General features: G+C 41.1%; 4 protein-coding genes across 13 annotated transcripts; 1 reads left to right on the forward strand and 3 right to left on the reverse strand.

The window, feature by feature from the left end:
* Positions 1-714: 714 nt before the first annotated feature.
* Positions 715-8099, reverse strand: KCNJ8 (potassium inwardly rectifying channel subfamily J member 8). Of its 3 annotated transcripts, none has more exons than XM_064701574.1 (3): positions 8079-8099; positions 7000-7445; positions 715-3509 (listed from the first exon to the last, which is right to left on the reverse strand). In XM_064701574.1, the coding sequence occupies exons 2-3, from the start codon at positions 7362-7364 to the stop codon at positions 2609-2611; spliced, it is 1266 nt and encodes a 421-aa protein (XP_064557644.1). In that variant the 5' UTR covers positions 7365-7445; positions 8079-8099; the 3' UTR covers positions 715-2608. The 3 variants fall into 3 exon arrangements, with proteins under 3 accessions (XP_064557644.1, XP_064557637.1, XP_064557630.1); XM_064701567.1 differs by having other exon boundaries at positions 7789-8094; XM_064701560.1 differs by having other exon boundaries at positions 7684-8094.
* An 8237-nt stretch (positions 8100-16336) lies between these two features.
* ABCC9 (ATP binding cassette subfamily C member 9) lies at positions 16337-89262 on the reverse strand. 8 transcript variants are annotated; one of them, XM_064701601.1, is made up of 42 exons: positions 88900-89262; positions 86816-87041; positions 78495-78657; positions 75596-75737; positions 75109-75230; positions 74047-74213; positions 73140-73382; positions 68884-69078; positions 66214-66378; positions 64554-64709; positions 62583-62717; positions 61209-61371; positions 60537-60577; positions 59354-59496; positions 55767-55875; positions 54556-54666; positions 53952-54024; positions 51984-52089; positions 50393-50431; positions 46961-46999; positions 45014-45115; positions 43563-43647; positions 42998-43078; positions 41940-42077; positions 41232-41357; positions 40506-40602; positions 39320-39567; positions 38256-38404; positions 37406-37475; positions 36433-36590; positions 34276-34368; positions 31534-31636; positions 29212-29313; positions 26304-26424; positions 25208-25338; positions 24543-24621; positions 22092-22200; positions 21766-21869; positions 20907-21040; positions 20578-20640; positions 18833-19012; positions 17950-18082 (listed from the first exon to the last, which is right to left on the reverse strand). In XM_064701601.1, exons 3-41 carry the CDS (start codon positions 78637-78639, stop codon positions 18875-18877), a joined length of 4725 nt encoding a protein of 1574 aa, XP_064557671.1. In that variant the 5' UTR covers positions 78640-78657; positions 86816-87041; positions 88900-89262; the 3' UTR covers positions 17950-18082; positions 18833-18874. The 8 variants fall into 8 exon arrangements, with proteins under 8 accessions (XP_064557657.1, XP_064557690.1, XP_064557671.1 ...); XM_064701581.1 differs by having other exon boundaries at positions 78495-78660; XM_064701587.1 differs by lacking the exon at positions 18833-19012 and having other exon boundaries at positions 16337-18082; positions 78495-78660.
* A 16104-nt stretch (positions 89263-105366) lies between these two features.
* CMAS (cytidine monophosphate N-acetylneuraminic acid synthetase) lies at positions 105367-118046 on the forward strand. Its single transcript, XM_064701638.1, has 8 exons — positions 105367-105609; positions 108221-108363; positions 108606-108761; positions 111404-111537; positions 112441-112535; positions 113207-113378; positions 114877-115027; positions 115788-118046. The coding sequence occupies exons 1-8, from the start codon at positions 105449-105451 to the stop codon at positions 116060-116062; spliced, it is 1287 nt and encodes a 428-aa protein (XP_064557708.1). The 5' UTR covers positions 105367-105448; the 3' UTR covers positions 116063-118046.
* A 4153-nt stretch (positions 118047-122199) lies between these two features.
* LOC135456754 (sulfotransferase 6B1-like) lies at positions 122200-130833 on the reverse strand. Its single transcript, XM_064730836.1, has 6 exons — positions 130689-130833; positions 129694-129878; positions 128529-128655; positions 126237-126331; positions 125043-125229; positions 122200-122961 (listed from the first exon to the last, which is right to left on the reverse strand). The coding sequence occupies exons 1-6, from the start codon at positions 130831-130833 to the stop codon at positions 122843-122845; spliced, it is 858 nt and encodes a 285-aa protein (XP_064586906.1). The 3' UTR covers positions 122200-122842.
* Positions 130834-143813: the final 12980 nt, after the last annotated feature.

A 143813-nucleotide genomic window follows, 5' to 3' on the forward strand; every position in this document is an offset into this window, starting at 1 on the left:
CTGTGGGTGAGCCTTTCCTCGTAAGAGCAGTTGTTGGACGGGAATATTACTGACACCCAATCTGACTGGAAGGGACCCTTACCATCTATTTGGGTGCCTCAGGGGAGAAACCCAGGACCCCAGCCCTCCTCCCCTTCCCGGCTGCACTCTGCAGCTGCTACAGGAGGAGCCTGGAGCCTGGCTGCCCAGTCCCATTGTTTTCTCCTCTACACTCTAACCCAGCACCCCTGCCTGCCATGACACCTGCTACAGCTGGGGAGTTTCTGATACATTTCCTTGGCTGCTCTGGTGTCTGCTCACCCCTGCTGTCCCAGCCGCTGCCCCCCGGTCCCTGCTGAGGCCCATTCCCACCACCCAGCCCGCAGCCATTACGGCGTGAGGGGGACATGGCCGAGCTCACACACAGCGCCCCCTGCAGGAATGAGCGCCCCCGCCCCGCCCGGCCGGGAGCCAGCAGCGCCCCTGCTGGCCGCGACCGGAACTGCAACAAAGGGGAGAGCGCCAGGGTCGAGCTGCTGCGGGTGAGCTCCTGGTGCCGCTTGAGTTGCTGCTGTTGTTTGCTTGCCTTGCTATACAGACTAGTAAAGAACTGTCATTCCTTTTCACATATCTTTGTCTGAAAGCCCCTTAATTTCAAATTGTAATAATTCAGAGGGAAAGGGGTCATATTCTTTTTCCCACCTTCCACGGCAGACACCTGTCTTTCAAACCAAGAGATTATTGTAACTCTTTTTATTATTATTTTGTATAAAACCTGCTTTTGCACAGCATCTGACTTAACCATGTATCCAACAGAGAGCCTCAGAGAAGTTCACAGTCCTGGAAATGGAGGACAGAGACAAATTGTAATACAGTGCTTCACTCTGACTCTTCTTGGAAGCTGCAGCTGATCATAGTTTGGACACACAAGGGACAGAATAATTTCTCCAGATGTTCACCATCCACCCTTCTAGAACATTAATGAGCAGGCCAGGGAATTAATGCTTTCAGCAGAAACTTCAATTTCCTCTGCTGCTTCAGATGAAGTATTTTGTCAGAGTTTTTGTTCTGAAGAGCATCTGTTCCAAATGCAGGGAGTCCACACCTCAGAGCAATACCCCTCCATGCCACCATTCAACACCTCGTGAAGACTGAGACCATCCATCTAAAAATTGCTGATGAGCTCCTTCAAAGAGAATGAGAATCCAGCTTTGACTGTTTCACCACAGAGAAAAAAGCAAACATTTAAATGTTTGAGTGGCTTGGAGGGTCAGAACAAGGATAGTACTTCTCTCGACCCACAGACATAAAACAATTTCTGCAAGACATTTGAACAGGAACTTGTCCATAGTTATGCTTACTCACATGGGAAAAGACATGTATCAATTTAGGCTACCAAATGTGACAGAATTAGTTGTCTTACTTTTATGTATTCCTGTAGAAAACTATCTGATGACATTTTTGGGAAGGCTCCAGGTAACAAATGCCCATTTTAATTTGAAGAGGAAAGCTTCTTCCCACCAATTCTCAATGCCAGATTATATAAAAACACAGGTGAGGCACTGCTAAAAACCCAGGAATTCAGCAGCAGCATCCAAGTTCTCCTGAAAAGCATTCAGATAATTTTGAAAATACTATCTCTAATATTGGCAGGTTTCCCTCTCATTCTCATTCATGAGTTCCCACTGGCAAAAAATAACCTTCTTCTGGAGGATGCAGACTTAATCCTATGAAAAGTAAGTGAAACAAATACATGTGTTTCCTTCATATATGAATCTATCAGAGAGAGCAAAACGGGATTTGGTCTTCTGTCATGATGAGAATGTTAAAGAGGCATCTTCTTTTTTCAGCTTGCATAATTTCAGTGAAACAGATGCCCAGGTGGCAGCCAGGAGGACTGAGATTTCTCAGCTTGGCCTACAGCTAATCAAAGATGTGTGTTGTCCTGCAGCCAAGTATTTCACCCTGAGAAGGGGAGCAGCACCCCATCATTTTCCTGGTTTTCCTGCCTGGAGTGACACCAGCTTTCCTGTGGGATGGACAGGTCACAACACCTGACCTGAATTTGCTCTCAAAATGCCCTTGCCACAAACCAACAAAAAAGAAAAAGCCTGGGAAACCAAAGATGAAACGGTCAGTCTTCTCCAGTGAAATCCTTGAGGAATTAATTCCTTTAAGACAACAAGGAATTCACACAAAAAGATCAAATTCCAAATGTCATGCATGAAATCCGTGGGAGCTGTTGACTGTAGAAGTTTTGTGAAGCACTCACTTGCATAGGAAAGCCCCACATCTTATGACACCAGCAGAAGAAAGAGACCCTTGATAGGAAAAATACGATTAAAAAAATCAGCATGCCATAAAAACAAGTATAAATACACATTATATTACATGAGTGAAGTGTGTTTTCTTTAGTGTACGTGCCATTTTTTATTAATTCATACACTAAGTGCTAAGGTGTTTTCTAATGCCATTAGGTGGTGCTTTTGGTAAGTAATGGAATAAATAGTTCTTGCATGGTTCTTTTCTGCATTGTGTTCTTGTTTTCTTAAGTAAAAGGAAATTGAAGCAAAACACCACAGGTGCCCTCCTCCTTCTGAAGCGCAGTGCCCTAGCACAAAGCTGTGCATCACGTTTCTGAGGCACTCTGGCTCCCCTCGGGTGTGATAAACTGCACTTTGGGCACGATGAGCGAGGAGTTGGTTCTCCGCATGGAGTTGCTCCTCCGAATGGAGTTGTTTCTCCTCATGGAGTTGCGCTTCCTCAGGGAGTTTTGGTGGGACAGCTCGCTCTTCTGCAGGGTCTGGATGAGGATGGAGGGCTTCTCATCGAGCTCCCGGGCACTGCAGCGCGGCGCAGCCACTTTGACGGTGTTGCCGAACTTGGAGTAGTCGACAGCGTACACGCCTTCCTCTTCGGTGACAATGGGCACGAAGCGGTGACCCCAGAGGATCTCCTCTGCCACGTAGGAGGTTCTCGCCTGTGTTGTGATGCCTGTGGTTTCTACAACCCCTTCCAGTATCACAATGAGCTCCAGGTCCTGGAGCGCCAGGTCGGAAGCAGAGATATCATAAAGAGGACTCCGCTTGTCAATGACATGACAAATGATCAAGGGAGCCACCAGGAAAATGTTGTTGCTTTCGATGGGGTTATCCACAGGGATATCCACCTGGTGAATGGGTATGACTTCTCCTTCAGGGGTCATGGTCTTCCTCACGACCTGGATTCTCACTGAGGCGCTGATGATCATGCTCTTCCTCAGGTCCCCCACGCGGAACATGAAGCAGAGCTTGCCGTTGCGGACGGCGATGACCGCCTGCCGGCTGAAGATCAGCGTCTCGGCCCGCCGGTGAGCCTGCGCCGTCTTCATGAAGATGCAGCCCAGCATGACGGCGTTGATGATGAGCCCCACAATGTTCTGCAGGATCAGCACCGTGATGGCCAGGGGACACTCCTCGGTCATCATCCTGCCCCCAAAGCCAATGGTCACCTGGACTTCGATGGAGAAGAGGAAAGCGGAGGTGAAAGACCTGTAGGGGAAGATTGCACCCAATTAACTCTCAGGACACGGAGCACACACTGAGAAGCTGTTAACATGTATTTCCAGAAACAAACTTCAGGACACGTTTGTATGGCTCTAGTACACATAAGCCTTCTGTTACCACCAGCCTAAGCATTGCATGCTTGGTGGCTCAGATCTGTGTGCTTGGTGTAGTGTCTAATGGTGGCAGGGAAGACCTCAGAGCCTGAGCTCCTCAAGACCATCTGGGTGACCCTGAGCAGCTCAGGGAATCTCTGTCCAGGAGCACAGGCTGCCCACTGGCTTCGTGAACAGCTCTGGAACAGCTGGGCTTTCCACCTTCTCCATCCCATGAAGCCCTTGGTGGAGAGAGGTAGTTTTGGCAAGCGTGGGCAATGAGCTGGCACGCTGAGATCTTTCCACCAGCCTGTGCAGGGAAAGGAAACAGGGAAAACTGCAGCACTTCACTCATTCTACCTGAATCGTGACCCAGAATTTCCTGGTGGGGGAAAAGGGGCTTTCCCAGATTTGTGACACTTCCCAAACCCTTGCTTGCCTTGTGAGAGAGCAGGATGAGGCTGCAGAGAGAGGCCAGTGGCCCCCAGGTGCCCCCTGCACACCCTGGCAGCAGGACAGTGCTGTGACCCAGGGCTTGGGTTCAGCTCACTGCCACGGCAAGACCAGCTGGAAAATGTCAACACAGAAGTGGGATGTAGAAGTGTGGGTTTAAGTTAAATACCCTAAAATGCTATGGTGCTGGACATCAGCAAATGCTGTCCACAAACTTCCCAAATTACATTATTTATAGTAGCCCCAAAGTCATATCCTCTGTATATATCAGGGTCCTTAACTTCCTTTTATATTTATTTATTCCTTTATTCCTTCCAGATACATTCCTCCAGTGCAATCCAATAAATCTGAAGCATCCAATGCTTAACAGGGCCATACTAGCAGAAAATATATCCTGCCCATGAAGATGGGTCTAAATAATTCATTGGTTTTGCTTTGCTTTTCAATTAATCTGCTTTTCAATTATTTTTTCTTTTCTAGTCATATTTTCACTGGGGTATTGAAGACACATTTAAATGGCATAGGCAATATTAAGGATAATTTTCTGGGCAATAAGAAAGTCCATCTCCAAGAAAACCAGCCAGTCTCTGCACAGGTATCTTTGAAATAACTTTCTTATTTTGCCTTTTCTACTCTTAATCATTAACAAACTCCTTTGTATTGAGGGGGTTTATTTTGTATTTTACTCTGAAGAAATCAGGGATAAAGGAGTTACTTAATAGAATCCATGGAATGATTTCTTATAATCATGAATATTCAGTTATACGCAGAATGCAGCTTCTGGATTCAATTTCAGTCAGCTTAATTTAGCTTAAAACTCTGTCCAGTAAGTAGTCTGACTTCCCTTAGCAACACCCTTTTTTAAAAAAAGAAAAAAAAATCCATCTTTTTAACAGTGGAAGTAAGTGAAAGAGCAAGTTTGGAAAGCATTTTAACTACATGAAATGGGAGAGAGAAAGTGCAAATCACACTGTTCCCAGGTCCTTCCCCTCACAGCTGTGCAGCAGCTTTCCATTTTGGATAATGTTTGCTTTCTGTGACAAAGAGATGTCAGGCTTAGAAATTTCTGCAGTACTTCATAAAATGAAAGGGCTGTGCAAGCTCTAGGCACTGGTTAAAATTTCCAAAGCCAGGTTTTCCTGTAAATAGGTAATGGCACCCACCCAAGAAGCTCTCCTGAAATATCTGTGGGCCTAAACCTCAGGGAAATAGGCTAAAAATTTTTTGTCATGATTTTGGCATTCCAATACTAAAATTATTTTACACCTAAAAACTTGCCATTCTTAAAGATGTCAGCAATCACATCATTACTTCATGACTTTGACCAAAGTGGTCGCCAGATTTCCCTAGGAAAGGAAGAGATTTCTCATGGCTTGGGCATGGGCACTGGAGCAGCTGTTGCCTGGACAGCCCATGAGGGAGGGGTGTGTGCTCTTTGGCATGGGCTAAACCTGAAATTGTATTGATTCATTCATTTTGTTTCCAAGCAGACATCCTGGAAGATCCACAGGCAGCTACAGAGAGGGAACGGGGCAGAGTCCTGGCTGTGGATGTGCCTGGCCCCAGTGGCATGAAGCCCTTGGCCCCCAGCTCGGGATCTGCAGGGTGACACAGCAGCCACGCCGAGGGAGCCACCAGCCACACGCAGGGATGTCCCCTCAGCTGACCCTGGAGAGCTGCAGGGTTGTAGCTGTTCACTAGTCCCAGTTGGACAGATCCCACAAATCCCAGAAATGCCGGGGGTAATGCTCCTGCGGGTGCAAGCTGGGTCATGGCATCTCATTTCAGAGGACACTGCTTGTGGCCAGACATCGGAAAAGAAACAAGACAGCAACCCCTGCTCCAATTCCCCCTAACCTGGTGAAGGGAAGCTTGGGAAAATCCCCTCTTCTTTTACCTTGGAAAATCCCAATTTAGCAAAAAACCTGGGTTTTTTGCTAAATTAAATCTAAATTAAATCTCTGCTACCTCATGAGCCAGATACAAAAGCGCTTCAGACTTGTTGAAGTACCTCAAAACTTTCTTGGAGAAGGGAGAAAAGGGAAGTGGATTCACTGATATCTCAGAGCACCCTGCAGCACCCAGACCTTCACAGCACAGCAATGTATAGAGAGAGATGATCTGGGGCAGCCTGGTGGTACAGAACCACAAGGTTCTATCTAAAAAACTAATGTTAAAAAAGCAGATTTAATTGATGAGATCCTTAAGTTATCTTACAGTTTACTCCACCTCTAATCCACAGTCTTCTCTTCCATATATGTTTGTGTCAGCTTATCAGTGCCCTGAAAATTGTCATGGCTTTGGGGACACTTCAACAGGTGATATTTAATCCGGTCACCCTTAAGCTTTCACTGTCTGACACAAATGCACAGTGTGGAAAGTGTTCCTCTGTCCAACTGCTGGCCTATGGCTTCACCAAGGTATTTTGAAGCCCCACATATTTAACACTCTCACGAGAGTCATCTCGAAACACACTCAGTTTTGTCCTAAGTGACACATTTCCTGGTGCCCTGCCTGACACCCAGGGCTGGTTCCCTGCCTCTCGGAGGGAGCACCTGGGCGACGTGGCGCTGGGGATGCTCCCGCTGCCGTAGACAACGTTACAATACATATAACACATACCCACTCTTGCAGCAGGCTCTTATCTCGACAGGCAATCGAGTTACCCACAGAGTGTGGAGACACATGAAAAGCAGCAGGTCTCCCTCTCTTTCAGATCCTGTAAGGAATCAAAGACATCTACAGTATAGTATTTTCCAAGCCCGGGAGGCTTGCTGAATTTACGCAATCTAGAGGAAAACACTGCACTTTTCAACTGTCTCAACCAAACCCAACAGTTCATATAAACCAAAAGCTGCACTTCAAACAACACCAGGACAGCTGGCAGCTCTGTCCCCGCCCTTCCTTCATCCCACCAAACTCTACTTTACCTGACACACGTCACACACGGCGTCCACTTTGTGCTGTTCGAAGGGTTTTCTGTGCTCGGGTCCATGTCGCCATGGGCAAAGGCCACCAGCCACCACATCATGGCAAAGAGTAGCCAGCTGCACAGGAAGGACATGGTAAAGATGACCAGCGTGTGACGCCACTTCAGGTCCACCAGGGTGGTGAAGATGTCCTGCAGGAATCGCCCCTGCTCGCGGATGTTCTTGTGGGCCAGGTTGCAGGCGCCGTTCTTGGCGATGAAGCGGGCTTTGCGCGGGCGGTCGCGGATGCGCGGCTTGCGCAGGTTCTCGGCAGCGATCCGTGCCAGCACATACTCTTCAGGGATGATACTCTTGCGAGCCAACATCTTCCTGCCACCATAGTCCACTCAGCAAGATGCAAAATGGGGGGTGGTCCCTCTAGCAAGGATCTGCAAGGCTTGCTTTACCTGCAAAAAAGAGTGAACCTGGTCAGAGTTGTCACCTGTGCAAGATGCCCCGATTAAGGTACCCCCTGTCAAACCCCACTGCATTAAATGCTGGTCCTACAGTGCCCTCTCTCTCTCAGACCACCATTTTTATATAAGCAGTCGGTATCAGCTCGTAGCAGACATGAAAGATGCTATTTGGAGACTCCTTGCAGGAAGGGAGGCTGCACAGCAGTCTCACAAAGTCGCTGTAAAGTACCGTGACAGACACCAGCTCGGTTCCTCAGGCTGTTTCTCCGGGAGACAGCAGTGCACAGATGGGGACCGGAACACGAAGCACTAAGTTATTCGCATCCTTCAGGACCTGAAGAATCAGACGTCTGTGGTCAGAGCCGAAGTTAGTCTGCGGAGACGCGAGGAGACTCCCTCCGTACGGCTGCAGCTCATCCAGCAGCTGTGGGGAGCCCCAGCCTCGTCCCCCTAGAGCATCACAAGAAGGAACTGAGCTGGAGGCGCGGCAGGCAGGGAACGGGACTCCTCGGAGCAAGCGGTCGCATTTTCCCTCGCAGCTCTTCTTCCCTTCCGGGATCAGGCGGGGAAACCCTCCCTTTATTCCCAAACTTTGAGCCCAAACGGGTGACAGAACAAACCCACCGAAAGCCCGGCTCCCCGGCGGCCGGCCCGTCCCACCGGGGGAGGGCAGGGCTGCCTGACCCCCCGGCGCCTCGCAGGGTCCCCCCGCCCCCGGCCGCCACTCACCGCGCAACGGGGCGGGACGCGGCCGGAGCGGGGCGGGCGGAGCGGGGCTCGGGCCCGGGGAGATGCGCGGAGGGACCGGGGCGGGGCTCGGGCTGGGGATGCGGAGCTCGGGATGGGGATGTGGGGCTCGGGCTGGGGATGGGGATACGGGGCTCAGGAAGCGAGAGTCGGGCTGGGGATGCGAGGCTCGGCCTGGGGATGCGGGACCGGGGCTCGGGATGCGGGGCCGGGGCTCGGAGCAGCGGTCGGGATGCGGAGCACGGGCGCACACGCTCCCTGCGCTGCGCGGTGCCTGTGTACAATGGGTTGAGGGGATTTTAGGCAGGTTCCAGCCCATTTAACAGCGGGACGAGGTGCTAACGCTGCTGGTCTGTGCTGCGTACACAGAGCTGCGCGCCTGCCTGCTTCCTCCAGCAGCCAAGAGTTGTGCCTTCCTAACTTTATCTTCCCTCGAATCTGGCTGAGCCAGAGGAAGCGAGGCTTGTGCGTAAGTCTTTGGGGGACCAAAGCCAGAATCTCATGACCTTTGCAGCTTTGGATAAACTTAATTACCTGTCTCTGCAAGAAAGGAAGGAAAACATTTCTTTTCACGGATCACAGCTCTTGCTGAGCAGTGTCAGGCCCGTTGTGATGTTCAGCTGGGAAATGGGCACTGGCAGATGAGGATTTGTATTTGGGATGGGTAGGAAGAATTATGTACAATGACAACCTCTCCTCCACCTCCCCAGTGAAATCCCTGAAGTTCTTTCTCTTTCCCACTGGTTGAAGTTAACAATTTTGGCCCTTTTGTTTAATGGAAGCTTGCATTCTTGGAAATTGCAGGTTTTTGTTGTTTGATTTTTTTTTTTTTTGATTGGGTGGGCTTTTTTGGGGTTTTTTGGTTGTGTTTTTTGGTGGTTTTTTTTTGTTTTGGGGGTTTGTTTGTTTGTTTTGTTGTTTGTTTGTTTGTTTGTTTGTTTTGTTTTGTTTTGTTTTGTTTGGGGGTTTTTTTGTCCTGAAGTCTTAGGGTTTGTGATGGCGAGAATAAACAGTGCATCAACTTTATGAAAATATCTGCATTCAGATTTTAATGAAGGCATGTGCAGAGATTTTGTCAGATTAACTCCCTTGTATCCAAGGAGTGAGAGTGTGTGTGTGTGTGTGTGTGCGTGTGTGTGTGTGTGAAATAGGGAGGTTCCAAACTTTTCTGTGTATCACTCAAGTGAATCACCTCTAGGGTATAAAATTTCTACATAACAAAATACCTCACTCCTCTCTGTAAACTAGGGAAAAGCTTGACAGGCCTGGTGCAATCAGGAAGGTTTTAAGCATACTCAGGCTTGGAAAAACTGAGAAGGCACATTTGACAGGCAGTATAATCCTCAGCTTGAAGATATCCACCCTGCTGAACACATGCACGTGCTCAACTTTAAATAGATGAGTGGTTCCTGGAAACTTCTCCAGCACTGGCCTTTGCTAATACCACATACCCAGTAGCCAGAGGAGAGACAGACACAAAGCCCCAGTCATATTAGGCAATTAGCTAAATATTTATGTGTGAAATTAACTTTAGGCAGATGGGAAGCTGAAAAATCAGGGTCTAAGCCAAATGCCTTTAGATTTTAACCAGACTCAGAGTACAAACACATAAAATCACTTGGGTGGGTATCTGCAGGGTCAGCATTGTTGGTGTGTGGCACTTCAGGGGCCGGGCTTGGAGAACTTGGGAAATTACCCTTCTGTGAATGAGGTAGCAGAGACAGCTCTAGAGGGGCTGCTTCATTTGTTTCATGCAGCCCCAAAAGTGCATCTCACTTGCATGCAACTATTGGTTTAGTACCAGTTCCCTTTCCCTTTTTCCCTTTTCCCTTTTTTCCCTTTTCCTTATTCTCTTCCTCTGCCCTTCTCCCATTTAGCTCCTGTGAAGTATTTGTTGACTTCTAGGGCTGGTGTTCCCCAGTACAGCTGCTAGGTGCAACTCAAAAAAACCAAAACCAACTGTCTGAGAACTGCATGGAACACTTCCCACCCCTTCACTTCTTCATGAGATGCTTGAATTGTATGACTTTGCTTCTGACACAAATTAGCTCATGCCACATGCCCAATTGCACAGTTTCCGCTGAAGTTCTTGAAATCCACAGCTTTATAATCAGGGACACAGAAACACCAAGAAATGTTGTTTTATTTACTTGCCACTTCAGAGCATAAACCCACTTGTGTGGCTGTTTTCAGCCTCATCCCTTCTCACCCAGCCCCTCAAGCTGCTGCTGCGCTCCCCACCCCATCTCTGCTGGTAGTGAGTGCAACTGTGTGACATGTAGTTAGTGTGTGGATTAGCAGCTTGGAAAAATGGATCAAGCCCATCTTTGAGGGCAAGTGGGAGCAAGGAGTGACATTCCTCAAGCTACTCAAGTGGAACAGAAACTGCTGCCAGCACTGGCACTGTCAGGAGTTCCCTGTGAGCTCTCAGGCCCACGTGTTCCCCACTAACCTGCTGGAGGTTTCCTCCCCCTTAACTGGGCACCATGCAGAGGCTGAAATTCTTGTAGCTGAGATAGGAAAGGATCCATCAAACACACACAAATATCCTGGCACAGCCCCAGTGTGGCTGAACAAAGTTACTGATCCTTTCACCCACCATCACACATTGCAGGAAAAGTGCTTATTTTTTCCTCTCTGCCTGTTCAATACTGGAAGAGAAGCCTTCCTCCTCACTTCTCCTGGAGATGGATTTTGAGGAAGCCTGCTGGGCTATGACTACAGAGATGTGAGGATCAGGAGCTCCAGCTATGATTCTGAGCACAGCATCCATTTCTCCAAGTTCCAGTCTATGAATATGCTCTGGAGAGTGACAGCTACTAAAACCCTTCCCCTCTGACCTTTTAAATACTTGCTTGGTTGCCACATGCACAGTTCAGTCTGAGATTTAGTTAATAGCTGGGAAAATCTCCTAAAACGTCTCCTAACCCATTTGGTAAGGAACAGAGTGTCTGAGTGTTGTGAACACAGCCTTTTCAGGAAAAAAAATGATCAGAATTGATGGCAGTTTTAGGTCCAGTTTTCTTATGGCCCTTCATGTGTCTCCTTCTTGTTGTTTCATTCCCCTCCACCCACAAGCATTACTGATATTATGGTAAATATCACTTTACAATTATGCCTATCTAAAATCAGGATTAAATAGTACACTTAGACATGAATCTGAAATTTCCACATTATAGCTCTGTCCAGCCCTTTCAGAAAATCCTGCTATGTAATAAGTTTTGTTTGAAATTCTAATCTTAGCTTAGAGATAGGATGACTTTGCAGGCGTCCAGAGATGTCATGCACTTCGAGCAAGGCTTCCACAGAGACTCAAAGCTGATAAGCCATATTCGGACAGTGTGGGTGAACTCTTCCCTACATGAGCTGGCAGGACATCCATCAAACATGAAAGAGCACAAACTGCAAACTAAGGGCATCTGTTACCCTGAACTAGCTCTTTCTCCCCCTGTTTCATGCAAGAGCAGCAGGACAGAAATAGTTTTTATCATCAGAATACATGTAACGAGTATTCTCGTATTACCCTTGTCCAGTGTAAGTTGCATAGTGAAGTTTGTTGTTCATTACGTGCCTTTTCCTGGAGTTTATCCTAAGGCTCTGGGAAGAGCAACCCCATTTTGGGACTGTTTCCTTGCCTCCCCATGCCATAATTTATGGGAAGACTGTAAATCAGTTTCTAAGTGGGTTGAACATTGTTACAGTGAGTTTCTAGCTGTGTTCCTAGAGCATGGTGTCCCTTAGGTGCTTCCCCTCCCTGGCTCACTGGCTTTTTCAGGGTTAAATTAAGATTATGCCACTGACAGAAGACAGATGCTATGTCTCACCTTCAGATCTTGTCACACAATATCTGACAACTCAAAGCCCTCAAATCTCAGATGCTCTGGTGGGACCTGAAGAAATAGATGGCCCCAAATCTGAATGATTCATCCGTGAAAATCTGCAGTACTCAGAGATTCTTAGGCTCCCACCTTCCTGCCTCTGATGGAGAAGTCAAATTGCTGAAAGAGGCCTAATGTGGCTGGGAGAATAAAAACACATATAACCATTAAATATGGAAGAATATGCTGCCTTGAGGCGTCTGCAGCTGTGCTCTTGAAGGGCGGAGGTTCTGGACCATGTCATTTACACGAAGCTGCATTAGTTCCTTAGTTACATGGTTAAATATTTTACTGCACATTGAAGTGATATTTATGGATATAGCCTGAAAATCCTGAAATAAATTAAAGGGAGAGTTAAGAAATGTCATGGTAATAGCTGTGAGGAACTCTTCTGGGCAGTCCTAGCTGGGACTGTACATTACTTACTTATACCTTTAATCCAGAGGTTGTATAACCATGTAATGTATTTATGTATAAAGCAGACTAATACACATACATGGGAATGAATTGCAGTGCCCACTGAAATGTGCAGTGTGTTGGATGCTGTATTATTATATAACAGATCATGGGATGAAAATCCCCATGTTCCATGAAAATGAAAGAAGGCATCTTGCACATGATGAATGACAATTACACCTAATAGAAACCAATTAAAATTACCTTTTAAATAACTGCTTGTTTATAGTTTTCAGAATGTGGTATATTATATTAGAGAAATGAGCAGCGCCTGCCAGGAGTGTCTGTTCTGTTTCCATGGGTAATATCTAGCAGCAGACAAATGCTATCAATAGTGAATAATTAATAGTAACTGTAGTAAATATATTTTCTAAAAATCTCTCTTCTCTTGACAGATTACACTTGGAAGTTTCTTGGCTTCATTCAAGCGAATACTTTAAGCTGTGCTGCCAAAACAAAACAGCATCAGCAAGTTGCTAATGCAATAGACTCATTTGTACGAGTCTACACACTTCTGCCTCACAACAATTTTTTCATCATTTGAATACCTGATAGTCTTTCCCTACAGCTCTGCGCAGAGGTCAATTCTAGAGGAGAAAAAACAGAACAGTGAAAAACCAATGTGGAAATGATTGGGATGTTTGCATGGCAACGATAATTTGATTTACAGTTTTGTTTTCAGACTTTCCTTAGTAGTCTCTTAGTTTTGCCTCTGAAAGGATTTAGTTTCCAAAGAGGCTGAGGAGTTCTTCACATGCCACCATGGAATTCATATCAGAGAATTTAAATAACATATTTTGATTTTAAATAAGGCTTTCAAAAGATGCTACTTGAGGATGCAAATATGAAGAGTTAATTGTTGCTTTTAATCACATTTATTGGGAGAATCTTTGCTCCAGAGTGGTTTTTATAAGTGGCACTGTGGTTTCAGTGGATATTTTAGAGTTGATTTTGACTGGCAGTATCATCACACTGAGGACACGGGGTTATAGTGCTTCCAAGGGGAACATACTCCAACTTCTGACACTGGATAATGGAATCATGATAATGAAGACATGGCCCCTGTCAACAGCTTTTTTTATAAAAGTAGCTGTTGACTCAAGTGTGTTATGTCTCCATTTATTTTTTTGATAAAATATCTACAAGCATTCATGTAAAATGCTCGTGTGAGATTTCCTTCTGCTTTTCGTGATGCATTAACAAAATTGCCTGTGAATGTATTGACATCTTTACACAATAAAGCACAGCAGTCCATTGCTTTGGGAAGCAAAAAGAACACAGTTAAATGAAACAACTTATTGTACAAGGAGTTTTTACTACTTGACCACATTTGAAACTGTATTTCTATTTTAAGAAAACACATTTCAGTGTTATTGCTCTTTGCAGAGGGTTTATATATAATGAGATGCAAACTTCTTTGGGCTATGTTCCTGCTGGTACTAATTGAGTTCCCTGGAGGTGCATGAATTTATAGCAGAGGTGTTCTGCTATACCTAAAAGGGGCTTGTCCAAGTGCTTGAGAAGCATTGGAGAATATGTTCTTTCAGCTGACTGATACAGCTGGGCAAAGCAGGTACACTCCTGCAAATAAAGAGCTTTTTCAGGTCTGCAGTGAGACTGGAACTTATTATAAGCACTTAAGATACCTCTTGTATGTATCACTTGGCCTAACAAAGCAGAGACATCTCCATGCAGAGACTTTGCCTGGCTTATGCCCCTGGCTTAACAGAGCTATCTCAAACTGCTCAGGGGAAGTTCTGGTGTTTCCTAGCATGATTAAGATTGGGCTCAGTAGAGGTTGTATGGGATATTTCTAGTTTAGAAGAAGCAGGGATTAGCTATCATGAGCTGTGATGAGTTTGATGAAAGGCCACATACAGGAAGGGAGCAGTTTGATCCATGCCAGCCCTTAGACCTGGCTCAAGGAGTGGGAAAGATACCCATGGGGTGTAAGCCAAAGGTTAAGAATCACTGTTGTGGCTCCACAAGCCATTGCACAATCAATTTCTGTACTTAAAGGGGACCTGCAGAAAGATGGGAAGGGACTCTGTGAGGGAGTGCAGTGGTAGGAGGAGGGGGAATGACTTCAAACTGGAAGAGTGTAGGTTAAATTGGATATTGGAAAGAAATTCTTCCCTGTGAGGGTGCTGAGGCCCTGGCACAGGGTGCCCAGAGCAGCTGTGGCTGCCCCATCCCTGGCAGTGTCCAAGGCCAGGCTGGATGGGGCTCTGAGCAACCTGGGATAGTGGAAGGTGTCCCTGCCCATGGCAGGGAGTGGAACAAGAGAAGCTTTAAGTTTCCTCCCATCCAAACCATTCTGTGATTCTATGATCAGCAACAACTTTGCTATTTCTCTCCCAGGAAGAGTTAACAGAAAAATAATGCAGATGGAATGAGAAATATTATTTATAATTTATCACAGAGGTGTCTTTCCTCTGTCCATAGTTAAATTTACACATAGCCAGTGTTCACATTCAAAGCTCCTTTGGAGAAGGAAGAACTTCATAGTTCTGAAGCACAGTATCACAATACTGAAAGCTTGCTTGGTTTAATGCTTAGAAAAACAAACCAACTCCAAACCATGATGTCACTAGAGTAAGTGTCCCCCTGAAGAGCAGGGGTGTTATCAAAGAAAGACAGGAAAGGGAAAGGGAGAGTGAGTGCAGAGCTGTGTGAGAGAAGAAATGGGACAAAGGGCATGGAGCTCATCTGGGAAGGAGTGGGAGGGCATAGGCAGAATAAGGAGCATCCAGAGATTGCAAGCAGGAGCCTCAAAGGTCTATGACACAGGGAGATGGTGAAGAAAAAAGAGCAAGGAGGCTGTGGAAGAGAAGAAGGGCCTACCAGCAGAAGAGGCAGTGTGACAAGAATCAAAGGAACAGTCTCCACCTGATGTTTCCTTTACTGTGCACGTGACAGCCTTAGGAAACTGCTCCCAAATGGGACACACTTCAGACCTTTACATGAAATCAAAAGAAATTTGTTTCAAAGATTTTGTACCTTCTGCACCCTTTTCAGTAACAAAACAGCTCTGCAACCTTTGGCATCACCCTCCTGCTTTAGACAAAAACACAAAAAATGTTCATCCTAAGCCCTTGGGGTGTCTGTACCATCACGTGGACAGAAGCTGTAACAGGAGATCTCCTGTATCTGCAGCAGGTGGTTTATGTTTGTTATCTTGTAAGATTTGCGTATCTTGATTAGGATTAATGCTTTAGAAATGGGATTGTGCTTTTAAACCTGCTGGGCAGCAGTGGGACCCACTGCAGCAGTCACCCAACACTTCAGCCATGGTGAGTCTAACACTGGGGCCAATATTCCTGCACTCCTCCCTCCAAATGGATGGAGCATGATGAGGTTCTCTCACCCCATCATGTGTTCCTTTTCTCACATATCTATTTTATTTTCCACCTGTTCAAACAACAGAGTTCACTTCTAAAGCCAGGGGGGAGCAAACCTGCAATGGCTCTGGGACAAACCTAAGAGAAAAGAGATGCTAATTATTGGCCCCTCTTAAGTATTACAAGACACAGTCCCAGGCTCATGGCAACCCTTTAATGCAGTGGGAACAGGGATCTCAATGAACTGGCTAACATCACTTAAAATAAATCAGGATTACATTGTTATCAAAGACACACAGATCAACAAAACTTCTTGTGCTTCATCTCTATACCCAGTCTGACAGCAGGGAATCCAATTATCCAATTATCTTTTCACTGAAGACAATTAAATTAAATGAAGAATAATTTTGGCCTTTTGGCCATGAAATTTGGAGAACAATATGTGCTTCTGCAGCAGACATCTGTTTATAAAAATGTATTTTATTTGAATGACAAAGGTCAGCACGGGGAATTAATCCAGAAAAGAACAAAAACACTTTCACAGCGGTAGACAGGGAAATCACAGAAGTACTTCCCCTCATAAAATGTTCAAGACTGAGCTCTTTTGTTTCGTTGTATCACACAGGTATATTTTCAATAATTCAGAGAAAATAAAAACTTCCAAAAATTAATTTAAAAAGATAAACCACTATATAATTTTTTGCACTGTGAGACTAAATGGAAGCCAGTTTCAAGTCCTACAACTTCTCCAAAATTGTTGCGCTTTTTTTTTTGGTGGGGGGAGGGACAGAAATGCTGCACCTTTTGTTATTTTAATGCACTATAAATACGCTTAAGTGCACTTAGTGTTCTTCCTAAATGTTGTAGCAGCAGGTGAATAAGAATCACCTTGAATATTACCAGTGAAGCTGATCTCTCAAGCTGTACCTTTGAAAATATGCCTGTGAAACTTCTTCTGGGTGTTTACTGCCCAAGGGTCAGGATCAAACTGTGTGTGAGTCAGGTGCAGACAACCTTTGCAAAGCTGCCTGATGTAAAGATGTGTCTAACTTCATCTACATTCTTGAGGATATAGCAATAATTTGAAAATCACACCTCCTTGCACTAGATCTGATTTAGAGGTAGGCCACAAATATATAAAGGAAAATAAAAGTTGTCCCCAAATAGAACTTGAAGGACTAAAGACATATAAAACAATTAGTGGTTGGCTAATTACATGCCATTTTAAGCAGAATATTTTAGTAGACATGATTAAAGGATTGGCTAATATCAAGTTTATAAATTCAGATCAATTTTAATACAAAGTCTTGAGGTACTGTACAAAATTCCTCTATAAGCCTATCAAAGCATGCATAATCATAGGATGATTTGAATCTTTAGTGAAAGTTGGAAGAATGAATATGGATTTAGGAACTGACTGTATGAACAAACCATCGTTGCTCTGAAAATAGTTCTATCATGACAGAAGTGTGCTTACTAAAGTGAAGGACAGGAAGAATGTCCTTATTCCTGATGAAATTCCTTTCCCTTATTCGCTGCCCCTCTGCTACAACTTGGAGAGCAAAGTTTATGCCTTTGGAATGCAGCAGATTGCCCCAAGTGTTATGGGCTTGGATGTTTTTCCTAATTTTTCCCTCTGGGGACAGAATGCATCTGGGGAACCTCTTGCTTCCTTGACAAACTGCACGATTTGATTGCTGGTTCCAGCATAACATATGCAGTTTATAAGATCAGTGCATTCTTTTTCTCTCTTTAAACAAAAATGAAGTCAATAAATAGTCTAAGGAAAATGCCAAATTCTCGGGAAGTAAAAACTTCTCCCTCCGTGTATGCGTGTGTGTGTGCATGTGTGTGAAGTTTAATAGCTTTGAATAAAGTGACATTTTTATTGCTTCAAGGCATACATATATTGCAATAGGCTTTATTATTTTGAAAGATGGAAGTGTGAAGAAATAAGCTCTAAAATACAAAACAAGACAAAAAAGGTAAAAGTGATGTTACACTGAGTAGAAAATATTTGCATTTCGTCTGTTTAAAAATAAGCTGTTAAAATGCATTGTGTAGCTGTTCACATGTCAGCCCGGACAAAGGAAGCGAAGATGCCATCTTCCTGGGAAAGCAGGTTCTCAGGAGTATCGTATTCCAGAATGTTCCCTCGCTTCATGACGATGACCAGGTCTGCAGTGAGGATGGTGTGAACCCGGTGCTGCCACAAAGGAAAGCCAACAGGTTTTCATTTGGATAATTCTAATGGGCCTCATGCAAGGCAAACCTCATTGGGGAAAGGCTGTCCTTGTTTACAGCAATATTTGGAATAGATCCTTTTACTTTAATCTGAGGTGATCTTCAATTATTTTACAGCCCCTGCCACCAAGCCTGAAAATACTTAAGCATGAGCTTCACTTTTTGCCATTATGGACAACACAGCTGTTGGAATAAATGCTATGGCACCACTGAAATACATCTTCCCCTGTGGGAAATAGGGCTGAGAAGCATCCTGCACTGTCAGGTGGCTTAGCATCCTGCTCTGCTCCTTGTTCTCTGCACCCCAGCAGTCTGCTCTCCATCTACCTCAGGCATCCCTGGGCTATTGCCTTCTGTAAATCCCTCTGAGATTTGGGTGTACTCCAGGAAACAGTTTAATCCCATAAACTACAGGTTTGAAACCAGTTTGAGCTTAATTTCAAGGCCATATGAATACAGCCAGTCAGGTATAGTGTGATATTTCACTGAAGAGGCTGAAACTCAGAGATCATTTCATGGGTTGGATTCCCTTGACATGGTAGTTTCAGTGTCAGCTGCATGTCTAAGATTTACATATGATCCACATAAATAGTCATGAAATTAAACAAATCCAGGAATCACACAAGAAACACCTTTTTGCACTGTCCTCTCAGAAGCTGTGCAATAGAAAGGAAGCAGAGTGAAAGGAAACTAAAGAGGTAAAAATAACTACCAAAGAGCCAGAAGTCCTGTGAACAGTGTGGACTGAGAGAGTCTACTTGTGAGTCTTCACCAAAGTGGTGAACAGGCCGTCCTCTTTGAGGAGTAAGTTTGAGGCAGTGTCACATTCAACTAGAAAGCCCTCAGAAAGGACTAGGACAATATTGGCATCCAAGATGTGAGACACACGATGCTGGAAAAAAGAACAGAAAAACAGGTGGGTGAAGGAAAGATCAGCTGTGGACGAGGAAAGGAAGGAATGAAGCCAGTTCCGTGAGGAAAGCTAAATATTAATGTGTGCGGTTTCACTTGAGACACTGATTTTGGAAAGGCAAAGCTAAAGAAAAGAGATTCCAGCCAGAAGGACAATAAGCATGGAACTGAAGGACAACAGTGTCACCACCAGAATCTTCAGCATTTACACAGCCAAGAACCTTGGAGCACATTGTAAATGGGCTGGGTTAAGTGGCTTGCCTGACACAAACTACTCGATGACAGGCTTGAAACCAGAGTCCAGGAGGCCTGACTGTAATCTCTAACCACAGGACTCCAGATTCCAGACAAGGCAAATGAAACAGCTGTTGAAACACGTATTTATCTCATGGAAAAAACCTGTTTGTTGACTAATGCCGCTGTCACAGGTGGAAATATTCTTAATGGTGTCCACCACATCTCTATGCACGTGTATGTATGAAACATGTATGGATATAGGGAACTTTTGGGCACTAGAAGTGGCAGGAAAATGGGAAAAAACATCATAAACCGCTAGCTGAAAAGATATTATTCTGGGGGGTAATTCCCATTGATTCTGATGCCTTAAGTTTTAGCTTTCATATATTCCAGATTCTGTACTGCCTCAGTGTGTAACTCTGAACTTCATATAAAGTATTAGCAAGTTCTCTTCACAGTTGAATTAGACAAAACAACCTTTTCCAGCCTGAAAAGCAAGGACACTGTTGCAGCTTCAGGCCCCAAAAGTACCAACAATGGTGAATTGAGGAGAGCAATGTGGGAAGATGGGCTTACATAACCTGAAGCTGTTACTGGACATTTAACCCAAATATGTAAATGGACCAAAAAGTATAAAAGTGTGAAAATTTGTGACATGATGTCCATCTTGGGTGGAGCCATGGCCAGGCTCTTGTACTGCTCAAGGTATATCCTTTGAAGGCCTTTTTAATAAATATTTATCTTATTCTTTAACACTCTCTAGCCTCCAGTAGCCTCTATGGGCATCAATTCCAGTTTTTAAAACTTTTATTGTAAACCCAGATTTTTATTCCAAAGGAGAGAAAAGATAACCCAGACTGAGAAACCGCATCAAGAATATTATAAAATCTCAACTCATAAATTTGTGCAGTGTTTGTAGGCACTACACATACATAGCCTTCAGAGGCAAAATTCAAACCTAGATTTTGATGCAGCTTTCAGTAATGGTTAAACCATGCATTTGCTTTCAATTTTTTTGTGAGAATAACTTCAAATTTTGGTGGAGACAGTGCAGATGCTGAAGTTCCCTGTAAAGTCTTTGTTCAGATCCAAGTGTTTTAGTTTAATAGCAAGACAGCATTTACTGCAAAATTTCAGGTTGATAGTAGGTGTCTGACTTGTTCTAGTATCATGGGAATATTCTGGCCTTGTGGTTTAGTTCTATTTTGTAATACTTTTAGTTTTATGTTGTGGTGTTTAACTGGTGAAGGCCAAGGTTAACTGCCTGAGGAATGAGGAAAAAAGAGCTTTTTCTGGTTTAATACTTACCGCTATTGTAACAACAGTGCGGTCGGCAAAGGCAGTCATCACAACCTTCTGCAAGATGTTTTCCTGTCAGAGGAAAAGGCTCACTCCAGTTACTTCATCCTGTTACATTCTAATTCACGTGTTTTTAAGCATATTCCACACTATCTCTTTCCCAGAAGGGAAATGTCACACCTGTGAAAGCAGGAGTTCTCTAAAGCGTTTCATTTTATCCTGAGAAACAAAAAAACTGCCAGCTTTTTCTGCTACAGAGATCTCACACTTTGTGGCTGACACTTAGGGAAGATGCCTTTCTCCTGGTAGATCCTTAATTAGCTAATTGCTGTACTCACTGTGGCCATGTCAATAGATGCTGTGGCTTCATCCATGATGAGGATGCTGCTCTTGCGGACAAAGGCTCGGGCCAGACAGAAGAGCTGCCTTTGCCCCACACTGAAGTTTTCCCCTCCTTCTGTGACCATGGCATCTGTAACAAAACCAGTTCCTGTGAACATCTGAGCACCTCTGAAATGCTGCCCCTGAGAGCTCTGTTTGTGCACTACTCCAGGGCCAAGCAAAATCCCCATAAAAGCCAATAACCATAACCTTGACTGACCAGTGGGATGGAGGGATACCAAGAAAAATGAGCACAGCCTCTTGGGAAAGGAGAAATATATCACTAAACAAACAGTTGGCACAAATTGTTAGAAAATCTGGTAGGCTGCAGGGTAATATCTTAGTAATATGAAATATACTTAATATGGAAATAAATATGGAAGTTTCCTTTATGAAATGGATCTGAAATGGTAAGAAAAACTCTGTCAGAGTTTACAGCTCTGCTTGCAAAGCCAGATTCTGCTACAGAAGGTAAAATTGTTCTTTATTCTCCTTAGTGATTATCCTACTGTGATTATAGAATCATCACATGTCCTGAGTTGGAAGGAGCCCACAGGATCACCAAAATCCAGCTCCTGGCCCTGCACAGGACAGCCCCAAGAATCACACCATGATGCTGAGATGTTGTAGGATTTTTCCACAGTGCATGGGAAACCAGACTATTCTTCAGCTTTTCAATAAAAATATTCTCTACTATGAAGAGTGTCTGGCACTCCTATGTGATGATCCAAAGTGTCAGATGGGATGGATCTGTTTATCTGTGTGCATGCATGACTCCATTATTGGTCCATGATCCAGAGATTGGTTCAGACATACCAAGGCCTCCTGGCAATGACTTGACCATGTTCTTCAACTGAGCAATCTCCAGAGCTTCCCAGAGTCTGTCATCGGTGCACTTGCATTCAGGATCCAAATTAAAGCTGCAAAGAAAACCATAACAGGAGTCTTGTCACCGCAATTACTTTCAGGTTTTCTGCAAATTAAAACCTTGGCACCGTGTGTCACTTGGCAGGCTGTGCAGATGGATTGGGCTGGGCTAGGAAGGTTCCTTGGCTGTTCCATCTTCTCCTGTCCCCCAGCTCCCATGACAGGCAGGCTGTGCAATGCTGCCTGCCACCCAACCCCTGATGGCATACACCTACCGGATGGAGCCACTGAACAGGATTGGGTCCTGCAGAATGATGGAGAGCCGGGACCGGAGCGTGTGCAGAGGCAATTTGCTGATGTCTATCCCATCAATCACTATCCTCCCTGTGTCAAACAACACACAGAACACCTGAGGGAATTGCACAAAGCACGTGATCCACAGGTAGCAGGTGGAAAGTTGGAACAGCCCCTCTGGGCTGGTCTCTGGATGATGGGACACTATCTCTGTGAGCTCTCAGCACTGTCAGACACATGGGGAAGGTGAATGTATCTAATTACACAAGCCAGGGATGTCCCAGTTTATTAGTGATACTGCCACCTTGCTCTTTTCCTTTTTCTTCCCTCCACCCTCCCTTAAAGGAAATTACATGTCTTCTCTTCTGTGTGACTAATGGTAGCAACATAAGGATAATTTATTATGGGTCAATTACAGCCAAACAGAGCAAGAACAAGAGCAACTTCTGTTGCTGTGCCTTTCTTTGCTCCCCTTGAATTCAACAGTTGCTGAAGGCATTTCCTTTGAGAAGGAGCACAATTTCTTTTGCATAATACATGCTTGTGTAGTGGGGGTTGGAGGTGACAGGGAAGGGATGGACCAAGGCAAACTGAATGAGGATGTGGTAAAGGCTATTTCCATCAGGCACTTCTGCAGTTTTCATGTGGATTGCTTCACTAGGCAGCTGCACTCCTTGCTGGGATGTACTTAACATTCATTTCATCAGTTCTCTCTCCCAGCAGTGAGAACATAACTGTGAACTGGCAGGCATGTGGATATTCAGAGATTTGTACAGGTTCTCCTTCTGTCATTCCCATTGTCATGACACTGCATTTTGTAAGTTGTTCTCTGTGACCCTGTTCCAGTGGAAGACTTCATTGCCCCCCTAGCTGGACTACTTCTGTTATTGTAGTTTTATGCTTTTACTATATGGCCAGAAGAATCAAGATTTTATCTGTAAGGTGCAAAGTCCAAATCAGGTTATAGGACTTATGCTTGAGACATTGGTGGTTGCAGAAGCTTAAGCAATTCCTTTTCTTTACAAATAAGGATATTAGAGTTGGCTAGCAGAGGATGAGGTAGAATAAGGAGGGAAAAAATTAATATGGCATGCCTGGGGAATAGGGAAATGTATATTTGATAGAAGCCAGGGTGCTCAAAGAAAAGAGGAGATGAGAGAACCTAAGGGAAAAATTAAATTTGAGAGGAGCTGTGAAACTGGGAAAAGATTGAGGGGTGATCAAGCAAGACACAAGAGAAATGGGAGGTTGTTTGAACATTGGGCAAAAGAAGGGAAACACTAAAGAACAAAGCAAAAGTAGGAAAATAAAATAGGACAGAAAATTTAGGGAGATAACGAAGACCTAAGGAACAGCATGAATGAAATTTTGCCTCTAGTAAAGTTACTCGAAATCTTATTATGTAACATTTATTAGAGTCAGGACCCCACCCAGAAGTGGATCAGCATGGAGGCCAAATATGGATCCAGCTGGGACAGGGATGTGCACAAAGGATAAACAGAGCTTGATTAGAAAAGGCTTAGATGTTCCCATTGGGAAGAATCAAGGATACAGGAGAAGGAGACAAAGAAAATACACAGAAAGAAGACTTAAATAGAAGGAAACTTCAAACTGGCCAAAAGCATAGTTATTATTTCTTTGCAATATTTGTATATCCAGGAATCATGGTCATGAATCAGAAGCCTGTGAGCACAGACACGTATAGGCACAGAACCACAACAAAAGCAAGTATTAGCTACATCAGATTCACTTATCCTCCCACATCCTACTGTGCTTTCTCTGGCAAACATTCCAAACACAATGGCTAAATTAGAAACATGGAAATTTTTGAAACAAAAAGATGTCTTTCTAGTGGTTTTCTATATTCCCTCAACAGCACACATGTATTTGTATTATAAATGCTGAAAAGCAGTCCATGCCAATTAGCTGGGACAAGTAAATGCTGCAGGAGTGAAAACATAGAAATATATATCCAACCCTTGACTCAAATTCTGCTGCAGATAAGGGAAAGCGTAATAAAAAAAAAAAAAAACCAACAAGGGAATGGACTTGTTGAGTTCTAGTTTCTACTCTGCTAATATTTTGACAGCTTTAATAAGTTAATGTAGTTATTCTTTAAGCAAACATTTAGACACTCCAGAGAGTTACATATTTTTGTCCTGTCTCAAAAATTGCATATTGTTTTGTCAGACCATATGCATATTTTTTTTCAATTAGAAATATAATCTGTGCACAACATTTCCTGGGAGAAACAAGTGCTATTCACAATAGGGCACTTTGAAGGATTAGGCATAACATTTCTAATCAAATATCTTCTAAGCCAGAGAACCAGGCTATAAACTATCAAAAAGGGTCCTTGCTTCTTCTCAGGAAATAAGGGGGGAGCAGTTGAGGAATGACAGCATATTCCAGGGAAAATGGAAAAAACTGACCATCAAAAATGTCCACCATTCTGAAGAACGCCAGGGACAGGGAGGACTTGCCACTACCAGTGCGACCACAGATCCCAACCTGCAAAAATGGAAGGTGTCACTTACTCACAGAGTACTTACTCACTTACTCCTTACTCCTTACTTACACCTGCAGTTCTTTGGGGAGAGCTGCACTGGATTGTGCTGTTGGTGAGTAGAAAGGTCCTTCCCAAAGGCAGGTGGCACACCAGGGAAAACACAAAACAGCACAGCAAGCATATTCCCCTTTTCTGCCCCTCATCACAAGGACTCGTCCCGAGGGCATTTCAGCATTTTGACATGGATGCCAATGACACTCTGTGCTGAAATGTGAGATACTCTTGTGTTTTTACACAGTTCAGTCTGATATCCTTCTAATTTATCTGCCATTTAGACTTACTGTTAAGCAAGGAAAATGGACTTGGAAAGACATGGGATAGCCAGAAGAAAAATTGCTCCCAGCCAAGAATAAGTTTTATCAGTGTAAGTTTTTCATCTGTGCCCGAGGACCTCAGAGAGGACTGTAAATGTATATATCTGATAATGCAAGTTGTTAATCTTGTTCTTCTGGCACTTCAGAAAGGAAAGCTCAGTAATGAAGAATCTGCACCGGAATGAGGATGATGGGCAATTGCTGGACATGGTACCTTTTGTCCTGGTTTGATATAGGCCTTCACATGCTTCAGAACAGGCTTCAGGTTGTTTTCATAGCGAACACACAAATTTTCAATCTTGATTTCCCCCTCCTGGGGCCAGTCTTTGGGGACTTGAGAGGGATCTGAAATAGTTACAGAAAAACAAACTGAAATGAGTGCTGCCAGAGGTTCACCCTTTACAACAGTCACCTTTCCCCTCTCTCCTGCCCGGGCACCTTCCTTTAAGCCACTGGAAATACAGAGCTGCAGTTCCCTGCCAAGGGGAGGCTGAGCTGGGAACTGCCTGGCAGGCACTTGGCTTCCATATCTCCACACGTAGGGAGAGAGGGCAGATACTGAAGTGTCTCTTGGCACTGCAAGAGGGACAAGCCAAAGGAGCAGAGAACGCGGTGTCAGGGCAGCGTTAGTGTGGCCTTGGGTCAGTGACCGGCACAGGAAGGGCAGCTTGAGGAAGGAAGTTGTTACTGCCACACAGCATGAGCTGTTGACATTATCACAGCTCTTGTTTCTTCCTGATTTGTGAATACACAGCAGGTTTTGTCTCTGGACTAAGGAGCTTGGCTTTCCAGGGAAGCTTCTTGACCTATGAGCCATTTCTTGCACTTCAACCACTTCTGAAATAGCAATCAAGGCCAATTTGAAGTGTGTGTAGCACAAATTCCAATGTGCAGCTCAGAGAAGAGTTGCTGAGGTCTGCTTGCCAATGTGGCACTATCTTTAGTTCCCATCTGCTAGAAAGATCAGAGATTTTGAAGCATGTGACATTTCTAATTTTTGTCCTTATTTTTGTTTTCTAAATAACTTACATGGATGTTTTGTCATCTCATCTATAACTGTGGTATTTTTGATTGTACTATAGAGTCCTGCTCTGTCTCCCTGACACTTAATAGGATTTTTTTTCATGTTGACTAATGTGAATAACATATTTTCATAGCTTCTCTTAGCTATCCTTGTCACTCACACCAGTGGCAGCTCCTACACCTCAGTGAGAACAGATTTTGGCCAGAGAGGTGTGCATTTTGCATGACCAAGTCTACCATTCTTTCACATTACCATGTAAAAGCCCCAAAAAGATTAAGAACAATACCCAGGTAGCCTTCGTAGTTCTCTGATTCCATGTTCAGGAAGCTGTGTACTTTTTTTACTGCACCCATCTGCACCTCCAGATCAGCCAGATTCCTCACTACCCAGTTCAGGTAGTTGGTTATCTGCATCACAAAATGAAAACAAGGACAGGGTTCAGCCTTCTTTTTGTTCATCTACCCATCTGGAAATAAAGGTTGGATACATTTGTGAAAATCCTTGGCCTGATTCAACACAGTGGGCCTCTTTAACATTACAGCAGTTCAAGACTCAGTGCAACAGCATCAAATCCATAAGAAGCTAGTCATACTCCAACACAATTAGCCCTGAGGCAGCAATTTGGTTCTTGGTATTCTCATCCTTGTTTTTTGAAGAAGTATGGAAAAGTTGTACCTAAACTCTGACTGATTGAGGGAATCTCTTGTTTTCAACATCTAATAATCAGCACTGAAAGCTGTCTTCTTTAAGCACACAAACAGAAAAAAAATCAAAATTGAAAGTGCTGTTTGGAAATATTTTCTATTATGTATATTCTAATCTTTCAAAAACTGCAACTAAAGATTTAGAAAGTTAACTATTTGCAAATAAATTGAAAAGATTTTATTATAATTTCATTTCTACATATTTAGATAGTCCATTTCCCTCTGTGGAAAATATGAGAAGTTTTTAGCATTGAAATACATGAGGGAAAAAAAGTGTTATCAGTTCAGCAATATTTCCTTTCTGGGTTTTGTTCTTATTTGTAATGAAAAGGATTTTATCAATAGTTAAATCAACAGTAAAGGTATTACTTTTAGTAGATAAGAGTTGATTATTAGCTCTCTAACAATACTCAGTAGCTTAGAAAAACTTTTTTCTAGGCAAGACTTACTGTTTAAGGCTGCAAATTGTAAATCTGTTTCCTAAGTCTGTATTTAGGTGCTTCTGTAAAAAAGAAGAACTGATCTTATTAGGAAGAGTTGATTGACAAGAATCTTTAAAACTTGAGATATTTTACGTACTTGAATAAAGTTTTAGAAACTTAAAAATAAAACACCCTATGCACAAGCGTATTCAGAGAAAGGCTTTGCCATTTTTTCTTGTGAGTGCCAAATAAGGACTTTATTAAGAATAAATCACCCATTCTCACTTCTTTACCACTAACCTAATATTGATGCAGTAATGAAACAGTAAATAAATTTCAATGAGATACAGCAAAAATTGTGGTTAGTTTAGAGGACTTGGCTGCTTGCTTTATCCTTAAGATAGAGTTCTTGACGGGGTATTCTCTCCTTTATGTTCAGATACCTGCTTATTTGGTGTCCAGATTTTAAGTTAGGAAGTTACAGAAATGGGAAAGTTTGCAGATAAGTAAAACACTGTGGAACTACTGCTTGCAATGGCAGGCTGCTCTCCTAGATCTGGCAGATTTGATAACACAACCTGGCACCCAAAACTCTGCCCATTACCTCGGGCTTCATCACAGTTGTGCAAAGGGGTTAGCAGGGTTTATAAAAGAGGAGAGAATAAATTCAGGATGTCCACTGTAAACACAATTGCAGTACAAACAGTTTGCTTTCATCTAGGTCCAAATATCAGCCCTCTCTCAGCTGCAAAGAATAATTATTTAAAAAAATCAAACTATGCCAGGTGAGGCAGGTAATGATCCAGCTGCCTTTAAAAGTTCATCAGGGTTATTGTGGGCAGGAGGGAGATAGGTGATCACTTGGTGCCTAAAGCTCTTCTTCACCTGTTGTGCCAGACTTCAGCCCATGCCTGTTTCACACCAATGAACTGTTTGCAAACACAGGCTAAAAACAAAGAAGCCAAGGATGATGCAGACATCCTGACGCTTCCAGATCCCTGCTAATGAAGCAGCATTACCAGGAATGTTTTCAGAGTGAAGCTGAAGCCCTGGGACTGATTTTCAGTTGTTGACAGATTCTCACACTGTTGCAACAGCAGCGCAGAGGGGATCTAAGGTCTCCCTAAGGCAGCTGCTGAGGACTTTCTGTTGTGGCCATGGGCTCACCAGCATTTACGTGCAAAGCCAGATCTCAGGGTTAGACCCACACCTTTATCCCTTCCTCATACCAGTGCTTCAAAGCAGACAGATTTTTGCCATGTCAGTCATGATTTCAGAAGTTCTTCCTGCCACTATCATCATCCTGCCTTTGTCCCCACTCTCATGGTTCATTCAGTAATATTTTGTCCCAACTCTTGTGCTTAATTCATGAGTACTTCTACTCTCTGTGGTGATTGTCATTCACTCTGTGCTCATGATGAACACTCAGCCTCTCTTACAGCCAGGTACACTAAAATACTGTTCCTTCACACTGTTAATGACAGTGACAGAAGGAACCAGCTGCTGGACCACCACAACCTTGTCATCCTTAAGTCCATCTCCTCTGCATGCCTACTGCTACCTGGCATGATGAACCATGCCCACAAATGTCCCAATCCCCAGATCCATTCATAATTGCATGGACAATCTTGGGCATCTCAGTAATTTCCCTCCAAGGGCAAAACCCATAATTCTGTTTCTTCAGCAATTATTTTACTTGGTCTTTGGTTAAAGATTACCTAGATGATGACAATCTGTATTTTCTGGCAGGTTTTGCCATGTAGAGGTGGAAACAGCGCTGTGTTGTACAAAACAGAGTGCACAGCAGGTCCTCTTACGCATTTTTAATTTTCCTGCTCCACTTGGGAGCACACAGGGCCTGGGAATGGTTGTGTTTTTTTAATTGGCTCATAAAATCTGAAGCAAGTCCAAGTTGCCCTGAACTCTCTCAACTTTGGCTTGAGTCCATTATTTGCAGGATTCTTTTTTTTCAAGATTAAGAAAGCTGGGAGATGACAGTGTACACATAAAAATATTATAAAATTAATGTGTTGGTCTGGAAGTTCTTACACTTGGCCTTGGCACGTACCGTCAGAGCATACAGGAGACCCAGCCCCACAAACCCCGAGTGTGGCCCTTCGGTGATGGAAGTGACAGCAGCAGTCAGGACAATACAAGCACCCAGATAATCCTGGAAGGAGAGACAGGGGGACAAAATGAAAAAATGCAGCAACCAGAACATTTCTTTACCTGTGGAGGAGTTATGCTTTACTAAGAATTATTTATGTAATGACATCTAGCCCTTAATTTTGATTTGTTTTTTTCCCCTGGAAGAGGTCATGGTTGTGATGCCCAAACTGAAATACTCAAAGCAACTTGCTGAACACTAATGAAATAGGCCAGTAATTGCTGCAAATTCATTTGGGCTAAGGCATGACATTTGGGTGTCAACCCCAAAAACAGCAGGGATCAAAAAATCTAATAAGCATATTAAAAAAATCATGAGAAGGATATAACAGTGACACCCCTAATTCCCACTACTAAAACAAATCAATTCCACTCTCTGCACTCTCCTTCAGGTCTTCTCAACTATGGATCTGCCTCCTCAAAAAAAGGAAGTATCACTGACTTCACAAAGTCCAGGAAGGCTTTTGGTAGAATTTATACAGGTCATGCGCATGTTTTATTGGCAAAAGCTTTGCAAGAGCTGGAACCCATTTTCTTGATGTTTACCTCAGGTTTGAAGCATATGCCACATGTCATGTTGTGGAGTCAAGGTGCTGATTAATGGGATATAGTTGGTATTCCCACTCTCCCACTGCTGCCTGCATTACATTTACTTTGGATCACATTTTCTATTCATTTTTCTCCTCTTGTCTGATAATACTGTGTCAGGAATCTTTCCTTCTGAGATTTGAAATGAGGACTGCCTAGTTCATCTGTCTAGAAAATTATGAGCAGAATACAGACTCAAATTTTAGGGGAGAATGGATTCAAACTGACAGAGGGGGGAGTTAGATTTGCTATGAGAAAGAAATTCTTCCCTGTGAGGGTGGTGAGACCCTGGCACAGGTTGACCAGAGAAGCTGTGGCTGCCTCATCTCTAGAAGGCCAGGCTGGATGGAGAACTGAGAAACCTGGGATAGTGGAAGGTGTCCCTGCCCATGGCAGGGGTTGGAACTGAATGGGCTCTAAGGTCCCTCCCAGCCCAAATCATTCTGTGTTTCTGGGATTCTGTGACTCACACCTATGGAGCATAATGGTCTTGAGTCTCCATCATCTGCTAGGACAGGACTGAACTGCTGCTATTAAATCTCACAAAGTTTTTAGTGATCTTAGTATCACTGTGCCATTAGGCAGAGCTAGATGAACTATTCCTTGGCAAGATCACATTATTTCTAATGCTCACATGAGGCGAAGTGTATTCTTGGACCAAATTCATTCTGCATGTAAGCAAGTCTAAGACTGTGAGATATTATCAGGCCTCTTCCAGGATTGGCTGTTGCTCTGTTATTTATCTGTCTTAGATTTGGAAGCAATTTCAGCTGATCTTGGATGCTGTAAGAAGCTGAAAGCTTCAAGAACAAGGGAAAGCTTAGCCATCATAAAAAATGGAGAATAACTTCATTGCTCCAACAGAAAAAGAAGGTTAGTATACAGCCTTTGATGTGAGGATTAACCACTATTTATGTCCAGTAGAATCAGGCCACTGCTCTGTTTATTCACCGTTCTTTCTGTTTCAGATGAATAAGGGGATCACTTTGCTTGCCTCTTCTTGCCTTGCAAATCAGGAAAGTCCCTACAGAGAGCCCCCACAAAACCCAGGAGCCTATGTCACTGTCATTGGCTGCATTGTGCCCTGCTGTCATTTTCTTTCTGGAGTCTAGTTATGCTGTCTTTCATGATATCAAACAATAAAACCACAAACAGTATGGCCCTGCAAGGGTTTAGCTTATAGCTGTGGGATTAACCCTGCTGCTGGAGAGATATTTCAAGACCTGGGAGATCAGTGTGCCTAAAACAGCCCTGGCAGAAGGATGGCATAGTTCATAAAGCCACTGAAAAGCCATGCTCTGCCTTGAAAGTAGTTCCTGCTGTGGCAGGTCTGTGGATGCTGCACAGTAGTAGAGAAAGTCTTGTTTGAAGTTATGTAAATGTTTGTTCTTGCACTCCCTTCAGATGCTAGACAGCACAGCAGCAGCAGATGAGGCAGAGTTGTATTTTCTTACTCCTGGCCAAGAAAGCTGAAAAAACCCTCTGGGTTTAACATAACAATCCTGATCTATTTTAAGGAGCTGTGTGTATTATCTCCTCGCGAGATTAATACTCGTTATTATCTTCTCTGCATCAGGCAAAGTCTCTGTTTGCTTCCAAGGTTTCAAAACCATGGCTGGGACAAAACTGAACGTACCGTCCTGACCTCCAGCCATCTGTTGGCAGCTGACAGAAATAAGTAGGCAATGTTGTTCGTGTCCGTCAGCTCCAGCATACGTTGTTTAAATCTGGCTTCGTGCCTGCCGAGACCAAAGTTGTTACATTACAACACATTACGCACTCACACACAAAAGGGTAAAGCCTTAACTCTGCTCTGCCTTCCCTCCCCCCAGCCCAAAACTTTTTGCCCTTCTGTTTTTGCCAAAGTTTGGGTTAAAAGCTCTTCCCTAAGAATGTCCATCTGCTGCCACAGCTCCCCAGAGCCAGAGCAACACGTGGAGTCAGGATTTGATTGACAAGCAATTCTGTTGGACTAGGGTTTGGACCAGAGACTGTCCCCTCAAGAAATTGCAATGCCAGGGTGCTGGGACAGGTTTGGTTTCCTAGAGCTGATCCACCTTTTATAGCTGTGGATTGTAGTCCACTCCTCCCACAGATGAGTGCTGCTGTGGCCTCTAGGTCACTAGCAAGGGCAGAGGGCTCACCCATCAACTTAAGTCTGATTTCAGAAGTTACCTGGCCAGCTGCAGAGCTCTTCAACAGGGGTGACATCCCTAAAGTTTCAACTAAAGTTTCAGCTAACATGGATGTAGACTGATCTGTAAATCAAACCTTTCACCTACTCAGCTCAGCTGTTTTCTCAGCCAGTCACACTTTGCCTAAACTACTGGGAAAGTACAATCAGGGAGAGCTAAGGATCACCTCTAAATTAGAAAAATGAGTGGTGTTGCCTCCACTGCCACTTGTTCCTCTCTCCCCCACACAATGCCCATCATATTTTAAAAAAAGTGCAAGGATGCCTGAGCACTGAAGAGCCGAAGTACCTTTGGGAGGGCAGGAGGAAATCTCTGTTGGTGCTAATGTTAAATGCATGGTGCTTTGCACAGTCAGATGGAAACCATTTTGTTTGAAATCATAGTCTATTGTCTGGTGAATACCCGCACTTGATTAAACCAACTGAACTTCAGCAGCTCAGTGTCTGTTTATCTTCCATTTTAAAGTCTCGGGGCCCTGCTGTGAAGCACCTCTAATGTCTGTTCTTCCAGAAAATTCCTTTTTTTCCTGCTGTTTCCTGCTGATATTTTATTTCCCTCTGCACAGCTTGTAAACAGGACAAGCAACCACCCCAGAACAACTGGTAACAGTAATGATGTGATGTGGGGAGGAACAAGGATGCAGTGACTACTCTGCTCATCTGCTTTCCTGGCAGCAAAATTCCTGCTCTCCTAATGGAAAATCTGACACACTCAATCTGTGTTTTCATCCACGTTCAGTTCATCTTCTGGGCACTTTCAGACTTTTATCCTGTCAGATGACGAACAGCAAAGGTCACTGAGATTGCTCTCTGATCCAACAGTACTGCTTTGCGGTAAGTTATGTGAGGACCTGCTCAGTTTTATCCTGGAACATACTGAACCCAAACTGCAGAGAATGACTAACAGCACCAGCAGTAAAAAGAAACTTGCAGACAATAAATGCAGGAGACTTCAGGTTTGGTGGGCAGTGGAGTGGAGTGCAGGCAGGGAAATGAAATGGCTTTGATTAGCACAAGAAATCCTGAAAAACTCAATTGTTGTGGTGCCCTCAGGTGCCTTTTGCTCTCTGCCGTGCAAGCCCACATTACCTTTTTGTGTGGGAAAAAAGAGTTGAACCACTCAGAAAGTGCTAAGCTCCTTCAGCTTGTTCAGGAGATAACCTCAGGTTCATAACCTTTCTCAGGTGATGAAAGGCCACTCTGAACCTCTTGAGAAGTACTCAGCATACATCAGCATCAGTCCCTAACGATGACTTCCTGTTTCAATACATCATTCTGTTGATAAAGCTAGTTAAGCATTTCCTGTTGACCACTGGCTCACACTTCTACAATACAACAGTGGTTTTGCTTGTTCTTCCACAGGCCTTACTGCAACACTGTGTGCTAACTGCTGAGGTCCTAAACCTTAGCTTGATGTGAGGAAACAGCCTGAAGCTGATCAAATAGGTGTGGAAATGTCATTGCAGTGGGATCTGCTCTGGTTTGGAATTCTACATAGTGCAGAATGGGTGCAAGGTACACTTAGTGGGAAAAAACCTCAAGCTGGCACTTCGACAGTCAGCACCATAATGGAGTGAACATAGGAGAGTTTGGCCTATATTTCAGGTAGTAGAGAGAAAATGTGTGCATGGAAAGCTGGAAAAACTCCCTGGATCTTACAGAACTGATTTCTCAGTTTTGATTAACAAAAGGGGAGGTTTTACAATATTCAAATCAAGTTCTGTTCTGCTGCAGTTTTCTTGGAAACTCTCTCAAGTTGCACATTGCCTTTCACTTGGAGAGCACCATAATGATGTCTCCTTGCTTGGGAAGTGGGTTAAACACAGAACTGATTCAGGGACACTTGGATATAGCAGAGGGTTTGAAGGGGCAGTGCCTCTGCCTGCTTGGCAAAATACAGCTCCATGCTGTTCAAGTTAAAGGCATGGTTAAAATAGACCCATTAAAAATTTAAATACCATATCCTAAAAATATAATCATTTTTAAATCAGTGCAACACCAATACATGTGTTACTGAAAATATGCAAAATGTTTAAGAGGCAAAGCAACACGAAAAAAATTCATTATCTTTTTCCTAAATAGCTGAATAAAGTTCTTCAAATTCAACAGTTGGCCCTCAGATATGCTCCAAGGAAGCTGAACAGGCCAGCCTGACCCTCTGATAATTTGTTTTACAAATTTTACCCGAATGCTCTGATGGTGGTAAGGCCTTCAGCTGTCTCAGAGAAGTGACACAGCAGAGGGAGCTGGGTGCTGTCATCAAGTTCCTGGAGGTCCCTGGGTGTACAAAAAACAACACAATGCCCATTACAATGCAAACATTTCTGTCTGTAGAAATTTTGCTGCACAGCAGACAAGAACAGACACATTATGTATTGCACATATTCTTTTCAGGATCACAAAAAAATTTCTATAGTACAGAAAGACACTGGCATGGAAATATAACATTCCTCTTTTTTTGGCCACAGGACCCTTTGAATCATCTCCCTGCTGCCCTCTCCATCTACTTTTGGTAACTTTAAGCTTCTATTTGCCCCCTAGGGATAAGGACATTATCATGTCTCTCCTGGATAAAAACCTGCTATCCATTTTAGACAGATCCTCATTACATTTTATTCTCACAGATTCTGATATATTAATAAAATTAAATTAAATTCAAAACCATTGATTTTAAACTTTATAGCATGTTATTTGTGACTCTTAGGTCAGGTATGTAATAGGGTCTGTGTATCAGGAAGTTTATATATTTTATGACAATAGCTGGCCTAACAAAAAAAGCTGTATTTCCACATAAACCTGGCCTCATTTTCCATATCTAGAAGTACCACAACATGCTGAAAGTAAAATATTTCAGATGATAGCAGATCTCTTTGTGCTGTTAACATTGGTTGTAGCAGAGACAGCACTGACAGAGAAATAATGAGTGATAAATTTCCCTAATTACTCAGCAATGACACTTCCAAGACCTGCATGGAGCAACAATATTTAAGTCCAAAAAATTCCAGTCTTTTAAAAGAGGAACATCTTCCAAACCACAGAATAAGAAATTACATCTTTTTGTAACATTCTGCCATTGTCATAGCAGCCAGTTGTACAAACAGAAGAAAGTCCAGCTCATTAGAGATTAAAACTTGTTATCAAAAGCCTAAAAATTTTGTCCACTGTATTAGATATGCTAGGAGAAAAAACTGCTTGATATTGCTGAATGTTGCAGTGTGCAGAACTGAATTTGCTGCTGATGTTTTGATGATAAATATCTTTCAAATTTACGATGGAAAATACACAGAAGTTTTTGAAAGATGTAATGGAAAATACAACAAAGAGTCAAAGTGCTGCAAGAAATATTGTAAATATTTGCATTTCTAAAAATTATTGAGGCTTATATGCCTGCAAAGGACTGCATGCAAGTGAGTTACAAACACTGGCTGAAGCTATTCCTTCGTCCCACATTTCCCAAGACTCATTTTTAGGGAAATAAATTGGATGTTTTCATTTCTATTGTCCATCAAAAGAACACAAGTCACATCTCAAGTGATTTAAAAAAGTTTAATTTAACAGAATAATTTGAGAGTGAAAACCAGGTCTCCTGACTTGTCAGCCACCTTGAGATCTGGTGTACTGCCACACAGAGCTTCATTTTGGAGTTTTGGTAGGGCAAGAACAAGGTTTCTGAAAAATCTCAGAGAAATTAAGTAACTTATTTCAGATTTAAACATTTCTGCTTTATGAATTCTAATTACAGAGTTTTCTTCTAAATAAATCTTGGAAGATTCTGTCTGATAACAAGAGACTAAGGGATTGAATTTAAGAAAAAACTGGCTTCCTGACAATGTTTTATGAAATTATAGAATAAATTTAGCATCAGAAGCATGACTCTCATTTTGCTGAAAAAACTGTACTCTTTACACCCAGCCAAGTCACCCTGAATATGGAACACTCTACAATCGAAATGACTTTCTGTGGAGCTTTTTTCCCCAATATGAAGGAAAAACCATGATTGATGTTAATCCAGGAAAATATTTTCTGTTCTCTACTAATACTCAAATGTCAAGGAGCAGTTTAGACCAGATGCAAATTCAGCTGATAAACAAACTTCATGTTCATCTCACTCTAGAGCCAAACAAATGCATTCAGTTGGTGTTACTTCCACAAATACCCCATTTATAGCCAGGTCAGTTGGAAACATTGCCCAGTGCATGTCTCAAACTCATGCATCAAGATCAAAAGCAGGATGCCATGGCCATTTTCCCCTTTTTCAGCTCCTACAACCTCACATTCCATCCAGTTCTTATGTAGAATATTTCATGGAGGAAATTTTCAGGACGGTTCTTTAATACGTACTTGGAGGCAACCCTGAAGTATTTCTGGATGAAATAAAATGCTATGCCCAGGGGCACAAGGGCCACAAGGAACCATGGAGTGGCATAGGAGATCATCCCAATGGCTGACAGGCACAGCAAGGTGGATCTGGTCAGAGACTCCAGTGTGGGAGGGATGTGCTAGAGGGAAGTGAAAAACATCCATGAAGAAAAAAAAAATCCTGGTAGCACCACTATACACCTTTTCCTATTAGAAAAGTGAAATAATACCACTAGATACTCATTGATGTTCTCCTAATATCAAGAGTCTTTCTGTTTCTTTCCTGTACATTAGCCAAATGTACAGGAGCTAAAAAATGAGTCAGTAGGTTTTTGTTTTCTAAAGGTCAGAGTTTTAAAGATCATGGGGAAATAGGAGCCATTTCCACCTCATTTATATATCAGGCAAGGAAGAAAAAATTGTTCTTGATATGCCAGATATTTAGAGAAGTAGAATGCTCTGTCTCACAGTCTCATAATTTTTATTCCATATTCCCATCAACCTTACATTCGGGATTATTGTTCATCTAAAAATTTTAATGCACAGTCATAGTGAAAGCTCTTCCTCTCCCTGGATGCTTTAAATCCACAAGTTCTGCCAGCCATGGTGGAACATTTATTTCTCACACCTACTCCCATATATTCAAAGCTGTTATATTTTACTGTGTTTCCTGTTTCAAGTCCAAAATCTGATGTTTTCTTAATCCAGATCTTCCAACAGAATCAACCACTCTGCATATGAAGAAATGAAGAGCCACCACCTCCCACTATGTTTATTTTAAAGCTTACTTGCCCTCATTACTACAAATGTGTGTACTTTTTGAGTGTCCCTATTATCATTCCCAGAGCCTGGTTTTGCTATGCCTTTCTCTACTGAATATTTTAGTACATCATCTTATTCAGATCTACATGAAAATTTGCAGAGTCAGGATAATAGAATGTATTGCTACATCTACCTGATCAATGATATTTGTATCAGCAGAGAAGCGATTCAGAATTAGCCCCAGTGGAGTCATGTCGAAGAACCTGTTGGACAAATTAAAACCAAAAAGTAACCTGTAGAGGAATTCCAGGTTTGGAATTTAAAGTCCAGTCAGACAGAACACAGAGCTGTGTACAGCCATTGTCTAAAACAAAGCAATAAATATGAATAACATGACAGATCATCTTATCTGCATCTTGACTGTCTAAATGCTTCTTTTGGCACTTTCCCCTGAAAAAAAATTGTCTCCTCTTCCACAAACCTGTTGTCTTGCGTCCTGATCTTTCCTTCTTGCTCCATCAATCAGGATTTAAGATCTCTTCCAAAGATCACAGCCTGTTCTTGGCTGCTGCTCAGCCTCCTTCTTATGGGCACTAACCCCAGATGTTTCATGGAAGTACTGTGATAAATTCATTTGTTATTCAGGCATCCTTTGGCCATTCTGCTGCCTGTGAGACCCTGGGTATTGTGCACAGAAGCAGCCTTGGTGCCCACATGGTTTGACACCATGGCCATTGCTCAGAGCTGGAGCTGGGTGCCCTGGAGCCTGAACTGCCCTCAGAGCTGTCCTTGAGCCCCCAGCCCTGAAGGGGTGCCAGCTTTCTGAAACATTTCAGCCAGATAAAAAACAGGGGCAAAATTTCACATGTTCTCTCATGGAATGTTTCCCCCTCTGCCATGGTTATCTTACTAATTATTTTCTCTTTCGGATGCCTTGAAGGAAACAGGCCAAATTCAAGAGCTTTTCCTGGGAGTACCCTTGCAGCTACAAAGAGGACAGGTTTTGACCACGTAGCTTTCCAGGGACATCATTTTTGCTGTACCTGATTGGTCCAAGGATGATCTTGTTGAGGAGATTGTGGTGCAGGTTCTTGGCTGCTGTGAGGCCCATCCACTCCACAGTCAGGGATGTGATGAGGCACAGGACAATCCCAGCTCCAGAGAGGATGCTGAAGACAGCTACATGATAAGTCTAATGGAATGACAAATACATCAATCCTAGAAAGAAACACCCATTTTTCTTTTCTGCTGGGAAGTTCCCAAGGTACCTGGTGCCCATCAGCTACTATATCCTATCTCTCGTATTACGTAATTATATATCATTTTTGGGAAAGAAAAGAAATGTGATGGAACTGCAGTGACAGAACTGCAATTTACTAAGTCCACATAATTAGAAGTTCTGGCAGGCCTAAGATCCTTCACTCTATTCTACCCCTCAAGATCTTGAAATGGTAGCTCTTAGAGCTGTGAAGACTGATTATGTGGACAAAAAGAAAGGATTGTTGGCCAAGAAACAGGGAAACCTAGTAGAACTTCTCAAAAATTAAGGCATTTGAGAGATGTTGGAAAGTTCCACTTTAGTAAGTTCAAGCATTATGAAATTTACAGGGCAAATCCTAAACTGATCTGCCAGGGTTATAGCACAATCAAGCCTTCTGAAAGTCTAGTAAGTGGATTCCATGAGATATTGTCCTTGAGTCAAATTTACAGCTATAAACAGATTGTACTTTAGCAGAACAATTGAAGACTTCCATTATTATTTTTCTGGCAGGGAAAAAACTACTTAACAGCCAGTACTTAGGAAAGTGGGGTCATTGACTTAGAAGACCAGTTGTAAAATCCAGATGGAAAAGTTTAGTGTAAGGCTCCTTACTTTGAAAGGTCAGGAATTTTTCTACCCTCAAATATTCTTCTGTTTGAGTTCTGAATTGTCAAAATTATTGATAAAATTTAAATTGACTTATTTTAACATTAAGAATCCATTCTTCCTGTATAATAATCTACCTGTGATTTCAATCCAGCTGGCTTCTAGATGAAAAACAAAAAATTACTTTAGAACATGTTTTTTTTCATTTTTTTCCCTGTCAGGCTCCAATATCTGGCTCACCTTCTCTTTGCTCTTATCCTCATCAGCATTCCTGGCTTCATTTGCATTGTCCATGGATGTCCATGTAGCAAGCCAGTAATCTATGGCCACAATAACTGAGTGTTTCAACAGCTTGGAGAAAATCATCAGAAAGAGCAAGAAAAATCCTCCAGAGGTTAAATATCTCCAACAGGTTTTCCATGGCATCTTTGTCCTGAGCCTCAAGACAGTTGACATGTTATCATCTTCATCTTCTTCTTCTTCCTCCTCTGTGACTCAGACATTTGATCAAGTTAGCATGGATTCAATAATAACTATACCTTGTTTTACTGGATTTGTTGGGCATGTTTTCTCTTCTGCTTTGAATTTAAATTTTAAAGTCAAAATTCAATTTGTCATTTAAGAACAGCAAACACTTCAGACATATTTTCATAAGACTTCCCCTGTGCTCTTTAGCTATTCTATAGTTTGCCAGTCTTTGACTTGTCACAGTTTTGTTATGAAAAAGTTTTTATAAACCAAGTCTTCACTATTTATTATTTGGAGCACAGACCACACCTTTCCCAACCTGTTAATCAGCTTTTATTATACGGTCAGAAAAACAATTTGGAAGATTTTAGAAAACCCTCCAAACTTTTCCATTCAGACTCTTCATCATCTATTTGCATGAACAAGTTCAATTTTCTCTTCAGTCAACAGTACTAAAATGATAACTGATCACATGCTATTGAAACACAAATGGTGGAAGATTTCTGCTGTGGAAAAAATATATTTCAGAGATGTATAAACACTAAATTACGGTTTTTTTATCGCAGATAATAGAAATATATATCTCACGGCCCTGCAGGAGGGAAATTTCCCCAAGGAAAGGAAATGTTCACATGCTCCTGACAGCTACCACATATTTTTCCTTTACAATTTCTGATGTTGTTGTACTTCTGTCTCATCCAACAATAACTCCAGGCACTGTGAGTTAGCAAAGACATTAACTTGTTTTGACACATCCTTATCTCTGCATGATGTTTAGGGAAATATATGGAGAATCCCTTGAATAAGTTCTACTGTAAACAGGTCAAAATGTTGGAATTTCCACTATTATTACCAAGTGTCATCAATAGAGTTACACTTTGCTGCTAAGAACTGCCAGCTATTAAAGTGGAAAGGCAATGAAAAATGGTATTAAATAAAGTGAAATTGTAAAACAAACCTTCATCTTCATCTTCCAGTTGTGACTTGGATTCTCTGGGGTACATGGCCCTTCTAAGGGTTTTTCTCTCAAGAGTTGTCTGGTCAGCTTCCATATCCTTGAATAATTAGGTTATCATAATCATTATTATTGTTATTATTTATTAATAATAGATTTTATTCATTTGAAAGATCATTTATTAATTTGGGAGCTTAGCTGTTCAACAATAGTAGTAGTACTTGCAGTAATCTCAAAGAGACTTTATATGGATCATTTAACTTACAGAATGGAAAAAACACAGTACTTTTCAATTTAAATTTCAGAGAATTCAACTTTGCCCACTTCTTTCCCTCTCTCTGCCATTCTTTCATTCCCTCTCTTCTGGAATGGAAAAAACTTCAAAAATAGTCTTTAGAGAATCCTAAATGTTCATGGCAATAACAGAATAAAAGGATAAGAGATACTATAGGAAGTTTCTGGGTCCAACCCTTGCCCTACCAAAGGATCAGTTGTGCACCACATTTCCAAGGGTTTCTTGGCTAAGATGTGCTTACAAACCATCCATGATGGATATAACACACACTTCCAGGACAAACTATTCTAGCCCCTAAAACTCCTTACAGGTCATGTGGTTTTGCCCTAAAGTCAAGTTGAAAATGTGCTTCAGACATGATTTGGGTTTCTTTGAAATTGAATGACAAATATTTCTTTGCAAAAAAGTCATCCTTGCCTAAATGCTCCATTTACCTTTTCCAACTCTTGATCTTGGCGATTCATCAGAGTTTTCCAATGTTCATATAGCTCAACATCCTTGTTTTGGATATCCTTTAGTGTCCCTTCTCTAAGCACCATTCCATCCTTCATTGCTATGATCTAGGGGAGAAAGCACCCAGCACTCAACAACACAGATACCATAATCACTGACCTGGTCCTACAAGATATGTCTCACCATTAGTGACAATACCATTATGCAAATTTCTGTCTTCATTTTATTCAATATTTTATTAATAACTTCTTAAGTTTGCTGGCACTGCTCATAAACTGAAAATGTATAAGTCATGCTTTCCTGCCCATCAGACAGGAAAAAGCATTGAAAAGAAGGGATAGACAGTTACAATTAAAACAAAATTCTCCAGGTCTTTTAATGAACAAAAAAACCTCTACTTAAATAATGTAAAAATAAAATAATTCTTCCACTATAAAATCTGTGTTAGCTGAAGTGGCAATTAGCCACATGGCATACAGAATTAAGGAGGGACTGTGTTGCAGAGAAAAGCAATAATCCCATTAAATGTTATGGTGTTAACTTCAGGAATTGGTGGGACTGCTTAGAGTAGCAAGCCTCTGAATAAAACTTCAACTCTGCTGGGAATTTTTCAATTTTTCAATAACATCCTGATGCCTGCTTCTGGCAATCATCCTTAGCAAATTTTCCCCTGGTACCTCTTCTCTTACCCAGTCAGCATGTGGCAGATATTGTAATTTATGTGTCACCAGAACAAGAGTCCTCTTGTCTTCTTGCAGAAACTTCAAAATCCCTTCCTGCATTAAGTGATCACTTAAGTGAATGTCCAGTGCAGAGAATGGGTCATCCTGCAGCCACATCAAATTGAAAAATATTAGAACAGGATACAAAAGTGAGGTTTTCTCCTAAAATAGTATTTTTAAACCAGGAAGCATCTGTCTTTATTGATGTTTCATTTCTCTCTAGTGACTAGGGAGCAGTCAGAGGCCTGTGCTCCAGTGAGCTGGAACCCACTGTTCTTCAGTTCACAGCAATGGACTCAGTTTCATTTCTTGTGTCTGGCTTTGTGTAGTGCTGGTGCCTCACTGACAGAGTGCAGGAACACCAGAACTGAAATTCCCATCCAAATTTGAAAATGCCAGGATCCAAAGCCAAACTTGGGCCCAATTTTGGTGTGAAACTGGCACAGGAAAATTAAAGCAGAGTTAGCGACTCTTCTCATTTCCTCCAACCTGAACTACATACGTGCTTGGTCTTTACAGTAAGTGTGGCTGGAAATAAGGCAACATTCAGATAAGGATATCAATATGTAAACACTTTTTCTTCAAGAAGTCTCTCCTTAATTTTGAAGAGGCTCAAACAGCCCTTTCATTAGCCTCCTGAAATTCCTAATATGCCTTGAAAGTAATATCAGAGAAGAGAAAAGCTGTCCAAATCCACAGCTCTCTGCAGGAGAGTGCTGAGCCCTCAGACTGTTCATTATGGCTCCTTATCAGTAATCCTGCTGATTTCTGTGGGACTCTGCTGATAGTAGGTCACCACTGAGAACAAGAAGGAATTAAGACAATCTGTTCCACTCTTTCAGTGTAAATCTGTGCAGAAATTCCCACCTTCATCAGCCTCCCAGGATGTTTTGATGCTGTCTCTCTATAGTTTGGTTTTGGAGTTGAATAGAAGTCCCCATAGGTCTTTTAAATATAAACTAAATATATGGAATTACAGTTTTTTACTAACTTTGCATGCTCCATGTGAAAAAGAAAAATCTTACCAAGAAGACAATGTTGGTGTTCTGGTAGAGTGCTCGAGCTACACAGATTCTCTGTCGTTGGCCTCCACTTAAATTAATCCCCTAATGATTCAAAGGGATCAGAAATAGGATATCTTTGAATAAACATTATGACAGGCCTTTGGAAGTGTGATTTTTTTTATAATTATAGGATTTATAGTAAATAAAAATCTTTATTAAAATGCTAATTCTATTAATAAACAAGCATAGTCCTCATATAATATCAGAAGAAAAGTTATTATTCATGCATAAGTGTAAATTATGAAGAGCTGCTCTGAGCACAGTAGGCTTTTTAGATTGAAAATGTAACCAATACCAGCATCAAATTCTGCAAGCAAAACATGAGAGACTTTGGTCAAGAAATCCCATTTGAGAAATAGCTGAAGAAGCTGAAGAGATTTCAACTTTTTTGGGTAGTAACCTTTGGTGAATTACAATTATTTACCAGTCTGAGAGCCCAATACAGACTAGAAATCTCTGAGTGACATCAGGGAGTGTCTTCTTAATACAAAGGCCAAGCAGAGATTAAAGCATTCACATTATTTACCCTTTCTCCAATTTCTGTCTGGTCACCAAATGGCAGTAAGTCAATATCAGGCTGCAGAGAACAGGCATCTGTAACAGCCTTGTACCTGAAAAAACAAGGTGGTCATTGCAATTGTTTACCCAGCCACTCACGCTGCTAACACAAAAACCTCCAGGTAGATGTCACCACGAAGTTTTTATTGCTATGTGATGGATGAATAATTGTTAAAATAAGTAGGGCAAAATGATTATTGAGGAATAATCCTAGAGCATTGTAAATGAAGCATTATAAAAAAAATACATCTTTATTAGAAGCCTTTATTGGGAAGCCTGCTTTTTAATTATGTAAATTATTGAATACATTCCTCCCTATCATGGAGTTGTTTGGTTGGACTCCAGAGTGTTTGAAGACATTTTCCATTGAGTTTTTATTCTCCTCCTTTAAGTGACTCTTCATTTTCTTTGGAGTGATGTTACAGGACAAAGGATCCTTACAGTGCTTCTGGTCTTACCAGAACCAGCAAACCACTTGCAAAATTTTGAAAAACTTTTGGTGACATCTCTGGGTGTGTAGCAGGTGATCTGCTGATATGCCGCTGGGATCAGACTATACGAGTACTGAAATTAAGCCTTGCCCCTTTGAAGCTAGTGAAACAAGCTGATGGATGCAGTGGCTGAAGAATCTGGTCCCTGAAATGTTGGTGCTTTTCTGGATTTCGAGGCATTTGGTCATGGTTAGGTTTTATCAAGCCAGAATGGAGTCATACATCTTAACACAGCACAGACTAAGAGCAACTGGGTGTATTTTCAGTAACTGAAAACAGACAGTGTTGCCTTTGAAAACATCAGCAATTTGTTTTCCTCAAGTCCAGTCACTTTTTCCACATTTGTTAATTGGCCTTTTAGAAGGCTGGAAGAAGCAGGTGCTGGGTAGGCACAATAGAAGCTGTGCACCTCAGCTTTCACACTTCCTTATCCTGTATTTCTAAAGGAAGAATAAAGGCCATTCCCTGGAGGCACCCCATCTTCATAAATGCTGTTTTTGGAAAGTGGCTGCTCCAGTAACTTGATCACAGCAGGATTAGCACACAGACTCATGCCTAGAATCCCTGTTTTCAGAGTCCTTTGGCAACATTGGGCTCCATTAAACAAAAGAAAATTATGTAAGTAGTCTTCAGAGATGGGATTCTTCTCACCTTGGAAATGACACATATGGCTTCAGCTGTATTCTATGGAGAGCCACTGCCACTATGGGATTTCTCACAAACATCTTGGACATGTGCTCTGGTTAAAGGAGCACCCTGGCTTCAACCAGAAACCTTCCTCTGAGTCAGGTCAGCTCAATCCACCACAGGTTTATGTCTATATCACTGATTGATATTTTCCAGAATCTACAAACATCCTCCAGAAGATGCCAAAAATCCCTCTTTAAAAGGAGCTGCCAGGTGTTTTTGCAAGGAGGTGGATATTTACCTCTGCTTATTAAAGGGGCTGCCAAAGATGATGTTCTCCTCCACGGTGGCATTGAGCAGCCACGGCTTCTGAGCTGCGTAAGCCACGGAGTACCTGTTCCTACTGCAGGCAGACACAGAGCTTTAGTAAGAAATAAAGCCTTCACACCATAAAATGTCTGATAATCAGGTTTTTTAAAGTTAATTTCATGAATGTGCATTCAGAAAAACACAGGGAAACACATAAGCAAAACAAAAAGAAGGGAAGAGTTTTAAATTCGATGCTTTTGTTAGAACAGCACCCACTCTCTCCCCTGATGGCAAATTCTACACTCTGGGTTGCGTTCTCTTCTACTATAAAAGGCTGGTACCTCCCTAAATCTAGTAATTGCAATTCAAATCTAAAAGCAAATTATAAATGATACTAGAAATATTAAATTCTCACAGGAATAGTTATTTGGCATTATTTTCTCTAACATGAAAACAGAGAGAGAAAAAGCACTGTTCAAATGGCATTGGCACACTTGACTTGCTGCCTTCTGAAGTGTGAGATTATTTTATGTGGCCACACATATAAATACTTTCTTCTCAGTGAATACTTTTTTCCTTTCAGGTTATTAGATCCTCAATGATATTGGAAAAGAGGGCAGTTTAATACAGATTGGGAAGAAATCATGGGTAGTTTCCCAAGGATTTATTAGACATACCTTAAATGTGTCTAAATGCCTATTGACATTTGTCAATAGGAGCATGAATGTTCTTTACTGCTGTCTGTTTTTCCAAGGTACAGCAGCAAAAATAGTCATGTATTTTCAGAAATTTTTCTGAGATGCCCAAGGTAATGTGAGGAAGGAGGTATGAACTGGTACCAGCTCATGGATCTGAACACTTATAGAATCATGGAATGGCCTGCATTGGAAGAGACCTTAAAGATCATCTTGTTCCAACCCCTTCCATGGGCTGGGACACCTTCCACTAGCCCAGCTTGCTCAGAGCTCCATCCAACCTGGCCTTGAACACTTCCAGGGATGGGGCAGCCACAGCTTCTGAGCAGTCTGTGCCAAGGCCTCACTACACATACAATAAAGAAGTTTTGTCTAATATCCAATCTAAATCTGTTCTCTGTCAGTGTGAAGCCATTCCCCTTGTCCTATCACTCCAGGCCCTTGTCAAGAGTCTCTCTCCATCTTTTCTTTAGGCTCCATGCTGGTTCTGGAAGGCCACAATGAGGTTCCTTTGCTTTGTCTCTTTGATTGTATTGCTTCCACCAAAACATTTGCTTAGCTTCAAACATGTAGGATCTACTATTGAGAGAGGGGTGCTAAGGCAGGAGAAACAGCTGGTTAGAAGCTGTCAGCAATATCCCAAAACTTCCAGGAGTTTTAGCCATTCATATGCACTCGTATGAAATATGTCCTCAAGATTATGGGGCAGCAAACCCTGGTGTGGCTCCCAACCGCAGCTCTGTGTGCCACTACCTCTCTCTCATTTATGACATACTTTTAGTGGAGCTTGTCCTTCTTTTAAACCTGGAGCCGGGGGTGGAGTCCATGCTTGGCTTCATCTGGAGCTGAGCGGGCTCCCTCTGTGCCCTGCTCCATCCCATCCCAGATTAGGCACCATGGGGAACCCAGTGCTGGGCAGAAAACTCAAAAACATGTGGGAGGAGACACCTAATGATGCCTCATACACAGAGACTCTGCCTTGCATAGCAAGGAGCACACTGAACTCCCACTGTGGTCAGATGGGGGCTGAGCATCTTTCAGACAAGAGACAGAGGTAGTGGTTCACTGGCTGGGGAAGTGTGGGATCCACTGGATTTGCACAATCTATCAATTAATCCCATGGGAAACAATTATCAACATGGTAAGGAAACATGGAGATGGCTTAAGAGCACAAAGATGAGGATTTGGGGAAATTCTGAAGAAATTAATGATTGTTTTATGATACACTGGAAAAGAAATAATACCTTCTGGATGCTTCAAAAGAAGGTTCAGTTTCATTTACACTGTAAGTTATGGTAAATGACATTTAGTAAGCAGGAAATATAAAGAATAACACATTTTGTGCTAGTTTTACACACAGTGAACCTGGAGTTAATGACATACTTTAAGAACTCAACATAAGTCTGGGTTTTTATGTTCTTGAAGGGAAAGCAAACAAGGTCTAAGCAAAACCATAATACTTCTTGAAATGTGACAGTTTCATCTCTACAAGGCATAGTAGCTAAACAGGCAAATTATGTTGTTAGAAAATGTATTTAAAATTAAAATTGTATCATAAAACCTATTAAAAATTAAAATATTAATATTGCACGGCAAGCAATAAGTTAGCTTCTCCACACAGTTCTGCAAGTGGCCTGCAGAAGCTGATAACTGATGTCAAATTTCCCCTGGAGTAAAGATGAGTTTACAGCTACAGTGTAGGATCAGAACAGATTTTGAATCTCTTTGTAGCACTAGGGCTGCATAAAGCTGTGCACAGCCCTACAACATGTAGGTTTTCCTTGTCATCCTCCACTTCTTAAGGATTATATTCTTTAGAAACACATTCTGAAGAACATTCAAATATTAGCAATGACATGAATGATTTTGCAGTTCCCTCTTTTTGTTAATTGACTTTTTAACAGTGCCAAGGGCCTGGAATGGCAGGGAAAGTGGTTTTGGGCCAGCAATGATGCTCATTCCAGGCATGGAAATGCATCACTGCAAAGTGCAAAACCTAAAAGAGATTATACCAGGTAAATTGAAACAGGCATTGGAAGGGGGTAGAAAACTCATGCTAAAACAGTATTTTCCTGACTTAAAAAAAAAAAGCCATGAACAAACAAATCCTCTTCTCTCAGGCCTATGAACACTCCTGAAGAAACACTTTTATGTTGAGACAGAAATGAGTGCCTGACTGCTGGGTTACCAGTTGCAGCTGCAATCATTGGCAGGCTATCCAAGTCTAGAAAGAGCATAAAAATTCTAATAGCACGCAGAGTCTTTGGAATGCCAGACTCATGGATTAAGCATCTTCCCAAAATGCCAGAACTGAGACGTTGTTTTCTGTGCTGCACATCAGCTTTCTGAGGACTTGGATAATTCAGGCCTCCTAAAATGCACAGTCTTGTGTTTTCTTCATACACCAATTGCCAGAGCAGGTGCTGCATCAGAGCACCTGAGACATAAGTCTCAGAAGTTTCAGAGAGCCACACACTGAGGCTCAAAACAGACAGTCCCTCACTAAAACTTGGTCTCTCATTCAGCAGAAGTTTCCTGTCTTCTTTACAATGGGAAAAAAGTCACAAGAAAGCAAAAGATGAAATCTAAGAGCTTGAAAAGGGACTGGGAATTAGGTGAAGGCAAACAAGAAGAAACCCTAAACTTGCTCTGTTCAAGACCTCCAAACTTTTATTAGGAGAGCACTGCAGGGAAAAGAGAAAATGCTTTCAGGTATAAATTTGGGAGCACCTTCTGAACTACAAGTCAACAAAAACTGGGCACAAGCCTAGCAAGACTCCTTGCAATTCCATGCCAGATTTGATCTGCTTGCCATGATAACAAAACAGACTTTCTCAATGGGAAAGGACTAATTTTAGGAGCTCTGTTTCTTAAACCCTTTTTCCTTGGTTAGAAATTTCATTCCTGGCTTGGCTTGACAAATAGACTTTGATTCTCCAAAATTATGAATGAGATTTCTGTGAGAACCTACATTCACCAATAATCCCATGAATAAACACAGAGAAGACCTTTAGTGAGCTGGGACCTTCACAAACAAGGGGATTAAGTATTTGGTTTTATACTTCATTACCCTGCTGAATCTGAGAGAGTGATGTGATTGCAGGGCATGGGAGTGGGCTGAAATTGAAGCTCCTGAGATTTCTAAAAAGGGTATTTTATTTGCCTGAGGGGATTAGCATTTATTTCCTCTAGTTAATTTATTTTTTGTAATGTGGCTATTTATACTGATTTTTAGCAGGACTATAAAATATGCATATTGCCCATAATGGGGTGTGGTAAGTTCAAGTCTGAAATGGTAGGAAGGGCCAAGCTAATGAGTCATTTTTTATAGGATTTTGAATACATAAGGTGAAAAAACAAACAAACAACAGCAACAAAAAAGAGAAATCAATCAAAATCAAGGTTTTAGGAAAAGTAAAAAAGACCTCTACTTGAGGTTTAGACACTTTTATGGTAACTCATAATATTTTAAAACAGACTAAAGCATGTCTGAGCAGGCCCTGATTCCCTCACCCTACAAAGTAACGAGGGAGGAGAAGAAAGGTGTACAAAATCCTGTAGCCACAGAATGAACCATTTCCTCTGCTAATATCAGCAGGAAATTGAGGCAAGATGAGCACCAAGCATCTACACAAATTCCATACAAGAGTTTGAAGGAATTTCCCTGCAACCAGAACTGGTAGTTCTCCTGGTTTTGGCCACTGACATTTATGTGGATGACTTTTTATCCCTCCAGTGCTCATTATGCTCTTCAGTGCTTTCTGTGAGCTCCTGTAGTTGTAATCTTTGGGCGAGTGTTGCTCTTGGCAATCTTTCTGAGGGGGCACTGACTTTTCCTAATATTTGTCACATCCTGAATAATTGAGGACAAAACAGGCCATTTTTGAGGATCTATTTAACAGTTCTTGTGTTTCCTGAGCTTTTCATTTAGTATACAACAAGCTGTTTGCACAGAAAACATTTCAATGTAGAAAAAAACATGTAGCAAGTGAAAAGTTTCCACTTAGCCCCTGTTAGCTTGGCAGTCTGAGAAGATTGTTTGGCTTGATGTGCATGAGGGGAATACCTGTCTCTGCATGATTCCCACAAATTATTAAGAAATAACTTATTAATAAATAACTCTTATCTGAAACAGCCTTGGCTGAATGACTACACCCAGACAGCCCAATGCACCAGTGTCTAACAAGCCTCTCGAGCTGATTGCTCACTGGGAAAACAAAAACCCAGCTCCATGTCTAAGGATGTCACATTTCTGGGCCATGTCTCATATAAGTGGGAAAAACTGAGACCCAGCCCATAAGATTTGCCCTGGCCAAGATCTTTTACAGAAAGATACATGGGCATGCTTTATTTCCCTGGGATGCCAAGGCAGTGACAGCCCTGGCAGCAGGACACACAGCTCTCACAGCAGTCAGCCTCCACAGCAACAAGGCATTTGAATCCCAGTGATGCCTTGCAGGATTGTCCCAATACAACTGGGGCTGCAATATTATCCATGCTTACAATTACTGTGTTGTTACAGCTGAATTTGTAAGGAATTCACCTAGCCTGCATTTCATCCCTGGATCAGTAGCTGCGTTAGTCATGCATGGAGAATCACATGGAAAGGGACTTAAAAGAGTAAATAGGACCTTTATTATAGTTTTACAAAATACAGGAGCCACTTAGTTAAATACCTGAAGTCTCCTTCTGTATTCATCTGTCTGCCAGGCAGTCTGAAATTACCAGCAAAATATAACCATGTTTGCATCAGCTATATCACAATTATAGTGTGCAAGGAAAAAAATCTGAGGTGTTGGCTAAAACCCGAGTTTCTCGGTGTTGTGGTAATGTACAGACTGCTAATCAACTGACAGCATAATTCTATCTCTTGAGCAATATTAAACTTTTTTTTTCACAATTCATAATTACAAAACATTTCATAAGCTGTATCTATTATGTTTCTAAGATTTCCCCTTTTTCTAATCTTTCCAAGGTTCCATATCTTTGTCTAGTAAAAATCTGAGTCTTTCTCAAATACTTCTTTCAAAACAATTGTGAGAATCATTTCAAGGTACATTCTACCTATTCCTGTTAATTTTTTTTAACTACTGAGAAAAACAATGCCTGATTATGGTATAAAAACCTTCATTGCATGTCTCAAAGAAATTAACTGGGGTAGGTCACATCTTCCTTCAAAGCCTAAATTCATATATAATTAAACTAAATTTAGTGAAGCCTTGGCTTCAACTGTACCTGCTACTCCAGTGAGATCATATGTTTAGAATAGCAGAAAGTGAAGAATAGCTAGAGAACAAAAATGCCATGGATACTATCACAGGAAAAGCAAAAAACATCCAGTTTACAATATTGCTGTAAGAAAAATATGACAAAGGAGGTTACAAGTCAAGGGATGGGGCAACAAAATATTTGTCTCTGTGACAAAATTCCCTCTTTTCTCAGCAAAAAGATAATTGAGAGGAATTTGGCTTGATAGTTTTAAAGAAACAGAACTGATCTTTAAAACCAAAGAACAAGTCATGGGGTTACAGCACATCACTTCCACTCTCTCTGCCCTGCCTAGGCTTGAAGAGTGCTTGCTGCCCCACTTCATTTTTCTGGGTTCTCATTCACTGGTTCTGAATCCAAGGCCTGACCTCATGGGCAGCTCTCCTTTCAGAAACAGCCTTTGCTCAGCCTTTACTTTTAAGGTGTTTGGTGTGCTCAGGCTGCTTTTTGATTGTATTATTGTGAAGAGTGACACTGTTCAATAGTTGAGGCTTGAGTGGGTACCAGGGAAGGAGAAAAGCATTGCTCACTTGTAATTTTTTTTTCTGTCAGCATTATCAGCAGCTCTGAGGGGAAATACATCCTTTCTGTTAGGCTGGCACCCCCCATATCCCACTGGGCTGTAGAAACTCTGCACTTTCACTGGTACAGGAACAATGGTACAGGAACAATGTGACAATGCTGCCTTCAATTATAGTGAGTACTGAAGCCTATTTGATAAAAGGAATAGCCCATGCATTCTTTCCAGGTCATTTGCTAGGCCAATATATTAGATATTAATCACCAGACTAGCCTCTCTCCCTTCCTGAGGCACCCTGCTCTGCACATGATAAAACAGTGAAAAATGCCTCCTGATTTGCAGGTGATGCATTCCAGAGAGGATCTGGGTGATGGTAATCACTCAACATGCAGTTCTGAGGCATGAAGTTTACATTTCTCATAGCAAATCTCAGCCTCCTCCTTAAATGAATACAGCAATTAATAGCTATATAAACATACTTGCTCCAGTGAACTTTTCCCTCCAGGGTCTGCATCTCTCCCAATATAGCAAGGAGAAGTGAAGACTTGCCACAGCCAACTTGGCCCACAATCATTGTCATCTGACCTATGATAATAGTAAAAACAACAAAACACTTTTTAAAAAGAAAGAAAAAGCAGTTATACTCTAGTTCACAAGGCCCAGCTACATTCAGCTCTAGAGCACTCAAAGTGATTAAATAATTGTTTTATCATCCACTACTTAATGGGCAATATTGCACGTATTCATCTATGGAAACATTAATGGACTGCAGTAACACACTAATCTCCAAAGGAATGAGACTTTTGCTCTTACCTATATTAACATTTGTTTTATGGAACTTATGAAAGTTATTTAGGGTCAAATGATATATGGTGGGGAGTGATTATTCAGCCTGGAGTTCCATGAAAATTTGGACCAATCTAGTAAATTAACTGAAGTGCATTTGGGCCAATCTAATTAATTAACTGAAAGAAGACCCATTGCTCTTCTCTGCTTTGCCGTATTTCCCCTTCCCCCCACAGAGACACTTTCCTACCTCCAGTCCTACTCTGCAGTGATGATGGTGCTTCTCAGATCTTCCCGTACACTGACTGAACTCACTAACTGTGCTGGCCAGTGCATTTCATAGATTTACAGAATGTCTGGGTTGGAAGGCGCCTTACAGATCACCTCATTCCACCCCCCTGCCATGGGCAGGGACACCTTCCACTATCCCAGCTTGCTCAGAGGCCTGTCCAGCCTGGCCTTGGACACTTCCAGGGATGGGGCAGCCACAGCTTCTCTGGGCACCCTGTGCTAGGGCCTCAGCACCCTCACAGGGAACAATTCCTTCCTCATATCCAATCTAAACCTGCTCTCTGTCAGTGTGAAGCCATTGCCCCTTGTCCTATCACTCCAGGCCCATGTCCAGAGTCTCTCTCCATCTTTCTTGTAGCCCCTCCCTTTAGGTACTGGAAATTTTCCAGTTAAGCTTCTCTCCAGCTGGGAGCCAAGGGTCTTATTCCTTCCAAAGGAGGCAAACTCTGGCTCACCCAGCCTGTGAACCCATGGCCTCAGACTGTAAACTCCTGGAGCACAGACATTCTGCTGGTGACAGTTAATGCTACATGGAAACAAATCATACAGGCTTGGGGATTACTAAATCACCATGTGACAGCAACCTAAAGTAATACTCTATTTTAAAACAAAGCCCTTGATAGGAGATCAAAATAGAGAATAAGACTATTAACATGAAATGACAGAAGACAGTGTTATGAATATTACACCATTATCAACAACAACAAAAAATTATTGTTATTATTAATAATAATAAAAATATCAGTTGCTATTTTCACACTTGCTATGCAAGTATTTAAAAAAAAAAACAGCATTTTGTAAACCTATGGAAACCCTAGCCAAAGACATTGAGGATGCAAGGAATTACAGGAACTCAGCTTGATAAAGAGGAATTCATTAAGAAACAAAATAATTAAGGATTTCTTGACAGAAAAACTCCATCTTCTGAATGAAAATAGTTGTGAACTGGAAGACTGTAATGTTGATAAATGGCAGGAAAAGTATAATATATGAGTATTGCTGAAAATAGCATACTGAGTTAGATGGATCCTTAGTTTGAATGAGTCTGGAGTTCTTCCTCTTTCTTTTTTATTCAATTTCTCTATTAAAATAATAACTATATTTTTCAACCATTTTCTCAACCATTTTTCATGTTTATTCTAACTCTTTACTTAGTTTGTGCTATTATAAAACTATATCAACTATATAGATATATAAAAGCCACAAAGTTTATCCAATGATACAGCTCATGACTTTATATACAATTTAAATTCTATTTTTTCTTATAAAATTCTAAATGTGTACCTTTGTGCACTTCAAAACATCAAGAAATGGAATCAATAACAATTTGACATTATATATTTCACATTTAAGGTGTGCTTTCATCCTACCTGTTGGAATTCTAATGTTTATGTTGGACAGTGTAGCTAAACCACTTCCCCATGAAAAGTATCCATTGGTCACCTACAAAATAATTACCACAAATCAGATATTTAAACACGGGAGGGGAAAAATAGAATTGTTAATTTAGACTTAAAATACTTTCATAAAATAAATCTGTGATTTATGAACAAGGTGTGGTATGGTTGTACACGCAGAGATAAAAGCAAGATAAGTTTGTAAAGATTGCCAAACCCCCAAAAATTGTGAGTAAGAAAAGATAAATACACAAATGTACATAATGTATGTAAGGCAAGAAAGGGATGATCTTGAGCTGAGTTCTATTTACCAAATACTTTCATTCTGTCAAATATGAGGCTAAAGACTTGGACATCAGATTCATGATACCTCTTTGTTTCCTGAGAAGACATGAAATAACTGTAAAATTCGGTCTGAAGCTCACTTTTCTCACTGTAAATTTTGCTAGATGCTAACTTATTAAACTTGCTCTTGCCATGGAAAATTTGAAGTAACAGCAGCACTTGGGCACCATTGGGTGCTGTTGCAGGAGGACCTGCTCCCTATTTTCATGAGGGAAAACATTTTCCAAACCACCTTAATGGCCACATCATCAATCTCCACAGGCCGTGTCTGCTTCCTGGCTGGCTGCTCATAGCTCTCAAGCTGATACCTCAGGGGCTGCCTCCTGTTGATGGCCTTGGTGTGCTGCACAGAGAGAAGTGAGAACAGCAGAGAAGTTGGAATCCTCATGAGAAGACAGCATTTGGTGCCTGTAAAGCAAACAATCCATTCCCTTTCCTACCACCATTGCAGCTCAGGAGAAGCAGCCAGTGCTTTTCAATATGTGATAATACAGATACAACATTGTCATGCACACATTTTAAATGTTTTAAACACCCTTAGCTGAATCACAGAAAATATTGGGATTTTTTGCTTCCCATGCATAACCATCCCAAATTTCATCTCTACCATCCCTCTCAAACCCTCTTCCCCATCATCTACAGTCTCTATAGGACTAAACAAAAGGTGGACAGGACAAATAAAATAAAAGCTGAAACAGTCTCATTTTTGTTTCTTTTACTATCATTGCTAGCCCAGAAAAACAAGAAAGGTGTTGTTTCAGGTTGGCAAGCTAAAATAAGATTTATTTTGTGCTAATCCTTTCTGTCTGTTTCTGTCATCAAGTTTCAGTCGCATTTCAAATTGTACAGTCAGTTTGAATCTGTTGAAATATATAGCTTTAGAAAAATGTCAAAATGAAAAAACACCTTTTCCCAAATCATCTTCATTTGTCTTTAAATTTTACTCAAATCAACTCTATGTTTAGTACTCCAGAAACAGCATTTTGGAATTAATTCCTATTTCACAAAGTTTGGTGTTGGTTTTTTCCACCTTTAATTCTGAATTTCCCAAAGCAAGAATTGTTCCTCCCTAAGGACGCCCAGTATAAGATGGATTGTATGGGCAACAGACAGTACAAGCCCCATAACCACAAGATATCTTCCTGAGCCTTCTATAAAAACAAAGAAGGTTGAATTTTAGTCATATTTAAATATGTTGGTGTATTATGGTTGGTTCAGGTTGCGGTTTTTTTACTACTGACACTTCAGCAATGCTTAAGTGTGTTTGGGGACCCTTCATATCATAAGAGCACAGAGACTAGGATATAAAAGAGGCAAAACTGGTCAATATTAGAGCTAGGCTAGGAATAAAACCTCCCAGGCTCTGTCAGCTTGGCCACTGCCCTTGTATGAGGCTGTATGGCCTCTCTGCTTTGAAATTCAGTGTCATAAAGCAGAACTTACAAGTCCTGTGTGCTTCTTACAGGATTCATAAGGTACAGAGCTGTCCCCCCCTCTCCAACTGTCATCTCCAATCTCGTCACTCAGGAGAAACTCATTCAGCTTCTGTACACTTGAAAGAAAACAGAGGACACTGAGTTACATAAACCCAGGTTTCCACGAATACATTTCCTTTTTTGTGCAGTCATGCCAGCAGGATTTATCAGAAATGTTCCATAAGAAGTTCATGGGATACTTTCATCTGCCACCCTGATGTCAAATGAAGATTTATGTGTGTGGAAGGACAGATGAAAATAATTAAGCATTGTACTGGTAGCTGGGAATGAAGAGCAGAGCAAGTCGTGAGGGTGCCAAAGGAGCTCCATGGGAATGGTTTCCCTCTTGGCAGGCTTATCTCTTCTGTGCCTTTCTCAGGCCATTGCAGTCAGGGTTCCTCCATCCTCTGGAAATGCCAGGGCAGTGGGTGCATCCTGACACAGCTTTTGCATCATACAAAAAAGACACTAAAGCTATTAGAGACTGTCTAACGCAGGTCATGAGGATGGTGAAGGGTCTGGAGGGAAAACCATATGAGGAACAGTTGAGGTCACCTGGCTTGTTCAGCCTGAAGAAGAGGAGACTAAGGAGACATCTCACAGCAGTTCTACAGCTTTCTCACCAGGGGAAGGGAAGGGGAAAGTTCTGCAGTTTCTTCATGATGGGAAGTGAAGGGGCAACTACCAATCTCTGCTCTCTGTGACCAGTGACAGGACTCAAGGAAACAGCATGAAGCTGTGTCAGGGAGGTTTAGGCTGGATATCAGGAAAAATTTCTTCACCCAGAGGGTGTTCAGGCACTGGAACAGGCTCTCCAGGGAAGTGGTCACAGCTGCAAGGCTGACAGAGTGCAAGAAGGATTTGAATACCGCTCTGAGACACAGGGTGGGGTTCCTGGGCTGTTCTGTGCAGGGCCAGGAGCTGGACTCAATGATCCTGGTGTGTCCCTCCCATCTCAGCATATTCTGGGATTCCACGGTTCTAGGCACAGCATGCGCACAGGGGCTGGGTACTGCACACCTCAGCACAGCCACAGCCAGCCCTGGAGACACACAGCAACTCTTTGCTTAGCTCTTAAAATTGTCTGCTGGGAAATACAGCACACAAGTTCAATTCATTCTTCATCACAGGGGGATTTGCTCCTCTCTTTCTGTCCCCCTTCCTTTCAGAGTGCTGTAAGCACCTGGGTCTTTATCATTCCAGGGAAGGGATGAACAAAATCACACACCAGTCATGGTGAAGTTACTACCTTGGAAAAACTAAAATCAAGGTGCATTGGGTCAGAGACTGGGAAAGCAGAAGGACATATGCCTTTAGATCAGAGATTTGGACATTAATCTGCAAATGAGAAAGTAGTCTATTTCAAAGCCTGTCTTTGTATTTTATATTAAATTATCAATACATCTTCAAGCCACAGAGAGACAGGTCAGCAAGAAATCACTGCTATTATCATTACTTCCTCCTGCCAGCATGCCTGTTCCTGTCTCCTCTCTTGAACAGAAAATGTATGCGCCCTATAAATTGGGATATGTTTCCATATCAGAACTTCAGTCTTACATAAGGGGGTAAGCAAGAATTTATTTTCTTGTAGAAGATACAAGACCTTGTTTTGATCATGCACCTAAAATGACATCAACCCTTATTTTGCATTTGAATGAGGTACCCTCAGAAGTTTTAGTGGCACTAGAACTACTTTTGAACAGAAAATTGAGATTCTGACCAAAGTATAAGCTCTTAATCCCAAAAATAATAAGCATGTATTCGTGTATGTATTTGACTGAGGATAGAACCATGGAGTGGCCAAACACACATTCTTTATCCTTCACTTGGGGGACATGATGTGCATGGTAGAAAGATGTTAGGAAATGAGTTTGACAAAGGATGCAGTTTGTTTTGGCAAATCTGGTCTTTAAATATTGCCCTGGGGGTGGCCAGCAGTGTTAAGGAAAATGTACACATCATTTTGATATTAGGGCTATGCTAAACATAGTACAGAGATGTAGAGGCTTGGATGATTTATAGAGGAGCCTGGAGATTTTCCACTACTCAGAAATCATTTTCAACCTAGGGAAAGCATCTCATGTGGCCCTGCTCCTGCTGCTGCTTTGATAAAAATAAACTCTGTTAATTTTTTTGTTTGTTTTCTTTTTAAAGTCAGTGTGGCACTGGCAAAGGACAGCTGTGGAGCCTGAAGTCCCCTTGACTGCTGCTTGATATTAACATTACCTACTGAAAACAGACAGTGACAGCAGCAATACCATTTCTTTCCAATGTGCCTCAGCCTTGGCATGAAGGAATGATGTTTCTGGGTGGGAAGGTTAGTTATGTCTTCACATCCTGCCAGTGCTTGGCATCTGACACTTTACTGCCAGCCAGGTGTCATTTTGCACCTCTTGGGACATCTTGGCAGGGTGTAGGTCTGCATAACCACACTATGACTGTGACTCTGTCCATACAGGCCATAGATACAACACCCAAAAGCCTGAAATTCAACTTATACCAATCTGCTCCTTCAAGATTAAGTGTCCTATAGACCAGCATAAAGGAAGCTGCTCTGTTGGGCTGTTTTACAGAAATAAAAACCTGGAACAGGATGCAGGACATCATTAAATTCTCACTTATAGCCCAATGTACTTTATGTGGAGGTAGGGTTTAGCCAGTTACTCTTCCTTGCTTCAGCAGGGCTGGTCTTGCTAGGGAGCTTCACACCAGGCTCTCTCACCCCCTCAGCGCTGACAAGAGCCCAGAGAGTGTGATGGAAGGGTGGTGGCGGGTGGTCAGAGTGTGGGAGGAGGAGCACCTCCCAAGGAAGGACAGTGAAGCTCTGAATCAATCCCAAGTGCCAAAGTTAGTGAAATTGTAAAAAAAATGGAACATTAGGAATCATAGAATCACAGAATGGCCTAGGTTGGAATGAATCTTAAAGATCACCTGGTACTAACCTCCCTGACATGGGCAGGGACACCTTCCACTAGCCCAGCTTGCTCAGAGGCCTGTCCAGTCTGTTCTGGAACACTTCCAGGGATCCAGGGGCAGCCACAGCTTCTCTGGGCACCCTGTGCCAGGGCCTCAGCACTCTCACAGGGAACAATTTCTTCCTCATATCCAATCTAAACGTGCTCTCTGTCATTGTGAAGCCATTCCCCCTTGTCCTGTCACTCCAGGCCCTTGTCCAGAGTCTCTCTCTTTCTTTCCTGTGGGCTCCCTTCAGGCATTGCAAGGCCACAATGAGGTCAAGCCTTCTCTTCTCCAGGCTGAACAATCCCAATGAACAAGTCCCTCAGCCTTTCCTCCCAGCAGAGCTGCTCCATCCCTCTGATCCCCTTGGTGCCCCTGCTCTGGAATGGCTCTGCAGCTCTCTGTCCTTCCTATGCTGTGTTTCTTTGTCTCTGTGTCATGTAGTAAAAAGGAAGGGCCACTCTGATTTCTCTCACATCTTTAGCATCAGAGGGCTACCTCACAACACTCTTCCATGTGAGCTGGTAGGAACAACTTTTTCTGGTACTGAATGTGAGTGTTCAGGAGTTGGAGGAAGAAGAAGAACCACTTACTTACCTCACGATGGCCTTGACTGCAAAACGAACCACGGTGGAGAGCAGGAACAGAGGAGTGACCAGGATGTGGAACAGTGACAGGGATGCAAATGCCTGGGCGGGCTGCAGTGGCTTGTCACTGGTGTATGCATAAGTCACAAAGGTCTGTCACATCAGGGAAAGAGCATGTCAGGACAAGGACTCTTGAACAAGATGAACAAGGACAGCAAGCAAAATATTTTGCTCAGCTAAGGCTAAGAACAATCTAAGTTCACTGGGAATCAGGATAAACTGAAGAGAAAGGTGTGTTCTGTTAAAACAAAATAGATTTTAAAATCTTGCCAGTGATTTCAAGAGGTTTACATGTTGAAGAATGAAAGTTTTCAATTTTTACAAGTTTTCAATTTTTACAATTTTCATTGTAAAATCTGGCATTTGATCACAGCTTTGAAATTGACGTTAGGGTTTATAGGAAACACACAACTCAGAAAAAAAAACCCATTAAGAATCTAACAAATCTTAGGGGTTTTTTCACAGATGCAGAATTCTGGTCATAAGTGTTCCAATTCTTGTACACACTCAGCATACTCTGCCCTCAAAATTTGGTCTATGAGAGCTCCTTACTGACCAGCATGGCAGAGTTCCTCTAGTGCATGAGGCTGAGACTTAAACCTGGAGGACAAGCAAAATTTATTCCTCTTTAAACTGCAGAGTACCCTTTCTTGAAAACTTTAATGGTGCCTCATAATGCATTTTGAAACAGGAATTAATTATGCTGCTAAAGAAAAAGAAAAGACATTCCCTTTCCAAAAGAGCTTTTCAAAATGGGTTCTCTTTCAAGTTGCAATGGACTTTCTTTCTTTCTTTCTTTCTTTCTTTCTTTCTTTCTTTCTTTCTTTCTTTCTTTCTTTCTTTCTTTCTTTCTTTCTTTCTTTCTTTCTTTCTTTCTTTCTAGATGTAATGATTTTTCTTTCTTATACTAAAAAATTATTTTTCTCTTTGGTTTTACCAATCCACCTTCTGGGAATGAAAACTTCCAGTGTCATGTTCTCCTACAGTTAGCAGAGGCACCTTAATTCATCTGCTGGTTTTTAGAAGAATAGGTCCTACAATAACAATGGTGCTATTTCTTCCTTTTTACACTCCCTCTCCCCACTTTCCTCTCCTTTTTCAATAAGGAAAACCGAAAAAAAATCATATCTTACTGCAAGAACAGCTGCTATTGGTATGGCTGCATTCATAAAAACTGGGAAAGAGAAATAAAATAAGCATCAGATTATAGGAAATAAGAAAAAACAATTTTACAGTAACTGTATGACACTAAAACAATGCAGTTATTTCCAATTCAAGTAATTAAGACTCCCAAATGAAAATTAGTCTGCAGGAAGAAATTTCCTTCCCTGATAGATCAGAGATCTTAAACACACCAACAAAGAAGCCATAGAATTCTCTCATTTGTCCACTCTACTAAGCTGGGATAAATAACATTATGTGCACAATTAATATGAAACACAACTAAAACATTACACAACCCTTCTACATTGCAGAAAACAGAATTTATATGAAGAAAATATAACTTATCTTTGCGGCTGTCAGAGCTGCCAATATTACCTGGAGCCTCCTTACTATAAAGCAACTCCTAACTGTAATGTCACAATGATAGTAAGAGAAAACTTACTGCCAAAAAACCCCAACAATATGTATTTTATCCTTATAAATTTCTGTGCCATGTATTTATCATGCCTTTTTATTTTAATGACATTGCACACAGACAAAAATGTCACAGGCAGAGCTGTATCTCTCTTTAACTGAAGTGGGAGGAATGTTGACATGAAAAACAGGATAATTTTCCAAGCACTAAAAACACAGTTACTTACTGGAAAGAGATGTATGAAGTGCAAAGGTTTTGAGACTGGTGAGCTCTTTCATTCTCGTTTCTTCCACACTTTTACAAAATATGTGCTCCCAGGCATAAAGCTTTAATAGCTTAATGCCTTTGAGAATCTCATTGGTTTTCTTTAATCTCTCAGTAGAATAGTCCTTCAGTTCAAGAGAAAACCAGGGAAAAAAAATTATAACTGTTTGTAGTCTTATTGACAGCCCTCTTTTCCCCTCACTTCTGTTGTTAGATTCATTTAAAAATAATTTTGTTCATTTGTGATTTTGTACTGGTGCCATACTAAGAGGAAGAATATAAAATTTCATTTTCTTTGGAGATATTAAAATATTTACAACCACTAGGGGAAATAGTGTCCATAACCATAGACAGAAACCTAACTGGGTGTATTTGCTGATGCAAGAATTATTCTGGGATCTAGTTGTAAAAATAAGTGAGATATTTATCAATGTATTTAGCTAAATTCCCCTCATCAGAAAACAGTAATAGTAAGTTTTGGTAAAATCATAATCCAAAAGATGTTGTTATGAGTCCGAGGAAGTCAGAATAGAGCAGTAGGAAAGTGAGATTATTTCCAAAACTATGCAAAGATAAGTCCTCTGTACAATTTTTACAGGTTACAAAAATGGGCACAACTCAACAGGATTGAAGTGTGCTGGCATTTAGATCCATGCATCAATAATTTGCCTGTTGAATATTAAGATAAAAGGGATCTCTAAATATTTGGCAATTTAAACATCAAAGGCTTATTTAAAAAGTTCAAGGGTCACAGCAAGAAAGTTAAAAATTAGACAAAAGAGCAGAAAACATTTCTAACTGGTGAACTAAATGAGGCAGAAAAATAAACTTACAGCACTGAAGAATTTAGATAGATTTACATGAATACATAATAATCCAGCAGTGCCAACTGATTTTTAGAAAATACCAAAGCTTAGACAGAGAGTAAAATGTCTCTAGACTTTACAGAGGGAGGTTGTGCACATTCTTTAACACTTTTCTGCTATAATTTATCCGTTTTTTGCACTGTTTGCTAACATCCCATGAAATACAACATCTGCATATGGGAATAACACCCTTTCATGGAGTGGAATTCAGACAAAATGGTGCTAGTTGCATTAAAAATAGTCTTTGCAGAGAAGGCAGGTGAAGGCCCACGTACTTTTTTGAGATTCTCTTCTGACAAATTGTGAGGAAGGAAGACACTGAGCCACAAAAAAACAGACAGGGAGGGACAGTGCAACTGAGGGATGGCCTGCCCAAATGCACACAGTGGTTTTCACTAACTAGAAGAACAGAACCCAGAAACCCTGTTCTCATTTCTGGATCACAAATATCACTGAAATATTTCACTTACAAGAGTGCTCTTCTGAGCCTCAGCCAGCTTGGTGGCTATGAAGTATTGGATGGGAGCTAAGAGCACGATGACAGCAGCCCCAACCAAGGCACTCACTCCCAGCAGGTTATAGAGGAGGATCACACCCATTATTATCTGTGAAGAGAAAAGCAACACAGAAAAAAAAAAAAAGAAAAAAAAGTAGATTTCAATATGCCAGAACCACACCAAGAGAAAAATGTTTGTTCTTGTAATAAACACTGAAATGGTTCATAGGAATCAGCTGAGCCCATACTTCAGGAGGTCACATTTGGAAAGTGTGGGAAATAAACCCAGAAGCCTTTCTTTTTGACATTAACTAAATAGTTTGTGTTAGTGCCTGGTAGTTCTAATTCCAGACTGGGTTTCCACAAAACTAAAGAAGCACTAAAATGATGGTGCTTGCCCCGAGGCATTTTACAGAGCTCCTGGCCTCAAGTCCTGTTTACACTAGAGCTCCTTACCTCACTCTGGAAGCATTCAGAGGTCTTAGGGCTGTCATGGATCACAGTTGCATTGTGCTGTACTGTCCCTGTGCAACTGCAGGCAGAGGGACATCACAGACAGGCACTGAAGCACGAAGCAGCTGTGCTGGGGCTGACACAATCTGAGCTTGGGCATCAATACTGTGCAGCCCTGGAGGAAAATGCTGCCTTAGCCCTGCAAAGAGCTTGGGAACACTTCCTACAGAAGGCTACCTGGGAATGGCTATGATGTGACTCCTGTGATTCTGGTTCCTGAGTTAATTCAAGCTCTGCTATATAAATATTTCTATTAAAAGCTCCACTTTGGGATAGAGTGATGTCCTCAGTGATAAGAGGGCATACAGAATTAGTTGCATATCTCATACTTTTATCTCTTAAACAAGTCTGTCTTTAAATCTCTCTTCTTATTTTACAACATGAGAAGTAAGAATCAATGGTGTTTAACATTTTTAAAGCAACATTTAGCTTTTCAGGGTCCTGCACTGCAAATTACCATGCCTAGCCACAGCAATCAGATCACCTGTTCATTTAAATAACTTTCAAGGCATTGATAACAACACTTCCATCCACTTCACAGGATGTGAAACAGTGAAATGAAACCATATATATTATTTCTAATTGCTGTTTCCATGTAGCCTTTTTTGCCTTTTTTCATAAACTATTTCATGACACTCTAAACCCTACCCAACCCATTAGTAGTAGTAATTACTGACTAATAAAATAGATTACTGGTGCAGCTTCAGGAAATTCAGCAAAACAGATCTAATATAAGAGTTGGTTCTACCCCTTTAAAAAATTCTTTAATGTCAGTGGGATCACCATCAGATAAGGACCATGCCAAACATACCCTGAGCTAAAACTCTGAAGAGGCAACAGGAGCCCAAGCTTCAGGGAAAATCAGCACAACTCAGGTCATTAAGTCACTGGCATTCTTGAAAATTTCTTTTGAGCTAAATAATCTCAACCTTTCCTTCCCACAGATCGGCCTCCATTTCTTTCCCAGCCTTGTTAAGAAGCAGGTGTGTTCAGTGACTAAGTTGCTTAGATGAGGGCTCCTCTAAGCATTGTCAAGTGTTCATGTCAGTCGTGGAGCAGGATTCAATTGCTGTTGGTCCTGCCACAAAACCCAGTTACAAGTAGACACTGCAGAAGCAATGCTCAGGGTTGATGCCAGGTGGCAAAATAAAAGCAATGGATTTGTGTCAGCAGTGGAAGAAATATGAGCAGGAAAAAGGATTGCAGGTTCTCATTCTTCAAGTCACAGACATGGAAATCCTGCTAAAAAAACCCTCTCTCTTCACTGGCCCTTGGAAAGGGACCTTTCCAGCCCTTGGGGCAACTTTCTGCTTGCTAATCTCAGTGGGAAGTGCAGGTTCCCCTCTGGATTTTGTAGCAGTGTCCCAGACATGCACTCTCCTCAGCCAGGCTGGAGTATCTCTGAAATCAGACCCTAACTTGGATGCTGTACCTGAACAGGCATTGCCCACAGATTGGGGCACAGGAACAAGAACCACATTAACTGGTTGGTTTCTATGGCAACCAAGTTATTGATTTGTCCCAGTGTCATCTCTCCCATGGACAAGTTGGATGTAGAAAGCCTCAGGATCTTATTATATATCATTGCCTGTAAGAAAGGGGAAAAAAGGAAGTTACTAAAATGATGTAATTATGAAAGAACAGTGGCAGTGGGGTGTTCCAAACTGCATCATCAGCCTTTACCTAGGACAGCCCTTCTCCCAGTCTCTCACCTGAGACAAAGAGAGATGGAGACAGAGTGAGAGAAAGCACAAGAGAGAGAACTGACTTTAAAAAACTCCAGTTCCTCTTAAAAGGTTTGTTGCTTAACACAGACCTAAAACAGAACAAAAAATGACAACAAAACATCAAAATTTAAAAATTGGCCAAAGAACCTTTTTAATAAGCATTTGGTGAGCTTGCTTTCCTGGGACACTGTCTGTCAAAAAGATCCTTGTTTCTGATAAGACAAGTAAATTCATGCTCTGAAGTTTGATCAGAGTGGATATATATTCCTTTGAGTTCCTCTCCATTACCTGGCCATTCCGTTCCATAAATTTTGTAGGAGTTTAACAGGGTCTCAAATTAATCAGGGCTTACATCTACTGAATTTAAATGCAAATATTGTGAGCCCAGTTTGCAGTTACGATCAAACATCAAATGCTGCAGGTCTAAGGAAGTTTTTAAAATATTTTGTCCTTTTGGACCAATTTTCTTCATTAATAAAGTATATCCTGTAGAATTAATCAGAAATGCCTGGTGAATCATATACTCCTAAGAGTCCCAATTTTGGTAAGTGGAAGTCACAAAAAGGAAATAACCAGGAGCTCTTTCATCCCCAAGTCTGTACCATCTATCCTGGGAGAAGGCAGAAAATGTTTGAAGCAGCTTCATTAATCAGAGCAAGTACAAAAAAAAAGCTTCCATGCTGAGATGATATTCCCATGGTTAGTTACATCTGGCAAAACATCAGTTCTGGTTCCTGGATTGCTACTGCTGCCTGTGGAGCTTGGTCTGTGCAGAGCCCTGCTACACTCCCCCACGTGCTGGGCTCTGCTGGCTCCAGTCCATAAACAAGGCTCTCACAGAGGGTTAAGGGATGCTGGGGTTACAGACACAGCCCTGCAGATGAATCACTCCCATCCCATCCCGCAGGGCTCTGTGCTAAAGGGCACAAATATCCAGAGTCGCCACTGCCGGCGCACGCACAGCGTTCCCATAAAACAAGCACACTCTGCAGATGGCTCTGTCCACAGTCAGCAGAAGCAAACTCATAAGCAAATGAACAAAGCAGATGCAGAGCCAAAATGACACTGCTGATCTTCATCTATCTCCCATTGTCTGCAAAGATGTGTTTTCATATCTTTGCAGACAAAGATATGAAAACACATCTTTGTTTTCATAGGTTAGAGTGGTGGGATTAGTTTTTAGCAAAAGGAATTGGTGCCAGCAGTTTGTCCAGCACTACTTTGTCCAGTTTTCTGTATAAAAATACAGCACATATCTCCTCTGAAACCATCATTTCAAGCTCAGTCTTCAGATGAAGAATGAGACAAATGAAAGGACAAAGCTGGAGCTGTTACTAGTGAATCTCCTGGCAGATCTCTGCTCACCAGTAAGGCACCCCGGAGGTTGATGCCAGTCTCTGTAGTCACATAGTAGGAGGCCTGCAGGAATGTCCTCTGCAGGATAAGAGCCAGGAAGAGAAGGACTGCCAAGACATAAACATTCCTGAGGAATTCCTCTGATGAAAGGTAGGAGTTTGATGGATCCTTCACCTGAAAAGAAAGGAAAAAATTATGCACGTGCCATAGGAGGGGTTGTATATTCCCTCCTATGTGAGAAGCTGGAAACAAGCAAATTTAATCATTGCATTAGAATAAAACATATTGCTGGTGTTATGGGAAAGTTATGGAAATCAGATTTCTCACTGACCTCTACATCAAAATCATTTGGATACAAATTTAAAACTCTGCTCCTGTTCCAAAGACTGAAGATTGAGATGTTTTAGCAGTTCTAAAATTATTTAGTTTTAGCAGGAACAGAACAACAAGATCACCATGTCTGCCTTGTCTTTAGTTTCCCCATCAAATTGTGGTGATTTGTAGAATAGAAATGCTACTCAGTAGAAAATAAAGCTCATTCTACCTGTCCCACAGAGAAGCCACAAGAAAATATTTTTTATTATATGGGATTAGTTATTCATGTTGCATTTGCATATTATGGAAACAATTCCTTCCACAAGTATAGTCTATGATAGCCATAAATTCTGAATAACATTAGATTATACATGCCAGTATTCCACATAAAACGAAATTTAAATGCCTCAATATGGAAGAGAAAAAAAATTTTGTTTAAAGCCCTTTGTTTTCATTTTCTAGCTTTTGTGTTCACTCTTTTGCTCTGTTTCAGGCAGAAAAGGAAACAAATGTACCAAAATACTCCAAGGAAGACTGTTCCTTTGGTATTTCCGACCCAGCTGGAAGCAGGATGTACTGGAATTCTTACAGGGGGAAAAAAAAGAAAAATAAAAAAGAGAAGGAAGAAGCCTGTTCCACTGAAATATCCAACCTGATTCTCAGATGCAAAGTATGGGCAATATAAGAAAGAAAGCAATCTGCCCAAGAGTCCTTGAAAAAAGGGTTGCTTAAGTACATGAATGGTGAGATAAAAATATTCTAAAACCTCTCTTTTCATACTCTGCTGCATCTAACTTCCCCTTGTTTTCGTAGTAGGCATATCATTAAGAAAATAACACTTGGATATAGCTTTTTTTAATGTATATAGAGTTCTCAGGAATTAAGGCAGAATAAGCATAAAATTAAATGTATTCACATTAATTAGAACTAGAGAGAATTTAAAGGAGAAATGTTTAATAGCAAAAACGACCAAGAGAAAGTTTATCAAAATCCATAAATTAAAGGCACATTCATTCTGAAATGTATCCAAGAGAAACAGTGACTGTCAGCAAGCCAAGTGCTTTCAAGATCTCCAATGATTTCAATCTTCCCTTTAGCCAATGCTCATTAAAACTTTAAAAAGCGACGACTGATGCCACTACACTGAGGAGGACAAAAGATAAAGGAAGCAGACAAGGTACAGATTCCTAAATCTGAGATCCAGAAATTATTTTCAAGCTTAAATGCTTTGTTTGTTCACCATGCAAAAAACCCCAACATTTTTGAAGGCACAAAAATGTGCCTCGTAACTGTGTGGCTCAAATCCTGCATGTGCAGATTCAAGGATGATAAAAAGCTTTATTAAGTAAGCTGTACAATTAAACTCTCCTTCAGTGCAGGAAAGTCTCAAGCCAAACTGAGACCATCAGTCAAGAAAATTAATGTCAAGTGTGAGCAGCCAAGAAAAAGATATGTGGATAGTGATGATAGTCAAATACTTTATCTGGGGAGGAAAATGCTATTCCATTGTACACCTATCTGCTCATTCAGAGATAAAACACTCCAAAAACTGTATGGAGATGTTTCTCTGTCACAAGACAAATGCAGGAAAATGTCTTTGTCTTCTCTGCTGTCAGTAAAATAATTTTACCTGTATCTTTTTATTAGTTGCTCATAAATTCTTTTTCTTGGGATAAAAAATGTTCTGTATCAGAACATTTGTTCTGCTCAGCATTTAGATGTGATCCCTGAAAGTTCAGTCTCAGTGAAACTTGAAATGAGCATTGAACTGGCATCTCTTCTGCATCTCTAGTATCAGGAACACCACTGAGTAAAGTGGACACTTTTCAATTTCTCAATATGTGCCAACACAATTCATCACAGCAGCAATCAATACAATCAGCCACAAACAGGGACTGGCTACTGTCAGCCTCCCAGTATAAAAACAGATTTGAGAGAACTCAAAACTAACGGTAAAACATAAACTGACAAATGGACAGGAATTAAGCAAAATTCTCAGGCTGGATGCATCACTGAGCTTCCACCAGTATGTGTCCTGCCTGAAACAAACAGGCACAGTTGAAGAGGAGCAGAAAAAATTGTTGCTTCTTCCCAGAACTGCTGGGATGACTCCATCAAGGCAGACAGCTGGGGAGCTGGAGGGAGGCTCCAGGACCTGTGTTCCATTCCTACCCAAGTCTCTCATTGCTCAGGTTTATAACTTGACTGTCTCTCATAACAGAAATATTCAATTTGCTTGAGAGAAACAATGAAATAACACAGTGATGACTACAGACCTATAAAAACATGCAGCCAGCTGTCTTAAATACCTGATATGGCTCTAAAACTACTATCAGAGTCTTTCAATCCACATTGTCAGGTTACCTTTTCTGTGGTGTTTGTATTATTGGTTGTATTCTGGAAGCCCTGGACAATGCCAGAAATGCAGAGTGGCCCAGCAAAGCCCAGCAGGTCGGCCAGGTAGCGGAAGGTGCTGCTGAGCAGGATTGGCCGTCCAAAAGCGCTGTACATGGCCAACCAAATGGAGGGACTCCGGTTGGGGTGGTCCTCCACCTTTTTCTGGAAACAGAAACAGGTACCCAGTGAAATAAGAGAAACCTCCCAGGCTTTATATGGCATCATTCCTGTCTGAATGCCCAAAAGGTTCCTGAAAGGTGGTTTAGACCAGGTGAGGCAGCAAACTTGCTGCAATTATCGACAGATTTCTAACATTCTTCACAGCAAATTCCAATTCTGCCTACCCTTGGTAACTGTGGTTTCTCACCTCTATATCCCACCACTTTCCTCAACCTGTGAACACAGGAATGCAAGCAAGGATTATCATCCTGGCAGGCAGCCATTGTCCCTTGTCACATGTGTGTTCAGAGAAAGGTCTGGCCTTTCAGCCTTTTGCTCATGAGGGTAATCCTGGTTTCACAAGCTGTAAAGGCCTCTGATTGCAGAAAAAATACATGACAATTACAAGAATATCATTTAATTTAATTTATCTGGATTTTTTTCCATCTCTTGTATGCATTCCATGATGACACACTTCAACCAATGATAACTGTGCTGAAAAAATGAAAGCAGCAGACCAGGATGGGAGGGTAGATTAAATCAACCAAGGGTCCTTTCTAGCCTTCAGATCTGTGAATTTACACAGAATCACAGCTCTTGGCTAAAACACCAACCAGCAGATGTGGCTTTGTGTAAGCAGAAGAGTTCTGATATCCCCGAGGTCCTTTCAGTTTAACAAAGGAAGAATTTTACTGACCAGAGCCGTGCTCTGCAGCATGCTTCCTTGCACTTCAGGCAGCAGCTTTTGACACTTTACACAAGCATCTGTCATTTCTCAAGTAGCACAGATGCCTGCAAGCTGCAAGCCAAGCCAAGCTCTCTTGAGCATTCACAGAGACATTTTAAGCACAGCCAAGCAACAACCACCCCCTGCCCCAACAAGTTCACCAAAGAAAAAGCAAATGTGCCTGTACCCTGCCTGGCTGCCTCATGTCTTTTTTCCCCCCTCTTTTCTCAGTTTTTCCCTTTTATGCCATTTCCACAGTGAGATGGATTATATGCATGGTGCCAAAAATGGGCAGGTGTATCAGGTGGCTGCCAGAGACTGGGCCAGGCGAGTGCCAAGGAGCTTAGGAAGGAGAAATAAGCACCATGGGGTCAAATTAGAGCTACCATTTCAGAAAGGGGTGAGAAGGAAACTGCTTCCTCTGAGGAGGGAAAGAGCACAAGGGCCTCATGTGAGTTGCCCAGACAAAAGGCTCTGAATCTAAAAGGCCTAATGGGTTTTGAGCTTGAGTACCCTAAAAGGATTAATCACCATCTTCAAAAAATGATTAATAACTTTAACAGCTTGGGAGCAGCTAAGCTAATTTATTAGCTAAATGTTTGCCATCTTTTGGGGAAAAAAATGTTACATTGTTTTCGGCATTCAATTAATAGTAAATTTGTTAAATAGCAATGGTTGATCCTTATTTCTCTAACAATTTAATTGCCATTTTCACTGTTACTGCAATTTACACATTGGCCATCACTATATCAAATCTGTTTCCTTTTCATTGGAAAAAATGTTATTAAATTATCCAATTTATTGCAAAACACTGGCTTTTCTTCTTTTTTTTTTTTAATCAGGACTTTGTATTAGCTGAAGCATGTAACAGGAAGAGGGAAGAAAGACCTTTCTCTAATAATTCCTTCTCCAAAATGGTCTTTGAATGTTACGGGCTTGCATAGAATGTTGTGGTATTAATTAACCAGTCTGGGATGCTGTTCTCAGCCGTGCCACTTGATTTGGTTTTCCTTGTCTTTGTCAACTTCCTTTCAAATTCCTGTAATTTTTTCTACCTTGGGTACTCCACAGTTGGAATAAAGGGCAGTGAGACAGTGCTTTGTGATAAATCAAGTCACCTGTAAGGTTTGCCTTAGTAAATATGGAAATCTGACTGTTGCCATCATTCTGGAGCTGGCAGTATAAGCCTGGTGCTGAAGGGCAATGCCCTGTCCCTGTGATTGATAGTTAACACAATTTCATTCCTCCTTTTCTTGGCCCTAAGAGCCAAGAGCCATTGTGGCACATGAATACCAGACATAGGAAACTAATGGTCCTTGACTTTAGAAATTGATTTTTCTATTAAGTGCCCAAAAGAAAAGTTTTCTATTGCCCATCAGGACAAATTATACAACATTCAGGCTAGTGGGGTAAACCAAATGTAATATCAATGTGCTAAATCTATTTTTGGACATGTGATATATGATGTACTGATGTGTGGTGTGAAACATTTAGCCTGCTTCAATAGAAACTGAAACAAAAGCCAAGCTTTTCTGGAGGTTCACTTTTTTTGGTTTTTTTTGGAGGGGGGCAAGGGATGTAAATGGAATTATGTGAGAATTGATACTATTATATCCATTTTCATAACATGCAGAAGAGATAGCAAGACAATGTCATGTGAGCTATCTCAAAGGCACTTCACAATACAAAATATTCAAGGTCATGTTCAGCATCTTTCATTAAGGTGTGAGAAGAAAGGTTTGGGAAGGAACAGGAGTTTTCTCCCTGCAGGGCTATGGAGCACATCTGAGATCTGCAGGCACAGGCTGGGGTAACCCCACTTAATCCAGAGGAGGCTGTGGGGCTCCGCTCACCAGCAGGAGATTAGTGTAAAATACACACTTGGAACAGAGGCAGTGGCATATCACCTCCTCCAGACTGCAGACCACACTCCAGTCTGAAGAATTTTCCTTATTCTGTGGCTGTTTTCTGGCCCACCCAGGCACAAGCCAATGCATTTCTCCACAGGACTGAACTGCAGTGAGTCCCACTGCCTGGCTCCGTGGATTTGCTTTAGCCATTTGGTTTACTTTAACTTTATCTACAAAATACCAGTTTACTTCAGGGTTGCAGCCTGTTTTTGAATAGTAGCATAAATGTGCTAGAGGCTGTGGTAATCTCAAGGCTTTAAACAACTACAGAACACAAAATACCTGATGTAAGGCAGCATCAGAAATGTAAGTGTGACTGCATATGTAACATTTATGCATCTATATGTGCATGATATGCACTGAGGGAAGCTACACACTGAAAGTTTGTGCTCGTGCACAAGAGAAATGCACATTTACCTTGCCTTTTGGCATCTGAACTGCATTTTTGTGCAGGCACAGACAGTACCTGCAGATGTGAAGGAGCTACAGACAAAGGCTGGCACCCAGCTGTCGTGCCTGTCAAGAATGGCACAGACTCAGGTCCTTGGGCCACGTAGGTTCACATCTCTCTTTTGCCTCTTTAAGGGGTTTAGGCACCTTAAGAAACTGGTCTAAGGGATGCACCTCTCCTAGGTTGCTGTGTAAAGCTCAGCGTCAAAAACTCAGTAGCTTTCTGCCTAAAGCAGCAGGATATTGACCTCTGGTCTCTGTAATCCTCAACTGCAGAAGGAAAAAGAAGCAACCTATATCAATTAACCTATATCAACCTATAAACAATTGTACTGATAATTGTTTGATCTCAGAAGGCACAGAAAGGAGCCTGCAGCTCCATTAGCTGCTGGGAGCAAAGAGCTGCCTAAATGCATCCAGAACTTTCCCTGGAAAATCCTGCCCTACCCAGTGAGTTTTCCCAACCATGCTTTCTGTGCTGGGTCTTGCTGGGATGGAGTTAATTTCCCTCATCACAGCCTGCATGGTTCTGTGTTTGGGACTGGTGACTAAATCACTGCTAAGACACCAGTGTTTTGGCTATTCTTGATGTGTGGTTTTGGCAATTTTTCTGTCTGGAAAAAAAAAAAAAAGGTGAAAATGAGTGTTTCCAGCTGAAACTATGGACAGAATGTCTTACAGTTTCAAAAGTAGCTAAGATTTAAACAAATCTTTCACTGTTGAAATCTAGCAAGTGATCAGTCTGTTGTGGTTTTAGTTTCCAGTTGCACTCAGTTTGGCAACTCTCTCCTGCTATAAATTCACTTAAAACCAAACAGTAACTATTGGATTGGAACTTCCTACGCCAATGTTTCACCTTGGAACAAACGGTCCTAAGTTAAAAATTCCTAAAATGAGGATTTGATGAAAGCAGAAGAAATTCTAAGTGACACTTTGGCTTTCTAAGGCTGAACAGTGACATGGACACCTGTTCTTACCTTTTGTTCCTCATAGGCTTCTTTGAGACAGACATAATTTGTCAGTGCTCTCATTGCAATTGGCAGCTTCCCAATGGCCTTCAGGTCCACAGGTTTCTTGTGAGCAGAAATAATGAGAGTGTTCATCCACCAATAAGTTGCCTTTGAGAGCAAATTGACAAATGGCTGCAGGAACCTCACCCCCAGATCCTGCAGATCCTCTGGAGGCTTTACTTTCTGAGGGTTCATGAAAAACACATACCTCTGCAAAGGAGAAAACAGACAAACACAGGCTCAGAAATTATCTTAATGATTGTAATTTTTTAGTAAAAACTATGTGTAAGACAACCACAGTCTCAAATTTGCTTTTAAAGGTATGTGGAATTTGTGTGTAAGTAGGAGCATTTCCATTTTGACAGATAACTGGCAAACAATTTAGCAACATTGGATGTGGATACTGTTCTGAACCCTATCAGTACCACCTATCTCAAGCTGAAAAACAGTAAAAATTAAATATTTGGAATTAATTTTATTTTAAATTATCATGGGTAAGAACTTACGCTAACCTAAAGATTCACTACATAAGCAGTTCGTTAGCACTAACACAGCACATATTTTACAGATTGCATCCACCTATACCCTCCTCAAGTACACAAATATGCATCTATCTACACAAATACGTGTGCACTTTGTGTAGATAGATGCACACAGGCACGCACACACACCAAGCCCAGGGGACACATCAAGGACATACATTTTAAAGAGATTTAAATCACCACTGATATCCACAGAATTAACCAAACCTTTATGGCTAAGCTAAACTTGGCCCTAAACTTGACACTAGCCAGAGTTCCTGGGACTAAGGAGCCATCTTCACCCCCATGATGCCACTGATATTTTTCTAGATCCTGAGGAAGAAGGCACATACCCTGACTCGGATGACATTGATCTCCACAGCCATCAGCAGCCCATAGAGGATGACCATGATTCCAGTGATGCAGAAACGCAGCTGAGAAAAAGGCACCCCGTCCTGGCAGTATCTGACAAGCTTGATGGTTTTGGTGACAAAGGCCATTATCCAGTAAAGGAACAGGGCTGTAAAATAGGTGCATGTGCACAATTTAAAAATAAATTAATAAATAAGTATAACTACATCATTTTAGCTTCCATGGCTTGATATGGTGCAGGCACAGTGATCCTCTCTGTTACCAGCCACTGTTTTCTTTCCTGGGTCACAATCGTTCAAACAGATCCACAATGGCAGATCTTCACACAGGTACAAAACTCCACTGAAGAGGACTTAATCTGAGGGGGAACTTTGTTCTTATAGTGAAGGAAAAGGCACACAATTTGACAAAAGTCATTTTGCCTCTTAGAAAAAGCAGGGTGCATCCCAAGTGAGAATATGGAAACGTGCTCATTTGGGAAAAGGGTTTATGGAATTTAGTGTTAGCCTGCATCCTGGCTGGTATCTGTCAGGGCCTTGTTCAGGTGGTTGAGTTACAGGCAATTTGTACAACATACTTGTATGGAATATTATTCTGTCACATCTGGTCTGACCATCTCCTGACTGAGAGAGCAGATGGGATAATCTTGGAATCAGCTGCAAAAAATGTTGAGAAAGAGCAGCATCTGCACAGGAGTTTGTAGTCAGATCATTATTCAAAGTTTTGAAACAGCCCTTTGGAATGCAGACAAGTTTTTCCTCAAAATTATCACCTGTGTTAAAAAATACCTAAAATCTCATTATAGAAATGATACAGCATGCAAGGCTTTCTCTTTTGGAATAATTTTAGAAGTAGTTTTCAGATTGTACCGTATGAAAGGTGTAATAACTCCTATGATACTACCATATCTGCAAGAGCAGAGAGTTATTCCTCTCTGTTTTAATATTCTCACACATTCCACCATCCTCCTCAACCTACACAAGCTGAGTTTGGCTAAAATACTGGGATTTGTAAGAGCACATAAATATCAGAGGTAGACTTACCCAGCAGTAACTTTGGAAAGTTGGATGTTTCAATATTATGGTAATAGACTATGGATACAGTGGCAGCCACAAATCCCATTATAGCTGGTAGAAAGAGATGCAGGTGGCGAGATTTCATTTGTCTGAAAATAAAAACAACATAAATTAGTGAATTTAACGCCTTTTTTTCACAATTGTGTGAAACCATAAGTGTTCTGCTAATCTATTGAAGAGGACAAAAATGAATTTCTAGAGACAAAAATATTTTTGTCCTCATGAGTGCTTAACTTTGACCAATATTTTCTTGCTATAATAGCTTGAGAGAAGAATAAATGTTAACAACAGCTTCACCTTCATCCCATTAAAACCTGGACAGTTCATGAAAGGATTCTGTGAACTTTCTGGGGGAAAATCTCCTCATGCCTTACTAGTGCCAGCTCATCAGACATTAACATTATACATTAACAAATGCAATTAGCATGGTTATCCACCAAACCCTGCCACTTACGTGTCGGAAACAATCCCCTCTGCTATTTCACACACGTGCACGAACAGCAGGGTGAACGTCAGGATCCACCGCAGGTTGTGCCCAGGGAAGTGCAGCCAGGTGTTGTGGTGAATCTGCACTTTGGAGCTCTGGCTTCCCCAGCCTGGGAAATGATAGCAAGGAAAGAGAAAGTAAGTCAGTTACTGATCTGCTTATCAGTTTTCTGGGCCACACTTACATGCAATCGATACAAACCCCCTACAGGCTACAGGGCTGTTGTTACTAAAAAGATGACCCAGGACTGTCTCAATTGCCCCATAATTTAAATAAAACCCTGAAGACAATGAGACAACATTTTTTCCAAATTACAATCAAAGAAAAGTCCTTCTTGGCCAAGAAAAATGATAGAAAAACAACAACAAAAGAAACCACCCCAAGTGGCACCCTCAGGCAACAGAGACTGACAGAGCTGATGATGATGGCATCCTCATGTCTTTCACAGTCACAGAAAGAGCGGAAAAAATTTCCAACTGATATAAAAATTGCATCCTCAAATGTGGCCTCAAAGAGATGCATTTACTTGAAACAAGCAACATTCATTATCTGTTTCAGGCCTGGTTGGGAGTACAGTCTGAGTGGAGGCTAAACAGTGATTTCACAGCTTCTCTCCCTCAGGTACAGCCCAGGCCCCTCAGAGCTCCCAACACAGCTCCAGAACTCAAATTAACCAACAGATTCAACTTCAAGCCTATTTCCCTGTCATAACCTCAGATGTCACCTGCCCTTTCCAGGCAAGATCCTCTCTGTGGCCAGCAACCCAGCAAGAGGAGGGGCACAGAGGATCTGCGGGAGGGGACGAGGCCTGACCCCAGGCTGGCCTCCGGTTCGGCGAGCCTCGGCCTCCGTCGCTTCCCGCACAGGTACGGGGCTGCCCTGACTCAGTGGGCCCAAAAATCCCTCTTGCTGTAAAGCAAAACCTGGAATTCCCTGACAGGCTTCCCAAAGCCTGTCAGGAATCCCAACAACAGCACATTTTGGGGAAGTAAAGAAACCAAACAAAAGGAAACAAAACTAATTCATTTAAAACCCAGGATGTGCTTTTGCTAGGATGCAGTGCCTAATTGTGCTTGGAGGCTCACCAGGTGACTCAGGAACACATAAACCAAAACCTAAGTGTATTCATTCTTGGAAACTGTCAGCATTTCACCATTTCATCCTTGGTTAAGACACAAAATTCTTCAAGAACAAATTATTCTCTCTTCTCCATCGCTATCTCAAGCATTTTCTGTAGCTCTCTAAGACTTTCCTAATCTAATGTGGCTTTCTTTGACTTTGCTCCTGTCTTTGTCTCTCTCAAGATGCTTTTTATTTTTTCTTTGCCCACACGTCTGCACAAACACAGCTTATCACCAAATTTCTGGTTTGGAGTCAGTCTATACCATGGATTCCAGTTGGCTTTTAATGCTCTGTTCAACAATTTGTCCTGATAATTAGCATAAAAATAGAAAACAAAGAGTTACATACTTACATAAATAGCACACAATTTAAAATATTATATTGTTTCCTAATATTATTATGAAATAGAGGGAATGTTCAGTGGCTGCAATACTATTTCAAAATGAAATGGCTAATACTCTAAAAAAATTGAAGCAGCACTTAATGTTAGAGTGTTCTAAAATATTATCTTTGCCCTCAGACCTTGCATTGTACTTTCATCAAGTACTACTGCACAAAGCCCTGTGCTTCAAGCAGGACCTGCATCTCACCTCAAAGGAAGAGCCAGCACTGAGCTAAAAAATCCAGCACTGTTGGAGAGAGTTTCCATAACCCTGGGGTTTCTTTCTAGTCTTTATAATTTGTTAGAATTTGTTTCTTATTCTCTTGCTTAATTATTTAATTAGTTTTAGTCACTGGATCAGATCACAGTTAGGCACGGAGTGTCTTAGCCCACAGGTTCCAGTAGCATTTTATTCAACTGCTTGGGAGTCTTTTTGCATGATGAAGGTCCCTAAGTGTCCAGTCCAAATACAGTCTCAAATTCAAATCTTCCTTGAGGAAGAAATGCATTACTGTGCATCTACACATGCAACACCAGGAAAGTAACATGGAAGAGCTGACATGGCATTTCTCATGCAGTTGTCAGGAGAATATTTATTTTCACTAATACTTTTGATGGTTATTCAAGTCTCGTAATCTCCTATGATCAATTAGAATGCCACTGTTTGACCTCTGTGGAAAAGTATTAAATTGTATTTATTTCACCACTGCAAATTAACTGGGATAAAAAGACAACTGTAGAAAAAACTATCATTAGAGTACCAGCTTAGATGGGTTTTTTTACAAGACTATGTGAGTTGAGCCCCTCCACTATCCTACATTCCTCAAGAGAAATTTATCATTTCTTATTTTTTATTTCTGTTGGGGAAAAAAATCTCTATTGCTCTACTTTTGTTTACAAATGTTAGCAAAGAAGCAATTGTTCTTTATTATATATTTCCTACACCTGTCCTAGCATTAGATCCAATGTGAACATTTTGGATATTCTCCGTAATTCATGTAACTTCAAGGAAATTCAGACCCACTGCCCTAAGTCTTCTAATATCTAATAAAAACAAAGGTTGCAAGTTACCAATTTCAAATCTGAAGAAAACTTCTCCAGAGAGAAGTTTCACAGCAAATTTGGACCTGGTCTTTCTGGTTCTCATACATCTCTTCATGCTGATTAGTTCAGATTTATATCTAGAATTCCCACATTTCAGCAGGTTGGCCTCACATCCTCTGGGTGAAGCCATTCTTCCTCTTCTTTTTTCAGAATTCATAAATACAAAGCATCCAATAGTTCCACCGAGCCCATGCAAACATGACTGAGTACAAACACATGCTCGAATGTGGGATGGCAGAGCTCCATGGAATAACTCACCAATGAACAAAATTGGGAAGGTGATAAACAGCAGGAAGACATGAGGGACCAAGTTGAGGGCATCCACAAAGCAGACATTCCTGAGGACACCAGCACTGATGTTGTAGGCTGAGGCATTGTCGTTACCACAAAATGCGAGTCTCATCTCTTCTGGAGGGTCTGGCTACTACAGAAATGAGAGAAATGTTGACTACCAAGAGTGCCAGCATTCCCTTTGGCTAAAGACAAAATTAATATAATAAAGAGAAAAGGAAGGAGCACACTGAACAATCCATAGAGAATAACACAATTGTGTTTTGAAAATTACTTTGGGCCTTGTCAAATACAAGTACATTAGAAGGCTGTGTTTATATGACATTAGTATTGTTTATATTTTATAATATTATTTATATTTAGCTGCATTCATTATTTAAGTGCTATTTTTAAATACATTATGCTATAACTTCTAGTGCTCACTATAAGCACAAACACTATGCTTCAATAGCTCTGTGAGAATATAAAGCAAGTAGAAGATTTGAAAAATAAGTATTTGCATTTCTCATAACAAAACCCAAGGGGACATAAATTGACCTGTGTGTTGCTGTTTCTTTGGTGAGCCAAGACTGTCTGTGCAATATCTCCAACAATCTGTTGCACTGCATTCCCAGTGCAAGCTCTGAACCTTTGGTATTTGTGATCTGGCAGCTTTGCACTCACTAATATTTTGTATTTCTTCGTTGTCACATAGAACAATGGCCACACACAGGAGACGTTACAGAAAAATGACAAACTCTTAACCAAAGTAAGTGGTACTGAAGATTGCCTATGCAGTAAATTAGCATTTATGTTTGATCCTGAAAACCCTTAAACATGTGCTTAGACTCATCCCAGCAGTCTCTGCCTTCCATGACTTCTAGTGAGATTATCTTTGTACACCATGATAAACTCCTGTGTTCGTGCTTGCAGAGTGTGGGCCATAGAGTGGCCCACAGTTGTGGACAGGTTCTGGCTTAAATCAACCTGTGCATCATTTATTTTTTGTCTTCTGTACAAGAAGATGAAACAGACTGCAAACAAAGCCTTTCCTTGCTCATTTCTTTGCCTGAGACCTACACAGAGCAACAGAGTACTGTAGAGTAAGTTGTGGAAACTCATTTATCCATACGCTTTCTCAAATTTTACATGCTGAAATAGAAGGAATGTATTTAATTTAGCAAAGCACCTGTCTGCAAGAACGTTGGTATTAATAGGTTTTGCAGAATCAGAACAAGATAGGGATGCAGAAAATGTATAAATGCAGTTTAAAAACAAAAAAAAAATGAATAGGGAGAAAAATATTTCCTTCTTTCCTCATATAGTTATTAGTTCTGTAAGTTGTTTAAACAAGGTAATCATAACAAGGTAAGCATAAACTACACAGGTAGTCTCTTAGAGACAGAACAAACATACAGATCATTACAAAAATATAGAATTCAAATAAGCATTTTAAACCTCTGCTAAACCCCCTGTTAGCTTTTAAGCAAGTTCTTTTTGGATCTGAAAATCACAACCCATATCAAAACTCGTCAAAGAGGACTTTCTTTGAAAGGAGTGTGATAAATGCATTCCTTTCCCAAATATATCTGTAGTTTATGGCTGAGATTTACCAGAAGTTAAGCATAACTCACATTCAGGTACTCACTGTGAGGCAAAAGCTGAGGGTCAACTGACTCAAACTTCAGTTACCACCATTTGCTAACAGTCCATGTGCTGTAACACAATTTGATGGAGATTTTGGCCCATTGTCTATAATGAATAGAGTGATATGACCACTATCATTCTATAATTTTATTGTTATACCAAAATGTATTCAAAAATGCATAAGGCTAGTAACGAAAAATAAACATTATGTTAATGTGGGATCTGTCTGAATATATCAAGGAGTTATTAGCAAAACAAATAAGAAACTTTTTAAAAAAATCTACACAGAGGTTGTTTGGGTTTAATTTGTGAAAGCTTGACATGTCTTCTTTAAGGGAAATATAATGATAATGGTAATCTCTTGAAAATCAGAAGTGCTGTTTCCTCATTTTTATCGAAGGTCAGAAGTCCAAGGGAGTTCTGCTGGGAATTTTCCTCCCTTTCCCACAATGATGACTCTCTTCTGAGGCAGCATAAGATGCTGTTGTGGTCTAGTGGTTGGAGTGGTACTGAAAGGCAGGAGAATCCTGGGTTCAGATGACCACTGAATCATTTACTCCCTGTGTAGCTTTTGGCTCCAAGTCAAAAATCAATCTGGGAGAAAGGATGAAAACCACATCCAAGGGAAGCTAAGGGAACTGTTGGTTTTTTCCCATTTTTCTGGAAAGGAAATAGAATAGAGGCAGCAAAAGTGAAGGACTGTTAACTGCAGGAAGAGTGTTTTCTCTTAACTGGAGACCACCATCAGTTTGCAGAGGTTTCCTATCACACCTCAAACAACAGTTGCTAAAAGCCCTCATGCAAGATGCATCTTTGAAGAATCACATTTGAATCTTCACAAGAATCTGTGCTGGGCCTAGTCCTGATGGAGTATCACAAACAGTATAGTAGGGAGTATCCAGTAACATTCTTAAAACCAATAGTCTTTTGCACATTGCCAGGACTGAGAAAAGAACCTGGTCCGATTAATTAATACTGATATCTACAGACAGTGCCCATCATGCTGGTGATCTTTTTCAAGAGAAGGTAAGGGCAGTCTATTCACAATACTTCTGTTCATTTCCAAAAAAGAGAGGTAGAATTTAATTGCCTTCTCTTAAAAAAAAAAAAAAAAAAAAAAAAAAAAAAGAGAGAGAGAAAACCAAGTCTAGATTTGTTAGTTTGCAAAAATTCCCAGAAAATAAAAAAGATTATATGGCAAATGAAACGAGATAGGGCAATTGACACTAAATTCCTAAGCTTTTCTATCAGAAAACCTCATCATGAATCTGTTTATCCAGTGACCATATTCATTAAGCTTCCACAGGCTTAAAATCCATGAAAATATTCTGATCAGTGTGGTGCTGTTGTGCTGCTCCAATGTAGCTTTGGCCTCATAAAATGCCAAATCATCAAATGTACAACTTCCCTGTTTAGCAGCACTCAGCTCAGGACACACATCCAGTACAGTCTGGCACTGATAGGGAATGGAGGAGATAAGAACTGTGGAAGCATTAATAGTCCAGTGATCCTTCCTTCCTCCCTTCCCTCCTTTCTTCCACCCATTTTTTCATTTCCACTGTGCTGGGAATGAGCTGTGGCTGGAAGTGGAGGATTCATATTCTGCATCTGTTGGTATACCCCAAATTTCATAACACCTGCTGCTGGCAGTTCTCTGGATCTTCAAGAATGGTGTATGAAAACACCCTGCACTACCTTATGGCTCTGAGAAATAATTATCATCTCCAGGGTGCCTTGTGGAGAGACAGAAACCACTCCATCCTTCCCTTCCCATCCATTTCTGGTTCAGAAGGCAGATCCCACACACCCTCCACAGTTTTGTTACTCAAACCACCAGATCTTGCTCTGTTTTTTTGAAAACTTAGATACAGAGGAGACTCTGGAGGTGGAGACATGCACAGAACCATCACCCCCTGGAATAAATCATGTAGTGTAGCTCCTGCCTCTTGGCTCAAGTTTCCTAGATAAGGGAAAAATACTGGATGAAGTTTTGCTGGTATCAAAGGGAGGATGCTTTGCATTTACAGTCAATGCCCTTTGCTTTGAAGATGAAATTAGCCATTGCTTTTTGCAGCATCAGGGCATGCCTCCAGAAGCTCATTTCCATTAGCCTCAAAGTTTAACAAGCTGAGTTCTTCTCCAAAGAAGGACAGAAAGAAAGCCCCTAAGGCAGAAGAACAAATCCTTCATTTCTCTAGATAGTACAGGGTATTTTTCAACAATGCTTTTGCAGTTCCACTAAAAATAATAGGAATTGGATCATGACAAGTTTTCAGATGCAATCTCTCATCCAAGAAAACAGTGCAGCCTTCAGTCTTTTTCAAATTAAAATTTGATAATATAGTGGCAAAATTTCTTGTGCCCATGCTCAGATCCCATGATTGGAAAGTACAGTGTAGCTACAGAAGGACACATTTTTAGGCCTGCAAACAGATTAAGCTTCAGGCTAATTAAAGAGTCAAAGTTTCACTTTTAAACAGCATTTCAGTATTGCAATTTAAAGAGATTCTAAGAATTTCAAAGAGTTTTAAAAGGCCTCAGCTACACTGACTTTTAATGAGCCGTAGTTTTGAAAGCTTTCACTCATAAAACTGAGCCTGGAAATTAGGACAGTTTGAAGATCTTGTTTCCAGTTACCCAGTGAAACAGAGAAAAGGCACCATGCCCCTCTTTCTCTACAACCGTAAGATTTCATGAAATGAAATGAAAATGTGAAAATTAAGAACAATAAATTAAAAACAAAAAACAAACCACAAAATAAAGCCAAAACATGAAGAATTGAAGAATTGCAGTTGTGCTTACTGTTGTAACTCACTGAAAACTGTAGCAGGAAAGGAAGATGGAACACTTCTATGACTGACCACTGATCAAATTTGGTTCCCTCAATAAAAATTAAACCATTAAAGTATTCTTTCTTTGGCGTTTACTAGTAAGAAAATGCTGGGCTTCAGTCAGAACTACATCTGTAGAGAGGGAAAAAGAGGTATCTTGCCCATGTGAGGAAGTGCTGTTTGTTTCTCTCCACGCTGAGCTTTATGCAAGTACATAACTAAATACACTGAATACTTATTCTGTATTTTCCATCGAAAAAAATGACAGAATGTTAATCACACAGAACAGCAAAACTTTTAATGCTGAAGGTCTTTGAATTAGACCTAAGCAAGTGAGAATACAGAGCTCACTCAAGTTTTCCCACCCTGTGGTCAAAGGTGATTTTCTCCTTCACAAAAATGAGGAGGCAGACTTTTTAGGCCACAGTAAGTATGTGGGGAGAGATCAAAGAGATAAAACTGGGCTGCAGAGCCACAGGAGGAGAAATTTGAAGAGATTTCTGTTGTAACAGGGATGGAAGAGATTAAAGCCTTTAATACTCCAAGTCAATGCATTCCAGAGCAGCAGCTGCCCTCCTACACCTGCCAGGACCCTTCCTTGGGAACACTGGAAACAGCCCTGCCTGGAAGGGTACACAGGTGAATTAAGCAGCAAAGCCAGATGGGTTTATCCCCCTCTGCAGTCTGCCTGCCTTGCTGTGGGCTCACAGTCCAGCAGAGAGTCACACGAGCATAGTTCTGTCTCACAATTAACAGTCCTAATCAATGTGGTGCTGTTCCCAAGGTAAGAAGCTCTGTTCACATCAAGCTCAGCATCAGAGCTGAACTGCTGCAGTTGTCCTACTTTAATTCCCAAGCTGGCTCATGCAGGACTGTCTCAAGGACATAAACACAGGAGAAATGTCCACCAGCCTCTTAGCAAAACTTTATCTGTGGGGCCCAAAGGAAGGGAGAGGCACTGGAAAACAAAGGCCTCTTCCTCTCATATGCATTGACCTTTCTCTAAGCTCATGCTCAGGTTGGAACCTTTGGAGCTGAAAGCTTCTCTACAGGAAGATGGCTTTGACTGGCCAACAGCAATGTCTGAACAAAATGGGAGCAGTCTAACTGCCACATTGAAAACAGAAATTGTGTAACCTAAAAGTGAATACTCTGGAGAAAACAGATGAAGGGTTAGAAAGTTATTTTGAAATTTGTTGGTCATCTGCAGTTATGAACCACTACTTCTCATCAGGTAGCAGCAGCCATTCAGAATAACTGTTGAGGGGCTCATAAACTAATTTAAAAAGACAATGTTATTCATAGTCATTGCAAAAAAATGGCTTTCCCAGAGAAAGTGTCGCTTGCTGTTGAATACAGTAGGCCAACAAGTTATGCTGGATTATCTGCAGCAACGTGGGTACATCAAAGTTTGCTTCACTGCTAATTACAGCAGGAATGTTACACTTTATTATAATATTGCCAAGCATGCTAAGTTTAATATATCATTTCAGACATGGAAATGTAGTAATGGGACAAAGATCATCTGATAACAAGCATGTGCCATCTGAGGTTACCAGCTACATTCAGCAACCCAGCAGGAATACCAAGTGCCAGGTAATTTTTTGTTTTAACACTTGTAGGCTGGAAGGCCTTCGTCTTTCTAAGTTACTGTAAAATTACTCACTTTAACTTCTGTCTTTATGAACTCTACAACTCATCAGAGATTCTCAGAGGTGGTTTTTCCTTCTCCCTTTGAGAATGACCTGTGCAGAATAGTCAATATGAGCTAAAGCCATCAGCCAAACTTCAGAGAGGGGAATGGAAAGAACAATTAGGAGGATGGGCCCATGTTGGTACTAGTGGAAGGTAAATTTCAGCTCTCCTTTACATCATTTGGGAATCTGATTCCATGTTGGTTTACTTTAATGAGGATGTGAACTATCTGAACAGCAGTTCACCCTTCAATGAAATAGCTAAAAAACCCCTCATGTCCTTTAAGCATTTAAATTTTTATGCTAGGGTCCCCATTACTGGCAAGTTAAGACTTCCTGGTTTTAGGCTAAGGTGGACAGATACAGTCATAAGAGAATAAACAGAAAACAGAACAAAAGTGATTCATGAACAAATATTCACTGTGAAGAGGAGAGAAGTTTTGGGAAGAAAGAAAATAGGTCAAAGTCATAAACATGGAAATGACAAAACACTGAACCTAAACACTCACAAATCTCATTTTAACAAGCATAAATGGGGATTCTCAGGGCACTAAGCCAGTTCATGAGATATATTTTCCATAAGCAATTCTGAAGAAGACAATGGGAAAATGGTAGATAATCTAAATTTCCATTAAAATTATGAGAACATCCTCACCAAGTACAAAACTATAAGATTCCTAATTAAAGACAATTTAAGTACCTTAAGGGTCTTTTAAAGTGGACTTAAAAATCTTCATATTCAAGAGTTTGATCTTACCTGAATTATCACTCTGATCGTCATGCTCTGCAAGGTACTTATGACTACAAAAAAATGAGTATAAGTACACTCCTCAGGTGGAGCTTGTTTGGGGGAATAAGAATATTTTGAAAACATTTATTGCAGTAGTTCTGTTGTCCATACTTTAAAAAAAATATATAAATTGATAGTTGCACTTCCTAATATATCTGTTTACAGAGCATACTTGTGTCTCAGTTCAGATCAAATTTCATTTTGGTCATAGATAAAAGGTGGATTATATGCCCATATATACATATAAACATGTATGTATATACATATGTGTATGCATATAGGTGCAGGGTGAAGAAAATACTCAGAGTTTTACGAAAGTACTTAGTTCTTATCTTCTGGATAAATCACAAAAGTAAAATTTGTCTTTCCTTCTGGAATTTCCCATAGTAAATTTTAACTAAGGACAAATTTATAGCTTTGAATGGAAGGCCTAACTCTGAGGTTTTCCACAGATTTTAGGTTAGTGCTCTGATTATTTTTTCTTTCTAGGTTGAACCCTTCTAGTTTGCTCCTCTTACCTTCCTAAAAGCACTCTAACCCAACCTATGTGATCTATAGTCTTGCAAAGAGTGCTGCTGAGCTAACGGCAGAAAGCACTGTCCCTTTAAAATCTATTTTATCAAAAACGACCCAATACAAAATACAATTTGGTTTTTATTCCTTTTTTAAGCTGTGACCCCCTATGCTCCACAGACCCCTCTTCCTTGCTAAGCACTGTCCCAGCTCCCCTGGGCCTCAGGATGATGAATTACCTCTGGTGCTTGTCAGCATTCGCAGCGCTAACTGCCGTGTGCCACAGCCTGATCCAAACGGTGCTGAAGTCAATGCAAAGAATCTCATTGACTTCGGGAGCCTTCTGGATCAGGCTCCAAACACAGGGAAAATCACAACGGCAGTGCTGCTAAACAGGCTATTGGCACTGCAAATTTCACACAAACATCTGCAGTGGTCTCACACATCTAAATACATCGCTTTTTTTCTTTTTCTTTCTTTTTTGGAAAGCTTCTCCACACAATGCAATCCCCAACACCAGCGTGCTACGCTGCCTGCTGTAAAACCTTCGACTTCACATTGCCAAGACAGGACAGTTTAAAAAAAGAAACATAACCCTGTGAACAGCAGCAAAGAAAACATCAGCAGGAGGGGACGGTAAAGAGAGAACGCCTGCGAATGAAAAAGGAAAAAGAGATTGGAGTTGTAATCCCAGGAAAGAACGAGGAGCAGCCCTGTCCCACAGATATAAAGGGAAGGAGGAGGAGGAGGTGGTGGTTAGTGGGAGATAATGGGGGGAGGGTCATCGCATGCCCCGTTTGGTTGCTGAATGTTAGATCAAACTCTGCAGCTTACCTTTGTAAACACAACCCCAAAATACAACCCAAAGTGTCACTCGGTTGTGCTATGTGATCAATATCATCCCGATGGCAGGATTTTCCTCCACTTAGTGAAGCCGCTCCAAGCCCTGGAGTGGATTATTTTTAGGCTGGTGATGGGAAGATCAGCTGCTGCCTCCTATCGAGTTTCCAAAGTGCACAAACTCTTCTTGCCTTTCTCATACGCTGAAGGGGGCAGGAAACTGGGAAGAGACAGGCAAGCAAAAAGCACCAATTTTTCGCCTCCTGAAGCTACAGTACCCTGGGATTTCTTCTGCTTGCTTTTATTTTCATTTTTCCCTCTCTGGAGCAGTAAGATTCCAAGAAGCTGCATTGCAGCACATGGACTATTGGCAGATGGCTATTCTGAAGTAATTGATTTAGACAAGGTAGTCTAACTTTTGGCAGGCTTGCAGAAATTCAGCTTTTGATTTATGTGTAATTAATCTTGTATAATTTGAATTTGACAATATAGTTTTGCATGTCTTCCACTGTATTAAGCAGAAAAGTCTACTCAGATATTTTACTTTACTCACTTACCTAAGTCCCTTCAGCTCTTCCGCTTAAAATTCTGACCAAATCTCGCTTTTTGATGCACAGGTCTGCTTCTTGTGAAATGCCTTTTTAAATACTTGAAATAAAATTCCAAACTAATTCGATGCTCATACCAGGAATATAGTTTTCAATACAATAGCCCTAATTTACATGGGATAACATTTTTTAGTTGCAAGATCCATTACATATGTTTACTTAGAGGTGAAGAAATCCCAAGAGAGCCCACATGTGGTCTGTTTGTTTGTTTGCTCATTTTCTCACAGCACCATCAAACAAAGATGAACCAAGATTCGGATTTTTCCATCATGACAGTTTCACTTGAGCCTTACAATTTGAGGCCATATATTGCAAAGATCTGGGACTTGTGATGCAGCACCAGACATGTGGCAATGCAGGGTGGTTTTGAGTACACTGTTGGAATCACAGAATAGCCTGAGCTGGAAGGGAGACACAAGGATCACCTGGACCAATTCCTGTTCAGTCATTCAGTACTGAAGCTGGAGGCCCTTGGGACAGAATTCTGCTTAGACCTCACAGAATCCAGGGATTGCATCTAGATAATTAGAGAGCAAATGGTTTCCAAGGGATTGAGGTCAAAGATGTTTCCATGTTTCCATGAATGGGGTTACAGAGAATGCTAAACTGAGAATGGACTTGGACGGCTGAGGCCAAACACTGCAGGATTTATCAAAACCTTGGCAAACCCAGACTGCTCCTTTTTCTTTGATGTTTCCAACCTGACTGTTGTAGGGATAAGAAATCAGAAATCTCAGAGCTAATTAGTACCTTTTGTTAGCTCCCATTGATTTGAAATACCAACACAGCTTTACACTTCAACAGACCTCAACAGTCCTCCAAGGCACTTTAAAATCTTTGACTTGTGTTTAGTTTGGTTTTTTTTTCCTTTTATTTCTTCCCTTTTCATGTATGAAATGCTTTAGAAAAAAAGATTAAGGATTGGGAGTCTCTGAGTTCTGCTATATATCTGTTTGTTAAAGAAGATTTTTTAAAAATAAAAAAGTTTTAACCCATCAAATCATCTGAAATAGCACTGTCATGTAATATTTTTGAAAAAACATTTAATTTCTGACAGAAGTGAGTAACATTTATGGTCACAATTTTCTTCACCAAAACATGAATATTTAGTTCACTGTTATTCAGTTCTGTCTTTTCTACAAAATTTTTAAACAGAAAGGAAAAAAATAAGGCAAAGTGAACATGGAATCAGCCAGCATGTTTCATTTTGCTGTTTCTAAATGGGGCATTTCATTTCTCTGCATGACAAGCTAAAGTGTTTTGAAATGCATTTAAAAAGAATTAAGAAAAATGAAAAGCTCTGAAATGTCAGAACAGTCAGCCCTGATCTGGCATTTTGTATGATGGCTTTTCGATTTGTCAGGGGGAAGGAGGGGGGACGGAGAGGGAAAAAATGGCAATTACAGGAATTCAAAATGTTTCAGGGAATGTTTGGACGTTTAAATGGATGGAAACAACCACAGGCCGAACCTCAGGTACCCCCACGTCCAGCACGTCACCGGCTTTCCCAGGCAGCCTCCGGAAGACGAGATCTGGTACCGACATCTCCCCAAGCCGAGGCTGATTCAGCTGCAGAGGTGCCCGCGGTGCGGGACCGAACCGGGCACGGCCCCGCCAGCACCGGGACTGCCGCCCTGGCAGCGGATGCGGTGGCGGAGGGAGGCATCGCGGGGAGGGATGCAGGGAGGATGCGGGGAGGGATGTAGAGAGGGATACGGGGAGGGATGCAGGGAGGGATGCGGGGACAGATGTAGGGAGGATGCGGGCAAGGATGCAGGGAGGGATGCGGGGAGGGATGCAGGGAGGGATGCGAAGAAGGATGCGCCACCCCTCGGGCTCCCGCGGCCGCCGCTGCCGCGGCACTCACCGGCAGCGGGGTCCCTCCGCGGGCTGGTAACCCCGGAGCGAGGGGAGCGCCTGACCATGGCGGATGGGCAGCTCAAAGGCAGAAGCTGCTTCACCTGATGGCTTCGGGGAGGGAGAGGCAGGATGCAAAATATTCTAAGCGGATCTTAACAAAACCACTGAGTTTTGGCTCCTTCGTTTTGTGAAATCCACGGCCCGGCCGGCACTGATTTCCACACCCTGGTGGGCTTCCATCAGCTTGACCAGCTGAACCCAAAAGAACCAAAATGGTGGAGGAATAACATGTGTGGGAAAAGGTTTTCATAAATTAGGACTCACCAATGTGAGGAAAATGACCCAATAGGCGCTGCAGTGTGGATTTCTTTGCCACAGGTCCTGGCTGGGCACTCTCCACCTGAACTGTCTTGGTTCATTTAACTCACTAACCAGGAAAGGAAGGTGGCTGCACTCTGGACCCTGCTCACACAACAAGCTGTTCTGGTTTCAGCTGCCAGCAGCTCTCTCTGCCGTTTCCCATATTGTGGGCCAATCCATAAGTGCCCTTCTACAGCATTTATGGCAATCAAAGCACTGGACCATAAAGAGTTTCCACTTATTAGCCAAACTCAGGGAGATGCCTGTCTTGTCCAAGATGCTCCTTGTCTTTTCCATTTCTTAGGTGAAGAGCTGAGATCACCATCATTTTATCCACTAAAGTAGTTGTTTTGGAGAAAACCTCTCATTGTGCTGAACTGGATAAACTACTTGACTGATTTTAAACCAACTTACATAATTTACACCAGGGATTTATGCTAATAAAAAAACCAGAGTCGATTATATATTATAAGTTATGGACTATCAAGTCTTTATTTTGCTTCTAAATTTGTCACAGTGACAGAATCCCCACAGGGCTGTGTCAGAACTCATGCCACCATATAAAAAGATCAGACTGACATAGCTTTCAAGATTAATTTTATTTACACTTACAACCCTACTTTAAAAAAAAAGTTTGCTGTTTTCTTATTTTTTTCTTTTAATTACACATTGCTCATTTTATAGAAAGAAAAATTAATGGATCTAACTAAATTGTAAGGAAGTAGCAAAGACCTAATTTATTTAATTTTTTTTTGTCATAGAAAATTCAGCCTGTTCTTTGGATAAATTGTCTGTCTGTTTAAAATATTTATTGTTATTGAGGGAGGAGAGGGGAAGCAGTAGAAGCTTAGTATTATTTGAAATATTTTCCACAGCTTTTTTTAAAAGTTATCATGCCTGGTTTCTATGGGGAAAAGTGTTGTGGAAAATATATACAGCAAAATTTCAACAGAGCAATCTAAGTAGTGAACAACTCTATATGGAGAAGGATGAGAAAATGCCAGACCTCAGAGTTCATCTCTATAAAAGGTGTAGAAATCCACAGGCCTTGAATAGGGATTTACAAAGCTTCTGACCTTTGAGGGACAACGGCACCGTGGTGGAGTCAGAGGCACCAAATATGATGCTACCATTTGCCTGGGTAGCTCTTGATCTTGGCAAAAGTTAGACCATGCACACAACACAAATTTTCAGATCTCCAGGTTTACCAGTTCTGTTTGACAAAGGCTGTTTTACTAAAACAAACAAACAAACAAACAAAACAACCCCACAACAAACCACCAACACAGGCAACCAAACACTTGTGGTTTGCATTACACTATTTTTTTCCTTCAAAAACCCACAAAGTCTGAGAGCTATTCCTTTCATATTGAAGGGCTTTTCAAGGCTGTCAAGGATAATGCAAGATCTCCACATCCTCTGAGAGCAGAGGAGCTATATCATAAATATCATAAAGTAAACCTTATGTACTACAATTTAGATTCTACCAAACCCATAGACCCACTTGTACTATAAATTACAATGATATTGTAGATTTTACATCTATGTTCGTGTGTGAGGAACTGAAGAAAAGGTGATTGTTTTTGTTTTAAATAATCACAGAATCATGAAGGTTGGAAGAGGCCTCCAGGGACATCAGGTCCAACCTGTGACCAATCCCTACCTTGTCACGCAGCCCAGAGCACTGAGTGCCAGCCACATTCAGCTGTTCCTTGGACACCTCCAGGGATGGGGACTCCCTCCTCTAGGCCATAATGGATTTGAGTCCTCTAGGTTGACACTGGACAATTCAGACCATTCTTTTGCATTGCCCAGAAAATCTTCATTATTTCTAACCCAGCAAACCCACCCAGATTTTAAACCTTCTGCAACCAAATCAGAAATAATGTGGGATCAGGTTCATTTTCTCCCATTAAACTCAACAAGGCACCTACATTGTTCAGTCCCATTTACAAACGTTGGCTTTTAGACATGTAGTAGTCAGAAATAATTTTAGGTGTTTAATTTCAGAATGAATGCCTGAAAGGGGCATTAGATACTAAACACAGAGGATTAAATGGCAGATGCTTGACTGCTTGTGTGTCTGCCTGCTACTAGGCTCCCTATATAGCATTTAGAGAGAAAAATACATTTTCAGATGATTATTCTTTTCATTCTAAACCAGATATAGAAGACAGTAGGAACTAATTCCACCCTGGATATGACTATCTCATCCCCTGGAGAATGACAGTGTCTATATGGTTAAAGTTTTGAAAACTTTACCTGTATCTTTCTCTTTTTTTTCTTCTTTTGAGGTATGGAAATAAATTTTCAGCCTGAAATATTTTTGCATGTATATTTTAAAAGGGCAATAACCATCACAAGTGTCTGGTAGAGGCCATCCTTACCATTTTTACTACACCTGGCAGAACCCACACAGAATGTCTCCCACATGCCTTTCCATCTCTCATTGTAATTCATAAGTTTTCCTACTTGAGACCTGCCACATTCGATGCTGGGAAAAATGTATAGCATAAGGAAAAATAATCATCAAAACTATTAGAAATCTCTTTGATAGGAAAAGATGAAATTCATTTGCCTATACTAACCCTGAAATCTGACATGTGTTGCATACAAAATATAGTTTGCTTTTTTCCTGCTATTTGTTCCATATAGAATACATTCTTTAAAAATCCACTACCTTAAGAGAATGTATTTAATCCTTAAGAAGATTCATATCTTTTTTTGCAGGCAAGATATGTAGTGCAGTGCCTTGCTTTCAGAGAAACATTCAACCATAAAGGGTCCCACATCTGCTTTTTATCTAAATCCTCATCCTCTGGTCTCTGAAGCTGCATATCTGTAAGCTGGAAGCTTCTTAACAAATCTCTGTTCAGACTTCTGGGAACAGAAAAGAACTTCTGCTCAGATTCATTTCCATAAAAAGAAGAAACCCCAAATACATTAAAAATCATTATGATCACACTTTATGTTGTATTTCAGTTAATGATTGGTCATCCAGGTAATTCAACTGCTGCAGATTAAGTTCAGGATTAAGTTGAGGATTTAATACACTCTGCCCTGTCCTTTGTATTATTTGCAACCCCTGTATTTAGCACAAAATACTGATGTCCTGGATCTCAGATCTTTTCTCCTTTTCTTCTACCTGATGCCATCTGCTACCCTTGCTGGAAATCAGGCAGTGGTAATGTAAATCTAAAGTCCATTTTATAATGCACAGAACTTTATTAAATGTCACTTTACATGGATTAAAATTGGGAATAAAAATTAATCCAAATATCAAAATTAAGTTAAAATTACTCATTTACAGTAGGACGTGCCAATGGCCCAGCAGTGGAAGACAGTGTCTTAGCAGAAAACAAATTTGAAAACAAATTAAAACTTCCTAAATTATCCAGCAATCAGCATACTAGAGAAACTTTATGTCACAAGGAATGTTGCAGCTAAAACACTTTCTGAATCTCCTGGGTAAGGTATATCTGAGGTACGTGTGTAATGCTTCATCAGAGGCCTGTGACACCAGTTTGACAGAGTGGTCAGGGTTCATATATGTAAAGAAAAAATGGGATAAATTCCTACAACACAATTGGTTCAGGTCCAAGACAACCACAATACCATATGGTACAGAAATTATAGAACATTAAACTGCCTTTGTGGTGAAAACAGCAGTTCCTGGGGAACAGTAGCAGCAAAACACCTCCCTGAAGTGCACAGTGATTCCAGGCAGACTCTTGGCACACAGATTAAGATTTATTAATGTGACTTTAGGGACATTTACATCAAATTTGCTGTAATAAAGCAAAAGGTCTGAGAAATGTTAAAGGAAATTAAACAGACTTTCATCATTGTTCACTTTCTTTTACATCTTGTCACTGTAGCAGCAGTGACAAGCAGCACCATCTCATTTCAAGTGGCCCAATGGGTTCTTTTGCATCTTTGCATAAGAAATGCTGGCACACTGAGGCAATCTGGCCACCATCAAAATAATATGACCAAAACCACCCTAGCCAAATCTTCACTTTTTGAATTGGTATGTAAATGGACTGCACTCAACTATTCTGCTGAACTGATTCTTCCCTGCTCCCAGTTATCTCAGGAAGACCCCGCTGGTCTATGTGCAATGCTGTGTGTAAGCATTCTCACTCTATCTGCAATTAAAAATGAACCCCATCTGTACAATCCAGACCCAAATCTGGTCTGTAGATGCAGCATCATCCAGCAGTTGCTTCAAATTAATTATCTACAATGAGACTGATTTTGTGAGCCAACTTGCATAAACTGACTGCAAGATGGGGCTGAGGGATGTCTGAGAGAAGTTGAACGCAACTGGGTTTAAATTTGAACCATAAGGAAACAGGCACTAGTGGTAAGAATCACAGACATATGACATGTTGTGCCTGAACAGATTCAATTATATCCTCAGAAGGTCAAACTCCCATTTCCCTCTTCAGAAAATTCTAGATGGAAGTAGGAGTTCATATGTCCAATACTCAGTTCATACATTGTAGGGTGCCCTGAGCAGCTGATGTTCGTGTGAACTCTTTTATTTAGACTAAAACACCACAACAAACTCACTTTATCTGTTGCTATGGCAATACTATGTTGTTGGAAAAAAGTACCTAATGCTATTGTGATTCATGTCATTCCACAGAACTGAGAAAGAAACTGTGAGAAAAATTGAGGGAAAAAAAAGGCAACACTTTAGAGGATGTCTCTGGGAATATTTGTGTATTTCAGGGAAAATACAGCTGCACATCCTTCTTACCTTCATTGAGCAGACCTTTGTAGGTGGCTTCATCTGAACTGGATATTTGGCTAAATCACTACTCAGCCCAGATAGCTGGTGCTTAATTAAACTAATTCAATGCTAGTTGATAGGAAAACCACAACTAGCAGAATTGGTTGGAATTTTATTTTGAAAAGTTTTTTTGTTATTCTTACTCATTAAAAGAAGAAATAAGGAGTATTATGTATTTACTTTTTACTTATAAAAATACAATAATTTTTCTTATTTCTACTTTTTTCTCCCTCTTTTATTTCTTCCCTCCTTTTAGAAGCAAAACACAGAGGAAGAAACTGAAAAATCTTATTTTTCTGATGCTTTTAGGGTCCATAGTACCTTGTATTTGTAGAGATGCCAATTATGATAACATTGTGAAAAGTCTTATGTGTCAAAAATTTTTCTTTCTTTTTCCTATGACGTTTCTTTCAGCATTTTCAAAATGCAAAATCTGAGGTTCCATACTTTGAAAGTTTTAACTTGTCTTCAGAAGCAGTGCTAACGGTGTTCCTACTGAAGCTGTGAGGAGATACAGAATCCTGAACTCCTGAGGAAACTTCCAGAGCTAACAAAAGATCTATTAATTGAAGTAATAGAAGATGGGGAATATATGAAGACATTATTCACATGTGGAGCAGGGAATATATGGAAGCACTTATTCGATGTATTAAATATTTTACTATGTCTGGGGAACCCAATAAAGTAGGATCTTGATAAATAAGCTGAAATGCTATTTTCTAGTGGATAATTTACCACAGTTTCTGGACATAATTTGAACAGTAAAAACCAAGATTCTGGTTTAGAAAACTTTCTCTCCTGCAAAAATGCATTTCAGCTTTCACCAAGAAAATTTTCAAGGGTGGAATAGTTCTCTTATGAAACCATCCTGTGTTTTGATATCAGGTATCACCAGTAAAAGTGCCACTACAATTTTGAAACAAACTTCTTTTCACCCTCAGTTTGAAGCATTCAACTCTGGTACCTGAACAAGATGTACCAGAATCCAGGCATATTCCATCTACATATGGAGCTGTGAGAAGAGTGACACAGGGGGAAGTTCCTCCTCCCTACTAAAAGCTTGTTTTCAGACCAACAGGTGTCATTCCCCCTAAGCTCTAAGAAACACATCAGTAAAGACAGAAAGTTACTGGTTGGAACTGTGGAATACTTGATATGGGGAAATCAGCCTGAAATTTAATGAGGAGACAAAAATAATTGATGGAATCATTGTGTGCTTGTGTTCAGTGTGGCTGTGGTCAGTGCCACGAGGAGCTCTGGCTCCAGAACAGCATCCCCTTGAAGATACCTGCACTTTCTGCCTCAGTACAACTAAGCCAGCCTAAGAAAAATATTTCCATGTCAAAGATACATACTTTAGGTAGTTTGAACAGGTGGTGAGGGCTAAAGGAGATGTAATGCATTTCAAACACTCTAACAGGTAAGAGATCGAGTTGGCACTATTCACAGCACAGGTCTTTGCAAGTGCTGTGCTGTCAACAGTTACTAAAGTTTTTCAGGAGTCCTTTCCTTAGAGACAAGGCAGAGGTGTGATGTCTGATTGTGGTTTAGAGTATGATTAGAGGTTACATAGTAGGACAAATTGAGATTTGAGTCCCTCATTACCAAAATTTCCTGGACGGGTTTCATTTTGAAAAAATGACAAAAAAACTTGCAAAGGCAAGGATAAGGGTATCATAATAGGCAAGATGATAAAATTATTAGATAATGCCTGTCTCTAAAATGTAGAGCTTTCTATGTCCCATTCTTTTGCAAGACCTAGCAAGGAAAAAGTCCAGGGTATGTGAGTTACTCAGTGTCAGCTTAGTCACTTCTTGGCCCAAATGGTCACCTCAGCCCCATTTCCCTTCAGGAGGCACTTCAATCAAAATTGCATGACTGAAGCTGATCACCACAAATCAGAGTGAAATCAATCAAAATTGCATGACTGAAACAGCTTAAAACCAAAACCATCTGTAAAATCATTTTATAGTGAATGTTCATTAAAATAGTAATCCAATTACTTACTCCACAATCAGCACAGTACTACTTTTTGATAAGGTTAATTTAATGAAAAATAAGAATTTATCACAGATGCCCTATGGCCTCTACAAATACATGTTCAATTACTTGTTTTCCCAGCAGCAATTACAAGTGAAATTGGGTGCCTGGGTAGTCCAAAATGAGCATTTGCTGGCTGCTGAGTTGGACTGTGAGAAAACCATCTTCCAAAACATTTCGTGGTAGTGACACGGGAAGATTGTTCATGCAGACCTGAGCTCTGCAATGCTCTCAGCAGCTGCCTTGAGGCAAGTGAGCCTAAGGAAATGCGACACAAAATATCTGAGAAGACAGCCGGGCCCAGGGGGCACAGAGCTCCGGGAACTCTCTGGCTCTGCCGCCCATTGCGCAAGCCATGGGGACCGGGAAGTGCATTTCCCAACAGTCTGAACTCCAAAGGTGGGATCAGGAGCCCCTGATCTCTGCCTGATCTTTTGTACAGCCTTCTGCAATTCACATGCTCATGGAGAAATTATGAAGAGGATTATTTATCCAGCCCTGCAGATTCCTGCTTGGCCTGGGCTCGTGGTTCCATCCCGGGCCTGCTCTGTGGGTCCCAGCCAGCCATGAGCCCGGACACAGGAGCTGCCCAAAGAACAACTCTCCACTCCTTTGTTCCCATCCACCTTGAGGCCTAGGCACAGGGAGGGTGCTGACTTTGAAAGGAAGAGGAGTAACATGCATGCACAAGGGATGCATCTCACTTAAAAGAAAACCACCACTGCTCTAGACCTATAAGAACAGGAATTCCAACTCAACATAGCCATAAAAGAAGCAAAATATATAGTCATCAGAAATTGCAAGCTGTAATGGCATAATGGCAACAGCAGAAGCCATTCCTTGTACAACAGCCTTAGATTAGCTGCCTGGAAATCTGTATACAGTAAAAATAGTGATTGTGCTGAGTTCTCCGTAGACACATTTTGACATCACTGTTATAGTAAGAAGGGTAATTCATTGCACCTCTGATGATGATTCTCTCAGTTGATTATTACTGTTGCTGTGCCACAAGGTGTTCATGCTGCTCTAATAGTGGCACTAGATAGTACTGGTCCCACCAGCTGCCAAAATGACATGTGAACACTCCTTTGGGTTGCTAATTTTCAGTTGCTCAGGGTTACACCAGGCTGTGCTACAGCAGCAGTTTCAGAAGGCATAGCAGTCTATAAGCTGTGTGATTCTATAATTAAACCTACTGCTTTAGACAGACAGAGGTACAAATTACTCTAGACTAGGCCAAAATAAAGCTCTGTTGTGATTAGGCCACAATGTCAAACTGTGGATCTCTCTCCTAGTGAGAGGCAACACACACTTGACAGACCAAAACCATTAACAGCAGGCAGGGATGTTCAGTGTCAGGCAAAAAGGAGGCACTATATACACTGTGCTTTGAGTGAAAGAATTTGTTAATATGTAAAATAAACATGCATTTCATAAATAGTTTTGACATACATTGTGGGCAAACTGCTGCAGCAGATTGAAGATGTTTATGCTCTCAGCCGGTTTAATGACCCAGTGCTCAGATAAAATGAGTGAGCTGGCTGCTACAGTGGTAGAGATTTCTAACAAGAAATCTATTAAGAGTGTTATGAACACAGGATGAATGGAAACACATGTATATGACAGCAGCAGATGAGAAAGTAGAACAAGGGGTAAAAGAATAGCCTGTACTGGTAATGAAGAACACCATTCCCTTGACACTGTTCCCAGAACATTGTTCTCAGCAGTAAAATTGAGTCATGTGATATTTAGGGCAAGCCCAAAAGGCCTGCATTGAAGCCCACAGGACAGGATGACTTCAGAGCACAAGATGCTCCAGCATCCTCACAACAGGATGGCAACAAGGCTGCAGCCTTTTGTTTCCCCATTGACCTGTTGGAAAAACAGATAAATTTCAAGCAAACCAGTCAAAATGGGCAAAATCAGCAACTTTTCAAAGGTTTATGGAGGCTGAAGCAAGAACCCTCAACAACACACTGCCCTATAACAAACACTGACTCCTAAAGGTTTTCAAAGACCCATCAAAATTGTTGTCAATCAAGAATAACACCAGAGAAATGATGAGCACATGACAGACAGTGTCCTTTGCTATCTGTGTTGCACACAAGTGATCCTTGCTGGGGGAACACACATGGGGGCTTGCAGCTGTGATGTGGGACTGTGAGTGAGTGAAATCTTTGAGGGAATGTTAGTGCATAACATCAACTTACACAGAGATTTTATAATTAGGTAAAAAGTTCTCTTTCTCTAAATCTACAATTTTGTTACATTGAATTTTCCTCTTTTTAAATATTTCCATGTCCCTTGATGTCTTCACCTTTAGCATTTCTAACAGCTGGCCTGAATATGCCATGATGTAACTCATGCTTGTAACTTGTCAAAACAAGCCATTGACACTACAAGGAATTTTTTTTTTTGCAGAAATCTTTTACTTGTGTGACAATAAATATCATTCCCCTCTCAGTTTCTACTTAAAGAGCTCAATTTCCCCCACTAGTTCTTCACAGTTTCATTATAAAAAGGAAAACCAGGCAGGATTTTTGATCTTTTGCTTTACCAGTTGCTAAAAAAAATTCTTTACCAGAATTTTTTGAGGTTGATTTAGAATACCATAGGCTGGTTGATAGACAAAATATATAAGAACAACAGGGTATAAAAAAAATTAATTTGCTTATGCATGGAACAGAGATGTAATTAAAAAAAAAAAAAAGAGAGAGAGAGAGGAAAGAAAAAAACACCCACAAAATGCTGAACCATGAAATACCCCAACACTTTAAGAAGATACCTACAAGTTGGAGGAAAAAGAGTGAAAAGCCATGAACTACAGAAAGAAAATATCATTCCTGTATTAAGATCCTTAAGTAGGATGGAATTTTTGAAGATTTTAGGGAGGATCAAGATTAAATTGCACTGCTAACAAAATTTTTTTTAAACAATCAAGGTAACAAAGATATTTACAAGTCTGAATTCAGGGGAAAACTTTTTCTGCTTGTAGATCTGGCTAAAAGCTTAACCATGTCCATGTAATTAGGACAAACTAACCTGGCATCTGAAAAAGCTGAGTATTTGGGGATACCTAGCACTGTTAAAACTCACTTTCCAGTTGGGGAAAGCTGCTGATGTCCCCTCTCTGAGGGTAATCCAAAGTTAAGTTGCATCCAAATGTTCTCTCCAGGTATTTTCTGAAGGATATTTGAATTGTAAACTTTGACTGTACAAAGAAGCTGAGGTATTCAGGCTTCCAGCTCGTTACTCATTTGGACATCTGGATTTATGCAGGATGAATCTAAATCATAGTATCAAAAATGATGTGTATATGTAAATGTCTGCAATACTGACTTGATTTGCCAAGGTGTTTGGATCCTTTTATAGTAAAAATAAATCAGCGTTGTTACTGCAAAAATTCATCATTTATAATTTTTTCAGTATTTTATATCCAGACAGGTAATGTCTACACTATCTGTCAAATAGTCTTGGTTAAAAAAAAATACTTCAGAAGTTTGAAATTACTCTTTAATATTCATATTTCAATTCTGATTCTTTCTGAGATTGCCAAAAGGAACACAGTCTGTGCAGCAGGCACTGAATTAAACACTGGCATTTAAATCTGCTGCAACAAAGTAGTTTGCTCCAAATAATTTCTGCAGAAAGTCCAAAAAATACACCAGTTCAAGCATAAACTCTGAGCAATCATGTTCCTTCCTGCCTGCTTTTCAGAAATTTCAGACCCTTGAACAGTTTCTTGGCCTTTTTCATAAACATGGTAACATTTACTCACCTAACTCTCATGTATTGACAAGCTGTGTCAGCCCAAGAACTGCACGAAGCTTCCAATAACAGGAATGGGTAATTTGAGAGATTTCACCAGGCCCATTCCCTGTTTCCTTTACACTAGTTTGACTTCAGAACTGCAGGGATTTCACTGGATCTATCCATGGTTCAGGAAAGGAGATTTGGAATTCTGAACTTTCTGTTGCTGCAGAGAGGCCTAGAAAGAGCAAATCCCAGTTCACCCAGCAAGGGAAACCCAGAACTTCCCACTACACACTTCCATTGAGCCTTCCTTACCTGTTTCCATAGCATTCATTAAATCAGGTATGTCCTAGGAAAAGACACAACCCTGCAGCTGGGCCCACCTGCACTGCTGCTTATGGAGCCTGAATTAGACTGCATGCACACCAAATTAAATCCCAGATCCAGCTGGGCCAACAGCAGTTTGGCCATTGTTTTTTTAATGCATTTAGCTTTGACCCACACTCCACAAGGCTGCAGTAAGCTCCAGAGAACCACTGTGACATGCTTTTCCTGTCTTTTCACAGTACAAGGTGTGGATGTCAGAAAGGGCACAGCAGATCTCTGGCAATTTGGAAGGGCAGGGCTAATCCCATGCCAGGCAGTTCAGAGGGTGTTGGTGGGAAAGCAGACCCCAGCCATCATTACTGAGAAGTTTCTTGTCCAGCCATGCCTGCTACACGTTAATAGCAGCTCCAACTGCAGAAAATTTCCCTGATGAACCAGCTAAGTTCCATGACATGCTCCCTGATAGTCAGGTTACAGCCTCTAAGCATTAACAGCTCAGCACACACCTACTGAACACCTCTGGGCTTGTCCTTTTGCTCTTACACATGGACATGAATGAATGGACTTCCCTCTTCAGAAAAACAATAATCTGACCGTTTATAACAACTGAATGGTGGCCAGAAAGGAAACTCACAGATTTTACTATTCCCAATGGAGTCATATGGCATGGAACATATTTTTTAAATAGCTTTATTCCCACTAATTTTACTTCTATACCAGCATTTCCTTGAAATTATCCAATTTGGCTCTTCTTGTTCAGGGACAATTGGGAATGACAGGATGGGGATATTAGTGAGGGGAAGGGAACATGTGCAGTTCCAAGACCTTGTCCCCACTATGGGATGTGGGAATGAGTGCTGCACTAGCTGGTGGTGATGGAAGAGCTGAAATCTCTTCCTCCACACTGGGAAACCTGATCCTGCATGCCCCTTTCATGGTGCCCTAAACCAGGGTACATGTCCCAAAGATGCAGAAAGCATTATATTCTTTGTTCTGTTCTCCACTTGTCTATTACTAGAATAGCAAATGTTCTTACCTCCCTGAGTGCTGTGACCCACTCAGTCCCTCCAGGAGCAAGATGTCAGGACAAACACAGAGAAAGGAGTTGGGATGTATTCAGCTGAGAAATGTGTGCTCAGAGCTGTTTCATCCTTGGATGCTGGAGCAGGCAGCTGATGAACCCTCTGAGCCAGGCAGAGTTATTGAGACCAGAAAGCATAAAATGCTCCCTGGGTTAAAAACAGGGAGAAAGGAAGGGCCTGGGGACTATCCCCTCTGTCTCTTCTGGCAAATACTGCCACATAGCAACAGTTTAGGTAGCTGGAGGTTCAATTCAGAAATGCACTCTTGATCTGAAGTAAAACATTGATACAGATGCATTTGAACCATTAGTCAAACACTTGATCCTGGGGGGAAAAAAAAGCTGGAGTAAATAATCAAGAAATTTTGGTGAGCACATAAAATAAATTAATAGCCAATAAAAATTTACAGAGAACGAGTCAAACCAGTATAACTTCAACCTACAAACCCACACCTGTGGATAGGAGGAGATGGAGTAGATGTCCTCTGTCATAAGCTCAGTGACTCTCCATAGCTTTCACATAAATAAACTACAGGACTGTGGTTTTCACAAAATGATTTAAATGTGGGGACAGGGCTGGCTGCTGTAGGAATGACTGCAGGAAACTTCCTTGGGGCAAACACAGCCAGAGGCAAAAGGCAGAAGGTTGGAAGTCTCTGGCTATGCCCCAGCTCTTGCAGAAACAAACCATAGGTCAAAGCAAGCCAGTGGCTGAATTGTGTCAATGTTGCACAAGAAAAGGTAAATGATAGAGGTGTATCAATGAGGAATGTGAAGCAGTAATCCTTCTGCTTCACTCCCTTGCAATATCCTGTTTAATTCTGAGCACTACATTACAAGCAGCCCAGAGAATAACAGTGATGATGGGAAGTCTGGAAGATCTGAATCAGAAGAGTGAAACCACAGGTCTGATCCTGAAAAGGAAAAGTCCAAGCTGAGATGGGGCCTGTTTTCAAGTAGGCACATGACTGCAGAATCTAATCTCCAGATGTGTTTTGGATAAGACAGGAATGAATGGACTCATATTACAGAAAAGAAGATTTAGTAAAGATTAGGAAAATCTTTGCTATCATACAAATCTGTATATTGCCTGGACTGGTTATCCAGTTAACATCAGTGATAGTCTTTAGGATTGGGTTACATACATGTCTATGAAAAAGGACAGAAGTGTTTAAGATGTTTGTTTGAGGACTGTTTCAGCCCTGTGAGTGAAAGATTTGGTTTTGATATTAAGAGAAAAAAAAATCAGTTTTAATTATTCACAAACCTGTAAAAATATTCTTACTAGCTGAAGCCCATCTAGTATGGCATCTGTGATATGTGCCAGATGCCCTAATGTCATTTCTCTGTAAATGGAAGTTGAACCCAGACTCAGCTCCCTGCTTGGGATATTGCTAGACTGTGGGAAGAGAATTGAACTGTATTATGTAGCTGAAGTATTATTATTAATAAATCATAAAATTTTCACAGTGTGGTGAATCAAATTACAGGTGGTTTTAATTTCCTCACTGTGGTCAAGAATGGGCTGTCCAGACAGGTAGTGGGGTCAAGAAACCACTGGATATGGTACTTAGTGCCATGGTCTCATTGACATGGCGGTGTTCAGTCAAAGTTTGGACTCAATAATCTTGGTGGTTTTTTCCAGATTAGTCTGTTGTGGGCACAGAAAACTGACAGAAGCATAGAGCTAAATGTGTGGGAGTTTGAACATGGCAAAGGTTTAAAATCCTAGAGTTAAAAAGAAAAAAAAATAATTAAAAATAAGTACATGGAAAGTGACCTGCAGGAATCACACTCCTCAGAACCTTACAGCTACTAATTTCATCCTATTAAAAAATAAAGAGGCCTGAAAGATGCTTCCTTGATCTGCAAAGTAGAAGAGCAAGCTCTCTATCTCTGCTGGGTCTCTTGGAACACTTCAGAAAGAACAGTATGAATATTCTTCTTAAATGCCTGCCTACTGATGAATGTAATGGGAATGTTTAGTTTAGCAGTGATAGATAAGGTCCTTTTGCTCCACAAGACACCTTGAATAACCAGAGGACATCAGCCACCCACTCGTGGCACGTTTTCACCATGGACTGACACGGGACTGAGATCCTGAGTCTCCAGGAGTGACTTTGTGACTTCTTCAACAGCCTCTACTTTTCACTTAAACCCCAAATTCCCCTGCAGCCTTATGTCAGCAGGGAATTACTTTATTTTGCCATAAAACAGCTGGAATAGCATCACCGTGTGTTTTTATGCTTTAATACATCCTTAGGAAGTGGAAAAGAGAAGCCAGGAGCACTTTTCAGCTCCCCTTTCCACCACGAGGCTCCGTGTGGTTGCTCTGCCCTCTGCCGGAGCTGCTCAACAGGGAAGGGAATGAGGCTGGAGAAACCCTTGGAATTTGGGATCGGAAAAAGCCCGGAATTGTTTGGCACGGTGCCCGGGCTCAGCTCCGCGGCCGGGGCTCCGCGGCCCTCCCTTAGAGCCACGTCCTGTGTGCCCGCAGGACGGCAGCCACGGCTGCGAATGCTCGCAAAGAGCTGCAGAACCACAGGATTATCCTGGAATTGTGATTACAGTGACCTCTGGAGATCACCCTGTCCAACGCCCTGCCCAGGCAGGGTCACCTGCAGCAGGTGACACAGGAGCGTGTCCCGCTGCGTTATGTTTGCCCAATTATCCCATCAAAAAAAAAAAAACCAAACAATATTTAAGGTAGCAACAATTTTAATTGAATAGTTTAGAAAATATATAAATAAGGGATAATTTGGTTCAAATAATAGCGCATAAGCAAAAACAACCGCGGGGTACGGAGGGCAGGGTTCTTGACCCTTGCCACTTCACGTACAAGCTTGCCAAGTGAAAGTCACCCCTTATATGCCATGTGTCAATGCCATCTCCTCCTATTTTCGGTTCGTCACTTTTCTGTCTCCGCCTTCATTACCACCTTTACCACGCATGTGCCACCACTCGGTTTGGTGGTCGCACAAGTCTTTGGGGGTCATCACTGATGAAGGCCCTGTAGTCTTCTTCGTTGTCCTTTAATTCACCTTTGGGTTACACATGCGCACCAAGCCAGTACAATGTAAGCCAAGACTAACGTATCACTGCATCTACATATCAAAGCAATAAGTCCCTTATAATTAGCATTTTCTTGGACCCAACCAGGTTCTTGGTCATTTTTAGCAACTGTATCTTCAGCTTCTTTCCTGTGGTCCTTGAGAACATCTGCTGGGAAGGGGGGGTGGGTGGAGCCCCTCCTTTCCCTCTCTTCTTTGGCATTACAACTTTTAACTATTAACTATTTTATTATTCTCAAATATTAATTACTGTATCAATATTGATTACTGTTTCAATTTTTATCAGCACGAATCATACCTATTTACCACAGTTGGAATGTCCCCGGAGAGGGAGACTCCAGCCCCTCCCTGGGCAGCTGTTCAGGGCTCTGCCACCCTCAATGTGCAGAAATTCTTCCTCAGGCTGAGCTTCTTGTGTTTAGTTTATGGCCATCCATCCATCCATCCATCCATCCATGAAAGCAGGCACGAACCCCTGTGGGCTTTACGGGGCACCTTGTGCCAAAGAGCACCCTCTCCTCCCTGCAGGCTGGATCATTCTCCATCCCCCCTCGAGCCCCCCACACGGCGCGTCCCTCGCTGTCCCCCCGGCGTCTCCCCGCCGCTCTCCCCACACGCATGCACAGCAGCGCAGGACTACATTTCCCGGCATGCTCCAGGGGGCGGTCCGCGAACGTGGCAGGGCGCGGCGGGAGAGGAGGGGAGCGGGACAGGGACAGAGACACGGCCATGGATGGAGGCGAGGGGCGGCCGCAGCCCCACCTGGCCGCGTTGGTGCTGGCGCGGGGCGGCAGCAAAGGGATCCCGCTGAAGAACATCAAGCTGCTGGCGGGAGTGCCGCTCATCGGCTGGGTGCTGCGCGCCGCCATCGATGCCGGCGTCTTCCACAGGTGCGCATGCGCCGGCCCCCCTGCGCCTCCCCTTCCCCCGGCGGGTTCGGGTTTGGGATGGACGGGCCGAGGGACCCTGGCCCAGGGAGGGGCTGGGGAAAGCTGCTGCTTCGTCAAGAGGCTCTTAGGGATGACTGTCAGTGTCTGCAGGGAGGGCTCAGAGCAGGGACCTGGTTCTGCTCCGTGGGGCCCAGCAATGGGACAGGAGAAGCGTCAGGAACTAATGCCCAGCAAGTTCCACCTGGACTGGAGGAAAAGCTTCTTTACTGGAACAGGCTGCCCTAGGAGGGTGTGGAGTCTCCCTCGGTGGAGATACTCAAAAGCTGCCGGGATGGATGGAATCCTGTGCAACCTGCTGGAGCAGGGAGGTGGGAGCAGCTGACCCATGCTGTGGTCCCTTCCAGCCCGACCCATGCTGTGACTCTGCCACTGAGGCAGAATTGATCCTCACTTGGGACAAGGGGGTGCAGTTACTGTGGCACCGGGTTAAGGGTCAGGCAGGGCAAGCACCCTGTCAAGAACTCAGCTGTCCCTTCCTGCTGAGGATGAGCAGCAGAGGAATGGAGAAATTAAAGTCTTAGACAGTAAATTGAAATTAAAGTTTTTCTGATGCGTGGTTCGGTGGCCACAAGCTGGTGATGTTGTAAATATTGATGGGTTTACTTCATCAAGACATCTGCATTAAATGGGACTGCCGGGCTGGATGTGATCTCCTGTGAACTGCTGAAGCACAGGATGACTTTGGTTCGTTGTCATCTGGGTACTCAGGACAGCGTGCACTGAGCTTGGATCTCCAAGGATCTCCACAGCCCTTCTGTTCCTTTCACTGTGCTCACCCAGAAAAATTTTCCTTATTTCCTCTCTCCATGCCCAGCAGTGAAATCACCTCCTTGCTGAGATGTCTCTTTCAGCATCTCCTGGCATATGTGTGCTCCCAGGCCCAGTCATCTTGCTGGCTCCTGCTGAGCTTGCTCCCATTTTTCCTGTTTGGTGTCAGGCAGCACACAGCTGGACCCAGCACATCAGAAGCAGTCTCACTCAAGTGTCAAGTTAAAGGAGATAATCTTTTGTGCCCATGTGACGCAGAAGAGAAGCCCAGTTTGTGGCCAAGTGCCTGAAACTTTGGAAGCAATAATTAGAGCTAGATTGAAACGTGTGTTGTTGGTGTTGAGAATAGAGGCATTACCGATTTCTCTGCAGGAGCGAGACTGAGGATTTTCTACACATTTGCTGGTAATTAAAGCCATGGTTAGGATGTGCTCGGTGTGTAGCACTCTTAGGGGCAAGTTCCCAGTGCAAACCTGCTGCATAATGCTCAGAACAAGTCAAGGAGAAATGTAACCCAGCTAGATCCAGAGCACTGTATCTCATAGCTGCTCTGTCATTATCTGGCCTGGAAAACCTTTCTTGCTGTATCTGAAAAGTAGAGGATGCAGCACTCTGTTTTATTTTTAATAAAGAAACAGACAAGAACATTTCTGGTTACTGAGGTTACTGATAATTTCTTAATGATTGTGAATCTGTACTGCTGAATGACCTGCTGTGGCTTCTCTTTGGCATCTGAATTTTCCCAACAGGAAGCCATTCAGGGTTGTGCAGCCTGGCTTTGAGGCATGGCAGGTGCAGTAGGTGGACATGCAGCAGGTTTGCCTTGTCACCTATGGAACAGCTGTGCAAGGTACCTGTTACACAGCAGAACTCTCTTGGTTGAATGGGGAATGTGTATTTAAGTTCACCATCCCAAAGCAGTTTCTGGAAAACACCTCATGTGTGTTTGTTCTCAGGGTGTGACTTGACATTGCTGTTGCTGTCACACATATTTTTCTGCTGATGATTCCACAATGTCTTTGGGGGAAGAAATGTAACTGCAGCACCATTTGCTGTGGACAGTGCATTGAGAATGCCACATTGCTGGGAGAGGAAGGGTGACTTTTCATAGCTTTTGTTTTTATACCTCTCATGCTTTTTTGTCATCACGATGACAGCAGTGGCTTCACACTTGCTCAGTGTTTGTCATCACATGATACTCAGAATTAGCCCTTCCTTTTGTAAATGTTTATTTTCCCTGAACGATTGCAATCTTGCTTTACCAGTACTGGAAGTTTTCTGTGCCAAAACATATGGAACTTGAACAGCTCCTTCTCTGGGAGTGTATGGAGCCCAATTAACACATTTTAACACACTTGCAGCATAAGCTAATCTTTTAACTTTGTGGCAGTTTTACTTGTAAACTAAACTCTTATGTGTTTCTGAATGCCACATCCAACGCATTCACAATTCATAGATTTGTTAACATGCCTAACAAATTCTTTGTGCTGACACTGTTTTTTTCTGGTAACACTTCTAAATTTTATACTGCTTAAGCTTCCTACATGAAATGCAACTCAAGATTCAGATTTTACACTCTGGTGTTTTTTATCCCCATTGTTAAAAGCTGCTGGTTGGACTGACTGGGATAGTTTTATTAATACAAACACAAGAATTAATTCCTTCTATTGCAAGTTGTAGTACAGACATAAACAAGCTGGGGGTTTTTTTCAGGTTAAATTGCAACAGGCAAGTCAATAATGATTTATTCTTTATATTAATTTCTGTCACTGTCTGCCAACAGCATATGGGTTTCCACAGACCACGACGAGATCGAGAAGGTTGCGAAGCAGTTTGGTGCTCAGGTCCATCGCAGGAGCCCCGAAGTCTCTCAAGACTCCTCCACTTCCCTAGAAGCCATCACAGAGTTTCTCAATCATCATCATGGTAAATCAGGAATGAAATATGCTGAGCTTTTATATCGTAGCCCCAGAGGCATGATGCACTTAGTATTTAGAAAAATGAGTAAAGTAAAGCACTGAGCAAGTAAAAGCCAGAAAGATTCAGATTCTCCTTTTTTTTTTTTTTTTTTTTTTTTTGGTGTATAGTACTTACTCATACCATACTTTGCAGTTGTGTGTTAGCAAAGATGTGCATTGTTTCATAAATGTCTCTTTGTTTTTCTTTAGAGGTTGACATTGTAGGAAATATTCAAGCAACATCTCCCTGTTTACATCCCAGTGACCTTATAAAAGTGGCAGATATGATCCAGAAGGAGGGCTTTGATTCTGTCTTCTCTGTTGTGAGGAGGCATCAATTCAGATGGAGTGAGGTAAAGAAAGGAGGTAATATTTAGACGTTTCTGGTTACAGTTAAACTTCACTTTTTTTTTTCCCCAAATTCTTGCTTTTCATACCTATCCTATTTCAGGAAGTGATATCTGAAGCATAGACTGAATTCTCTCTGAGAGATTTGAGATGGCTTAAAAATTCCTTCCAAGCACTGGTGTCTTGATATTACTGAGCATTGCTCAGCCTTTCTGTAACTGTTTTGTAGAAATTAAAATTATATTAAAATTATATTAGCTTGTCTTAAGTTGAAGATACAGTTCCAGAAAAAAACTTTACAGGTTAACTTCTTCCTAGAGGATATTCATGGGTATTCAGACACTACTCTGAGGTCCTAACTACAAAACTGTTTGTTCTTGCTGTGCAGTAGCTGACAAATGACAAAAATGTGAGATAAAATCTTGGTGAGAATGGGATGACAATCTCTTGGCCTGCAGACTTAGGTTTTGTTTCATCCTGATAATTTGGCTGCTGACTTATGTCACGTTGCAAAATGCCTTTGAGTCATGGTGCTGAACTCATGTTGGTTAGCTCATCCAGAAAAATGTGACTGGTTTTTCCCAGAGAAAATATGCCCCTTAGCTACAGTGGCCAAGATGACCAAAGACTGACATTTTACAAATAAAATTGCACCTTGGTTTAGCTATAAAGCACCTTTTGTCCTGGTACAAAGAGCTATTCCACACATTTTGTATGTTGGCTTTGTTTCTGTGGTTAAAGCAGAAATGTTTTCATTTTTTTAAAATGGCTATTTCAGGTACTCTCACACTGGAGTTTTGGTGGTTTTTTCTTTTTTTTTTTAATTAAAGTTACTCAGATATTACAGTTATTTTGTTGAGATATAAATTGCTTCAGATTAAATTTTTCTGAGAGTTTAGAAAGCATCATGCTGTAAAAGAGCATGTGTAATAAATGAGGCTTGATCTTAGAGATAAGATGAAATAAAAGTTAGCCTTTGTTTAGAATAAACACTTGAACATTGTCATTGTTCCCCATAAGTGGAGAAATAAGTGATGCTTTTTGTTTGTGCAGTATAAGAGGAATGTCAAAAGCATGGATGGCAATTTCAGGATTCTGTGGATTGCAGTTTAGCAAGCCACATACACATCTTGAGATGCTGGAAGGGACAAATGTGAAAGAGTGAATTTCATGTGGATCTGCCATGTGGGTTCCTGAAGTGCTTGTGTCCCAGAGGCAGATTGTTAAATAAGGAAGCCTCGAGGCCTACCTAAAAAAAGAAGTAATTCTTCTGCACAAAATAGATCCTAACGTTTTTAATGTGGTGAGAGATAGGGAATTATTCAGCTGCGAGGACTGAGGAGAGCTGGAAACACATTGTGCCAGCATGAGCAGCTTAAGGATAAATGCAAATGGCCTTTAGGGTGTGTGGTGTTTCAGGTGACAGTGATTCACAGCAGCATTATACAATGGTTTTTCTTCTTTTTATTTTTCCATACAGCTTTAGAGTACTGGTTATGCTAAAAGAATTTAATGTTTTGTTTTGGTTTTGGTTTTTTTTTGGTTTTATTTTTTTGTGTAGCTCTGTTGTTCCTTCTGCATTAAGGTTTAATATTGATAGACCCTGAAAGAGAAAGGTGTCTCTCTCTGACTGGAAATGTTTACTTCAGTGAGCACAAAGCTTTAGCTGGTAGATACACACAAGGGGTGTGTGTATCTACTAAAGCCTCAGGATGTTTTGGGTGTTTGAGAATGCCCTCTAACTTTCTTGTGGTTACTGGATTGTGACACCTGGTGAATTTTAGCTTCTTTGTACATCTAGATTGAAGGGGCTTGAGGGCAAAAGTCACTGGTCCTTGATTTGGTTTCTGGTGCATGTACAATTGTCATTGGTAATAATATGGGATCTTTTGGGATGGTGTTTGTGCAGACAGCTGTTTGTTTATTTGTGGACACTTATGAAGAGTTAATGCATATCCTTAAATATGATGTATTTTGGGGAAGTCCCAAGATGTTTTCACAGGCAAAAATTATTCACATATGCTCTTTTTTCACCTTCCAGATTTCAGGCTGGTCCTTTCAGGTATCAGAGTGCATTCAGGCATTCCCATGTGCAATAAGAGTTGGAGTACAGAAATAGTATTTCTTTCACATTGGCAAGGACAGTCTGGTAGAATGTCCCTCCTACTCCTTATAGGAATGAGTTTTGAAGCAAAGAACCTCTTGGGTTTTTGTTGTTGTTTCTGTTTGGTTGGTTTGGGGTTTTTTTCTAAAGTGGTAATGAAAAGTTTCCTTTTTCACTGCTAGACATACAGAATAGTCCTCCAATTTATCCACAGTTCCAAAAAGAGAAGCAATTCAGTGATTCCCCAGAGAAGTTGTGGATTCTGTATCCCTAGAAGTGTTCCAGGCCGGGTTGGATGGGGCTCTGAGCAACCTGGGATGGTGAAAGGTGTCCCCTGCCCATGGCAGGGTTAGGAACTGGATCATCTTTAACATCCCTTCCAACTCAAACCAGTCTGTGATTCTTTATAAAGTTAAGCAGAAGTAGGCAATAATGACAGAAGTTGGTGACTGAATTATACCCTTAATTTTTCAACTGAAAGTTATTTAGGTTGTTAAGTGACTCTGAACAGGAATTATTTAAAGCTTTTGTTGTAATTGTTTTCCTCTGTTAACAGAAAACAAGATGACAGAACCCCAAAACCTGAATCCAGCAAAGCGGTACCGGAGGCAAGACTGGCCTGGGGAGCTTTATGAAAATGGCTCATTTTATTTTGCCAAGAGGCATCTGATTGAGAAAGGCTACTTGCAGGTTAGTGCTTCTGGTTTTTCATGCTCTTCTGAATACATCTACTCTTGCTGTAGAGGGTTCTGAATTCAATACTCTGTTTTGATTTCTGATGCAGTCAGTGTGAAATAACAGGACTCCGACCTCAGACCAGTTTGCTAATTATTTGTAACTTAGCAGAGCTAGTTATAGCTAGGGCAGTTCCAGTAAACAGCATCCTCCATAGCAAATAAATTTATGCAAATAAATGTCTTATATAGCTTTAATCTTAAACCAATACAATACTGAGTTGAGTTTTACAGGAGTTCACCACTGTATCTTAGAATTCATTTTAGTGCCACTAAAGGTGTGAAACTGAGCTTCATGCAGTGTCAGAGCCTTGTCATAATCTGCAAATTTCTATATCAGCCAGTTTCATCTTATGCCAATTTTTGTACTGTAACTTTAACAGTCTTTTTCCCTTTCCTGATGTTTACATCCCAATGTAGTGGTGCAGAACAGCACTGTGGTGTGGTGGATATATTTCCCTTGGAAATTAAGTAACAATAAGCAAATAATAAAATACTCTTCCTAAGCAAAAAGCAAATAGTAATACCAGCAAATACCTGCAGGTATTACTATTTTGCTGATTAAAAGAGCTATTGAAATTAGTGTGATGTAATTGCTGTAATGCACAACATCTTGCACACTTTCTCTAGTTGTAAATGGAAATAGTTATTAACTATTTCTTCAATAGTTACTAACTGTTTCTTCACAAATGGTTCTGTGTCACTGGCAAAAACATAATTGATGGTTCACTTTTATATAGGCCATGGTGGCCACTCTGTAATCAAAGGCACTTGGCTTTCATTGCATGGTGCTAAAATGTAGAGTTTTGTGTTTGTGTTGACCCAAGCATAAAATTTGAGTGGATTTTATTTCCTTTAGGGTGGTAAAATGGCCTACTATGAAATGCGTGCAGAGCACAGTGTGGATATTGACATAGACATTGACTGGCCTATTGCAGAGCAGAGAGTGTTGAGGTAAAGGCACTTTTTATTCCCTTATTTCTTTGATGCTGCTTGCTTCAAAGTGTGGTCATGTGAATTCATAATGCATGGAATGTAAGCAATGGAGATCAAAGATAATTGGGCAGCTTTATTTCTGCCCAGGATTTTTTCCTTTCTCCGTTGAAATCAACCTTTGTTACATGGTGGGATTTTGGTAGTTTGATTTTTTCCTTAAAGTTCAGCTTGGGGAAGAGTGTAAGCCCTACTATACCTCAGCAATGTGTTAGCATCATCTCTGGCTTTCCCAGCTGAGGTGCCCCAGATTTCTATGCTCCAGACCACTACAACTGATGCCCGGGAATGGGAATGTTTGTGTAGAGGGCATGAGCTGATTCCACCTCACCATTGCCTTTTCTTTGCAGCTGCTCTAAGGAAGTAATGGGTGGGAATGGAGTATGTTTTCTGTGCCTTTTTCATCCTAATTTTTAAATGGATGACATAAATAAGCTGTCTTTTGGATGGTTCTGTTTGTTTCTTTGAAGAGGGACAATATAGTTGGAGAGTGATGATGATGAGAATAAACATCAGAAAAGAAGAATTTCAAAGCTGATTCTTCTGTCTGAAGGTTACAGTTGTATGGGAAATACTTGGGGTTTTGAAGTGTGCAAAAACTTCTATCCTAAAATGATAATTTCTTTGTCTAGCTTTGGATATTTTGGCAAAGAGCCACTAAAAGAGGTGAAGCTCTTGGTTTGCAGCATTGATGGATGCCTGACCAATGGTCGCATTTATGTGACAGAAGATCACAAGGAAATGGTCTCCTACGATTACAGAGATATTGTTGGCATTGATCTGTTGAAGAAAAGAGGAATCCAGGTAAGTGCTGTTCTGAAGAGTGAGCCTTCACGTCTCATGTAACCTGCACATTAAAAGATTCTAAAAAAATATATTCTTGCAGCATAGAAGTTGAAGTTTCTTCTCAGTGCTTGTGGTCAAGCAGCATAATATATTGGTTGGGACAAACGTTATCCTCAGAACCCCCAGAGGAAAATAAGTGTTTTGAGAAAGTTCTCAATCACAGTAATTACAGCATATCTCTCCATTTCACAGAATCAGAGAATGGCCTGTGTTGAACCATCTTGTTCCATCCCCCTGTCACAGGCAGGGACACCTTCCACTATCCCACGTTGCTCAGAGCCCCATCCAGCCTGGCCTGGAACACTGCCAGGGATCCAGGGGCAGCCACAGCTGCTCTGGGCAACCTGTGCCAGGGCCTCAGCACCCTCACAGGGCACAATTTCTTCCTTATATCCAGTCTAATCCTCCCCTCTAACACTTTGGAGCCATTCCCCCTTGTCCCCTGTCACTCCAGGCTCTTGTCAAGAGTCTCTCTCCATCTTTCCTGTGGGCTCCCTGCAGACACTGGGAGGCCACAGTGAGGTCACCCCAGAGCCCACTCCTGTGAAATGGAGTAGATGTTTTTTCAACAGTCCCTCAGCTTCATTTTCTAGAAAGCCAGAGGGGTAGGAAGTTTGTAATCACTGTTTTGTTGCCTGTGGGAGCCTATTTCCATACTTCTTTGACTTGGAATGTTTCATTGAAAATCTCTAGGTCTTGGTGCTGCACTTTATTTATTTGTAGTATATGTTGCTGATACAATCCTGCCTTTTGCTCCTCTTCTCTTCATTCTGTACTTAAAATGAGTGTCAAGCATTAATTTGTATTTAAAAGCAATCAGGGAAGATAAGCTTGTCTACATCTTTGACAGAAAACCTGAAGGATTTGCATCTGAGGTTTCTAAAAATCCTGCTGCAATTATCTTCTGGTTTTAGCTTACCTTGTGCACCATTCCTGAAATTTCTAATTTGGAATGAACTTCCAGAGATAATGTGCTATGCTGCTTCAGTCTGTGTGGTGTTGGTTTGCTGCTCTGAAATGGTTCTATAAATAAAGTTATGTTATTAAGTAGAGGAGTCAGGGAAAAAACTTCATGTTCTACTTTGGCAAATATTTCTTGGGAATTCTCTCATTCCACATTGTGACTTAATTAGATCATACTACACTAGATAGTCACCATGCCACCATACTGTGATATTTAGAATTTTGTTTAGTACATGTTGCATTTAAAAAGACAAATGTAAATTATTTTTGAACATCAGGGAGGGCTGCAGAAAGGTATTTCACCTTCCTAAAGGAACCTCAAGACTCTGGTTTTGGATGCTAATCACTTCTGCTCTGAGTTTTGAAAATCAATCATTCAGTGCTTTTCCAGAGAGAGCTTCTACAAGCAAAACTTGCTTTTTTTGGTAATAGTAAATCAACTTATATGTCATATTTCTTTGGTGTAAAACTTACTCTAATTTTATTTCTGTAGGTTCGACTCATCTCTGACAGAGATTGTTCAAAAACACTGTCAGCCATGCAGCTGGGATGTGTAGCAAAAGTCAGTGTAACAAATAAACTACAGGTTCTGAAGGACTGGCAGGAGGACATGGGTTTGAGCTGGAAAGAGGTGGCTTACTTAGGTCAGTTCCTTTTCTTTGGTTTATTTAATTTAAATAGCATAGACAAATGGAATCATTGTACTGCTGCTGAGCTTCAAACCACTTTTCTCTTTGTAAATATACTGAATTTAATGGGATTGCTGTGCACATTGCAGCACACGATCACCAAAAGTAGGTATTTTATGGCCTGTTAGGGTACAATCTAAATGTTACAGACAGTGATGAATCTATGTAATTTGGTAAGGGAAGTCTTCACTGTTTTTCCAGTGGGCTGCAGGAAAGCTTTTGTTTTTAGGAAACATTTTGACATCAAAATGTTGATAAGTATACACTTTGAGCTGACAATTTTGAACTCATTGTAGTTGATTTCAGGGGGATATTGTATAGATTCTGTTCTGAAATGGTAGTCAGAAATGGACAGAATTAGAACTGAAAGCCATGTGCTTCTGTGCTTAACTGTATTTCAGAGACAGGCTAAGTGAGGAGTCCTGCCAATGCTTATTCAGCTGCTCACATAATTTTACTGCTCTTAAAAGTAGCATTCTCTTGCCTGAAGATTTTGAAGTGTGATCATCATTTATATGGATCACCATGATTTTCCAGCACCTGACTTGCACATGCAAAGTGCTGTTGAGCTGCTGAGATGAACATTGTGACCAAAAAAAAAAATTCAAAAATCAGATCACTGCATACCCAGTGTTTGCATACTCCAAACACTGAGAAAAATACTGATTCTTTCCCTTGTGTGATATTTGGCCTTGCCTGTCATCTTCCTCCCCAGGAAATGAGGAGTCTGACGTGGAGTGCCTGAAGCAGGCAGGCATGAGTGCTGTGCCTGCTGATGCCTGTGCTGCTGCCCAGAAGGCTGCTGGTTACATCTGTAAGAGCAGAGGTGGCTGCGGCGCTGTGCGCGAGTTTGCAGAACACATATTCCTGCTCTTAGAGAAAGTGAACTCTGCAAGGAAGCAGCTGGAAGAAATCAGCTCAGCAGGGAAGGAAATGGGGAGAAATGAGAACAGCAGGAAAGGAAATAAGGAGCTGCTGGAAAAAGAGTAACGCCGTTGGTCAGTCCTGCCTTTCTTCCTCAGTACATCCATATCCCAAAGGAATGCTTACCTTTCAAATTTTACAGCACAGTAGAGTTAAAAAGGTGTCTCCCCCTAATTGCAGGTCCCACATTCATGATTGTATGCTGAAAATATGATCACATCCATGATGATTTTAAAAGCCATTTAAGTGCAATGGGAGGAATGCTACAAGAGAGAGTGCCCTGTAAATCTGCTCTTAATCATCACACCTGTCCTACAGGAATGCCACCTCTTTATTTCATAATCTGAATGTTTTCAGGGATTAATGATTTTGCATGACTTGAAGATTTGTAATTCAGGCTTAAAAACCCCATAACTTCTGTCAGTTTTGCTCATGTGATTTGCATTTCTTTTATCAAATGCATGGCGTTGTGGTTGTGTGATTGCATTTTACAAGCTTTGTCCTTAGAAAGGAAGAGTTTTAACATGTGCTGGAGAGGTCAGGTGTAAAATACTTATCAATAAAACTTCCTCCTCTATTTTTAAAATACAGCACAGTTACTGTAAAATAAGTTAATATTCGTTTAAAAAAGCACTTTAATATGTGTTCAGTTTGAAGCTCATAAATAATTAAATCACATTTGGAATTGTGCCTCTTGGAATTTGTTTATTTTGGGTTTTATTGAAGTGCCTAAATGAATATTTTGCCAAATTTGGAGTTATATTTCCCATTGTCTTTGAGATCTTTGCAGGAACTCAGTTTCTTTCTATGAAGACCATATTGCAACCTCAAAAGAGTTAAAGCCAAATAAAAGTCTTTAGGTTTATTGTATGGAAAAGTAGCTGCTGTTAAAGAAAAAACAAAACCAAACTATAGTTGATGTGGGTTTTCATAAAATATATATACAGACTACTTTTAGCATGTTAAGACTGGTTTACATGCTTGTATTTATAGAAAATAGGAATTGTATTGTACATTACAAATACAATAGTATATATCAGACTTAAGTTCTGGTTTGGATTATGCTAAAAAATAAAAATACCCATGGTACACTGGCAATTACAAGTGAGGTGAATGATAATGGCTTGTCATTTTATTTTGTTTCTCTGCTAAATTTTGCATTGTATAAATAGTTATACTCCCAGTATATCACCTGATATACTGGCCTCTGATAAACTTTGTGTTTACTTCCTTTCAGAAAGCAAAATGTTGAACTGAAATGATTTACTGCCTATCTACAGTTAACAGATAAATTGTTTATTGTACTAATCAGCTCTAAGTCACCTAAATTTAAGTGTCTCAGTCACGTTTTAAGGTTCTGTGTTGGATAAATCCCATGGACTTTGACAAGAGGGGAGCCACATTTTGGACATCAATGTTTTAATATTGATGAATTCATGGTATAATCTTACATTGGAAAGAATATGAAGGATAAAAGAGCTCTAGAGACTGTTTACCAAAAAAAAGATATGGGATATGCAGGATCTGCTTCCTAAAAGGTTCAGATTTGTATTGCCCACACTGTAGTGGAAAATCTAATTACAGGATAGGAGCAGGGATGCCTTAATTACTCCTCTTGATTTTATAGAAGAGCCTCAATCGTGTGAAGGATTTAGGGGTCAGAGAGGCAGAGACAGTGAGGGTAACTCTGTCACCTTAGAGGTGAAATACCAAGTTCCAGGAAAGGTCCAAATGTGTAGAATATTTTCCCAAGTCCTGTTCCAGTACATGTGACACCACACTGCCTTTGATTAGAGGGCTATTACTCATTCAGAGTAGATTTCAATGGTCAGTTTTGTTATTCTGGGATAATTCTGAGATCATCTTTTGGCCCTGTGAGCTCTTGTTTTTTTTGCTTCAATTAACCTAAGTTATTTCAAAGAAGATCTTAGGTAATGTGGGCTATTCTGTCATGATTATGTGAAATGGAAAAACAGGAAACTATGTAAATATTTGTAGTAAGCTATTATGAAAAAGTAGCTGATTACATCAAATTTTAAATAAACAGCTTTCTTTAGTCTTCTAAGTAGAGAATGGTTATGGGCTGGCTTGTGGTGAGTTTCTGTACTGCAAATCATACACTCCCAAGTTCATGTGCCACACAAATGATTTATGATGGCAAAGGTGGACAGATTTAGTGCCCAAATTAACCCTTCACACCTTCACCCACTTCTGACTCTCATTATTTATTTTTATCTGTTTTTTCTCCTATTCAGTTTATCTTCCTTTCCAGTTCCTATTTGGTGATGCAACAAGTTCTGACCTTAAGTCAATTCAAATCAATATGAATCACATATATCTTTTGAAGTCAGAGATATGTTTTAATACTTGCTGATTTCAAGTTTTTAAGACTTTTAAACCTTGATCACACATTTTAGGTAACCAGTTTTTCCAGAGCCTATGTGGGGGAAGGTTTTTCTGTTAGTTTGGTCTTAAAACACTACCTTTTGCAGCAATAAGTTTAAATTAGTCTAATTCCACCCAGTGGGACCAATCATTCAAATTGTTACCATTACAAGAGCAGTAATGCTGTACAGAAGAAAAACACCATTATGTGTGACCCTGATGCATAAATGGTTTAGAAAAACTTACCAGTAATACACTTGTCTGAAAAATCTTTGGATGGTGGGTTTGTTTCTCTGTCTCCTGTTCTGGGACAGGTTGGTCTATCCCCATTTCTGATTCTAGGTATGTTTATGGATGTGGCTCTGGTTTAATAGAGCATTCCCCATTCTGTGGGAGAGGCATGAAAGAGAATGAGCAGTGAGCAATGTGAAGGTAATGATACCAAATTATTCAGGTTAGCAAAGAGAGGGTCTGGTGAAACTGAGGTGTATATAAAATAAGCTGAGCTTAAATGAAAAACAATCCTAACATAAGTATTAACATATCCATTTTCACAGAGCAGTTATAATTCAGAAAAGTATCTAGTGGTTTGAAGTGTGTGCTAGCAGTTGAAAAAACAGAAATTATTAGAAAAAGAATATATAGCAAATAGGATAAAAATAATCCACTGTATAATTCAGTGGTTTGTGTGTATCTTGAATACTGCATGTTTTGTTTATTTTGTGTTGAAAAGGCTGTAGCATTCCAAAGGGAGTAAATGTGGGAGGATAAAATGGATGATGTAAGACATGAATCAGTTTCAGTCACAGCAGTAGCCAAACCAGATTTCTTCACTTTGGACTGAAGGGAGTTGTGTTAAAATATCTGTAAAATTAAAGATGGGAAGGCATGGAAAGGCCTGAGGAATATAAATTTACCATGTTGTATTTAGTGATGCTTTCCAGTTTTTCTGTGGCCTCAGCACATTTGCAGCTCGTGGATTTCCAGAGCTGGACATGGATTACAGACATTTAATGAACCTCAGAATACTTAAAACAGGCTTGGGCCATGTATTTCATGAATCTGACACTAGATAGAGTTCTGGTTCTGAACCTTGGATTCTTCTTCCTATTTCTTGTGCAGGAAATACCCTTTATTTCTTTTTCACAATGTATGTTAGTGGTTCATTCTGTGTCAGTGTGTAGCTCTGATACAGTGAGCCGAAGAACACGGCATTACTATCATCAATAGGACTAATCTAATCTTTAAAAATTAGGGAAAATAGGGCAAAAGTACATGCAGAGTTATGTAAGAGTACAGGTACCTTGGATGAATCAGTGATCATTATTATCTGTAGTTAGAGATACAGTAAATTGCTGTGGAAGTTCCCTGCCAAAATGTACTCAGAGGTTTGGAGAACATTCTGGAAAGTACCATGTTTTTCCTGATTGTTCACATGCTTTGCAGACACATTTCTGGCCTAAATTGAAATATATCTGGACTAGTTATGACTACTCTTGTATTAAACATGGAAATAGTCTCTCCAGGGCTGTAACTTTTATCTGAAGGTATAGCTGCACACCTATTTATGGCTAGTACAGTGGGCACAGTAGCCTGTTTATGGCTACTACAGTAGCAGTAATCCGTGTACGATTTTGTTTTTACTGTTCCACCTTTTTTTTCCTGGGTACACACTGTCCTCAGCAGTTCAGACTCAGGTTGGGAGGGGATCAGTCACCACTCACTGATCCTCCTGAGCAGTGAGGCCCAGCAGAAGTGTTTCTATTCATCAGATAACGCCTGCTCTAAAAAGCTTCAAAATGGGGTGAAGTACATCAGAATCAGAGAACAAGCTGAGTTAGAAGGGACTCCTCAGCTCCTGGCCCTGCACAGACCCCCCAGCAATCCCACCCTGTGCATCCCTGAGAGCACTGTCCAAACACTCCTGGAGCTCTGGCAGCCCTGGGGCCATGTGCATCCCTGGGGAGCCTGTTCAGTGCCCCAGCACCCTCTGGGGGAAGAACCTTTCCCTGATACCCACCCTGCCCCTCCCCTGGCACAGCTCCAGCCATTCCCTGTGTCCTGTCCCTGGTCACACAGAGCAGAGATCAGGGCCTGCCCCTCCCCTTCCCTCACGAGGGTGCTGTGGCTGCAGCGAGGCCTCCCCTCAGTCTCCTCCAGCTGAACAGAACCAAGTGGCCTCAGCTTCTCCTCATTCCCCTCACGGCCCTTTACCCGATTTAGACAAATATAAAACACTCCCATTCATGTCACTTAATGAACTTTTAAGTTTTCCTGAATATATTTATCATGATCTACCTTTGGATCAATTCCATTCTCTGAATGCTGCCTCTTAAAGGACCTGAAGGAGATACACTTATCTCCGCCTGGAGTCTGAACTGATTTTATGGGCAGTAGTTCTGATAACTCACAAACAGGCCCTGGTCTTGGCTTGCCGCATCAGTGTATCAACACTTGGAGCACTTTGCTCAAACAAAGCAGACATTTGATTTATTATGGAAGTCAAGAGGTTTTAAGGGGATTTGGGGGTAAACTTGCAGGCAGTGCATGGCAATGTAGAGAACAAACTGGAGCAGTGCCCTGCGGTGCCTCTGAACTGCTGCCCCTGCTAGCAGCAAGGGAGCTCTAGCTACTCCAGCCAGGCTGCTTGGGTAGCACAGAGACACATGGCCTAGTTCTGATTAAGCCCTGCTGAAACTTTTTTTTTTTTTGTTAATTTTAACCTACGTAAATCCTTTATTTGGCCAGTAGGCCATGCTGTAAACTGATTCATTCCTCATCCCCCCAAAGCAGCTAGAGAGCTAACTGCGCTTTGAGCAGCACACTGTTACTTCCCTGGCTGATGGGTAGGTTTAAGTAGTTTAGCAAGCTTACCTTGATCCACAAGGCAAGTCCTCATTCTGTCCCTTCACACACAGTTCCACATTGTGAGCATAATATTGATATAAACAATCCTTTTTCTGTGTGCATACAATATGTGGTACAAACACTGCTTACAGCAGTCTTAGTGCAGCTAAACTCACTTGCAAACCTCATTTCCCCAAGGACCCTCTGGCTTTTTTTCCCATACTCAAATGGCCAGAAAAAAATAAGTCCCTAAGTAAAATGTTCAATTATTTTCATCAGCTGATCTCTTGCCACTTATTAATAGGGGAAGAACAACACCTGAAAGGAGGGCAGCAGTGGCATTCTAGGGGAAGAGTGAGTGATTTTAATGTCAGAAGAGTAAAGTAACATATCAAATGGTTATTTGTATAGAGCAGGGCATCATCTCCCCCAGGTTGTGTTGAGTTGGTAAATGGCAAAGGACTGCACACAGGCTTTTCTCCCGCTCTCCTCAGCACCATAACTTCTGTGTCTTTGTGCAGGTGCAAAATCAGTAGGTGTTGATGCCAGCTTGCACAAAGCAGATATGAAATGAAGTGGCTGCCTAGCAAGTGTGAAGTGTGTGGCTGGAGGGAGATGAGTGTTGATGAAACAAGGTTGTTTCTGTACCTCAGAAACAACACACCCAGGAGAGGAGCTTCTCTCACACACAGGAACTGTGTTCTGCCTTGAAGCTGTGTGGCTTGGTAGAACAGTCCCTGAGACGTGGACACAGACAGCTGATTCTTGGAAAATCTGTTTATCAGGCAGAGTAAATAAATAAGTGCTGTTTGGATTAAGCTGTCTCTGAGCTGTGGTTTGCTTTTGTTGCTCAAGGAGTAGGAAGTAAAATACTTCTCATCAAAACACTGGAAACAGGAATTTTGCAGAAAGAAAATCAAATGGAAAATAAACACATTTACGGTTGCTCAACATGTGGTGCTGAAATTTATTTGGATTTGTATCAGTTCCATTTAAAACACAAAGACTCTCTGGTACCTAATCCAGAAATAAGTTACATCAAAGAACTATACAGTGTTAGAAAATAAAAGAAAAAAAAGAAACACTTTTGTAAACAAACTTCAGATCTTCAAATGCTGCAGTTTTCAACTTAATTATCAATAGCAATGTCCAATAAGACAGGCACTTCCAAATCATGGTGTGTTACAGAAGGAGCAAGTCTGGGGTCAAATTTTTGGTAATTTTGTTATTATATGTTTTTAGATTTCTTATACATTCAGTTTCTTGCAAGTTTGTCGTTTGTTTTTCTCTTCATATTATCTTGGGTAAAATTCTTTATTCAGGTTTACGAAGTCTGTTCATATCCCCTTGGAGCAAAGAAAATAAATAAATGATGAAGTAGATGTGGTTATCAAACCAAGGTCTGACACCTGACTCTGAAACCACGTACACCTGCCCTCTGAGAACTGAGTTCAGCTCTGGCACTGTGTCAGAACTTTCCTGTTCTCAAGAACCCATGTTTACCCATCCTTCCTACTGGAAGAATTATAAACTCATGGGAACACCCATTCAGAACTTCCCACCAACTGGTTTGTGCATGTTTGTTGATAACTGGATATTGTTCTTCACAGGGACTCAGTACTCATAGGTGAAACTGTTTGCCATCTTGCTGAGTTTCATTTTCTCATTAAATATCTCCTGGAACCTAATATTCTGCTTTGGAGTGAAGTAGTTCTTCCAATCACCAACAGCACCTAGTAAAGCAGGAACAGAAAGAACAGTGAAGTGAGCAATGTGTGGAGCAGAAAATGATTTTAAAACAGCCTGGTTTTGTTAATGTTGCAGTTGGCACAGATATTAATATATTCTTAACCACAGTCACTGTGGTAGGTCAGGATCATAATTGTTCCAGTGATACTCTGGTGGACAGATCTGGATCATCATCCATGAAGGTTGATGAACCCTCATCCTCAGAGCTGATTAGTGCCAGCAACACAAGTGGTGGAGGAGGAAGAGCAGCTTTCCAAGGGGGAATTAGAGCTCCTGGTGATCTGGGCAGATGCCATGCCTTAGCTGAGTGTAGTTAAAGGTCTCTGCCTGGGTTCTTTTCACAGTCAGTAGAAGAAATTGTAGAATCACAGAACGGTTTGGGTTGGAAAGGACCTTAGAGATCATCCAGTTCCATCCCCCTGCCATGGGCAGGGATGCCTTCCACTAACCCAGGTCGCTCTGAGCCTCATCCAACCTGCCCTTGGACACTGCCAGGGATCCAGGGGCAGCCACAGCTGCTCTGGGCACCCTGTGCCAGGGCCTCAGCACCCTCACAGGGAGGAATTTCTCCCTCATATCCAATCTAAACCTCCTCTCTGTCAGTGTGAAGCCATTCCCCCTTGCCCTGTCATGCCAGGCCCTTGAAAAGAGTCTCTCTACTAGATGGTCTTGTAAATAGTCAAAAAATTCATAGATTCATAAAGCAGTTTGGGTGGGAAGGGACCTTTACAGGAAATTGTAGTCACCATCTAAACTTATTAAATGAGTGGTAGCCCAAAAGCCACTGACAAAAAAGATTCCTAGAAAAGGAGCCCAGAATGGCCTGACAAATTAATCCCGGCCTTACACCTACTCCTGATCTCTAGGAATTTTTATGGATGAGAAGTCCAGCTACTTAAATGAGCAGTTGAATATTTCTGTGGGCCATGGACACCAGTTGAAAAGTGTTTCAATTGTTACCCAGTTCAAGCAAAAAGGAAATCGTTTTATAAACTGATACATTTTTATGAGACAATGCTTACAGTTTCCCTCCATGTGCATTTTCTAAAGACTCTGCATCCCAAACCTGACTAAAATAGCATTCAGTATGCTATCCTAAAGGACAGAAAAAGAGAACCCAAAGCAAAATACATACATATGACTCTTCTGTAAACTGGCTGAAACTAGCTAAACATCTGGGATTAGCAAAGGAACTACGTGGATGGGAAAATTTTTCAACATTTTAATCATATCTATCAAAGTTCACTGACTGAGAAAAATGCATCTCTTTTTTTTTTGTTTGTTGCTTTTTTATTGACAGATTGTATGTTGTCATTTGTTTTTGCTGACTGGCAAAACCATTGTGAATTAATGGAAGATAATATTTCTCTGTTTATTAACTGAAACAACTCCTAGTTTTAAACTGTTGTTTTCAAAAATTAACTAAATCAAAATAATTTTAAAAACCAGTGGGTTTGATTGACTTGTTATCCAAACCTGTGGAAGGTTCTGAAATGCCAGGAGCAAGAAAACAGCTCCTGAGGGTATTTTAAAATGACATCGGAACTAAGAACTGTGGAAAATTTTCCAAGGTCTGGAAGTTACCTATGACCATTCTGTTGTTGTTGTTGTTGTCAGCATATTCCTTCTTCAGGAATATTTCAGTAAGATAAGGGGCGATAGGAGCAGACTCATTCAGAAGGAATGTGTCTGGCTCTTTCTTATTCTAGTTAACTAAGTGACCTTGGCAGGTGATATCAGAGACGTTGTAAAACACCGAGGTGGTCAACTTTTAGATTAAAAAAAAGACTGATAAAGAGTATTGCTGGGTGAGGCTTTCCTTTTGGCTCCACAGCTCCCACAGAGCAATATTAGTCACGCTATAGTTCAGACTCCTCTGTGCTTCTTGAGTACAAGTGTGAATTTGCAGCCAGAGAAGTTAGGAAGTCATTTTTAATAGGGATTCAGGCCAAAGAATCCTGTCATCACTTCCCAGGGCTGACCCAAAGACTCCAGGAAAGACCTGCACTGCAGTCTTTGTCTGGATTCCCACTGCTTCTCCTGTGCTAGGCACAAAGGAATTTACCTTTTCGGAAAATCAGCTTCCTGTTGGATGTCAGAGCACACACGGTGTGACTGGGGTCGCTGTTCTCCTTCTCTGTGTCATTCTTCATCTCTGAGAATGAGGACTTCTTGCAGATGTCTTGGATATCATCATCACTGACATTTAAATTCAGGAACAGAGAAATTTCCTTTACAACCTTAGGGAGATCCTGAGGTATAAGAAAAATACAGCTTTTATGTTTCTGGGCTGATTATCAGACTTTTAGCTGATTTGAAAATTATCCCTTTTATTACAAAATGAGTTTGTCACACATTTATTTGCTTTCAAGCAAGGCTAAATATGTCATTGGATTGTGCACATGACAGGTACAGTAAACCTGATTCCCCTCTTAGCCATACTCACAGAAATTAATAAATAAGTATGTCATATCACACACAGTCACTTTGTCAGTTTTATCTCCCACTTCAGATAAAATGCTCTCCTGTCTCTCAGAATTATTTCCCTGGAAGAATACTCAAAGCCCAGCTCCAAGTTGCTTGTTCAATTGGACATGCTGCATCTAGAGATCTAACAAGTGACTCAGCATCCAAAATGGTTTGTTTATATTCCTAGGAGTTGAAATTTTTTCTCCCAAAAAATGAACAAACCTATTTTCATGGAGACACTAGAAAATGTTTTCTATTCACCTAAAAATTTATTCTCTGAAAGCTAAGGTATGCTGACATTTTACTTATTCTTTTTTTAAAACAGTGAAATTTTTCCCTACCCCTCCAGCCTCTAATTTTCTTTTTTATTGGGAACACAAGTCCCAAATGTGAGTAGTTCTGTTGTCTTACATCACTTTCTGAAAATTTCACCTGAAATGTCAAACATAGCAAATTAATGTGTGATCCTCAATAGATGTCCCTGGTTGGTCTTTCCGTAGGACAAAAAAAGGGAACTTAAAGTTCTGCCTGAGCCTGAGGAAAATTGTCTCATATGAGTCCTATTCCTGCATCTAAGAAATGCAGCTCTCACAAAATTTCATGTTTATATAACTTGTGTAGTCAGAATTATTTAGTTAATACTAAATTCCATGCAAATAAAAATATGTCCAAAGATACATATTCACATTTTCCTTCTTTCTCCTTTTTCCTTATAACTTCTTCTTTGATGTTTTAATGATGCTAATTTACAAGTAATGCCTTTTGCACCAAGAGCAGAGAGCATATTTACCTTCTTCATGTCTTCATAGAACAAAAAGAGGATATTTTTCTCATCTTCATGTTCTTCCCAGCTTAGGAAATGATCAAACCAGGATCCACAGACAACTGAAAGGAAAACCCATGTAAAGAGATCCAGAAAAACTTTATTCATAAATAACTGTGATGCTAGCTCACGCATTTAGGAGAATAACTTGTATCTATAATCCTCTAAAACACTGGCAGTTCTTTGTGACAAGCGATGCAAATTTACAAAAGTAACTTCCAAAGAGGTTTCCACTCTTGTTGGAATTTGTTTTCATGCCAGATACTATTCTGAGATATGATTCTGTAGTGGAAGCAGGCTCCAGATCTAAGGAAAGGCCAATAATGAAGTAAAATGTCCTGGCCTAACAAGATGTGAGCATCTCACAGATGTCTGCTGCATGTCTGTGGTCACAGAGATCTGATCACCTCAGCAGGAGATGAAATGAGCAGGCTGGCGAATGGAGCACACAGTTGTTACCTCTCGTTCATCCCAGCAGAAGGGAATCTGTATAATTTTTAAATGCTGAAGAAGAATTACTTAAAGAACTCATGCAAATGCCTCATTCAGCCAGTGACACAGACAGAAGGGTTTGTAGCTGATTTGTTTTTTCTGAATTCTCCATTTGCCAAGCCATGGGAACACAGCTAAATTTCAGCTCCTTTAAAAACCAAAATTCTGACCTCTCCATTTCAAAGGCAAGGTGAAAACCTCTTGGTTTTCAGGGCTGAGAAGAGGCTTGAACAGAGAAAGCTCAGCAAGCCTTCTCCAGATCTGTGACTTTGCTTAATAACCACCACCAGCAGAAAATTCTAATCTTGTAATGGTCATCATTTTGGTCACAAACTATGAGTTGTAATTAATAATTAATAGCTATAATTAAGCTGAATGCTCCAGTCTGGAGCCATCTCCAGCATATAAAGCAGTTTCTAAGTGCAAGGCATGTGTGCTCCACAGTGTGCAATTAGACCCTTCTCCCCTGGCCAGCTGCTCTGGAGATGTGGCCAGTGATAGCACAATCCTGGTGGCTTCAGGAGAGACTTGGAGACTCCAGGGAGTTCATTACAGTTGTCCCTGTGTGTCCTAACCCTTGTATTGAGCTGATATTAACTCTGCAAGACTACTGCAGGATTTGGATCAAGCAGCACAACCTTGAAATGTTTCTACTAGGACTAAAAAATGACCACCTTTCCCTCCACATCACCTCTTACCTAAATTTCTCTTTAACCAACATAGTTATCTATTTATGCCACACATAAGCACTCAGAAAATAGAAGGTGGTTAATCATTATGGGGAAATAGGACATGTTTTAAAATCATAGAAGCACAGAATGCTTCAGATTGGAAGGGACCTTAAAGATCATTTAGTTCCAACTCCCCTGCCATGGGCAGGGACACCTTCTACCAGAGCAGGTTGCTCAGAGCCCCATCCAGCCTGGCCTTGAATAGAATCCTCTTTCTTTTTTTCTTTTTTCACTATTGCATATTCAGAGTTGATACCAAACAAGCCAAGATCCTGCAAATCACTGAAGCATGTGCCTTAGGGCTGCTCTGGACTCAGAACACAAGATCTGAGCCAAAGCCTGGAGGAGACAGTAAACAGATTGACTCCTGGAGCTCTGATTTGAGTCTGTGATGACTGCAGGAGCACTTTTCTTTTGGGGTTTTCAAGGTAATCAATCATTATTGCTGTTATCATCACTGTGGTGACACATGTCCTCAAAGGAGTAATAAAACACTAAATATGGGAGTGGAAAATTTGAACAAGGTCCTGTTGCCAGATGCCATCCCACCACTCCTGAAAAATCTCCCTCTTGTCCTTGGTCTTTGGACTCCATTTCTGAGACAGCACATCAGGGAGAGGTGTGCAGAAAGGCTGTAGGAACGTGTCCAGGCTTCTTTGTTGGGCTGCTTAGGGCTGTCTCCCAGCCTGGAGAAGACACCAGACCTGCAGTCACAGCTGTCCCTGCAGCCTGGTGACAGTCCCCTCACATGCTCTGTCACCAGCCACAGCCCTGCTCGCCCAGGGCAGCAATGAGCAGCAAAAACCTGCCAAGAGCTGTGCTGGAATGATGCAGCTGCTTCTCAGAATGACTCCTTGCAGGGCTGAAGAGAGCTTCCTATTATTTGCTCTTGTTTATCTTGGTATTAGGATTTAGCCCCACCAACCCCATATGAATAAGGAGTTCAATAAGGAGTTTTCACACAGTTCAAATTTCTTAAGTCATTCTGTGCATAACAAACTAATGTGAACTGCAAAGAGAAAACATTTAACCTTACCATTGCCTTTTAAGAAGAGGTCAAAGAAAGCAGTCCAGCTGTCTACAGTGGGAAGGTTTGGGTTATCTCTGTAGTAATGAAACATGGAAACTGCAGTGTCTTTTGGATTTCTGCTGATGTAGATCATCTGCAAATGAAGAAAATGTAGTTATTAATTATAATATCCTCCCTTTATTTAAGACAAGCTCTGTGTGTAAATAGAGCATTGTCATAGGCAGTTTGCAGTGTCAAAACCCTTTCTTTTAGAATTCCTCCATGTCATTAAATTAGAAATCTCTGCTTAGTAAGGAGTCCATAGTGATTAACAAACAATTCCATGTGGACAGAGGTGTGTTTGCCCTGGCTGGATAATGCCTTATGTTTTATGAAAGAGCCTGTGTTACTTTAACCTTGAGTCAGCATATTATCTCATATATCTCACATATGAAAGCACTTACTAATTAACATCCAAAGGACAGCTGCAAAATGTAAATTTTGGCCTTTTACTCAAATCAGCTTTGTCTCAAAAATCTGGATCTGAGTGATCCTGAAATTTTTGACTTTGAATATAAAATCTGAGACCCAGAGTTTGTTTTTTAAATCTCCCACATTAGCATAGGAGGAACTGGTTTAGTAGGTGTCCCTGCCCATTGCATGGGGATTGGAACAAGATGATCTTTAAGGTCTTTTCCAATCCAGGTGATTCTGTGATTCTGTGAACTCTAAACTGTGCTCTGAATCTGCCTCCCTCATATCATTTCTGTCTGTTTGCCCAATGCCTTTATGGGCTCCTCAGAAAGATCCAGCAGGAGGGTCAGAGTTCTTTTACTCCCAGAGGAGCCTGTAAGTAGCCAAGATTTTCTAAGAGAGTAGAAAATGAGGTCATGAGAACACCCCAATTACTAATGAGAGACTTTTGATCGAAAGATGTTGATGTCCTATTTTGTGTGGTGCCTGGTGTAAAAATCACCCCATGGGAGCAGTGGGGCAGGAGCAGAGCCCAGTCACCAGTCCAAGTCTCTGCTCCTGCTGCTTTCAACTGGTGGTCAGCTGTGTCTCCAAAATTCACAGCAAAACACTTCTAAAACTGTGAATCATTCAAAAATTACTAAGGATCAACACGACAAAATAGATTCCTAGTAGACTTTCTACATATTTTACTGCTTTGATATCATTTTTGCCTTACCTTGCATTTCTTATTCTTAAAATTTGGAGGCAACATGTTGTAGTCTAAGTGTGTTGGGATGATTCTCTTTGATGAGAGTTTATTCAGCTCCTCCAGTCGGGAAATGTCTCCAAGTTCAATGGGAGATGTTACTGTGACTCGAGTATCGTAAAGCTTTGTTATAACTCCTGCAAGCCAGTGAGTGCCTACAGAAGAGGAATTTTAAGTAAACAAAACAAACAATAAAAAAGGATGAATGTTTATTACTGTGAAACATGCATTTTTCATACAGAAACACCTTGCCAGTGAACAAGTTATATTTCTAATCTACAGATTCAAGAAACTTTACATGACTAAATAATCCCATTGGCTCCAAATATATAAACACTGAAAAAATTAGGGCTATATCTGAATTACAGAGTAACTCTGAGAGAAGTGTTAATATTGGTAACAAAACCATTCCATTAGACAAACTGCTGTCAGCTGAGAGGTGGCTAAATTGTTTTTATAATTTATTTTAGAATAACCTGTTTGTTTGGGGTTTTTTTTTTCCTTACAATAACTTGAGTCTCTATATTTCTGAAAGCATTGATTGAGCTCCCCCTGCATGTGTGCTTCTCTGTCCAAGAGAGGTGGGTGGAGAGAGGATAAGAAATTAATAAATCTACAGCCAAAAGGCACACAAATAACTTCCTACAATTCTCAACTGGCTCATAATTGAATGTAGAAAGTCCTCAAGAAAATCTTTCAAGTACAGATTTTTCTTACAGGTCAGGAATATATATTTGTTTTCCAACATGAAAACACCTGAGATTGTTCTCAATTACAGAATCCAAATTTTGGGAAACGACCCATATTTCTTGTAATATGAACATTTACTGACAGAATAATACATTCACATACTTAAACATCCTTTCCTGTTTCTTTCACACAGACATTTCCCAAGTAGTTTAAGCAGAGAACATGAAACACAAAATCAAGACTTCTTGCAATTAACATTGAAAATGAGAACTTACCAGATTTGGGATAGGAAACCAAAAGGACATCATCTTCTCTAGCATCAAAAGTATCCAAGGATTTTAAAAGCTCTGGAGAAGACCTGGTGGTAAAAGGAATCCCCTTAAATGTGTGCAGGAGCTCTGCCTCGCCTGAGCTGGACATGGTTGCTTAAGTCTTGGGTTCCTGCAAATCAGATAACAGGGATAGGAGGAAGATTTAAATGTCACTTCTCAGTCAGGTGGCTGGAAGTGACAAACCGGGACTGAGCAGCACAAACCTCATGCTTATATACCTTGCTGCAAAGCCCTATCAGATATTGATTTGTTTTTTCAGGTAGTTGATAAAGGCAACTGAAATATTAGAGCTAACTTAATAAATAACCAAAATGCTGAGTCATAAAAAATGCATCCCATTTGTCATTTATTGGCTCTCCAGATAAAGAAATGAAGTAATGGTAAAAATTTAATTGTGAAAAATAATGGCAATTAACATTACATTAAAATATGCTTAATATGATTATTCTGTAAGTTATATTTTGTTGGAAAACATTCTTACCTTCCAAGGAAAAAGCTGCATCTTAAAATAATGTTGATTTTTAGAGAAACAATGTCTTTTTTATGTGAATGAAATTTTTTTGTTTGTTTCATTTTATCAACTATACAACAGCTTGAAATTTCAAAAGTGCAAATTGATTCAAAGTGCTTGAATTTTCTGAGGCACAATCATTTTTTAAGATGTTATATGTCTCCATAAGGAGAGTATAAGCAATAAAAATCTCAAAATGAAAGTAGATATTTAAACAGATATATTATATAGATATTTAATGTTGCTTTTAATCCTGTGTGTTTTATGACTGGAAGTGGTTGAAGATTTTAAAATCTTTCTACAGAATTTGCAGATTTATCAATACAAAAGTCACTTTCAGGAAAGAGCCAGTTCTCCATTAATTATCTGTTTTCAAATGTTTGGGTTTGGTTTTTTCCATTTGAATCTGTGGAAATTATCATTAATATTTTTCAAACTGAAAACTTCACTTTTTTTTAATGTGACCTTAAGCAATGTGAATGTATCACAGTAAAATAAATAGCTCAGTTATGAACTAAAACATTTTAGAATGTTTAGTATTTTCAATTTTCCCTTCAATAGTCACAAATTAATTTACTCTTTTTTTACATTCTTTTCTTCAAAAATCCAGTGGCTTCACTATTCCTATTGAAAGATTCCTCCAATATATTCAGCCAAGGCCCTTCAATATCTTCAACTCAAAAACCTCCTTGGAAATCTTGGTTTAAAATTAAGCAATGCTCCAGGAATTTTCCAGCTTTACCAATGTTCTTTTTTTATCATCAATAACAACTTGGGTTTGGTCAGAGGAGTTCTGATTCCCAGATGTACTCCCCTGAGCCGTGGTGAGAAGTTAATAAATAGACATATCCTTCCAATAAACACCTGAGCAGCCAGGATTGCTCGCAAGAAGTAAGAACACTTACCAGCTTCTGTGCTTGCTTATTTCTAATCCAATTTCTACAAAAGCCAGCAATGTAAAGTTGATTTCGCCCACCACCCTTTCCTTTCTCAATCTCAAAGAGAAGTGATCTTCTCACCTGTAAAGTTGTCCTTAAACATTTATCACCTACAAAACATGACCTGTGCCATCAGTAAACTCTGAATTTCTCTCCTGCCGGGCCAGGTTGGGTTGAAAATCATCGAAAATACACTCTGGAAAGATGTTCCCTATTGCTAAGGATGAGAGGTGGTGGGGAATCTTTCCAGAAAATCAGTGGGGATACAAGAAACATTGGATATAGGTGCTCAGGTAGAAATTAGGGAATGTCCCAGAGGAGCTCAACATTTTCCTCCTGCCCCCAGGCTAAACACCTAAGCCACTGCTTCATACCTTAAGATGTGAATACTCAAAAATCTATTTCTGTCAGCAGATTTCACTTTGGTTACTTCAGGTATACAAACTATGTCCAAAGGCATAAAAACCCTGTTCCTGTGTCATTCTGAATGTGCATATTAATCTGAATTTACAGAGAGAGATATTTCCAAGGTTGATTTTGCAAGTCATCATTCCAGTTACAGGCACATAGCACAAGCTAGTAAAACTTTACTGCCTTGACCTGGCAGAAGTAATCTCATTGTAAAATGTTTTGCATATTTACCATGCTTATTCTCTTTCATTTCCTCCTGCATTCTGGCTAGTTTTGAATCAGCACATTTGCCTGATCTAATGACTTGGACCTGAATTAATCATTCACAATAAAAACTGCTAAGGTGTAAAACAGAAGCCATACAGTAGCCAGGAAAATTCCAGTTCTTTTAACTCATTTCAGTTGCTTTTTTTAGTAGCTTATCTTTTAAGTGTATGCAATGGCAATCCAGGGGAAATGAAACTGAAATTTTTCCTCCCCAAATGCTGCCTATACTTGTAAAATAAGGCCTATCCCTGCAAACAAACAGTATCCTGAATTGCAACAACTTAAGGAACAAGAGAATATTTGGCACTCTGCAGAAAAAAGCTATTATTAAAACCATGCTAACTACATTGCCATAAAATACATTATTATAGCTATATTATACAAAGAGAGCACGGGTTTAAAGAAGACTATGCCAAACTCTCCATCCAAGTTTGATGTTCTTCTTTATCAATGTATGTGTGTTTATATATACATGTTATATATATACATATGGTACATATGGTACATATGGTACATATATATATATGCACATATGGTGTGTCTATATATACATGTTTACATATCTATATATATGTAAACATGTATATATAGACACACCAGGACTGCAGTACCTATTGCCTGATCTCTGCACCAGGCTCTGAGGAGCTTTTCCCAGTGCCAAGTTCTCCTTGTTCTGGTCTCTGCTGTCCATACTGATGGAGTGCACATGTCACCAGCAGGTTTCACCGGTATTTTCTTTCTGGAGAGCAGTGCCAAATTTGGATTTTGGGGATTCTTCATGATTTGAGATAAATGTAGCTGGGCAGCTGGGCATTGCTTCGGTCCAGCTCTTCCTGTCTCCATGTCTGACTTACCTTCTCCCATCTAGATCCTTGTCGGGTGAGAAATTTCTTTTTAAATTACTTTAAAATTTTGACTGTTCTGTTCCTGCCTCTGCCCTGCAAGTTCCAATTCAGACTCCCCATCCTCTTCTCTGCTTGATGAAAGGCAGTACCATGTACATCTCCTTCAGCTGAAGATTTCTCAGCTGAGGTCAGCCTGTTCCCCTCCAAACCCCTCTCAGGCAGCATGTACTAAAAGATACCGTGATATTGTGGAAGTATGCAGGCAAAGCCACATGTTGTTTGCACAGATGAAAATTTGGGTTTACATCCACAGGGTTCTGAGTGGTTTTAGCTAGCACTCTCAAGCATCAGGCTCCTCCTTTTTTTGAAATGTCCTAAAGCTGTGAAATATTTCAGTGTTGTGGTAATGAATGAGTGGTAAAACTGATGTAGCCAAGAACTGAAATGCCTCCAGTTCATCATTGCTCCAGGTCTGATGAGCCCACATGTCCCTAAATGACAAAAGATTTCACTTCACCTGATGCACCTGAGAGTAGAATTTCCCTTGAAGGGTTTCTGTGAAATCCATATTTATTTTAATGTTACAAATGAAGTGTCTTGTCTAAGTTTATGGCTATTTAATAAAGACAGCCTGCACAATGTTGGATTCAGCACGAGTGCTCAGAGCATTTGGGAAGTTAGGGCCTCTTGGTGTCTGGATGCTGAGAATTTCGGAACCTCATCCTGGGCTTCTGTGTAGTTCTAATGAAATTCAGTTGCAGGATGGGTGTAGGGCTGCCCACAACTCATCAAGACTCTGCCTCAGTGTACTCTGAGCTGGTCCCAGCTATCAGGGTGTGTGACTTAGCCAAGGCTACTTTACTGGAATGGGCTGTACTGGGTCCCTGTACAACTTCCAACTTCCAACAGCAGTTCTCTTCCTGGTGGAACTTCCCTGCAGCACCTGAGTGCTCTCAGCGAAGCCTCCCCTCATTAAGCTGTATCTCAGCCCTAATGAACAGCTAGGAGTTGACAGCTCTGATTTCAGAAATCTCTGCTGTCTGAGGCTCTGGAGGAAGTCAGCCCTGTGTGCCAGGCGGTGTTTATGGCATGGCAGATTATAAAGTTCCCTGACCTCCCTCCATCCCTCTTAGCACAAAGGGTTGCCCATGGACATTCCGTGCCTCGTGCACAGCTGATACAGCTAATTAGAGCTAATGACAACAGTGCCACTGCTGCCAGCAGAGCCCTGCCCTGGCAGAGGGTGGCAGGGCAGTGCCACCTCTGAGCTCACTGCTATCTCCCCAGCTCCTGCCCTGCAGATGCACATGAGCTCACCCCTGGGGCGTGAACACACACAGAATGAGGACATGAAGGGGAGGAGGGGGACAAGAGGGCAGAAAAGGAAATCACATGAGGATTTTAACCATCACTGGTCCAAAAATAATGATGCTGTGTGCATGCAGGGGGCCTAAACCAGAGGGCTTACCCTCTCCCTTCCCTGTCAGTGTGGGGTTGCCTAGTGGCATTCCTGGGAATCCAGAGAGAGAGGACAGGCCATGGAGGCCTGATTAATTTTCTGCTTATCTTTATCGGCTAGTTGGCACAGGAATGAATTACAAAAACTAATGAGTCACCCTGTAATTGCTGGTGCACAAGCACTTAAAATGGCTCTAGGCACTTCACTGGTGACTTGAAATGGTTTCAACTTCTTCTGATTTGTTAGTGTAACTGGATAGAAATATTTTGAAGCACACATGCAGTAATAGGCTAAAGCATTCTATGGGGAGCCAGAAAAATCCCAGAAAGAAAAGAATTTGATGTGTGTGTTTTTCAGAGATCTACACCACGTGGACTATCACTGCACACAACAAAAAGGTCTGATAGCAAATGCTATCCTGATGGTCCACACACTGCTTTTAAATTCAGCATCTAGCTGGACACAGCTACATCTTTATATTATCCCTGATTTCAAGGTTCTTTGAGGTCTCTCAGTCCCAAGTTGTAAAATGCTACGGGAAAATCAGGAGGTGATGATAGAGAAGAGCTGGGAAGCACCGGGAAGAAAGTTGATTTTTTTTTCCCAGCCAGCACCAGTACAACACCAGTACAGCTCAATCTTGCCCACAACTGTTAGTCACTCCTGGATTGACAAATTAATTCCAAAGTCGAAGGGGAAGTTATTTGGCCAGTATTTATAGCAGCTTTCTGTGATCTGTGATGGGAACAGCAATCAAAACTCAGGCCAGATCCAGACTGGATAAGTGAAACATAAATTTCCTGACAATTCTCTGCCTTTGTGTCATTCAGTGGCTGGGTAATATTCTGCAAAGTTTATATTTCTTCTCTCTTGTTATGTGTTGGGGTTTCTTTTATACAGTCCGGTGTTGCATGAACTCCTTAGGCGTAGATGTCTTAAACAGGAACATTGCACACTTGTCCTCTCTGGCAGGGCTGGGCTGTAGCTCAGAACAAGGCAAGAACAAATCAGGATTCTCTGCCACACAGTATTTTAGTCTTAATATTGGACAGAGTGAAAAAAAACCTCAGCTTTTTATGGTTCTAAAGGAAGATTTCAAACAGATGTTGTACAGCTGTCCAGCCCTTTTCCCGGGATGGAGCACAGCTCATAACTCCTCCCATCATTGGAGATGCCATTTTGGTTTAGACTAAGAGGTACAAATGGCTCCAAAGCCCCTGGAGTGGAACCACAAGTCTAACACAAACTGTAATTTCATGCAGTTGCACCTGATCAGATATGGACAGCCTGTTGCACAGAGCTGTATTTTCCATCTAATCATGTTTGAAGTCTTCATTCAAAAGGACAAGGAAGTCATTTGGGCCATTCCTTTCCTGGCAGCTAATTATTGTCAGTTATACTCTGTGTCTCACTGCTAATTTAGAAAAGAGATTTTTCCAAGTGGGAACAGTCATGAATCAACCTACCTTGTTTTTTCTGTGCCTTTCTGGGAGGGGCTGAAATGTAAATGGCTTAAAAGCCATCATTTGTCTTACCTGGACTTTCTGTGCACACTCTTCCTAAGAGAAAGTATGACAAAATTTACAACATACAGTGCAGAAGACTCAGTGAGTCCCAGTCTCTTTGGAATTTGTTTCCACCATAACTCTTGCAACAAGCAGGGACAAAGGGGGAGGATGACTGTGGGCTTGGGCAGCAGAATGCCATGAGGAGTGGGCTGCAGGCTGTCCAGCTCCAGGGGCTAAATACCTGCTGCTCTCAGAGACCCCAGGTGTGATCAGGATCCTGCTGGGCTAACACAGCACACAAAGCAGGACTGGCACAGTCTGCCTGTGCACTGTCCATGACAGAATTACCCTGGGAATTGCTGCCTGGAGTGTGTCCAAAGAGGCTGGAACATGTCCAAAGAAGGACAATGAAGCTGGTGAAGAGCACAAGTCCCATGAGAAGGAGGGAGTAGCCTTTTCTCTTTTAGTCTGGAAAAAAGGAAGCTCAGGGTGACCTTGGTGCTCTCCACACACCCCTGAAAGGAGCATGTAGCCAGGTGGGGATCAGTCTCTTCTCCCAGGTAAGAAGTGGCAAGACAAGAGGAAGTGGCCTCAATTTGCAGCAGGGGTGATTTAGATTAGATAATAGGCAATTTTTTTTAATGGAACAGCTTATCAAGTAGTAGAAGAGGAACAGATTGCCAAAGGAGGTGGTGGAGTCAGCATCCTGGCACGCTCAAAAAACGTGGATGTGGCACTTGAGGGCATGGTCACTGACAAACGTGGCGGTGGTGCTGGGTTGATGGTTGGACTTGATGATGCTACAGGTCCTTTCCATGATTCCAGGAACCAGGCTGATTTTAGGCCAGCTCAGCTCCTCTCTGGGTTGACATATTCATGATTGTACTCTGCAGGTTTAACAGCCCTTTTTCTCTAACAGGTATCTGAAATTGGGAAGGAACATTAAGTTGAATCTAACTAATTAACCCCTTCTGTCTGGTTATTAGATACGGCTTCCATTTATGAATCTATATTTATAGAATATATAAATTCATTTAAACACCAAGTCCAGTAGCTATTTTGTGCATTTGAGTTTTTCCCTCAGAAGAGACATTCCAACAATCCCACCCACCCTGTGCATCTCCTGGAGCTCTGGCAGCCTTGGGGCTGTGACCATTCCTGGGGAGCCTGTTCAGTGCCCCAGCACGCTCTGGGGGAAGAACCTTTCCCTGATACCCACCCTGACCCTCCCTTGACACAGCTCCAGCCATTCCCTCAGGTCCTGTCCCTCATCACACAGAGAGGAGAAATCAGTGACAACTTCAGTAAAATAAATGGAGTCAAAATATTGCAAGATCAAGCCATTGCAAGATCTTTCTGAGTGGATGTTAAGTGCAAAATTTCCACCTAAATAAGAAATAACAGAACAATCACTCCAAAACCAACTACTGCTCCACCTAGGTAATTTTTTTTCATTAACAATTCCATTTTTCTTCTGCAGAGTATACAAGTAGTTCACTGATGCACACTGGAGTGTCACCACTAATGAATTATTATTTTCAGCCCTGAAAGTCTTGCATAAGGCCTCAAACACCTTTGTAACTTTTAGAATATAATTAAGGAGCAATGTCTTGTATGCAACCACATCACAAATGTCATGATGTAACTCAGCTGAAATAATGACCCTTGTTTTACATTATTGAGAAAGCAGGATCCAATCCAGATTAACAAGGCTAAAAACCTTTAAAGACTGCTGGGCCAATATCCACATCAACCTTTAAATTCATGGATCCACATTAGGACCTTCTAGATGTCATCCAGGTCCCCAAGATTAATATTTCACCTTGGCTGTCTCTCTTTTTCCAGAGTTATCTTGCTGTAATAAATGATGAGATTAAGGTGTAATATGGGATTATCTGTGTTTTCTTTTTTTTTTTTCAACTTGTTGACTCACTGGCTTTCATGCAGCCAGTTCCAGAAACTTCCATTCACAACAGAAACACCTCATTTACTTGCCTGAATGCATAATTTCTTCAGATGCACTTCAACCAGCAGACTTCTGCAAAATTCTCTCTTGCTGTCAGCTCGGTAACAACTTCATGAGTTTGTTGTTTACGGTTTTTTCCCTGAAGAAATGAAAATGCTTCTGAAGACCAACAGGTTAAATGCAAAATTGAGCTAGTTAGTGCCCGCATTAGAAATCTGGAATTCTGGCTGCTTTTCACAAAATTGTCCTCAATTTTCTGCATTTTCAACAGATCCTTACTTCTTATACTCGGACCCTTCTGTTATTATTATACAAAGAGAAAGAAAATGGAGCTGGCTGAGGGATAAAAAGAAAAGTTAATGGAAGAGAAAGAACATGTAGTTCATTTCTGCATATTGCATTGCAGTCAGATTCATAAAATTATCCTTACAATGAAATAAAATACAGACAGCAAATATAAATATCAAAATACAGCCTCATAATTCTTCACAGTTTCAAGTGTGTCCAGCATTTTCCCTCAAATCCCTACACTTAATTAAAAAAAGGTTTCTTCCTTTCTTGCATGAATGTAACTCTAGGCTCAGTCCTGTGTTTTGTCCTTAGAAAATTGGAAATAACACTGAATTTATTGGGAGCAGTGTGTTTAGCATGGATGGCAGGGTCTGGATTTTTCTTTACTTTGTCTGACTGATGGAAAAATAGGTGGGTTTTAGGATAGGAATAAAAATATTAAATGTTACCAGTTGCAGTAATGTCACTTTGCAACAATTGTTGATGGCTGAATTTAACATGAAATAATTATGTGCAAGACTTCTTTAAATGTGTATGCAGAAGTCACACACATCTATGAAAGACATGACTTTAGAATGGGGAAATGAACATATGAATATATGAAATGAATCTATGCAAATGTAATCTGGATTTTCTTTTATTCTGAAAATCAGAGAGATGGTCAAATAAATATTTATGATTTGTGCAAACATCTTACAGAGTTAGTAGGTCTATTTCCTTTATTTAAGCTTGTGAAGTGATTTATCCTGATGTCAGTGAAGGATCTGGCAGAACAGGTCTGCTCTTGTTATCTGGCAGCACAAACAGTGGCTATATCCCTCAACTGATGAAGATGGATTCAAATCTCCAAGATATTTTTTTATTCTTTTTGATGAAATGTGAAAGAGAAGTGCAGCAGAAAAATGGTGCAGCCAGCCAGTATCATGCACCTTAATGCAAAATAAATGCTTAATAATTTTTGAGACATAAATCTAGAGGGGTACCTTTTGTGCTGGACATTTTGCCTCTGTTTGGCTTTAAGTGAGTAGATAACACTTTGATTGACTTGAATTAATTTCTAAATAGCCCCTAAGGTATATGTATGGTATTTATTTGCTTAGTGAACAGAGGCCAGTTCTATCATAAAGGCATATTTCTGCTGACCAGCGACAAATAGTATAACAGACATTCCTTCTTTAATAAATGTATAAAATGTGGTGTGGCAAACATTAGGGTTGAGAGCAATTCTTAATCTCTCCATTTTGAGCTCTGGAATGTGATGATCCTGGGTTTAGATAACAATAGAAATACCAAGTAATATGAATAAGAAAGTAAATTTAAATTCCTGAACATGTGTTTGTCTTCTGAAGCTGAGGAAGTGAAAAAAAATTCTGCCTCTGACACTTCTTGCTGCTGTAGAGGCAGATGAGAGCCAGAGGGTTGTTAGAGGATGTAAAATCAGGCACTTCAGCTGCTACATCTCTCCTCTGACTCAGCACCTCTGAAAGTCCTTGTGCTCTTTCATGTGAGGAAAGGAATGAGAGCTGCAAGCCCCAGGGATGTACAAGACTATTATAATTGTCTGGAGGTCTTGGAGAAGTGTCCAAGGCCCCAAGGCTAAGTCCCTTTATGTATTTATAGATGAGCAGGTGCAGAGTCAGTGAGATCTCCGTGGACGTCCACAGCACAAGCAGGCTGTGAGTTTCTCCAGAGAGCAGCTCGTGTGAAGTGGGCAGTGAAAGTGGATCAGCCCATTCCCTTGTTAGCCAGGAGAACTCCAGATTTCAAATCAGCAGAGAGAGAGAGAAGGATGGTTCAGCCATAGTCCTGCTTTGGAGAGATGCTTCCATCCCCTTCCTTACACCTGAGACTTTCCCCACCAGCGCAGGCAGGATTCCCATTTCAGATCCATCAGTAGCTTTCCCCTGCCATCTCCTGTCCACACCAACCTCAGCCACACCTCTGCTCTTTCCCCCTCTCTTTCTGGTTAGCTGCAGTCCTCATAATCCCCAGCTCTTCTTTTTCCTGAACCCTTTGCCAATAAATGTACACTGGTATGAATTTAATTATTTAAAAGCTATTTCAAGTTTTGCATAATTGAAGGAATCTGGACCTGACAGCATTTATGACCCTCTCAAACAATACTGACAGAGGCAGCCTGTGGCTTCCTCTGTCTGGTTCCTAGCTATCACCTCAGTGTTACCCATGTGTAATTTATATTTGATAACACAACATAGCCCTTTGGACTATTCAAATCCTAGGAAAAAAAGCCTTACCAAAAGCACCTTAAAATGTCTTCCTGCACACATTCAGTGTGGGCATTTTGAACAGAATGTGTCTGTCTTGGTTTTGAAAGTCCGGTATCTGCTAAGGAAGGCAGAAGCCTCCCTCGAAATGGAAAATGTAAACCTCCTCCCTCCAAATTGCTGTAAATTTTAAATTAAGGGGCTCTCAGGCAAAAAATATGGGAGCAGAAAATAACAGTTCTTTAATAGGGAAGAAAATAAAAAGATAAATAAACAATGCAGTAATCCAAAACAACACTGACAGAGTCAGAACACAACCTGGCACCCTGCTGGTCAGGGTGTTGGTAGCAGTCCAACTGGAATTGTGGCTGCAGTCCTCCTGAAGTGTCAGGTGGGGTTCCGTTGGAGCAGGGATCCTGTAGAAAGGTGTAGTCTTCCTCTGAAGATCCAGTGGAAGAGACAGCTGTTCCTCTGGGAAAATCCAGTGGAGAAGCTGTGCTGGTGTTCCAGAATCTCCAGATTATATCCAGTTAGGAATGCTTGGCTCCTCCCTCTGGGTAGAGCATCTCACAATGGGATGCTGTAGTTCTTATCAGCCGTGCAGGGACATTCAATGGCCTGTTATCAGCAGGTGTCTCCCCAGAGGGAGGAGTGGTTGTGGAAGAGATAAGGAAAACTGCCCACTTAACAGAAGACAACTGCCGTACAGAGGGCAAATGGAATACAATTTGCTTGGATATCCAGGAGAGTGTCCAGACAGCTTCAGTCTTTTTCAGTGTCACTGTGTTGGTACTGCCCTGAATGTGAAGGGTTAACTATGCAGCAAATGAGAAATTTGTGACTATCTTAGATTTGGGGATCATTATTAAAACTCTAGAGAATGAGAAACATTGACAAATGCTTTGTTTCATTTTTCAACCCAGAAAAAACCCTAATTTAAATGACACCATTTTTAGCTTTACTCTATAATCCATTATTATGCAAGCAAACTTCAAGAGAACAAAGGATTTAAAACACTTGGAATCAATATTTAAATTGTATTTTTGTCATACACTGAAAATATAAATGATGGTGCCCTGTAGTACAGGATCATGGGCAGGATGATTTTGTGCTTGAAAAGAGCAAGAAGCTTTTAGGACCTAAGTCCTGTATCATCTTCTGGAGGATGCTGCAGCTGCTAGCTAGAAGATCAATCACTTGACTTGTATTTGATTTGACAGCTATGAATGCTTTTAGAAGCAGAATCTGGTGGGCTTAGAATGGTTTCCTTAAAAGTGAAACACCACACATCAGTGTAAGCTTAGGATAATTGCATGAATCAGAATTTACAGGGAACTAAGAGAAAAATGTATTAAACTGGGTAAGCGGGTTTATTTGAAAAAATGAGAAAAAACCCCAAAGTTAAATGTCACAGACATCTTTTATGGAAAATCCTTTCCTTAGGATTTTTCCTCCTGAGAAGCTGAGAGGCCTCAGGAACAAAATGTAAACAATGGTTATCTGCTGCTGTGGAATGTAGCAGGTGGATCTTTGATTGGTCCATGTTGGATGTTTCTAACTAATGGCCAATCACAGTCCAGCTGGCTCGGTCAGAGAGCCCGAGCCACAAACCTTTATTATCATTCTTTCTTATTCTATTCTTAGCTAGCCTTCTGATGAAATCCTTTCTTCTATTCTTTTAGTATAGTTTTAATAATAGTAATTATTAAATTTTAGTAATATACATGATAAAATAATAAATCAGCCTTCTGGAACATGGAGTCAGCTCCTCGTCTCTTCCCTCATCCTAAGACCCCTGTGAACACGGTCACAGTTAAATATTGAAGAGTAGAAATACCAATATCTGAGTTACTACTTCTTTCATATTAAAGCAAAAGGAAGCACGGTGAGATCAGATTCAGTAATCCATATTCCTTGCTCTGGAGGGTTGTTTTGCTATTAATTTTTGTTTGTTTGTTTGTTTTCAGGGGGCTCCATTTGTTTTCTTGTCCAAAATGCAATAAAAGCTTTTTGAAAAGCTGACTGGTGACCTGCACTAGGCAGATCTCCAAAGCAGAGGCATCTTCCAAAGCCTGAAATGAAAAAAAAAAGCCCTCATATTCATTTGATTCAATGGAAATATAGATCTGTTCCTCTTTTATTTGGAGATCATCCCCTATAATTCACTGACTCAGGCTGACCAGTCCTTTAAGTTCTCAGTCCAAATAACCTTAATTCTCTTCCCACATAATCTGAATAGTGGTCTCCTTTCATCCATCCATGGCAGGCCTGTCTCTGCCTCCAGAAAGAAAGTAAATCTCTTTTTCACTGACATCAGTTCAGGCACCAAGAGATGTCCAGCCAGCCACCAGGGTAACTGAGCCAGCTATCTGACATATTATTGACATAACATATATTTTAGTCATCAGTTATCTTGAATTATTTCTACCTGAATGTCTAACTTCAGGCATGTCTTGTGCAAAGCTTCTTTCTGAGCTAACTTGCATTGGGCTGATGGCATTGACTGATGGCATTAGCACATGAGCCAAAGGAGCACCAGGCCAGTTGAATCATTCAGCCTGGCATCCAAAGGCATACACATGGATAAAACAAGCTGCTGGCTGTCCAGTGCTCTGCCTGGCATCATCATTTCCCGAGGTACATGTCT

The sequence above is a fragment of the Zonotrichia leucophrys genome, chromosome 1A (assembly GCF_028769735.1).
Source record: "Zonotrichia leucophrys gambelii isolate GWCS_2022_RI chromosome 1A, RI_Zleu_2.0, whole genome shotgun sequence".
NCBI classification, from domain to species: Eukaryota; Metazoa; Chordata; class Aves; order Passeriformes; family Passerellidae; genus Zonotrichia; species Zonotrichia leucophrys.

Excerpts from the sequence above, each read along its gene's own strand:
- KCNJ8 (XM_064701574.1), bottom strand. The coding sequence starts at position 7,364 with ATGTTGGCTCGCAAGAGTATCATCCCTGAAGAGTATGTGCTGGCACGG. Across the intron at positions 3,510-6,999 it reads CCGTGTGTGACGTGTGTCAG|GTCTTTCACCTCCGCTTTCC; the intron begins GTAAAGTAGAGT and ends CTTCCCCTACAG.
- ABCC9 (XM_064701587.1), bottom strand. The coding sequence starts at position 78,639 with ATGAGACTCGCATTTTGTGGTAACGACAATGCCTCAGCCTACAACATC. Across the intron at positions 21,870-22,091 it reads CTGTTCAGTGGCTCCATCCG|CTTTAATTTGGATCCTGAAT; the intron begins GTAGGTGTATGC and ends TTTTCTTTGCAG. Across the intron at positions 20,641-20,906 it reads CATCTATTGACATGGCCACA|GAAAACATCTTGCAGAAGGT; the intron begins GTGAGTACAGCA and ends TTCCTCTGACAG.
- CMAS (XM_064701638.1), top strand. The coding sequence starts at position 105,449 with ATGGATGGAGGCGAGGGGCGGCCGCAGCCCCACCTGGCCGCGTTGGTG. Across the intron at positions 105,610-108,220 it reads GATGCCGGCGTCTTCCACAG|CATATGGGTTTCCACAGACC; the intron begins GTGCGCATGCGC and ends GTCTGCCAACAG. Across the intron at positions 108,364-108,605 it reads GTTTCTCAATCATCATCATG|AGGTTGACATTGTAGGAAAT; the intron begins GTAAATCAGGAA and ends GTTTTTCTTTAG.
- LOC135456754 (XM_064730836.1), bottom strand. The coding sequence starts at position 130,833 with ATGTCCAGCTCAGGCGAGGCAGAGCTCCTGCACACATTTAAGGGGATT. Across the intron at positions 126,332-128,528 it reads CCTCTTCTTAAAAGGCAATG|TTGTCTGTGGATCCTGGTTT; the intron begins GTAAGGTTAAAT and ends TTTTCCTTTCAG. Across the intron at positions 122,962-125,042 it reads GAAGCTGATTTTCCGAAAAG|GTGCTGTTGGTGATTGGAAG; the intron begins GTAAATTCCTTT and ends CTGCTTTACTAG.